General features: G+C 35.5%; 2 protein-coding genes and 1 long non-coding RNA gene across 10 annotated transcripts; 2 read left to right on the top strand and 1 right to left on the bottom strand.

The window, feature by feature from the left end:
- The first annotated feature begins 2,394 nt into the window (after window positions 1-2,394).
- On the top strand, window positions 2,395-35,710 carry LOC125675565 (secretin receptor-like). Of its 6 annotated transcripts, none has more exons than XM_056159396.1 (14): window positions 2,395-2,712; window positions 4,063-4,696; window positions 18,753-18,858; window positions 22,866-22,976; window positions 23,599-23,732; window positions 24,081-24,175; window positions 24,315-24,468; window positions 26,925-27,081; window positions 27,574-27,634; window positions 32,320-32,392; window positions 32,513-32,598; window positions 34,228-34,366; window positions 34,720-34,761; window positions 35,153-35,710. In XM_056159396.1, exons 2-14 carry the CDS (start codon window positions 4,604-4,606, stop codon window positions 35,459-35,461), a joined length of 1,560 nt encoding a protein of 519 aa, XP_056015371.1. In that variant the 5' UTR covers window positions 2,395-2,712; window positions 4,063-4,603; the 3' UTR covers window positions 35,462-35,710. The 6 variants fall into 6 exon arrangements, with proteins under 6 accessions (XP_056015371.1, XP_048769253.1, XP_048769254.1 ...); XM_048913296.2 differs by having other exon boundaries at window positions 2,395-2,722; XM_048913297.2 differs by lacking the exon at window positions 2,395-2,712 and adding an exon at window positions 2,727-2,841.
- Window positions 35,711-50,821: 15,111 nt separating this feature from the next.
- LOC130053001 (uncharacterized) lies at window positions 50,822-54,590 on the top strand. Of its 2 annotated transcripts, XR_008801430.1 has the most exons (4): window positions 50,866-51,086; window positions 52,962-53,130; window positions 53,434-53,614; window positions 53,907-54,590. It is a non-coding gene; the product is annotated as an uncharacterized LOC130053001 (long non-coding RNA). The 2 variants fall into 2 exon arrangements; XR_008801431.1 differs by having other exon boundaries at window positions 50,822-51,086; window positions 52,962-54,590.
- A 5,177-nt stretch (window positions 54,591-59,767) lies between these two features.
- Window positions 59,768-115,758, bottom strand: LOC125675033 (uncharacterized). Of its 2 annotated transcripts, none has more exons than XM_056159394.1 (14): window positions 115,629-115,758; window positions 107,524-107,608; window positions 107,202-107,319; window positions 95,562-95,981; window positions 88,970-89,128; window positions 88,169-88,786; window positions 82,022-82,276; window positions 78,666-78,878; window positions 73,597-73,694; window positions 70,860-72,059; window positions 70,714-70,735; window positions 70,334-70,546; window positions 68,533-68,780; window positions 59,768-60,175 (listed from the first exon to the last, which is right to left on the bottom strand). In XM_056159394.1, exons 2-14 carry the CDS (start codon window positions 107,575-107,577, stop codon window positions 60,110-60,112), a joined length of 3,684 nt encoding a protein of 1,227 aa, XP_056015369.1. In that variant the 5' UTR covers window positions 107,578-107,608; window positions 115,629-115,758; the 3' UTR covers window positions 59,768-60,109. The 2 variants fall into 2 exon arrangements, with proteins under 2 accessions (XP_056015369.1, XP_056015370.1); XM_056159395.1 differs by having other exon boundaries at window positions 107,530-107,608.
- Between the last annotated feature and the right edge of the window lie 16,742 nt (window positions 115,759-132,500).

Raw genomic sequence — 132,500 nt, 5'->3', positions numbered from 1 at the left:
CAACTTACCCTACCTCTGGTGTGTCATTGGGTCCGTGTTTGCACGACTCTTAATGTCGTATTTTTTATAGAAATCACGTGATTGATCACCATTCGTTATCTTCGCCGTTTTCTGTATTTGATGGTAAAGAAAATGAAGAAAACAATATAAAAAGGACTACGAATATTTCAAATTAAACGCTGCCTACACAGGGTTTACGTACGTCACCTCGTAAAAAATGAAAAAGAAATTGAAGCATAAATTTTCAAGTTTAACATCACACGACTCAACATTGACGTACAATCTGCGCATTGTCACATGACACTAAAGAGAGGCATGGATATTGGTTATTTGAGTGGTAATTGTTCGGTGAATGTTCCCTACCGCGTAAGAATACCGTCAGGTCTATTGACTCGGGATACTTTAACGAAATTTTACGTTAATTGAAATGTTTTGATCCGCAGTGAAAAGCATGACGCAAAAATGAACCCTAACCAATTTTGTACAAAGACAAAACGAACAAATTAAGGTAACGACACGGTGAATCAAACTGTGTAGGAACTCAGTTTATTGGTAATCCTGATGTATTCTTAATGTATCAACTCCATAGATTTATTCTATCGTTTCAAAAATTGAACTGAAATAGAAACGCTTTAAAAGACAATAATCTGTTGCATAAATAATTTTAAAAGTTTGATAAATGAACGATTTAATCCCGCTTTTATCAGAATTCAATCACTTTAGATCGCCGAGGGCTATCTCAGCCATGTTATCTATTATTCTTCCGCGTTGATCACAGGTCAGTTACCGCACAAACACAGTCCCCGTACACCCATTCCAAGTTCACAATTTCTCCTCTCTGATATTATATTTATATATATAATCAAAATAAAAGAACAGGAAAATGTGCAGTTCCAAAGTATATTCACTATAGCGCTGGTGATTTTAATATACTTCGGAACTGCCTATTTCCTGCTCTATTATTTAATTACTTTGACTGTGAACTCTTTCTTTTTGGATTATATATATATATATATATATAGAGAGAGAGAGAGAGAGAGAGAGAGAGAGAGAGAGAGAGAGAGAGAGAGAGAGAGAGAGAGAGAGAGAGAGATCCAAATGTGAAGCATTGCCTCGGTATATGTATACATTAAAAAATACAGTGGACATGTCTGTAACAGAATTATGTAATACAAAGTTAAGGAGGAAAAAAAACTAGTACCATTTCGTTTTCTTTTCATTTTTAGTAGATTTGGATTTTGCAATAGTCTAATATAAGTGGTAGACATTGAAATGCAAAATCTTAATGGATTCGGTTTAAACCAATATCTATCACTCAGAAAGTAGTTTTGCAGAACTAGCTCCTATTTGTTTACCTCATCCACCCAATCCATTACATAGCACAATGTCCGGTTGTTAATCTATTAATTTCTGTTAAAAGTGAGCGTCTTTCTCGGAGCGCTTTCACTATCATGATTGCCATCGCGTATTATTACAAAGCTAGACTGTCAATTTATGGAATAAAAGGGCCCTGGACGGAGGGATTGCTTCTGTAGTAATTCGAATAGTACCGACTCCACCTCTACCGTCAAAGATACAGTTTATAGTGTCACCTTATTGTGTGTCGTAAGATGCAGTTTATAGTGTCACCTTATTGTGTGTCGTAAGATGCAGTTTATAGTGTCACCTTATTGTGTGTCGTAAGATGCAGTTTATAGTGTCACCTTATTGTGTGTCGTAAGATGCAGTTTATAGTGTCACCTTATTGTGTGTCGTAAGATGCAGTTTATAGTGTCACCTTATTGTGTGTCGTAAGATACAGTTTATAGTGTCACCTTATTGTGTGTCGTAAGATGCAGTTTATAGTGTCACCTTATTGTGTGTCGTAAGATGCAGTTTATAGTGTCACCTTATTGTGTGTCGTAAGATGCAGTTTATAGTGTCACCTTATTGTGTGTCGTAAGATGCAGTTTATAGTGTCACCTTATTGTGTGTCGTAAGATACAGTTTATAGTGTCACCTTATTGTGTGTCGTAAGATGCAGTTTATAGTGTCACCTTATTGTGTGTCGTAAGATGCAGTTTATAGTGTCACCTTATTGTGTGTCGTAAGATGCAGTTTATAGTGTGTAAACTGTCACACCTTATTGTGTATCGTATAAAATGAGCAAGAATTACTTTTTTCTTTCATAATTAAAACTGCTTGTGATTTCATATATTGTCTCTTGATTTAATCAAAAACTGATAATTGGTAACACGGGATTACTGAAACCCCGTCACAGATAACATTTTATAAAGTAGCAGTTTTACAAGGACGACAGAATGTCGACAGATCAATCTGCCAGGGAAAATTTAACGAAAATTAGTGGATAAAATTCAATACAGCACATGCATCCACAAAACGCATTACTTGTCACAAAATTGTACATTAACGGTGCATTCGTCCATGCAATATGAAATAAAACTATGATCGATATACAACGAATATCCCACTGCTGATAACATGCTCGGTGTGTTGTTCATGTTATCTTATCTCCCTCACTAATTGTTTTAATGTCTGTCTGTTTAATTTTGAATTTATTTTTCTGCGTTTCGTCTAACAACCCCTATTAAAGGTGCACACACTCATTGGAGATGAAGGTATTAAGATTGCTTGAAGGTCATTGACCACTAAAGCGAACAGCTGGACTTAACCGAAGGACAAACGCACAGAAGTTCAAGGAGCTGTTTACACGTATGTACCGGTATGTAAAACACTGTGTTTGTTTAGTCCCATAGACCACTCACGGTCTGTGCATCTCCTTAATGACGTTGAAATCTCCAGGTAGGAGGTTGGCTGTCTCCTGCTCCCTTAGATAGTCAGGTAATTTGTGGATTCAGTATAACTTATTATTGCTTTACATTATTCTGTAGTGACAATGACACGCGGTTTTTGAAGTGAATTTCACAAGAGCAATATCACATCAGCTTTAATTAGCAGTTATGTATTTTTTTTTAAATCATTATCTTGTAACATGTTATCGAAAATAATGACTTTCTTATTTGAAAATGTTATCTCTAATTAGGAACTTCGAGTGCATTTCATCTTAATTGAATATTCTTACGCAATGAAATGTATATATATGAAAAATAAATGAATAAAAAGTCTAATGATGTCAAATTACCAATTAAATGGTGAATATGTTATCAACTCAAGTACGCGTGGATGCACGAACAAATGCTCCCCGGCGTCAGGTAATAGGTAATAAACTTTATTTATTTGAGGTATTTACAAAACAAATATTATATATATATATATATATATATATATATATATATATATATATATATATATATAACTTAACTTCATTACGTTGCCATGATAAATATACACGACTGGATAAAATTTGCAGATTATCCTTAGAGTGTGCACATTAGAATACTGTATCGATACTATTACGATTTCTGCAACGCCGTAGTTGCTGATTCGTTGAAATCTTGCCGACTCGCTACCCAATTATATTTAAATTCATTTATATATTTCCCCCTTTTGAAATCAATACCACACTCATTACAATGAAATGTAGCCTTAAATTCAGACCAAAAAAAAAAAAAAAAAAAAAAAGACGCGTAAATTGTGTCCAAAATATTGGGAGTATCGGGTGATAGATATAACGGATCGTCTTTCTGACAGATAATGGGCCTAATGACTGTTCTACAGGGTGTCCGTCTGTCTAGTTCTTCAGACCCCGAATCAAGTCATTTAAAATCTTCTTTATCATGTTTATATTCAAAATTCATTGTTGCCAAACGAAATACGAGAACTTAACAAAATATTGCAACTCTTTTGATAAATAATTACATACACTATATATAGTTTTTGTTAATCTTGGGTGCATTGTATTGTAACCCAATGGTGGACAGATGTGTGTTTGGGATTAATTGTCATTTAAATAGCTAGACATGCACAGAATCACGATTGTTCAATACTTTATCGGATCGAGTGGCTTCAAGAAGTAATGGAATGAGCAGAACCTGTGGTGTAAAAATCTATATCAAATTTAATAATCTGTGTAGGTTTGATCAATGAATCTTTTTCCTTAAGTTCACAGGAAGAAATCTGATGTCCTCCGAAACTCGACACTGCCACTACGACAGACGACGCTGAACTAAAACTAAGGATCTATAAGGAGCCAGTGCTGCGAACGTACAACAGATGACATTGAAATCTAAACAAGGAATATTAATCTAAAGATCTATAAAAAGCCCAACCAAGAAGCAACGGAGGATAATAGGAGGCAGGTCTTATCAGAGAAAACAAAAGCGGATCACTTGTGATGTGCCATGCGAACGCTGCGAAAATTCAGACAGGAACTGCAGAGCATCGTATCAATTTATCAACTGTATTATGGATAACGTAATATCCGGGCTACGGAGAGTGACACCGCTCTGTGATTATCGTTATATAATTCCTAATTATCGCTAACTTTTTTTTTACGGCGTTTATTATCTTTTAGATGGGATGTGCTCTAAGGTGGCTCCAAAACTATAAAACACTACCGCTAAATGAAACCTAGCAGAGACCAGGAATTTACAGCGATCTGGTTTTATTAAGAAAAGAAAATTCGGTTCAACACCAAGTGACCATGGATAACTTATTGTATTTCTTGATAGTTTGGACATTGGTGACAATTTTCAGTGGTCAGTGTGCTCACGGCAGAGGGTGTTACACAGACCCGGTAAGGCTCACTTATACATAGAATTATAAGACAGCACTTGTTTAAATTATTGATAATATTTTAAAGGATTGAGAGAAGAAAAAAAAACTAATTTGAAACTCGTATGATCATTTGTCATATTAGCTATCTTTTCTTTAAATTTTTACCATACAACATTGATAATTCAATTTTTCCCCATAAAGTTCATATTTTTATGAACATTTAAAGACGTTTTTTTTTTTCGACATACCGAGACTGGACCTAATGGCGCTTTATAGTTTGATATTTCGGTACACTGTAGTCATTCACAGTCAAAACAAAATTACCACTATCAAAATACATGTTCCTCCTTCAGCTAACACTTACATATTTAGCATGCTTAATTGATATATTTATAGACATTTACTCACGAATTCGACACACTCAAATCACTCGGATCTTAACATGATTCTGAAGTGCATAGGACATTTGTCTGTCAAATTAACGTTTTGTCATCCAGCCAACATCCTAAAAATCTTAATACCAATGGTACTTCAAATAAAAAAAAAAAAAACATAAACAAAACAATGTAAAACGGACACTCCTAAAAATAAATAAATTTAAAAAAAAAAAGAAAAGAAAAAACTAGAAAAAAATAGCAATAATTGACCGAAATGAATGACTTAATATGAATGAATTCTTTCCGGGTTTAGTTTGCCTGTATGTTTCATGTTTAATATTATGTTCTCTGTGACCTCTACTATATACATATATATATGTTTATCAATTGTCTTATGTTCAATTATTCATATCTTCACACAACATACCCTTTAACGAGTCCATGGCTAACATAAACTGTCTTTAGAAATTCATATAAAAGTTCTAGATATTCTAAATATTAATTTTATGTACTATGATTTTTAAAAAATTGAAACAATTGTTACAAATTAACTTTAAGATATCTTTGTAAAGGCAGAAAATCAACCGATCAAAGATCATGTATTTACATGTGTGCATATAAACAGAGATTCAAGTATATTCAGGAAACTGTAAATCGTAGACCATTCATAAACCTTACCAAAATATCATAGTCACCCAATTACACCGTATCAAGTGCACAAATAACGACGCTAAAAGGAAAACGAATGTCGGATTTTTATATAATTAGTAACTCGATCAAGTGGTCTCCAATCGTAGACATTAGGCTTTGCTCATGTTGCCTGTGTCAGACAAGACATTGGTTGTGGATTTCTGGTGTATTTATTGTAGACAGATTGGTGGACATAGCTGTAACACAGCGCCGTATGTAGTGGACATTATATAACTTGTAATACGAATATAAATTGATTAAGATGCTGATGGTATTTTCGTTTTGCGGTCGGATTTAGTTGAAAGCTTTTAGAAAGAATAATAGAGAGGGATGCAAGTACCACCCATTAACATGGCGTTACAAAGTTATCATCACCCTGCACATGTCAAATATTCCGAATTCTCTCTGTGTGTCGTCTTTTGTTTTTCATCTCTTCTTCTTCGTTTCTCTCTCTCTCTCATCCTCTCTCTCTTCTCCTTTCTCTCTCTTCTTCCCCCTCTCTCCTTTCTATCCCCCCTCTCTCTCTCTTATCCCCTCTCTTCCCCTCTCTCTCTCTCTCTCTCTCTCTCTCTCTCTCTCTCTCTCTCTCTCTCTCTCTCCCCTCCCTCTCTTCTCCTTCTCCCCCTCTCTAATTTTGCCGTTATTTCTCAAACAATACATATATACTTTCACGCCAGTCTCCTCTCTCTATTTCGCGACGAATGGCACAGCCGAGGTCCCTGTCTACTAAGTCTAAGATCACATTATCATCTTGAACACGGGAACAGGGCTATGACCTTCTCGGTAAATATCACATGAGTATGAAACAATATTCACCTTCTGTGTAATTCATGTCATGAATAGTTCTGAATGAAAACAAACAGAATATTAATGCTTGACAAATGTTAAAACATTCATTTGATTGTAAAGAGATGAGACCTTATTAATGCAAGTGGAAAATTATGTTTCGTGGAAACGGTTACTACATAATAGCGAAGTCCGGGAAATGCTAGCCTCGTTCTCAAGTAAGGACGAGAAATTAATCTATATTTGAAAGTAATTAGTACATTGATGATATCTAAACCGAACCAAGCTTAGAAAGGAGGAACAAGACATCGTGATATATATGTTTTCCACGAAGTCCTAGGAACAATGTGATTTATTACCTCCATCCTTCCTTGCTAAAAGTCAACAACAACAATGAAAATCAATAGGATTAGAGGTTAACTGATGGCGAGCCGTGTAAATACATGTAAGTACTGATAACTGACAGTAATCCGTGTAGTGAAGTCCTCCAGCAGGCAACTTCATCAAACAGTATAGTGTTTTATACTTCTACAAAATATCTACAAAAAAACCCCCAAAAAACCCAAACACAAAGTTATAAATCTAACGGCGTACTCGCGGTGCGAACATCAATTCTTCATATATTGGCTTACAATACCTTGCATGTACAGGTAAAGTCGCCACACATGTATAATTTACACGTACAGTCGCGTTACATGTAGAATTTACACGTATAGTCACGTTACATGTATAATTTACAGGTACAGTCACGTTACATGTAGAATTTACACGGATAGTCACGTTACATGTATAACTTACAGGTACAGTCACGTTACATGTATAATTTACAGGTACAGTCACATTACATGTAGAATTTACACGTATAGTCACGTTACATGTAGAATTTACACGGATAGTCACATTACATGTATAACTTACAGGTACAGTCACGTTACATGTATAACTTACAGGTACAGTCAGGTTACAGGTATAATTTACAGATCCAGTCAAGTTACATGTATAATTTACAGGTACAGTCACGTTACATGTAGAATTTGCAGGTACAGTCCGTTACATGTAGAATTTACAGGTACAGTCCGTTACATGTAGAATTTACAGATACAGTCACGATACACGTATAATTTACAGGTACAGTCACGTTACATGTATAATTTACAGGTTCAGTCACGTTACATGTAGAATTTACACGGATAGTCACATTACATGTATAACTTACAGGTATAGTCACGTTACAAGTATAATTTACAGGTACAGTCACGTTACATGTAGAATTTGCAGGTACAGTCCGTTACATGTAGAATTTACAGGTACAGTCCGTTACATGTAGAATTTACAGATACAGTCACGATACACGTATAATTTACAGGTACAGTCACGTTACATGTATAATTTACAGGTTCAGTCACGACACATGTATAATTCACAGGTACAGTCACGTTACATGTATAATTTACAGGTATAATCACGTTACATATATAATTTACAGATACAGTCACGTCACATGTATAATTTACAGGTACAGTCACGTTACACGTATAATTTACAGGTACAGTCACGTTACATGTATAATTTACAGGTACAGTCACGTTACATGTATAATTTACAGGAACAGTAACGTCACATGTATAATTTACAGGAACAGTAACGTCACATGTATAATTTACAGGTACAGTCACGTTACATGTATAATTTACAGATACAGTCACATTACACGTATAATTTACAGGTACAGTCACGTTACATGTATAATTTAAAGGTACAGTCCGTTACATGTATAATTTACAGGTACAGTCACGTTACATGTATAATTTACAGGTATAATCAAGTTACATGTATAATTTACAGGTACAGTCACGTCACATGTATAATTTACAGGTGCAGTCACGTTACACGTATAATTTACAGGTACAGTCACGTTACATGTATAATTTACAGGTACAGTCACGTTACACGTATAATTTACAGGTACAGTCCGTTACATGTATAATTTACAGGAACAGTCACGTCACATGTATAATTTACACGTACAGTCACGTTACATGTATAATTTACAGGTACAGTCACGTTACATGTATAATTTACAGGAACAGTCACGTCACATGTATAATTTACACGTACAGTCACGTTACATGTATAATTTACAGGAACAGTCACGTTACACGTATAATTTACAGGTACAGTCAAATTACATGTATAATTTACAGATACAGTCCGTTACATGTATAATTTACAGGTACAGTCACGTTACATGTATAATTTACAGGTACAGTCACGTTACACGTATAATTTACAGGTACAGTCCGTTACATGTATAATTTACAGGAACAGTCACGTCACATGTATAATTTACACGTACAGTCACGTTACATGTATAATTTACAGGTACAGTCACGTTACATGTATAATTTACAGGAACAGTCACGTCACATGTATAATTTACACGTACAGTCACGTTACATGTATAATTTACAGGAACAGTCACGTTACACGTATAATTTACAGGTACAGTCCGTTACACGTATAATTTACAGGAACAGTCACGTCACATGTATAATTTACAGGTACAGTCACGTCACATATATAATTTACAGGTACAGTCACGTTACATGTATAATTTACAGGTATAATCAAGTTACATGTATAATTTACAGATACAGTCACGTTACATGTATAATTTACAGGTACAGTCACGTTACATGTATAATTTACAGGTACAGTCACGTCACATGTATAATTTACAGGTACAGTCACGTCACATATATAATTTACAGGTACAGTCACGTTACATGTATAATTTACAGGTATAATCAAGTTACATGTATAATTTACAGATACAGTCACGTCACATGTATAATTTACAGGTACAGTCACGTTACATGTATAATTTACAGGTACAGTCCGTTACATGTATAATTTACAGGTACAGTCCGTTACATGTATAATTTACAGGTACAGTCCGTTACATGTATAATTTACAGATACAGTCACATTACATACATGTATAATTTACAGGTACAGTCACGTTACACGTATAATTTACAGGTACAGTCACGTTACATGTATAATTTAAAGGTACAGTCCGTTACATGTATAATTTACAGGTACAGTCACGTTACATGTATAATTTACAGGTATAGTCACGTTACATGTACAATTTACACGTACAGTCACGATACCAATCTCTCACCAGAGGGCGCATTACGCTGCGCTACAACACCTCTGTCAACGTCTAAATGTCAAGATTCTTGGCAAAACTTACCCATACCTATAGCATCATGGATAATAATTTTATAAGTTTAAGTTTTATGCTTTAAATCTTTAAGTAGGTTCACAAAAACAACGAATTCCATGATTATACTAGTATTATTGAATGAATGAATATTTATATAAACCTTCTAATTCGCTCAGGTGTCTCATATTTACCATCTTCTGATTTTAAAAAAAATCAGAGAAGTGTTTGATTTGCTCAGATATTATCATTACAGTTCGATATGCTAAGTTAGTTTTTGTATGTTTTGATATAACTTTTTAGACGTTGACAGAGGTATTAGTGGAGCGTAGCGGGAACGATAACTCTGGGTAGAGATTGTCACGATACATGTATAATTTTACATGTATTTTTTTTTATTGATTGTGTGTTGTTTTACGTCTCGTCGATGGTTTTTTACTCATAGAGACCTGTAGTTAAAGTTACCAGCAATAGATAAAGTTGAAAGCTGTAGATAATGGTACCGGTAGTAGGTGATGAAGTGCCACAAATTTTGACTGATGTAGAGCGCTTAAGGTCAGTCTTTATCGTGACGATGTCTATTGCAACACGTGATCTCTGTTTTCAAAGTTCCAGAAATGTATATCCGAAATACCACGTGACTTTTACTGCTACTGCAGAGCGCTTGGTGAGGGGACCGCCACTACCTGAACCCATGATAATTACCGTGTTGATTTGACGTGGCGCTGATATCTTAGTTATAGTGGACACAAATAAGATTTGAAAAAGCAGCATGAACAATAATTGATAAGTTATTTGATGCATGTACGAACACGTAGCATTTAAGGAATTTAAATCAATTAGAACTGAATAGGGAGAACGAAACTATAGAATAGTCACAGAGAGCGTACATGTGATTATCTTAGATTTATGGTTGAAAGTCTTACTAGGTGGTCAAATCGAAACTCCTTGGAGGACATTTCTCCCGATCTGAAGACGATCATTTCTTGTTACCGTTAGGATATCAAATAAAATGATCGATGTCGCTAGTTGATGGGAAAAAAGAATCAATTTATTTCCCACAGACCACAACGTAACCTCGTGTTCATTCCTCTAGTTCTGGGTATTTATCCGAGACCAATACACACCCCACATCTATATCTGAAGAATCATGCCAAAGTATATATATATATATATATATATATATATATATATATATATATATATATATGTATATATATATCTCCAAATTGTGTTTTTAAAAAATCACAGTGTCCGGTATAAAATATTAAAAGAAATAGAATAAACAGTACACAAAGTTAAAAATTATATATATATATATATATATAAATTGATGATCAGATGGAGTTCAATCACATAACATTTATTTCTCTACAGGCTGTTTCGTAACGGGATGGTTTCCCCTCACTCGTCGGGAGAAATATGACATCTAACGAAAAACATCCGCATGGCTGAGTATATGTTACACAGAAACATACTGGATAGTTGCTAAGCATGATTACATACAGGAATGAGTAAATAGAAATTTACGGGAATGGCGGCAAGTGCTGACAAGTTCTGAACGCTTATTCAATGAAGATTTTTCGGGATGACATATTATAAAGAATTTCTCTAGAATACAAAGGTTGCACTTTTTTGAATGATGATGTTTTTCCTCAAAATAATAGTTGAGTGTTTCCCTATAGGCCATGTTCTGCGCCCGATTATCAACAGAAATACTATTAAAATATCATACAGTTGTATGCCATCCATGCAAAATATAACTGACTCGCATAACGTTTCAATCAAACAAGTGCGCCAGACCGGAGATACATGTAACAGGTGTACATGCAATTGCCGAAACAAAGATCAATGCCCGCTCAACGGTGAATGTCGCGCCCACGGAATTGTGTATTTAGCTAGAGTCCAGGCGCGTAGCTACGTTTACGTCAAAACGCCCGAGCGTACACATAAAAAAAACCTATTAAATGCTACAAACATAGGTGAAAAATAAATGTCTGCAGTATCTGCGGTACATTAGTCTCCCCCGGATCCCCTACCAGGGCCCTGCCCTGGACCCTCTGGGGGCCTTGAGCGGCCCCCAGACCCCTCGCCGTACAATAGGCGTACACATTTATTAACTCAGGCTATGCCACTGGAGTCAGAGCCGATAATGGGCAAGAAGAGAGCTACGTGGGACTAGCAGACACCGAGTTCAAATTAAGATACGCCATCCATACTCATTCATTCCGTAATCCCACGAAAAAGAATACCACCAAGCTCAGCAAATTCATATGGACATTGAAAGACAAAAATATTGACTACAAAATCAAGTCGGAAATTTTAGGAAAAACATCATCATACTCAAACATTTCAAAAAAGTGCAACTTTTGTATTCTAGAGAAATTCTTTATAATATGTCATCCCGAAAAATCTTCATTGAATAAGCGTTCAGAACTTGTCAGCACTTGCCGTCATTCCCATCAATTTCTATTTACTCAATCCTGTGTGTGATCATGCTTAGCAACTATCCAGTATGTTTCTGTGTAACATATTCTCAGCCATGCGGATGTTTTTCGTTAGATGCCATTTTTCTCCCGACGAGTGAGGGGAAACCACCCCCTTACGAAACAGCCTGTAGAGAAATAAATGTTATGTGATTGAACTCCATCTGATCATCAATTTATGTAGCTCCGTGAGGCCACGTCGAGCACTCTAGAAGATTATATCGGGAGATTTATCCCACTATATATATATATATATATATATATATATATATATATATATATATATTATCCAAATTGTGTTTTTAAAAAATCACAGTGTCCGGTATAAAATATTAAAAGAAATAGAATAAACAGTACACAAAGTTAAAAATTATATATATATATATATATATATATATATATATATATATATATATATCTATATATATATATATATATATATATATCTATATATATCTATACTGTCATTTCTCGATTTTATGCGACACTTTCGGCCCATCACGCGATGTCTATCCTTCGTCATCTCTTCTCTGATTTAGTATTTGCAGTGTGAATATCCTTGGGATTGTCAAAAACTACATATACGAATTTCAGTTTTTCGTCAGCTTCTTTACATTCACAATGTCTGACAAAAATCGTTATTTCTTAACACCTGTTGACCGCCACAAAGTACGGACCACATGCGTCGATCATAATGAAATTCACAAATTTTAATCTTTAAATCTTAATATTTCTAATACATAAATCTAGTTCTGGTCACAGTACGTGTATGGGGTTCATACATTTATGTCATTAACTGATGGAGATGATGTTCACATTCACTTTTCTTAATTTTTTAAATAAAACGCAAAAAATTCCCACAATTTGTAATTTCATATTTTAAAACAGAATTGGTTGGGGGAAAATATAAGACATGCTTAACTAGTTTTGTTTAACTACTTTAACAACTTACACATTGCTGACTTCCAGTGAACTAGTAGAGTAATATACTTCCAGGCCCATATACGGGTATTGTCAGACCTAATACTTTCGTTCCTGTGGGAATCCGGGTTAGAATAGGTCTCCCAAGTACCCCCTGCTTGTCGCAAGTTGCGAGTAAATGGGGCGGTCCTTTAGATGAGACCACAAAAAAAAAAAAAAAAAAAGACTCCGTGTTACAGTAGGTGTGACACGTTAAAGATATCTCCCTACTCAAAGGCCGTAAGCTCCGGGCCTAAATTTTGCAGTCCTTCACCAGCAATAATGATGTCTCCATATGAGTGAAATATTCTCCTGCTTTACTGATCCATCCAGCTAAAGTAAAATGGGTCATTTTCATACTGCTTTGATATATGATGACAACACAAATTCTTTGAATGAAAGACCTGAGATTGATCTTCGATGAAAAGCGATAAAAATAAAATTCCCAGTGTATACGTTTACAATGAATTGACATCCCATGTGGTAAAATTATTAATAGAATGAGATTAGTCCGAGCCCATAACTAGCAGGTACCCGTTAAATGTTTTGTGATATTTTCTGGGACATAAACGATACGTTGGTCTACAGGGCCGTAAATTACATGGAGGCGGAGGAGGCAGCTGCCTCCTCCAACTTTTGAGCCAAAAAAATTTAAATTTAAAGTTCATTAGAATTTATGTTGTTTCCAATAACTAAGAACATGATACCTCCCTTAAAAAGCATTCCAAATCTTTCTTTTAGAATGAGTTAGTCAAGTAACATCTTAGAAGGCCCTAGAATCAAGGATTTTGCACGAAACGTGTTCAGTGTGCACAAAATGTGCTCAGCGTCTGGGGGCCTGGGCGGCCCCCAGACCCCCGCCTAATTTCCTGCCTCCTCCAAATTGAAGGTTAATTTACGGCCCTGGTCTATAACACGTATAGGAAAGGGGAATTCATGACATATAAAGCAACTAATATTTTGCTTTAAAACAATTGCAAATTACTCCTTGTAAGTTATATTTATTATAAATCAATCGAGTTTTCTTTTATAATGTTTGTTTTTCTTTTTTCTTTTTCATTACTTCCTTTTCGACGTTAGAGCTAACAGTTTAGTATCGTGCAACATGTTAGAAACACAACCAATCCTGAGAGCAGACCTTGGTAGACACCCCGTTAGTGAGATGGTTCGGTGACACCATGTGTAAAATGTTAGCAATGTCTTCCAATTTGATCTGTAGCAGTGGTTTGACTTTTATTCCAATGTGGTTTCACGCAAAACCTAGATAATTGTCCTTTATCGGTGCAACTTGCTTCGCACAAATAAGAATATCAATGCACTTGGATATAATTAGCCGCTACCGTCCACGTGGAGCTGACCGCTGTGTGCCCCGTGGTTCATTTCTTTAATTATATACATGTATGAAAACCGATCATATGACAGATTGACGCTTTAATCAAAATTAATTAGATTTGATTAAATTAAGCTTGGTTAAATTAAAACCTTTACACACATAAAAGGTGAATATAACGAACAGTGATCAATTTCATAAGTCCTATAAGCAATACAGATAGATACTTGGGCAAACACGGACCCCTGGATACACCAGAGGTGGGATCAGGTGCCTGGGAGGAAAAAACATCCCCTATCGACCGATCACACCCGCCACGAGTCATCTGTAGTCATACATCTTGCTAAAGTACTTTCAAGGCATCCATCATGAAGTGCAAATTCAGAGTTGCTTATTCAGCAATAACCATCTGTTTATTTGTTGCAGTTGATTTGAGGCGGGTCTATTACACGCGCCCTTTAGATACTTGTAGCTTTGAATGATCAAATTCTTGGCACATCAGAGAGATTTCATTGCATTGGATTAAATTTAGATATTGACATTAATGAGAAACCAGTTCTACTATGTTAAGGAAATGTCAGTGATATAAAAACTGTAAGCTGATGTGCATATAGAATGATAGACCCATTTAACGACGACCGGGTCGCCTAGGTCAATCATTTAATGTATCTCTGTAACAATCGTGACCGGATCTCCGAGGTCAATCATTTAATGTATCTCTGTAGCAATCGTGACCGGATCTCCGAGGTCAATCATTTAATGTATCTCTGTAGCAATCGTGACCGGATCTCCGAGGTCAATCATTTAATGTATCTCTGTAACAATCGTGACCGGATCGCCGAGGTCAATCATTTAATGTATCTCTGTAACAATCGTGACCGGATCATTTAATGTATCTCTGTAACAATCGTGACCGGATCTCCGAGGTCAATCATTTAATGTATCTCTGTAACAATCGTGACCGGATCTCCGAGGTCAATCATTTAATGTATCTCTGTAACAATCGTGACCGGATCTCCGAGGTCAATCATTTAATGTATCTCTGTAGCAATCGTGACCGGATCTCCGAGGTCAATCATTTAATGTATCTCTGTAGCAATCGTGACCGGATCTCCGAGGTCAATCATTTAATGTATCTCTGTAACAATCGTGACCGGATCTCCGAGGTCAATCATTTAATGTATCTCTGTAACAATCGTGACCGGATCTCCGAGGTCAATCATTTAATGTATCTCTGTAACAATCGTGACCGGATCGCCGAGGTCAATCATTTAATGTATCTCTGTAACAATCGTGGCAGGATCGCCGAGGTCAATCATTTAATGTATCTTTGTAACAATTGTGACCGGATCTCCGAGGTCAATCATTTAATGTATCTCTGTAACAATCGTGACCGCATCTCCGAGGTCAATCATTTAATGTATCTCTGTAACAATCGTGACCGGATCGCGGAGGTAATCACTCGAAGCTCTGTGACGATTATGACCGGATCGCCGAGATAATTACTGTCATCTCTGTAACGATTGTAACCGGATCGCCGAGGTAATTGCTGTCATCTCTGTAACGATTGTGACCGGATCGCGGAGATAATTCCTCTTAGCTCTGTAAATAAATGCTACATTTTGTCCGCTGTTCATACTCATTTCAATGTATTTTTGTACTGTAGTGATGAATTCATCTCTATGTAAAAATATTTCGCTTTTTGAAAGTCGGTATGTTATCTTGAAATCTAGTATGCCGACCTTACGCGCCGTTTTATTCCAGCGGATTGTGTTGTTGTCTGACTTACGGTCTGTAAATATTATATAGATATTGTCAACAATTTATGAAGCACAACTCAAACTTTACATCGGAAACGCATCGTATAGGTCTTCTATGCTCAGTACCAATATCATCATCTATATCAGACATCTGTTAAACTATTCCAATAAAATGAGTATACCTCTCGTTTTGACGATAGACATGTAACAGGAGCCGAGATTTGATTCCATCAGAATTAGATAGGTTTGATTGCTGTTCGTTATCATGTGTCGAGTTGGAAAGCTAAAATAATACTTGGATACCTGATGCGGAACTGCACACGTTAAACAGTGCATTCAATGCAGCATGTTTCTTGTTTATGTGTCTGGTTCATTCATAAAATAAATCAAAACCCGTGCATGTAGAGAATTAGAATTGTGCGTTAATGGAATGATTGACCCACATGACGTAAAGACGAATTTATAATAAACACTGCCGTAAAGGAGTTCACTGAATACTGTCAGTCTCATTTTTTAGGGAATTGCTTGTTTGTTTTGCTTTTTTAAGTTTAGAGAGAAAGATGGTATATTTTACACAGATCTAGCGGCAGAACTTTAGCTTTCTGGGGTGAAACACTGGGATATACCAGAAAGAATCAGACCCACCTCTTGTAACAAAAGCATGTTATTATAAGTCTCATTCTAACAATCCTGTAATGAATTGCTTTAGTAGAAACAGAGGTGTCGTTTACTATTTCTAATTCAATGTATCTCGCCTTGATAAACCCAAGAGCGAAGAATGCAAGATATTTATAAAAACGAACATATGAAAAAAAACAGCAAAACGACACGATAACACAAATATCATCGAGATAAAAATGGCAAAAAATACCACCTTGGCATTCATATTTCGCGATTTGATCTTGGACACTTTGTAATCGTTTGTGCTAAGGTGTTCAGACGTGAACAATCAGGTTAATCGTTGATTTTCTTCCTCTGTGTTCTTTGAGTCTCAACAAAGGCGGACTCGGCAGTAGATTCTATCTAACACTCCCTGCGTCAATTGGTGACCGGTACGTGGCCTCAAACACGTGCACCTTTAACCGGAGTCACTCCATTAATGTTAAAAGGTCTTGGCGGAAATGGAGATAACTGCCGTTAAAGCCTTAATTGGTCCGCTGATAAATCATAATATTTCAAAGAATAAGAACTGCAGGTAGAATTTATAAATCAGAAGAAATCTAAGAGTCACTATAAAGACAACTTATAGAGATAATGCGGAATAAAACTAGCATTGTTATTGTTTTATCTGCAGATTGTTTCAGTTATTAAGCAAATGAAGACAATGTAGACGTCCTACTGCTATTAATGCATGTTGGTTATTGAGTCGATACTCGGTAATTATCCTATATATATTGATCCACAGATAAGTGAAGACAAAACATGCATCAAGTACTCAAGGCGAGGCAGTTATAAGCTATTTCGCATCAAATTGATATCTTCCAGAAGGGTTTGATAATTTTGAAGCGTAAGTGGCGGAGGGAGGAATTTTCATTACGGAAACATGTACCACTTGTCTGACCGTGCCCGGTTCTAAATTTACAGTGTAAATAATAAACGTTGTTTTTAGAATGATAATATCCAAAGAAAAATGCAACTGATATTTAGCTTTTTGATTTGGGCAATGAACTATTTTGTGAATGTTTAATGTAAATTACGAAAAGACTTCAACAGAAAAATCATTCTAACAAAAGGTATCGAGAATTGTAAACGACACGTAATGGTCGTCCTTTCGCGGTATTGATGGTTGTATTCTATGTTGAACAAATGATCTATGATATGGACTGTGAAAACAAGTAAACTGAATTCAAAATTCATTTTTCACACTGCAATCACGAGGTACAGTAAACGTTTTACAAGTACATGAAGAAGCAGAGTTCTTACAAGAAAGCAAGGAAAACAAAAGATAAAGACACCAAATATAATTATGGTCTTTAAAAAAAAAAATTGAAACTCGACTTTCACAGTTAAATGATTATACGGGTATATCACCGCTAGCTGAAGGATCAGGAGAATATACTTTTCCCAAAAATATTTGAAACGAACACACACAATTTTCAAAAGAATGTTTCATTGCCGGTAGGCATTAATTAAGTTACTAAATTTAGATGTACCAGTGTTGTTTACTCAAACATTGTTTTCGTATATCGGTAAATCATCAAAATTATCGTATACGTTCATAACATACAGGTAAAGTACGTGTTAAAGGCATCTGACGATTGCCCGATAATATTCAGAATTATCGCCTTTTAACCTACATGTATTGTTGTTATCAAACCATCTGATGAAAGTATTATCGCCCGGAAATAGATTTGTGCCCGTTCACAGGTACATGCATTATCGCCCGGAAGTAAATTTGTGCCCATTCACAGGTACATGCATAAACATTTTACAATCTCTATTGCTCTTATTTTTCAGAAAATATACATCGCGAAGGTTCCACAAGAGCGACAACTAATAGTGATACTGGACGCCATGAGAGCTTGCTTAAACTCCACATATCAGACAAAGCCGACCTTAACAGGTATATCAAATAGTTATATAGACGTAACAAAGCTTAAACTCCACATATCAGCCACCCCAGACCTTAACAGGTACAGTAAATAGTTTTATAGATCTAACAAAGCTTAAACTCCATATATCAGCCACCCCAGACCTTAACAGGTACGGTAAATAGTTATATAGACATAGCAAGGCATACAATGTACCCACCGCTTAACAACACAGAGTCATAGAAACATGATAGCAAGATACGCCCTCCGCTTCAATGATGTTCTTGTATTACAAAAGCACCATTTACAATTTTTCTTGACTTTCTAAACGCAGTCTGGACGTTCAATTCTAGTTGGCGTTTTGACGATTAAATAAAAAAGAAATAACGTGCCCACAGTCTGCATACCGTAGTAGCTGCCTGTATATGCATAGTTTGTACACTGTAACAAATTCGTATATTCTGCTCAATTTACCATCTTCCTATCTCGTATCAAACACTGTGCCAACTGTCTCCACCAACAGCCAAATCGCTTTTGCAAGAAAGCATTTCAGTGTACATCTCTAAATCATCTTCATTTTGTTCAATTCATTTTCCTTATTGCTCCATGTGTTCTATATCAACACATACTTTTGATAACGAAATTCAGAGAGAACCCAAACCTAGCCCTAACACTGTTTTTTTCTCCCATACAACTGTTCTTAATTGATTATTAACTAATTACAACACATGTAATCGCAATGCCATTTAGTTGACCTGAACATTCGAAAAACAAAAAAACAAAACCAATATTTTCATTCGCACGGTCAAACTATGATCACTTTGCGTAATTCATAATCCAAAAGACCCCAAACATCCTGGTAAATTTTGAAAGAAAATTATAGAATTAATTTTTTTTAAATGTCAAACCGGCATTCTTCTTTGTCAGTTGAGTAAAAATAATAACAAATTCAGTTTTATTTGAATGACCTTTATAACAAATTTACAGATTTCTCTGGATGACATCACCCGTCGTCGGACACCCACGGTCGGTCGCACTTTTTTCACCTCCCGTAGGACACAAAGCCGATATTTTCGCTGGAAGTTGTGTTCGTCCTCTCTATGCAATTGGTCATTTTACCATTCCATATTGCGATATTCAACCAATGAAAGAGCCCCCTATTTCCAGTGTTCAGGGACATGTCTTTTAAAGCAAAGATTTTGACTACGTTTAAGTTGGACAAGTTACAAAGCATTTAGCGAAATGCTTTACAACTTCTTTGTCAGTTTGTTTCAAAAATAATTTTATTAGAAATATAAACATACCTAACAACGCATCTCTTTCCTCCTTCATCTGGTCCACTTTCGTTACCATTAACTCGTTGAGTTTGCATACCCGATTCAATTTATTCGTACAAAGGTTGTACGCAAATGTTATGTCTGTTGGGTGAAACTTGAGGCACTCTTGAGCATAGCTATACTACTCATGTGAGGTTTTTGACAACAGACCACTGTAACCCTGACCTTTGATAGTTACACAACAAACCACACACACATGGGCTCCGCCATTACTGCTGATGCTTAGAGTTCCGAGAATACTTATTTACGGTGATTCCCATTGGTCCTCGATAGGTCACGTAAGGTCATGCATTTTAATGAGTTATACGACAATATCGGCGTTGTGTCCCACGGGAGGTAAAAGAAGTGCAGCCGACCGATGATTATCACCCTGTTTTATGATATAATCACTTTATTGTGTAAAACATGTACACGTACATAAAAATGGCATTGTATGGCGGTCTTCAAACACGCATATATCTAAATATTTCGATGGAGAATAACTTCTAAACAAAATTTTCTCGCAACTTAACTCCAAGGCATAAATATTTCCTTATATTAAAAAGTATATGCTGCCTCACACGATAGCAATTTTATACCCAAAAATGTTTGATGGTAGTAAATTATTCAAACAAGAAGATTCTTGACGTCTTATTCCTTAACAGATATAAGGATATATGGCCATAACAATGCTGATTTTATATTTTAGAGTCTGTGTATTCCATGTAAACTTCTCAATCAAACATGCTGGTTCTAATTTTCTTCTGATAGTTCATACAATTGAATCCAATAACACGAATATTTTGTTATCAGTTTGACGCCTACAAGGGACAGGGGCATTTGTCATTTCATTTTATATACAGCGGAAGTCTTGAAATTCCTAACACCTAGATTTATGATACTGAGAAAGAAATGATCATACAATGACGACGTGTTGATTTTCTGCGTTTAATGTTTTCCCAAACTTTAAATCAGAGGTAACCGATTTTATTCTCTATATGTATAATTTGACCCTCTCTAATTTCTGTTGCGTATCTTTGAAAACGACCAAGAATTCTAAGTATTATACAAACCCCAATAGTTATCATAATATGCATCATGGGGATGGGAAGAATTTGTAAATTAAACGATGTTCTTGTGATTGAAACGATGTCTCTCGGACACTATCGACACACCCTAAACTCCTTCTCCTCTGTCTATCGATACACCCTAAACTCCTCCTCTGTCTATCGACACACCCTAAACTCCTCCTCTGTCTATCGAAACACCCTAAACTCCTTCTCCTCTGTCTATCGACACACCCTAAACTCCTTCTACTCTGTCTATCGACACACCCTAAACTCCTTCTCCTCTGTCTATCGACACACCCTAAACTCCTTCTACTCTGTCTATCGACACACCCTAAACTCCTTCTACTCTGTCTATTGACACACCCTAAACTCCTTCTCCTCTGTCTATCGACACACCCTAAACTCCTTCTCCTCTGTTTATTGACACACCCTAAACTCCTTCTACTCTGTCTATCGACACACCCTAAACTCCTTCTACTCTGTCTATTGACACACCCTAAACTCCTCCTCCTCTGTCTATTGACACACCCTAAACTCCTTCTCCTCTGTCTATCGACACACCCTAAACTCCTTCTCCTCTGTCTATTGACACACCCTAAACTCCTCCTCCTCTGTCTTTCGACACACCCTAAACTCCTCCTCTGTCTATTGACACACCCTAAACTCCTTCTCCTGAATGAATATATTATCACTCATTGAACCATTATGTACTCTATGTAAACAGGACAAGTAGACGGTGGAAATAACCGTATTTTAGAATGTGAGAAATTATCAAATTATAGATGATAACATATTGTAACAACCATAATGCACTTGAATCGATGTCAAAACGAGATGCAAAATCACCGAAAAAAGTATATTTGTTTATCACAGAGATTTATGGACTAGTCTGTCCTCCGTGAATAAGGCTTGTTTTGTACGTATAACAGTGATCACTTTTTCTTCTTGTTTTCTTACAATTTCTCTCTGATCTGTACAGTATTTATTTTTAATTTATAACTTTTGGGTATTGTAATAGAGATATGATCTGTGTACAGAAACTAAACTGAACTAGAATACAGTCTGTTAAAATAAATCCCTGTTTCTAGAAATTACCACAGCAACGTAGATAGTGTTTTCCGTATAAAAGTTACCGAACCAGTGCTTTTTGTCAGTTTTATACCCAAGGCGCTAATTGTTAAAGCAACAGCCCATCCTATACATATCGTAGAGAAAATACCACGTTAGCTTCGTCAAATTTATGACGATTATCACGAGAACATTCGCAATACAACTCCGACATTTGAATCAGGAATGCTGGGATATTTGCGTAGGGATGGAGGGGAATGAACCCACTTAAAGAAAAACACTACAAACTTCGTCAATGATTTTCTTAGGGTGTGTTCTCTGTTTTAATTCTTAAATTAGTATCCTACTGTCAGGCTGTGTTGAAGTACATTTTTTGCTAGATGAATATTTTGAGAATAATTGTATTTCAGAAAATACAATTAAGGTCGTATGATACATGGAACTGACCACATTCTTGTCTTTGAGTATATCTTTGAGTATATCTTTGAGTATATCGTTGAGTATATCTTTGAGTATATCTTTGAGTATATCTTTGGAATGTCGAGTGTCGTGCACGTTTTCTGTAAAGACAGTTTCTACTTTCAGGTTTACATTGTCCCTTCGTGTTTGACAACATAATGTGTTGGCCGGAAACAGAAGCCGGGACAGTATTGGAACAGGCCTGTCCCGATTACATAAACAATTTTGATATACGAGGTACCATTATGTTATAACTCAATATTAGTTCCGATATATGAGGTACCATTATCTTATAACTCAATATTAGTTCCGATATACGAGGTACCATTATCTTATAACTCAATATTAGTTCCGATATACGAGGTACCATTATCTTATAACTCATTATTAGTTCCGATATACGAGGTACCATTATCTTATAACTCATTATTAGTTCCGATATACGAGGTACCATTATGTTATAACTCAATATCAGTTCCGATATACGAGGTACCATTGTTATAACTCATTATTAGTTCCGATATACGAGGTACCATTATGTTATAACTCAATATCAGTTCCGATATACGAGGTACCATTATGTTATAACTCAATATCAGTTCCGATATACGAGGTACCAAGTTCCGATATACAAGGTACCATTATGTTATAACTCAATATTAGTTCCGATATACGAGGTACCATTATCTTATAACTCAATATTAGTTCCGATATACGAGGTACCATTATCTTATAACTCAACAATAGTTCCATTTTAAAGAAACATTTTGGTTTTGATACATCTTTCCATGCATTTGAAAAACAGAATGTTTTAATAATAGGGCGGTCGTAAATTTTCAGTGATTTTTTTTTCTTGAAGGAAAGGCCCGTCGCGAGTGCTTACCGAATGGGGAATGGTATGTCAATCCTAGGACAAATCGAACGTGGACTGACTTTAATGAATGCACACAACTCCATGTAAAAGACCCGGGTGATGAATTTCTAATGCTAAAGGTTTGTACTTACGAAGTATACAAGTTTATGAAAATTTAACTCTATCGCAAAATTGACGCGTTTGATACATATCTATTTTATATCTAGCGGAAGTGTTCTAGCGAAAGTGATGGATATGATTTTCATGCAAATGTGTGATAGCTTTTGAATGGTGAAAGTTGCAAAATTGTAACAAAAGACATACCGTGTTGTATTCTAAAAACATCTCTTTGGAATCAAACACATTAACTACTTCGTCTCTGAAAGAGTTACGTTGTACGATCAGAGAGGTAAAGGATTTATCAATACCTGACCCATACAAATATCATCCATGACCTCATTTGATGCTGTGCTCTGATTTTTATACAGGATCATTTACCGACCATACGGCGGTTATACATGATTGGTTATTCAATTTCCCTGGCTGTCCTGAGCGTCGCCATTGTATTGATGTTACGATTCAGGTGAGAAAGAGTCATCTGTTTCAGTCTTTGATCTTAAGACAACGTCACGATTCTATTACTATTCTCTCCCTTTTCCCAATTTGACAGATGATGAGATCATATTGGATAGAAATAAGAATGGGTTTTCTTTTCGTTTCAGGAGATTACATTGTCAGAGAAACGCAATTCATATCAATTTATTCGTTTCGTTTGCTCTGCGATCTGTAATATGCCTGATCAAGGATATCTTTCATACTCCGGAGGGCAGCACAACCATTATCAATAACACCGTTACAATAACCTCCCTGGGATCGGTATGAGATATATGTTTTACTTCATGAAGTCAACGCCTTTATCATGCAGGTTTCGATCTGCCTCATATCTCATTGGCAGATGTTTAAGCATGCATTATATATGTTATGTGTTCACTTTTTAAAGGATTGTATGTCTAGTTTCTTTGATACATCAAAGCAATGCGGCATTTTATCATGGGATTTGAGGAATTCTGCTTTTAATGATAGAAGTATAACGAGGATAAATACACAAATGAGAATAAAACACAATTTCGAAAAAAAAATATGTTAGTAGTTTTCTGTGAAATAACAAACGGAAATTGCGAGTCATTACATGTATATACTTTTGGTATATATGCACCTGTATTTTATTGTAATGAGTAAAACTTAAAAATATCAAGTAATTAACTTGTCGAATTATCATTGTTCAAACTTATCATGAACTAGAGGAGTAATTTTGTTCGACAACGATATGCATGTACTTGTCCCAGGGCCACTGTACACAGTGAACCTCTCTAAAGAATAACGACAACCTCATCGTGTGGCCCAGAAACTAGTGCACGTCATATTCCATGCAAAAGCACGCCCCTTCCCGGACAATATTCTCTAGTTTACATTTCAACAAGGCTATGGTGACGTAATTGAATTCGCTTGTAACGATTTTAATTAGGCTGGGACCCTTCAGTGATCAAACCTGTGCGTTCGTCCGTTCATGCATTGACAATTATCCGGGCCTTTTGGTTATCCCTGCAACTGTTGCATTGAATTTGTACCAGCGCGTTACAGATCTAGTGTGAATATGGTCAACGTTGACATAGTTTTGAAAGATTGACCTCAAACTTGGCAAAAAATGCGAGAAAGCGGGGGTCCTTACCATCACAACGCTCTCCAGTTCTATTGTGTTGACCTTTCAGTTTGACGATTTCTGATTCATTACTCATTGATGAATAATAGGTCACTAAAATGATATATATTAAAGTAGTTTCAGTAAAGAACAAATAAACAATGTATAACTCCAGACGATATAGGAATAAGCTCTAGCGCTTTTAATACTCTGCACATCATTTGTGTTTCCTCTATACATAAAACATCTCGAAAATCGTTGACATTTTTCACTACAGTAACACAAATATGATAAGATATGTAATAATAAATAAAAATGAAGTAGAAGTATCAATTCCTATCTTTTTGCTATAAAAAGTTTCTAGTAATGATAATTAATCTAAAGAAAAACCAATAAAGGTATCATACAGATTACATTGATTCTTTAACTTCTGCCAATGCAAATTTAGTCCCATAGTTTTAAGGTTCTTTTCGTGCTTGTATGTAGTTCAACGGGGGACATATGCCATTACTGATTTATTTTCAGTAGAGGGAATAAGTGACATTTCACTACTCCGTTCATTCCACCGGGAATATAGTCCCCAATAAGTCAGATTACAAAATCCTGTTTTTAGTTGTTAAACGTTACAATTTACAAACAATACAGTCATGTATAGCTCCACGACCAATATCTTTTTGAACTGGAGACGGTTGGTCCACATCTTCTCCTCTGTTTTGATTCTGACAAGATGCTTATCCTTGCAATGTGCAGAAAGGAATGTAAATGTTTGGTGACGCGAAAGGACAGAGATCCCGTCATGCGTGGAAGCCAGGATATTTACATTTGGATAACGTTAGGAACAAACTATTTACGATAGAAAATGGAACAGTTTATTGAAGGATGATTAAGCAGAGTGAATTGTTTACCAGACAACGAAGTGAACGCTCTTTGCAATGTATGGCGGTGATGTAATGTATACAACAACAGGTTACGTAATGGTACACACTGCGTACGGACGTACGGACTTACTAACCCGATATGACTTTGTAGATGGTCAGTAACGACTTTATCTCCCGGTACTGGAGTAAACCTTGTACAGTTCCTACTTCATCTCTTACGTCACGGTTGCTGTAGCGCTATTCTTATTTAATAAAATGAAACACACCACGTGCCACTATAAATGTAATAAATCCTTATTATTTCAACATTATATCTTACAAATCCCTTGTAATATCCGTTCTTTATTAGACATTATCATTCTGTGTTCTTCTTGTCCTTTTGTTTTATGATTATTCACCATAAACGTAGAAATATCACCACACACGGCTTTTATCCAATGGAGAAATAGCTTTTGTAATGCAGAACAAAATTAGCATTGTTGATTATAATTGCTGATCAGCTGTTGTAATGCAGGGCAAAATTAACATTGCTGATCAGCTTTTGTAAAGCAAGGCAAGTTCAACGTTGTTTTTGTAACGTGGGGCAAAATCAGCTATTCTAATGCAGTACAAAATTAACAATGCTGATAAATTCTTTTTGGACAAATAAATTCCTGTGCATGGATACCAGTAATTCTGAATATGTCAAGTCTATTTCCAGATGATATGTTTGTACAGACTTTTCATATCTAAGATAGCAGGATATAATCTTTCAGAACTGGCCCTGTAAATTGGTGTTTTCCATATTCAACTACATCATCGTGGCAAACTATGTATGGATATTCATGGAGGGCTTCTATCTGCATAACATCATTTTCATCACCACCTTCAAGAAGAGCAAGCGTTTCTTTCTGTACATACTGTTCGGATGGTGTGAGTGTCACGCTTTTTATAAGATATAATGATAATGGGCTACCTGGATGCACGTGGAATTGTAGATTTTTATATTTTTGTTTCTTGGAAGCTTTTTGTATTTCAAAAACGATTGGTTTCATTCCATCGATATCGATCGCAATTACATTATTCTTAGTCAAAGAGTTTAGAAATAAGCAACCCTGTCCTTACACTAATAGGGTTGGTCATGAAAAAGAGGCTATTTAAGAGCTAGAAAATGGTTTTGTTAGCTAGGGTGTGGCATATGTTCTGAATGGTTTTACATAGGTATCCGTACTGGAATCAGATTTATGTTTATAAGATTACATTAAGTTAACGAATGATACAGAGAGTAAAAATTTCCGTTGTTCCATATTTTTACATTGCTGCATTAAAACCCGAGATATCTGGAGTGATTCGGGCGAAATAAATGAAAACACAAGCCTTATCTATATATGATGCCTATAGTGTATCGCTATTATTTTATTTCAGGTTCACCAGTGTTGTGTATAATCCCCTGGGTAATCGTCAGAAGAGTGTTGGAAGACACATTGTAAGTGAACATCATACGGGTAATCCTTAAAAGACACATTGTAATTGAACTTTATGCAAAAAAATCCTGAATTGGCTTGTTCTGTTAGGGGTCGTAGATGACCATAGAGATAGCCGTTACATTATTATTGCCCAAAATCATTGATGATCTTGAATTTATTCAGGGGAAGATTTTCAAAAGACAATATGGAAAATTTTCTGTTTTCGATACAATGTAAAACTTATACGGTACCAATTCTGATGCACCCGATGCGCATTTCAACAAATAATGTCTCTTCAGTGATGCTCAACCGAAATGTGTGAAATCCGAAATAACAATAAACTTGTAAGAGCTATTTTAGGGAAAAACAGAGTGCCAAAAAATGGAGTCATATTCGTCTAAGGATAAGAGTTATGCATGAGGGAGGTGATCCTTAATTTTGAAATGAATTTTTAAATTTTAACACAGCAATTAGATATACATCCGTATTTTCAAGCTAGTAACGAAGTCCTTAGCTACTGGGCTGTAGACAGTCTATCCTGTAAGAACGATTTCATGTTTTGGACGGAAACACTAAAATTCATCGTGTTAGACGTATAGCTTAAGTCAGAGTAATCTTGATTAGTCAGTGATGTATTATATCCGTACGTATATGCCGGTTGCTATGTTGAATATTTTAAAGGAACACACACAATTATACCGGTCGCTGCGTAAACCAATCAGAGGAGGTATTCCAATATTCTTTTTATGTAAAACTGACATTAATTAGTAAAATACTTATCAATACTCATGTCTTATGACTTAGGATTTAATACAGCAGATGGTTATAGAAAAACCTATTGCGTGTATGCTGATATCCAACGTTATACGATGTTGATTTCTGGGAACGATTTATAATTGAAAAACCCTATACACCAAACCTGAGAAAATAATGGAAAGTATCAGAACGCAGTAATTCACAAACACGCAACGAAATTACTTCGTCATTCCCCAAGATCGTAAATATTAGTTATGTTGCTGCAGCTTTTTGTTAATTGAAAACGTAGAGTTTTACCCTTGTGTTTAAAGATATGCCTTTTTTGCACGGATACGCAACTGTGACGAAAAAAACGACTACATTACGGTCAAATATCCAACATTTGTAGAATGTCTATCCTTTCTAATGGTTTCAAATGTCTACGCCCCTCCATTCACTCTACACTAGAGTTGGAGCTATTACTATGAAGTTAACCAGTCACGTAGCGTAGTGGTTAGAACATTTGCTCCGCAACCCCGTGAGGTCAAAGGTTCAACTCTGGATACCGGCGCTGTGTCTAACTTCTGACGTCGTGTCTAACTTCTGACGCCGTGTCTAACTTATGACGCTGTGTCTAACGTCTAACGCTGTGTCTAACGTCTGACGCTGTGTCTAACTTCTGACGCCGTTTCTAACTTCTGACGCTGTGTCTAACTTCTGACGCTGTGTCTAACTTCTGACGCTGTGTCTAACTTCTGACGCTGTGTCTAACTTCTGACGCTGTGTCTAACTTCTGACACTGTGTCTAATTTCTGACAATATATCTAACTTCTGACGTCGTGTCTAACTTCTGACGCTGTGTCTAACTTATGACGCTGTGTCTAACGTCTAACGCTGTGTCTAACGTCTGACGTAGTGTCTATCTTCTGACGCCGTGTCTAACTTCTGACGCTGTGTCTAACTTCTGACGCTGTGTCTAACTTCTGACGCCGTGTCTAACTTCTGACAATATATCTAACTTCTGACGCTATGACGCTGTATCTAACATCTGACGCTGTGTCTAACTTCTGACGCCGTGTCTAACTTCTGTCACCGTGTCTAACTTCTGACGCCGTGTCTAACTTCTGACAATATATCTAACTTCTGACAATATATCTAACGTCTGACGCTGTGTCTAACTTCTGACGCTGTGTCTAACTTCTGACACTGTGTCTAATTTCTGACAATATATCTAACTTCTGACGTCGTGTCTAACTTCTGACGATGTGTCTAACTTATGTCGCTGTGTCTAACGTCTAACGCTGTGTCTAACGTCTGACGCAGTGTCTATCTTCTGACGCCGTGTCTAACTTCTGACGCCGTGTCTAACTTCTGATGTCGTGTCTAACTTCTGACACCTAACTTCTGACGCCGTGTCTAACTTCTGACGCCGTGTTTAACTTCTGACGCATAACTTCTGACCCCGTGTCTAACTTCTGACGCCGTAATTTCTGACGCCGTGTCTAACTTCTGACGCTGTGTCTAACTTCTGACGCCGTGTCTAACTTCTGACGTTGTGTCTAACTTCTGACGCCGTGTCTAATTTCTGACGATATATCTAACTTCTGACGCCGTGTCTATCTTCTGACGCTGTATCTAACTTCTGACGCTGTGTCTAACTCCTGACGCTGTGCCTAACTTCTGACGCTTTATCTCACTTCTGACGCTGTATCTAACTTCCGACGCTGTATCTAACTTCTGACGCTGTGTCTAACTTTTCGCGCCATGTTTAACTTCTGACGCTGTGTCTAACTTCTGACGCTGTATCTAACTTCTGACGCTGTGTCTAACTCCTGACGCTGTGTCTAACTTCTGACGCTTTATCTAACTTCTGACGCTTTGTCTAACTTCTGACGCTTTATCTAACTTCTGATGCCGTGTCTAACTTTTGGTGGTATGTTTAACTTCTGACGCTGTGTCTAACTTCTGATGCTGTGTCTAGCTTCTGACGCTATGTCTAACTTCTGACGCTGTATCTAACTTCTGACGCCGTGTCTAACTTCTGACGCTGTGTCTAACTTCTGACGCTGTGTCTAACTTCTGACGCTTTATCTAATTTCTGACGCTTTGTCTAACTTCTGACGCCGTGTCTAACTTTTGGTGGCATGTTTAACTTCTGACGCTGTGTCTAACTTCTGACGCTGTGTCTAACTTCTGACGCTGTGTCTAACTTCCGGCACTGTCTAATTTCGGACGGTTAACGTTAACGTAACACCATTTTAACGAATACTTTTTTCATGAGTCTGAAGGTAAATACTGTTCCTTTGCCAAGAGCCTGGCTACAGAAGTGAAAGTTACAAGATTTTCGATATTAATAGAATCCTTCATTATTACGAGCGTGAGATTAGGAAATTCCACCGAGGGGACAAGATTCGCAGTCTAGGACGAGGCTTTGCCGAGTACTAGACAGTGAATCTTGTTCCAGAGGTGGAATTTTCCTATCCCACACGAGTAAATAATGAAGGATTATTTTTCTCACATTTTACCTACAGTTTAGTGCATAAAATTAGGAGCTTTGAGAAAATTCTAAATTATCAAAATCCTCGTTTGAACTTCGATGCAAAAGCTAACTGGATAGACAGAAAGAACATACCCGATATGGTTTTACACTGGAAGTGTAAACTAAAATTCCCAAGGTTGTCCACCAGAAAGTGTACTGCATTAAAATTTCAAGACAACAATGCAAAATATTTTTACTTCACCGTGTAACGTAAATCTTCACCGTGTAACGCAAATCATAGAAAATATATGACGTCCCAATCAAATGACGTCGCAGCAGTGTGATACAGAAAAATCTCACATGGTTGTCTCACATGGGTAAAGGCGATCTCACACTAGTGATAATGTGAGAGAAAAAATCTCACTGCCACGGGCGACTAACGTTTTACGTACCTAAATGTATTTGAATTTCCCACAAATATGTAAACAGAGGACAGTGTTTTTGTTCACTTTTGAAGGAAAAAGATGCATGTATTTTTTCTAAACTAAAATGTTGCCCAGTTGTTTTATTTATCAATATTTGTGACGTCACATATTTTTTAATAATGATTGAAGTTTTTGGGGGTTTTTTGTAGTTGAAACACATGTGCTAAACATGCCAATAAAAAAGTTTTCTTTAAATGGACAAACTTCTGGTGGGCTTTAGACGTTCGTGGCGGTCAAAGGATATTGTGTGTAACATCCGATTCATTGATTACATCCCTCTCGGAATGTTTACTCATATGGAGATGTCACCATTATCGGTGAAAGGCTGGAAAAAAACCCAGGCTATGCTCGGCGCCTACAGCCTTTGAGCAGGGAAGGATCTTTATCGTGACACACCTGCTGTGACACGGGACCTCGGTTTTTTTTTTGCGTTCTCATATAGTCGCCTCTTGCGGCAAGCAAGGGGTACTGGGGACCAATGATTATCCGGATCCCCACGAGAATGTAGTATTAGAAGCGTAAGATTAGAAGTGTAACATTAGCAGAGAATTTAAGTACAATCTAGTTCATTTGATTTGAAATATGTGACCGTGTACAGGAATTGTTTGAAAACAAAAATTAAAAGACCTTGGGAAGGTCACAAGTCACCTCACCAATAGCTAATTAAACTAATTAAAGGGTGAATTGTTTTGTCGAATGGGACCTCAAAACACAACCAAAAACCCAAATGAATTGATATTTAGCAGTAGCAATAAACAATATATTACTATTTAGTATTAGTAATTACCAATGAATTACTATTTAATAGTAGTATTACTATTTAATAGTAGTAATTGTCGATAAAGTAGTATCTAGTAAAATAAATATTGCGAAAAATCATTATCTATTAATCATAAAAACGAAAATTTCCTTGCTTTACGTGTTCCACGGATTGGTACAAAATAGAGAGCAAAATGTTAAGCACGAAAATAAATGATTTCTTACTAATGATTTTGTTTTATTGAAGGTGCTGGAGTACACACAGCGCGGAAAACAAATTCGTATGGATCATCAGAGGACCAATCGTAGTCACTATAGTGGTAAGCCCGGATGTAACAATCCAATTGATTACTATGTCACAATCTGGCAAACAGTCAGACGAATATAATCCATGAATGAAAGCAAAACTTTGAACTAACTTTAGTTTAATCTGTTTCCAGATAAACTTCTTATTCTTCTTGAACATCGTCCGGGTACTCTTTACAAAACTGACAGCGTTACACATGAGTGATCCTCATAGATATAGGTAAGTAGTATATATATAGATATAGGTAATTAATATATATATATATATATATATATATATATATATATATATATATATATAGATAGATAGATAGATAGATATATATATATATATATATATAGATATAGATAGATATAGGTAAGTATTGTATAGGTATAAAGTACTACATGGGTAAGTACTACATAAATTGGGTAATAATAGAAAAGAATATTTTGTAAGTACTATGATATATGTTTAGGTAAGTTCTAGTATCATGGACCTTTTTCAGTCACTGTCTTCACGCCCCTGAGTTCAGGCTATTTAATTACGCTGTATTAGAGAGTGGTTCCATTGACTGTCTTCACGCCCCTGACTACATTCCATGTCTTCACGTCATTTGATCACAGCGTACTAGAGGGTGGTTCCATTCACTGTCTTCACGCCCCTGACTTCTGGCTATTTAATCACGCTGTACTAAAGAGTGGTTCCATTGACTGTCTTCACGCCCCTGACTTCTGGCTATTTAATCACGCTGTACTAGTGAGTTGTTCCATTGACTGTCTTCACGCCCCTGACTTGCGCTTCGCGCAATACTAGAGAGTGGTTCCATTCACTGTCGTCACTCCCCTGACTACATTCCATGTCTTCACGTCATTTGATCACAGCGTGCTAGAGGGTGGTTCCATTCACTGTCTTCACGCCCCTAACTTCTGGCTATTTAATCACGCTGTACTAGAGAGTGGTTCCATTGACTGTCTTCACTCCCCTGACTTCAGTTTATTTGATCACAGCGTACTAGAGGGTGGTTCCATTCACTGTCTTCACGCCCCTGACTTCTGGCTATTTAATCACGCCGTACTAGCGAGTGGCTCCAATCACTTCATTCTAACTCTAGCACATTTACACGTAATGCTTCACTAAATCATGACTTTCTTCAATGTGATGAGGATGAGATCTATTATTGTGTGCTATTAAGTATTGAATGAGTAGCTGTTTTTGGTATGTGTTGAAAACAGTCAGAACGTTTGCTGAAGATCTAAATAATTTCTCTAAAACCACCTTCCGCCAAGATTCATAGTCCCCTCAAAAATTGTAAATAATTTCTGGCATGTATGGAACTATACTTACCAAAGAAAATGTATTCATGAAATGTAGAAAATGGCATGCAGAATGACAATACCTAAGGCCTTCCGAATAGAAAATCGGACGCTAGTTTTATAAGTGATGTCTGTCTACAGTTTGTGAAATCTAACTTTTTTATGCATCAATATCATGCTCAGTAGCGATTCTTTTGGATGACTGGTCAGAATCGGCATTTAACACTGTCATGGCTGTTGCACGGATATCGGATCCATTTGACAAATTGAATTACCAAAGAAATGCTCAAACGTAGTGTTGTTATGGCAACGCTGTTGATGTGCAAATTGAATAACGCTCGAGGCCGTGTTTTGAGAATTCGTATGCCCGCCTCTTGTTCATGATAGGAATGTATATCTTTTTCCAACATTTGTATAACTACAGTGTATGTGACATTCAAAATCTTACATGTATGAAGTATAGGAGTTCTGACTTCCAGTGAAAAATCTAAATGCATACAATTGAACAATTGAATATCAATCATGTCTAATGTTTCTGTTCTCCATTTTGTAGAAAACTGGCCCGCTCCACCTTGGTTCTGATACCTCTGTTCGGGGTCTACTACATGATTTCTGTAGTCATGCCTGAGTGCATGGACCCGGATGTAGAACTCATCTGGTTGTATACCGAAAGTAGCGTCAACTCTTTTCAGGTCGGTGAGAATTTAGGGCAATATGTGTATCTATGTAGGGCAATATGTGTATCTATGTAGGGCAATATGTGTATCTATGTAGGGCAATATGTGTATCTATGTAGGGCAATATGTGTATCTATGTACATGAAGATCATTATACTTAGGGTAATGTGTGTATCTATGTACATGGAGATCATTATACTTAGGGTAATGTGTATCTATGTAGGATAATATGTGTATCTATGTACATGAAGATCATTATACTTAGATACTCACACTGCATTTCAAATATTGACATACATGTACCTGTGTAGATTACAATCATTATTTCGTTATACTTACATTGATTCTTGGTTAACTCTCTATTTCAGGGCCTCATTGTTGCGATTTTATTTTGCTTCTGTAATGGCGAGGTAAGTGTCATTCTCTTAAAATCAGGATTGATAAAGGATGCTAAATTGGATGACGAGAAAGACGTTCATTTTTTCTATAAAACGTTAGAATATGTTTCTGGCAACGGTATAGCTAATTGGTTTCAATATGAAGTGTGTTAAAGGTGATTATAACTGATGATTAGTCTGTGTTACATATTAAAGGTGATTATAACTGTTGATTAGTCTGTGATATGTCTTTGGTATAAATGTTAATCAATAAACGGGAAGAAAAATAGCATTCGCTTCACACATGGAATGACCCGGGTCCGATTTGCGATTTTAACGCCATGTTATTATATATTACATAAGTTTTCATCAATCTATGGGTTTTTTTCCCATTTATTACTTGTGTTCTCCAAATATTACTCAGGTTCAACAGGAAATTCGGAAAAAGTGGACCCGCCGCTGGATGCTGCGTCGATTCAGCACGGTGTCTTCTAGGTCAACACGTACTCTGTCTCTGGGGTCCACGGGTTTTGTGAAAGACAAACCGATTCCTTCTGCCTTGTTCACTGATGTCACTATCAATGTAACCATTGACGACAGATTAAATGGTCACGTGGGATCAAAAGACATACAACCTGGGGACGGTATAATAAATAACAATATACTCAATGAAAAAACCCCGCCCACCAATGAGCAGGCCCCGCCCACCAGTGAGCAAGACACTCTGTTGTGAATGGCTTATAACCTCAGTTTTGTGCAGCTACCGAATGTTATCATAGTTTTTTTTTCATGCGCTACACGTGCGATGTGTAGACGAGTTATTTTCTTTGATATGATGTTGTTTCATTGTTGTTTTCATCCAAATCAAGCATGTGTGATATGTTTTTTTTAATCATATAATAAATACTATTTAACAGTTATTATATGAAATAGTATTGAAAATAAAACCAAGTATACTTGTGTATTAAACTGGAAACCTCAATATGATGTCAATTTTGATTTTTGCTATTGGGCGCTGGGAGGACTAGAAACATCATTATAGGATTGTTAATGATAGGTGCCATCATTGTAAATTTACTAACCTACCGTTATATTGCATCGGCAACCTCAAGCGAAGTCTCCACGTGAGTGACGGATTGAGGGACGTTAAACAACACACAACCGACCAGCCACCTCAAGCGACGTCTTCACGTGAGTGACGGATTGAGGGACGTTACACAATACACAACCGACCAGCCATCTCAAGCGACGTCTTCACGTGAGTGACGGATTGAGGGACGTTAAACAGCCACCTCAAGCGATCAGTGATATGCTTTACGTATATCAAAGTTGGGAATTAAATATTTTTAAAGGGGCATGGACCCGGTTGAGCTGAAAATTTTATTTTTCCATTTTTACTGTTTACTGTTCTTAACTAAAGTATTTCTTATGGTCAACCCAAATTTGAATATCAGTTAGTGAGCTACAACACTCGCAAGTCTTTGTCAATATGTAAACAAAGTACGTGTCATGTTTTTGTTTACATATAGATTGCTTGATAGAAAATAACATGTTTAAAACAAAATGTGATGTACTAAACACTAGATAATATTGCATTATGTTCAAGATTTAACTTGTAAATTGATAAATCATATTTAAACGAACTTTACTGGTATATATAGCATATATGTAAGCAAAAACAGGACATGAACCTTGTTTACATAACAAAGAATTGTGAGCTCTGTATCTCCCATGTGTCTCGACAACTGAGATTCAAATTTTTGCTGACCATTAGAAATACCTTCGTTAAGCATTTTTAGATATTAAAAATGGAAAAGTAAAATTTGAAAATTTTCAGCTCAAATCGTGTCCATGCCCCTTTTAAACTCCCGAAGGTCATCCCGCACTGTGCGCATGGATATAATGCATATGACCTAAGTGCGGGCCTCTTTACATCCTCGTTTTGTTTGAAATAACGTTTGTCATAGAAAACGTTCTCCAAACAACATGATCATATATTCAAATCTAAAACAGAAAACAAAGAGAGCTTATTTCAAATCATGGGCACTATATAGACAGATATGCTCGTTTTACAAAATGTCAGGAAAAGATATAAGCGGTATTCTCAGTATATATAAATATTTGTAAACGAGCATCGCACGCTAGGCACCGTGTGGGGTTAAAGTTTTACGACCTACCCAATAACACGCCTCGGTCTAGTCTCTGGATATAGTAAAGAAATAGTTAATGGATATCTAGAGACAATTTACCATCTGAATAACAGTCCTACTTAAATATCTATTACGTACATAACGAGAAGATTGTTGGATTAAGATTAATATTGGTGCTACAACAACTTAGATGAGGCGGGGAATCTGAATATTCCACAAGGAAATAACGCGAATGTGATGGTGCTCTCTCGATGCATAAAGACGTAAATGTTGTCATGAACACCCTTCATATAACAGACTAAATACACTGTTCGTTATCTTCACCTCTCACACAATGTCTCATTTGATTCACTTTCACCATACGTAGACAAATAATCGATTCCACATTATGTTCGCGCAAAATTTTTCTCCGTACCATTGAAAGTTTTGAGTATGTTATTTGAAGAGACTAAAACTAGTCCATGCTTAGACTTTTTAGCACCAAAATGCAGACTAAATCATTTGATTATGGATTGCTCATCACAGGCTCTTTAAACCAATAATACTCAGGGCCTCCGTCGCGTGGTCGAGTGGTTAGAGAATCGCGTTCAACATCACACGGCCTCTCACCTCTGTCGGCGCGGGTTCGAATCCCGCTCGCGCCGGTAAGTGAGAAAGTTTTCCAGTTTACTTTCGGAAGGTCGATGGTCTCTTCCCAGGTACATTGTATCTGGGTTCTCTCTTCCACCTAACTGAAAATTTGTTGAGTGTGGCGGACAAAATCAATCAATCAATCAATGAATTAAACCAATAATCCTTCTGTTCCTTACACTGAAATTCACAACAAAGAGAATAAATGCTGTCAACATGAGCATTGTTTTCGTCATAAAAAGTTCAGTCTTGCATTCCACCATATTTCAAGTTCCAGTAACTCCTGGTATTTCCTACAAGAATACGTCTGATATTGCATTCAAACTTTTTGATTAAACACACAGTGCCTAGATACTGACCATCTTATACAGAATCCACCAACATGTTCTTCTCTTTCAACTATATTCCAACTGGGCATGCCATTATTGGTGATGTCATCATAGTTGAAAAGATGAAACATAGATGCTAACTAACAAACCAACTCTAATTATGAATTCTTTATAGGAGTTATCAAATTGATCGCTGTTCGTTATTTTCACCTTTTCATATATAAATCTACCAAACCAATGTTAACTGCGCAAAATGTAGTGAAAGTAAACCAATATCAAATTAAAAAAACCCAGAGGAACTACTTTGATAAATGCAGTTTGTTTTTATGTTTTAAAAAAGTTCATCTCCCTGGAGTACATTATGTACTCTGATTGAATAGGAAGTCGCCTTTCGTAAACGTCTGGATTTTTATATCAAAGTCATCGATCTCTCGAATAAGGTTTTAAACATCGACGCCTCGTTTTGTGATAGGCATTAACAAATTCAAACATTGAGTTAGTCTGAGTCCCCAAAATAGGAAAATACACCATGAAAAAATGTACATTGTATTCTCAATGTGAGCGAAATATGAAACTACAACAAATAAGCCGAAGAATGAGATGCTTCGAACTCTAAAACCAGTTTTCAGTTAAATCTGATAACCCCCTTCTACAATCTCAGCTTACATCTGCTACAAACAGAATTCTGATCTTATTTTGCATTTGTGTAACGATTTTCGGTTATCATTTTATCATCTTAGGATCGAAAAGCGGACATTTTGAAAATTTACACGCTGCACTTCGCAGATCACCCTCGATGGACATCAACATGATTTACTGCATACTAGTGTGTAACAAATCCAAATATCTCACGGAGCATATCGCGCGATCCATTGTAAAAATGATATTTCATCCTAACATTTTCCAGTGTAAAATCATTACAAATATCCTTTATGAATTCATTAATTATGACATCTTTTATAGAAACTGGATGTGCAGGGAACCCTGGGATATGTAAAACCTTATACTGTGCTAACATGCCGGGGATCTGTACAGAAAAAAAATGAATAAAGTGCATTATCGCCTTATGGTATTTTGTGCGACAACGTTTGATGTTATTTGCACAAAGGAAGATCATTGATTGGGTGCATTTACATTTCATCAATAAAATCATTTTGAAATGTATGGCTTATTCTAGATCCGCGTGTGAAACTGACAGAACAGCAATAGGGGATTTTCGAGTTCTTCCATGTCCGTGTTTATTCTGCATTTAGTCACTATTACGTCATACTTTTTTAGGCATGGTCATATCCGGTTTATCATAGTTAACGTAAATACACAAAGTCATGTGTAAGTATATATACATGTAGGGCCTACAACCTATTGAAATGGACGATGATTCTATGCAAGTATAATCGAACTAAAGAAATTTTTGTAATAGAAAGTCAATCGCCTATTGGTAAAGAAAACTGACTGAATAACTAAGTTGTCCGAAATCATCAATAAAATTGTGGGGGGAAATTAAATGAGGACATATACCAGCTATTGAAAGTTATTATGTCATGATTTATCTTTATAAATATTGGGCACCATTGGAATGAACGGCGACTTCAGCATTGCAAATCCGATAATGGATATATCGGTACTTCTGAGGCATGCACGTAGAATGTGGGAGGGGGAGGTAATGGTCCCCATTCTAACAACCATAATTTTCTATTATTTATATATACAAATAAAGATATATTTCGTGAGACAACCACCAAGCCCCCACCCCACCCCCCTCCGACTTTTTATGGCGACAGAAGTGAATGGTACGAATGCAATTTATGAAGTGAATCCATAATATGTTCTCCCTACGATTGAAGTTATCAGAATGGGGGGCGGGGGGAGCGGGATTCTTATGCAATATACATGATACGCTACCCCCCACCCCCCGACGGCGTTGGCACGACAAGGAACCCTCACTGCTTCGGCCCTGAGTGCTAAGCATGGGTCTAAATTTGCGGTACTTAACCTAAAGCTGTTGGTGTCTTAAAATGAGTGAAAACTCCTCGACGAGTCGTAAAAACAATCAATCATTCAACATCCCCCCCCCCCTCCTGAATTGTGAAAGGTGTGAAAAAATATATACTGAGGTATAATAGTCGTATGTCACTACTTAACCTTCATCCATGCATTTCAAATTTGAAAGATTTTAAATATTAGTCAAAAGAACATGTTAGGATTTGTTTGTTTTGATATATTTATCTACTGTTGTCAAGAATTTTAGACAAAGTAGTGTGAAGCCTGAAGGCATCTTCTCTCCCCCCCCCCCCCCCCCCCCCCCCCCCCCCCCCCTTCCCTGAAGAACTACGTTACGTGCCTGTTTTCCCCTCTTGAGTAAATCCGTATTACATCCCTCTGCCACACACCAATGGCACTGGTACTTAAATTCGGTATCAAAATCATTGAGTAAAATAAATGAACGAACTCGTCTAATTGTTAGCTAAACCGGAAGAAAGCATGCCTAAAAAAATCGCCAAATCACGTGACTTAGGTAGATTCTAAAACACAAAATACGCACGGAACGGAAGAACTCGAAAATCCCCTGCTCGTACCTGTTGAGAACAGGGCTGCGTTCAAGACCGTAACGTAGTGCTAGATAGTGCTACAAAGTTAAATGATCATCTAGGCTAGCGCTGCATAGCGTTAGCAAGCGTTAATTCATAGAATGCGACATAAAGACCAAGATATTTGATTTTAATTGATGCTTTTCCCCCTTTTTTACCTGTACATGTTTTCTATTTTAATGACACAGGTTACACATTATAATCGAGGTCAATTTGGTGTAGAGTACAATATATGTAGTATATTCAATATGGATGTTCAGCAGCTGAGGCGATTCTGATTGGAGAATTAACAATTTTAATGCAAATAAAGTGCATGATAAATGATTACTAGGAGTTAAGATTTTTTTAGGAAAATTAATTTTAATATGCATCTATAAATACCTACATGCGTGTACATTTGAATTATATCAGGTCGTATTCCAAAATATTTTTTGATTTTTTTTATGCCTAACTTGTTTTGTTTATGATTGTACGAAATATCTGTCGTTTTTATTTATTCTTCAAAATACATTTCAAACTCTTTCAATTCACAACATACAATACGCTTGACTTATTCTCTGATATACTTTACAGCTAACAAAATACAGGGGTTGGGGGGGGGGGGTGGGGGTGGGGGGATGTATGCAAATTTTCCTTCTCAACATTTTCCAACACATGTTCTGTACAGGATGTAGAAGGTGTACACCAAACATGTACAACTTTGCACTTGATTAAAGAAAGGTGCACCCTTTGTGGTCTATGTAGGCACATCAAGTGATGCCTCTAGTATATCAAAGGCGTTTTATCTATCAACAATGCTCATTTTGTTCATTCAATGTATCCCAGTGAAATGAAATAAAATACGTCATACAGCTTTCTATGTCTGCTTCATATCTGCATGTCTTGTCAAACATAGTAAAAATTGATGTTAATAGCAAACTGGCAACTACTTAATTATATACGAGATGACTTCGCCTTCTCCACCGTCAACTTCCTATATTTAAGTAGTAATATTCAATTAGCACCTGTACAAGGTGTTTTATGTCTCTCATCTGATTCGATGCGCAGAGCGTGTTCTGCGTATGATCAGATTATAAATTGTAGCAAACCACTGACAAATAAGTTAATGTTACATAGGTTTCACACTTTATTTGAAATCAGCATCTTGCAAATTACATGCTAGTTATAACGATTTATTTGCAAATGTAACCTGTCGAACGCTCCCTGTCGTCTTTCATATCGATTGATAGGCCGTTCTTTACACACTGATTGATAGGTCGTTCTTTACATACTGATTGATAGGTCGTTCTTTACACACTGATTGATAGGTCGTTCTTTACATACTGATTGATAGGTCGTTCTTTACACACTGATTGATAGGTCGTCCTTTATATACTGATTGATAGGTCGTTCTTTACATACTGATTGATAGGTCGTTCTTTACACACTGATTGATAGGTCGTTCTTTACACACTGATTGATAGGTCGTTCTTTACATACTGATTGATAGGTCGTTCTTTACACACTGATTGATAGGTCGTTCTTTACACACTGATTGATAGGTCGTTCTTTACATACTGATTGATAGGTCGTTGTTTATATACTGATTGTTAGGTCGTTCTTTACATACTGATTGATAGGTCGTTCTTTATATACTGATTGATAGGTCGTTCTTAACATACTGATTGATAGGTTGTTCTTTACACACTGATTGATAGGTCGTTCTTTACACACTGATTGATAGGTCGTTCTTTACACACTGATTGATAGGTCGTTCTTTATATACTGATTGATAGGTCGTTCTTTACATACTGATTGATAGGTCGTTCTTTATATACTGATTGATAGGTCGTTCTTAACATACTGATTGATAGGTTGTTCTTTACATACTGATTGATAGGTCGTTCTTAACATACTGATTGATAGGTCGTTCTTTACACACTGATTGATAGGTCGTTCTTTACACACTGATTGATAGGTCGTTCTTTACATACTGATTGATGTGTCGTTCTTTATATACTGATTGATAGGTCGTTCTTAACATACTGATTGATAGGTTGTTCTTTACATACTGATTGATAGGTCGTTCTTAACATACTGATTGATAGGTCGTTCTTTACACACTGATTGATAGGTCGTTCTTTACACACTGATTGATAGGTCGTTCTTTACATACTGATTGATGTGTCGTTCTTTATATACTGATTGATAGGTCGTTCTTAACATACTGATTGATAGGTTGTTCTTTACATACTGATTGATAGGTCGTTCTTAACATACTGATTGATAGGTCGTTCTTTATACACTGATTGATAAGTCGTTATTTGCATACTGATTGATAAGTCGTTCTTTACATACTGATTGATAGGTCGTTCTTTACACACTGATTGATAGGTCGTTCTTTACATACTGATTGATAGGTCGTTCTTTATATACTGATTGATAAGTCGTTCTTCACATACTGATTGATAGGTCGTTCTTTACATACTGATTGATAAGTCGTTCTTTACACACTGATTGATAGGTCGTTGTTTATATACTGATTGATGTGTCGTTCTTTATATACTGATTGCTAGGTCGTTCTTAACATACTGATTGATAGGTCGTTCTTTCCATACTGATTGATAAGTCGTTCTTTACACACTGATTGATAGGTCGTTCTTGACATACTGATTGATAGGTCGTTCTTTACATACTGATTGATAAGTCGTTCTTTACACACTGATTGATAGGTCGTTCTTGACATACTGATTGATAGGTCGTTCTTGACATACTGATTGATAGGTCGTTCTATACATACTGATTGATAGGTCATTCTTTACATACTGATTGATAGGTCGTTCTTTATATATTGATTGATAGGTCGTTATTTACACACTGATTGATAGGTCATTCTTTACATACTAATTGATAGGTCGTTCTTTATATACTGATTGATAAGTCGTTCTTTACACACTGATTGATAAGTCGTTATTTGCATACTGATTGATAAGTCTTTCTTTACATACTGATTGATAGGTCGTTCTTTATATACTGATTAATAGGTCGTTCTTTATATACTGATTGATAGGTCATTCTTTACACACTGATTGATAGGTCGTTCTTTACATACTGATTGATAGGTCGTTCTTTACACACTGATTGATAGGTCGTTCTTAACATACTGATTGATAGGTCGTTTTTTACATACTGATTGATAGGTCGTTCTTTACACACTGATTGATAGGTCGTTCTTTACACACTGATTGATAGGTCGTTCTTAGCATACTGATTGATAGGTCGTTCTTAACATTCTGATTGATGTGTCGTTCTTTACATACTGATTGATAGGTCGTTCTTAACATACTGATTGATAGGTCACTCTTTACACACTGATTGATGTGTCGTTCTTTATACACTGATTGATAGGCCGTTGTTTACATACTGATTGATAGGTCGTTCTTTACATACTGATTGATAGGTCGTCCTTTACATACTGATTGATAGGTCGTTCTTTATACACTGATTGATAGGTTATTCTTTATATACTGATTGATAGGTCGTTCTTTACACACCGATTGATAGGTCGTTTTTTATATACTGATTGATAGGTCGTTCTTTACACACTGATTGATAGGTCGTTCTTTATATACTGATTGATAGGTCGTTCTTTACACACTGATTGATAGGTCGTTCTTTACACACTGATTGATAGGTCGTTCTTTATATACTGATTGATAGGTCGTTCTTTACATACTGATTGATAGGTCGTTCTTTACACACTGATTGATAGGTCGTTCTTTATATACTGATTGATAGGTCGTTCTTTACACACTGATTGATAGGTCGTTCTTTACATACTGATTGATAGGTCGTTCTTTACATACTGATTGATAGGTCGTTCTTTACATACTGATTGATAGGTCGTTCTTTATATACTGATTGATAGGTCGTTCTTTATATACTGATTGATAGGTCGTTCTTTATATACTGATTGATAGGTCGTTCTTTACATACTGATTGATAGGTCGTTCTTTACATACTTATTGATAGGTCGTTCTTTACACACTGATTTTCACTGAGGATTACTCACGTTACTTGACCAAGATGAAGGGTTCACGGCAGATGTGACCAATCGACAGGGAGTGCTTACTCCTCCTAGGCACCCGATCCTACTTCTTGTACATTCAAGAGACTGTGTGTGTCCTGTTGTTATCATTGTATTTTTATGGGATTTATGAGAATGATTACTGTTCACTATCTCCACTTTTTTATGTAGACTAGCAGCTAGGGTATCAAATATCATGAATCAGCCCAGTAGTATAGTAGGGGGTGGTCTCTGTAATATAGTGTCCTTTTTTTCTCTGGCGGGGTGGGGGATACGGGTGATTGATTGATTGTATATTGTTTAACGTCCCTCTCAAGAATATTTCACTCATATGGAGATGTCACCACTGCCGGTGAAGGGCTGCAACATTCAGGCCTATGCTCGGAGCTTATGACCATTGAGCAGGGAGGGGTCTTTATCGTGCCACAACTGTAGTGACACGGGGCCTCGTTTTTTTCGGTCTCATCCGAAGGACCGCCCAAATTAGTCACCTCGTACAACAAACAAGGGATACTGAGGACCTATTCTAACTCGGATTCGGAGGGGTGGGTGGGTTATGAGGACCTATTCTAACTCAAATCCGGAGGGGAGGTTACTGAGGACCTATTTTAATCCGGATCTGGGGGGGGGGGGGGGGTTACTGAGGACCTATTCTAACCCAAATCCGGGGGGGGGGGGATTACAGAGGACCTATTCTGACCCGGATCCGGGGGGGGGATTACAGAGGACCTATTTTGACCCGGATCGGGGGGGGGGGGGGGGGGTGTTGTTACTGAGGACCTATTCTAACCTAGATCTGGGCAGTGGGGTGGGGGTGGGTTGGGTTACTGAGGATCTATTCTAACCCGGATCCGGGGGGTGGGGGGGTGGGGGGGGTGGGGGTTACTGAGGACATTCTAACCCGGATCCCCACGGGATGGGATAGTGGTGATATACATCAGTTTTATTGTGGAAGAATAGAGAAAGCTTACAACCTAGTTTAATTGAAAATCCTGTGAAATGTACATATTTGAAAACTAACTTGAAAAATTATTTTTGAGCATGAACACTGGTGATAATTGTGGAATTTGACATGTTTTTTTTTCTAATGGAGATAAGTTGAAGTTGAGAAAATTTACAATTTCGATATATGTGGTGAACAAACGTTTTTTTTTTCTTTGCTAATAATCTCACACCAAACTACATATAGATGTTTTCAATTCCGATAAAAATGTAGTGTGATGTACTCACAGCTATATGAACTTTATTGACCTGCTTAAAGCTATACATGTCCTATCAAACATATTTTTTTCTATGTTGGAAACCATACCAAACTTTTGTCATTATGATAATCTAAGTGAAATAACACTATTTGATAATACCGATAAATTATTGAAATGCTAACTAGACCCTTCAATGGAAAGAGAAACGTTGATTTTCTAATGCATATTTATAAAAGACTGTCGTTTATGGAAGAAGTGCCCAAGCGCGGGGAAATTGTTGATAACATTATGGATAATTGTTTCATTTTATGTTGTTTAACGTCCCGCTCGAGAATTTTGTCAGTGATATGGAAACGTCAAAATCGCTGTTGAAGGGCAAAGTTTAGTCCTATGCTCAGTGCTTACGGACTTTGTGCAGGGAGGGTTTTTATCGTGCCACACCTGCTGTGACACAGACCTCAGTATTTGCGGTCTCATCCAAAGGACCGCCCCATTTAGTTGCCTCTTGCGACAAACAAGGGGTACTGGGGACCTATTCTAACCCGGATGACTGTGGGCGAAGAGGATTTCGTTTACAATATGTCGTCGGATGAAAAATGATTTTATGTTAATCATGGAATTTAGCTTCCCTCCACACGTCCATCACTTACTATTGCTGGGAATTTTTCGTCGAGAGACTATTCACTTAATCGTTTACATTTTCAATTCAACGTGCGATGCAGAGACGGCTTCAAGAATTGTGGTTAGGAGGGGGTGCAACTTTATGATACACTGGGAACAGGGCGAAGCCCTGGTGGGGACCCATGTGGAAGCTCCTGGATTTTACAGATTTTATAGAACTTGAAATATGTCTCCTATATATGTAGTCAATTTATTGTTTTCTGCCATTTTTGATAAGGTAAACTTAATAAAATGACGCAAATTTTAATTTTTTTTTTAAATGTACGTTCTCCCAATAAAAGTAATGCAATCGTTTACATTTTTCTAAACAAGAGACCACGATTTACCTTCATGTCTGAGTCGGAGAATAAAGATTAGTTTGATATTTTTTTTAATGCGATCGAGTAATTGAATAAATTGCATCAACTGTAGATAGGCTACTAACCTAGTAGTATACATGTACCTGCATATGTGTATCTAATTCCTTTAACTAAAATATATGGCGGAAGGGGTTTATATTACTTATTTTTTAGCATTTCTATTTTTTCTCATATATTGTCATCCGTCATCCCCGGTATATATGTATTTCAATGTTTGGTTTAGTCACATCAGTACAGGTTTAGTATAAATTTATAAATACTCCCAAACAGAATACCGATTCTTATCAAACACATCTATGATAACTAACTTGACATTTTATATACAATGATTCTTGGCCATTAATTTGAAAAAAGAAAAATATTTATAGATCCCACTTTTTATTTCCCATGCTAGATTTTATGGCATGCCATCACTACTTATGCGCAGCTTTTAAAACTGACAATAGTTATCAAATCTTGTTTAGAACTCTGAATATCTACATGATGAAGTTTTTTTTTGCGTAATTTGAGTGTAAAAAGGTCATTCATTCTTTACAGTCTACTATCATTAAACGATTTATATAAATTATATGACACGAGTGAACATTAATGCTGTGTAATACTTCAGTTATGTTGTTTAAGACACCAATAAACAAATCAAGTTAATGCGAATAAATCATAGTAGATTTTAACTGCAGAATCCGACAGTTCAAGTTTAACACACTGTAGCTCAATATGACCCTATCTTACATGTATAAGCCCCCCTCCCCCCTATCAAAGTAAAGATATAAAGACATACATGTACTCCCAAGAAAACTACGAATGCTACAAAACTCCTTCAAAAGAAATGTAAAAGCTATCAATTTAAGAAGAAATCTAAGCGCTATTCAGTTTCATAAGAAATCTAAGAGCTGTTCAGTTTCATAAGAAATCTAAGAGCTGTTCAGTTTCATAAGAAATCTAAGAGCTGTTCAGTTTCATAAGAAATCTAAGAGCTATTCAGTTTCATAGGAAATCTAAAAGCTGTTCAGTCTAAGAAGAAATGTAAGAACTGTTTAGATTAAGAAGAAATGTAAGAGGTATTCAATTTAAGAAGAAATGATGAGTTTAAGAAGAAATGATGAGTTTAAGAAGAAATGTTCGAGATGTTCAGTTTCATAAGAAATGTAAGGGCTGTTCAGTTTTAGTAGAAATGTACGAGATATTCAGTTTCAGGACAAATGTACATGTACAAGCTGTTCAGTTTTAAAGTTTTTTTTTAGACATTGTAAAGATACACATAAAGGAGAAATCTAAAGAAGAATGAACTCGAATTGTTACTTACTTTGTTATTTTCATTTATTTATTTATTTTGTCATGGACTGTTAGTTTCGTGTACTTATGTACTGCCTTGTATCTCGAACTTTGATAGAATGTAGAGTGTTATAGAATTCCGTAAACAATCGTTTCAAACAAAAGCAATGTTTGAATATCTTGAATTCAGGATATACTCTTATAATGTCCACAAATATAGAGGCAACACGTCTTTCATAGTTATCATTTTATTTTTTACTCCGCCTACCCCATCCCTCGATAAGACAACAAGAAAGAAAAAAAACCCAGAAAAATAAGAACAACACAATCGAAACGATATTCGAAAAATGCTGGAGTACAAACATGAATAACAACCCATCAAAACCTCTAATTGTACATAACATTTATGAATAAACAGCACCTCTCTGGATCCAAGTTTTTTAAGAGATCAAGCCTTTTCCTGTACATGAGTTATCAGATATTGATAGTTCAGATTTTTTGGAATGAAATTTAAAGGAGAGTACATGAACGTAGAAGAACAACACCTATGTTATTTGAAAGTCAGCAAATATACCTCCCTCGCTATCTCTGTTAAGCGACGCTTAGCACACCAGTGCTATCTCCAAGTTTCTCTTTTCTGATACGCTCTTTAAAATACACTTGTAAGATTTTATTGAAACACTGAATAATGTTTACGTACCTAAGTGTTATTTTCAGTGAACAAAATAGAGAAATGTTTAGAACATAATTTAAAATGAAATAATTTTTAGCCTACAGGACATTGAAAACAAGTTTTTGATTTTTTAAAATGTTTTTATTTATTATTTTTAATAAATGCATAGCGCTAATTAGAGGTGATTCAAGCATTGAATATTTGGAATATCGATATTTTCATGTGATTCTGGTCAAAATATTGACATGTATTTCCAACGGGTTTTTACATAAAGTATAACCACTCCTTTGAAATATTTCTGTACACAAGAGTTTTGATTTTGAATAATTGATCATATATTTCTCCTATGAAGTTGATTAATGTTGAAATTGTTGATTCTGATGGCGAGTTTGCGATCGTCATATTGATGCGTTGTAAACACAGTGGGCCTACAACGTCACACATCGCCAAAAGCGAATAATTCTCATCAGCTCCAAACGTTTGATTACGTGAAGATAACATTCGCAGCACATTCCATGTCATGCAGACACGGTGAAAGAGAGGTAAGTGTAGTTGTACAGCGAGAAGCTGGGTATAATCGCATTAGTAATAATAGCGTACATCAACACTAAGTCATCAGCTGTCATCCGAATCTTAGTAAAGATACACTAATGTCATCAGATCTTAATCACACAAGTGTACAACGTTTAGCTAGAATTAATGAGCTTAAAACTAAGCAGGAGTTGAATTGACCAGTCCGCGGTATTTGCACGACCGTTAGTGCAGGAATCGCAACAAGTACTTTTTTGTGAGTTGAACTTTGTTAAGAGACTGAGTCAGTGAGCAGCATCAGACATTCGTCTTTCCTTAATTACAACAGACATGTCATCATAATGATAATACTAACAGTAAAGTCTACTGAATCATGTCATCATAATGATAATACTAACAGTAAAGTCTACCGAATCATGTCATCATAATGATAATAATAATAGTAAAGTCTACCGAATCATGTCGTCATAATGATAATACTAACAGTAAAGTCTACCGAATCATGTCGTCATAATGATAATACTAACAGTAAAGTCTACCGAATCATGTCATCATAATGATAATAATAATAGTAAAGTCTACCGAATCATGTCATCATAATGATAATAATAATAGTAAAGTATACCGAATCATGTCGTCAGTTCCTTAACCCTTTCTCTACCGTATCGGTATATATGACCGATAGCGGTAAAAACAGGGCTACGCAAAAGGAGTGTCTATAAATCTTTGAAACTACGGACGTAATATATATGTTTTATATATCATATTTTTGGAAATTTTCTATATTTTTTAACTATGCAAAAATCAATTGAATAAATAAAGCCATTAAATTTAAAAAAGCATTTAAAATGAAGGATGACTTCGTCTAAATATGACGCAACGCTTTGTCGCAAGGCCATTTCCCCCCTCGCTATGATTTTTTTTTATTTTCCCTATGAATGCAATATTTTTTATATTTTTGAGAAGCATATATTCCCTGCTTTCAGTACATATAAAAATTATTTTTAATGGCTGGCAAAGTTATAAGAAAACAGTAATTTTTTGCACATATACGTTGTTTTACGATTTTATTTCGCAATGTTTAAACAGATCGGCGTTTTATCTATATTTATATATGGAAATAGGGAAAAGTAAATACATCCTGTAAAAGTAGAGGAAATGTTCTTTTTGATGGACCCTTATTCATATTATAATTCTCGGTAGTTTTTATATTACGATAAAATGAAATTGGGACATGCTGCGCGGTTTTCTTAAAAATTAGCGACAAATCGACGTCGCTAAAAGCAATCGACGCGCGTCACACAATAAAGTGGTGAAAACTATTTGTATTGTCCTCTTTTAGTAAATTCAGTACCTGTTGATACACTAAAACAACATACATACATGTATGAAATAATCAGCCAGGTATCTCTGCTTTTTTTTTTAAAGCATAAAACCAATATTGGTTTATAACAGTTACACAACCTACATGTAACTTCATAAAACACCTATTGAGAATATTACATCGGCAGATTGAATTTAAAAAAAGATAAATAAAGTACTTCAAATTCAGATATAAACGTTATATTTGTTCGGAATAGAAATATTTTTTTTCTCTGCCAAAGAAAGAAAACAAAAAAGAAGTTCGCCTATATATAGCCTGTATAGTTTTATTTTTCCGTGATCCGGATCGCGGGCCTCGCGGGGTTTTCTGAAAGTGTGCACGGAGAATGACACGTGTTTCCGTTTCAACGAAAACAACACAGCTTCACCGTGACTGTCACAACCAACGCTTGTATTTTACATCTTTAAAACGACCTGATGTCAGAAGAAGATGCCCTGGATCGCCTGTTGCAGGATGACCCAAACGATCATGCATTCAGTATAAATACGTACATGTAAGTTGATGTAGCCACATAGGCCGACTAAAAAGAAAACAAAAATGTGGTTTTGTCATGTTATGAAAAATTCACGATTAATTAACCGCAATTTGATGCCATGGTTTGTCGTTTCATGAAAGCAAATATTTATATTTTATGATATCTAAAACAAGTGAATAACACCCTGTCCGGGTCCGGCAGTTTGATTACCCTCCCCCCTTTCCCCAGAATTATCTCCTTACGTGACGCGCAAGTGTAAGAAGGGGGTGTATTTAGTGTATAATGGGATGGGGTGGTTTTAATCAGACTGGGCATTCACGACCGCTGGTGAGAAGGCTATTTTCCAAGTTTTTTCCATGTTTATAAAAGAAATTATCTTTCTATGAAAAGAAAACACAATCTGTTAGGAAAACACACTTATGATAGAATTTATTATCATAATTTGAATTATTTTCTTTATTCTGTAACAGAAATAAAAACAAAATGTGTGTTTGGGCCAAAATGGGGGTGGGTTAACATCAATCAAAGTCTGATTATGACAGGCTAATGAAAAATCATATTGATTTCTCTTTTATCCAAATGCATGTATTTTATATACACTTAGTAGCTTATGACCATAAATTAAATGTGATCCATACATGCTGGTACTTGTATGCTATGAGCTGATGAGCATGTGTTCCCTTCTTGCCCACAGGGGCTCGGTTGTCAGATATTGAAGTTTTGTATTATTTGTTCCCGAATAATTAATTGAAGTTTTGCATGATTTGTGTCCGAATAATAAATTATATAAATGCAAGGTGAAGATAACGAACAGTGATCAATCTCATAACTCCTACAAGCAATACAAAATAGATAGTTGGGCAAACACGGACCCCTGGACACACCAGAGGTGGGATCACGTGCCTAGGAGGAGTAAGCATCCCCTGTTGACCGGTCACACCCGCCGTGAGCCCCATATCATGATCAGGTAAACGGAGTTATCCGCAGTCAAATCAGTGTGCCAAGTACTTTAATGTACACATGATACACCTTTTTGAAAACCTCTAAAAAAGCGGATTTTGGTGGTGGATTTTATTTATATAATTTATTATTCGGACACAAATCATGCAAAACTTCAATTTATTATTCGGGAACAAATAATACAAAACTTCAATATCTGACAACCGAGCCCCTGTGTTCTTGCAGGTCTCCTCCGTGGCCGAGTGGTTGAAGCATTGCGCTCAAAATCACACGGCCTCTCATCTCTGTCGGCGCGAGTTCGAATCCCATTCGTGCCGGTAAGTGAGAAAGTTTTCCCAGTTTACTTTCGAAAGATCGGTGGTCTCTCCCCAGGTATCTGGGTTCTCTCTTCCACCAATAAAAAAAAACTGGGTGCCACCAGATAACTGAAAAATTGTTGAGTTTGGCAGAAAACATCAATCAATCAATCCCCTTCTTGCCTAGATTTTCTCTAATTTCGACTAAATCCACAGCCCATCAGAGTACCATACAAGGGGATTTAGACACTGGGTACCTTTAAGAAGCAATTCAATTCAACTTTTATATCTGGGGTCATTCACTTTCCCTCAGAGTTTCAGTATTTTCGCTGGACCCTGTAGGTTTTAACCTGAATTTCTTCAGTATTTGCCCTCGTGTATAATATATGCTAGGCATAATGCAGATACCTACATGATACATTTTTTGTTCATTACCCACTCTGCTACTCTCGCAATGTATAATAAAATATTCGATCCATTTCTAACACATGTATGCAATCCCTTACCATATCTTTAAATAAATTTGAGTAAATAAATTTAAGTGCGAAACTGTTCCATGCTACCGTGAAACTTAGATTTTGCTTTTTAAACATAAACCAACAATTCTTAATTGTGATTTCTTTTCTTCTTTAAAAAGGGTATTGACATCCCAATATTTAGTGGGAAGTTCCCAGGTATCATCCGCTAGCGACAGTCTACTGACAAATCCAGACATGCATTGGAAGGATGCTGATATGGAGGACACAGGAACACCTGATCCCAGAACTGTGGCATTTCATTCGGGGTGACAACCTGGCTTTCAGTTGGTATGACTCTTTGAGGTTGAATATAGGGTTAAATCAGTGTAAATTTGATTAACATTCAAATAAATCCAGATAATACATTCACAATTGGAATCATGGCATTATGGTACACTGATATATGTGTACCATTTTACTGTTCTTTTTTTTTTTGTGGGTTTTTTTTTTTTTTTTTTTTTTGCTGCATAACTAGGGATCGTATACATACAAAATGAGACAAAACAATTTCTAATTAGTTTCTAATTATAAGGTATGACACGTTTTAAGGTATGGTGGCCAATACTGATTTTATTTGCAATTTTCTTTCAGATATGGGACCCTATTATTCGGAGAACTGCAGATTTTATGAAGCTGTCTTTGACAGAAGATTTGGTTTTCTCCATCTGTGTTGCCACCAACCATTATGCTGAGATGGTCACATCTAGGGGGAAGGGTTGCCATATACTTCCCAAGGAAGTTTGCAGCCTCTCACTGAAGAGGAACTGTACAGGTATTACTAGTTTTAAAAACCGATATTGTGGCAGTGACTTCCAGTTTCAAAAGAATAATAAAATGCATAGTAAAAAGATTACCTTTACCAAAATTAATCTGGCTGTGAATGTAACTCATTTATTAAATGTGTACTACAATTACCTCTGATAAAATTTCATAAGTAATTAAATGCATACTTTTCAGAGGGCCTTGATTATCGAAAACATTTACAGAGCCAATTTGAGTATTCAAAAGCTTTGACAATACATTAGTATTTAGGACTAAGTATTAAGAAATACTTTTTTTTCCAGATTTTTGTGCATTATCTTATACACGCCTGCTGTGAAGTTCCAGTCGATAGACAGATATTGGTCAACGCATGTCCCTGTCGGAACAACTCGTTATCAAGAATTATGTCTAGAAATAGGTTTCAAGAGGTTGAATATAAGAACATTTTTGTTAAATATGATGCAAGTACATTTAAATCTAGTGATTGAAAGTAAGTACTTGAACATTCGCTTATGTTGAACTTGGAAAGGAAAAATGGTTAGTACTTTTTGATAACATTTGATAAGGTGTTGTTGCTTAGCAACCAAATATAACTGAATAAAAAATAGATTATTTTAGATTAACAATAATTGAAAGATCTTTGTTTTAATGTTGCAATACTTATTCTATTTAATGGAACATAATGGCAAAACGTCATATTATTAGAAAATGATGGACAAGTATATAAAGTACGAAGTTTCCATTTGATGACCTTTGACCTTAATTCTCTTCATACATTTTTTGTTAAAAACCTTTTAAAATGATTAAGATCTATTTAAAGATTATATTTTAAGATAATGTGACATTTACTAATCATCATGGATTGTAATTACGTTTAAATTGTGTCGAATGGATGCAGAAAAGCAAATTATGGTCAAAATTGTACTATGAGTGTTGTTCCTTAGCAACCAAAAATATTTGTTTGTCAATAAAATTGATTAGTTTGATTTTGTTCTTTTTGTAGTATATTAAAAGGCACATTAGCTCATACATTTAGATTTTCCTATTTTTGACTCTAATCTAGTGAGAGGGGTCGTAATATATATATTTCAGAGAAAAAAGATTGCAAAAATGTGCACTTATATGACCTTTGACCCCGTAGACCTATATGAGGTCATGGGATACATTGACAAATTTTATAAGAAATTGTTCCCTGTCCAATTCCTAACAAAATTACATGTCATATGCCTACCCCAAATCGTGATCCATGCAGATTTAAATCGATTTTAAAATACTGTCATTTAGTCTCTAAAAACCTCTAAAATGTGCCGGTAGAGAAAGGGTTAAACTTAAATATATTAAGAAAGGAATAAATGCCGTTAACATAAGCCACGTTCATTGTCATAAAAATGTTCAGTCCTGTATCCCAGCATTTTGTTAGTTCAGGTCTGCACGCTATACGTCCTACACCTATACTTCTACTATTGCACCCTGACGTTTTAATTGTAAACTTGACGGTGCCTAATTACATGGATTAGTGGTAAGTCCAGAGGTCCGTGTTTGCCCAGCTCTCTATTTTGTATTGCTTATGGGATTTATCAGATTGATCCTTGTTCGTTGTCTTCACCTTTCATGGATCATTTTATAAAATGTCAACTATAGTCGAGAGGAACATGGCAATACTGGTGTTGTTGATCTAGTTGAAAATAAGGATGTGAAATCATTTGGTTTAAGGTCCTAAATTCAGAGAACATCGGTCTTTCAAATGGTGATAGAATTGCAACCCCAAAATGAGTTCTATTGAAGATCATGCCAGATAATTTGCTAAATATGAAAAGGAAGATATTGATATCTTGTCAAAATGGATAAAAAAGTGTAAGAGGAATAACAAAATTACGTATTAGACACATGGAAACAAAAGTACGTAACATATGTCCTTCTGTGTTTAGTAAGCTAGAAGTTATGAAAGAATTCATGTTTTGGTTCCAGCTGACAAAGCTTGGAAAAACATCGACTTCGTTTGTAAGGCTCACTATTACAAATGTATTTTAAACGAACTTAACAGTGCTTCCACATTTGGTTATCCTACTTATACTCCACCTGCCCTTTCATAAGATGAAATTCTTCAAAACCATGCTTCCATATTAAACACATATAATATCCCAGTCAATTGGACGAATGAATATTAATTACCGCACCTACACTGTATTCCTAAACTTAACAAAACCCCGTACAAATAGAAGAAAGTTGAATATAACGAGCTGTGATCATGGGCAGTCGAACATCCTGTGCTATTTGAGTTTTCAAGCTGGCACTAGTAATTTGTTTTAAATTGTGAAGCAAAAGGGAATAAGTTATGTTACGTTTATGACCATAGCCAGTTGATGAGATAGAATACAACGCTCGTTGTATTGACGAACTAGATCGACCATTGAATGTACGAAATGCTGACTTGAAATGAGACTGTTGAAACCCCTGTACCATCAAATTGTTTGTCAGTAGCTTGCCTCGATTTAAAAACTGACCATACGCAAAATAAGCTCTTGCATATCGAATCAGTTGAGAGATGTAAACACCATATGCTGGTGATACTGGAATATTGCTACATAAATATGGGAAGTACTTTCAATAAGATATGTAAGTATGAAGCAGAAGTGGGCGACTCGGTGGTATATTTTATTTCGAGCTCACAGGGATATGTGTGTTGTTGAACTGATATTTGGTCACTTAGCTCAAACTTCTCCTTAATTTTAAGGATTTCCTTTTTTGCATGGGAGTACGAGAATGCTGGTGAACTGGTCAGACAGGCGTTCACTAACTCTTGTATTGTTGTCGTTAATTCGGATATTGGGAAGGTGAAGTATCTGGACATGCGTCTGAGCAAAGGACCAGGTATAAGAACTGTTGTGTCCTCGAACGAGAAAAATGATCACCAAGCATAATTAATTTTTAGTGAAATGTTTTGCTCTAAAGTGCATATTGAATGTTGAACAGCCCGACAATAATTGACGGAGAAAAATCATATCTTTCTCTTTGTGTGTTTGTTTACTAATATCAGGAACCAAATCTATAATATCTGTTGAAACACAATGCATTTATAAGCCAGACATCTAAATAAAACCTGCACTGTAATAAAAATTGAATGAATTCCAAATTTGCGATATTCGTATAATGCCATTCTCCTTAAAACCACTAACTGTGTGGCTTGTACAAAATGTCACTAGTACAAAATGCGGTTGTATTCAAACTGCACATAAACCATCTCATGAATACCCTTACCTGTATATTAGCAACACCAATCTTTCTAAAACCATTTTAACCTACTATCAACTATGGTAATTTATATATCAAGCGAAATACAGATAATTGTAATAATATATGCCCTTTCCATTTATGGCGGTGGCATAAAATATGAGACTAAAACCTACGACATTAATGTAGAAGATAAGCCTACCGGTAACAAATGTACATCCTTAAATGGCGTGTGCTGTCAACGCACTAATAGTGTCTGTATTTACTTCCAGTGTTCAGAATCGAGATTGAAGTACATAGAAATTTGGGAAACACCAGATTCAAAGGCCCCAGTATTGTGTTGGATGAATTTAGAGTAAATTGATAGCATTCCCTGTACGTTCTTAGCTTTGTTAGAATCTTTATTTTCACCTCTCGTGATAACATCAGGTACGAATCGTGTTAATATCTCTTTTAGTACAACATAAAACATTAAGAAGTTACTCTACATCTTAAAATCAAACATTCGACAATGATATATACCTTTAAATCATGCGATGTCTTCTTTATTTGATCAAAAGACAACAAAACAACTTCTCTATGTTACTAAAGGACAACAAATCGCGGTGCCAATTTCCAATTTGTATGGTAAATTCTCCCCACGCCGACCATGTCCTTGACATTGGTTTATATAAGTACTGGTCAAATTATATCCAGGCCAATGACCAATTAGTAAAAGTTACTGTATGCTCCATTCCTACAACCCGCTGAATAAAAATCGAGTCCATTTGTATTGACTATAATGTTTTATAACCGCATGTCAGAATTTGTGTTTCTCTGGGTGAAAATACGAAAGTTTCAACATGACAAGTTGTAACTGTCCAGTAAATCAAACTAGAAAATTGACACGGTCAGCTAGGGTCCCGCTGAGGGTTATTAGATGAAAGTGACATCTGTATTTGATATATCATTGTTTGGGGCTGGTATATATGTTAGAATTAATAATGTATACAGATACATTGGAATGCCAATTTGTGAAAAAGGAATCATGAAGCATATTTATGAGAGACTTATGCAATTTAAATTACTTCTGTTTGACACACACTCATCCACTCAAACACAGCAGAGTGCACCAAAGTCCCATTGCAATAGGGGATTCAAAATGGATAACTGGTATAAAATATGGTACATACTATTCGAAAAGGATTATGAATTTGACATATTGATGTCTTGAAAAAGGAAATTCTGACATCGTTGATCTAAGCGTTTTCAAACACATTGTCATTTGTTAAAAGTGTTCTACATTTTTAAAAATAGAGATTAATACGTCTTTACATACAGAGGTGAGAAAGTTTCCATTATTCCTAGCCGAGCCATCCATGTATGCGCAAAGAATTCATAAGCAAATATCAATATACTCACTTAGAAAATGTGGACCTTACCGTCAACAAGCGCAGTGAAACACGCCATTTCGAGATTTTCGCCGATGAGAGCTCGGTAACTGTAATGAATAAGGTACACTCATTTTGTATCTATTTTGCGACTTTCTTTATTAAAAGGAATAGTTCTCTAATGTGTAACGTGCAGTTACTATATAATTCAATAACTTGAAGCATGAAGCAGTTTCACTTTGCAACCGGATATAAGAAATTTCATTTCGTATTCCGATCCCGATCGAAAGTTGTTGACTGGGGATGACATGTTTTAAATCAATATACATGTAGCATCAAGCATTTTTATATCACATTAAACAAAACCAAATATATACACATACACAATGTTGTAGAGTTATTTCTTGTAAATTTTCTATATATCAATACAATGCATATCATAATTGAAATTGAATTATCTCCCTTAGACAGTGGTAAATAAACACGGTTATAATAAGAAAGATGACGACATTCAAACAGACAGACAATGTGAAATGACTTCAACATCTATAGGTATATTCCTCTTATCGTAATTTATTTCTATACAAAATTTGAAGACTGTACGATGAAAACTGTTTGAGTTATCGTGTCACAAAAAAGTGTTCATAATAACAAAGATAATGCCACACATACAGACAGACAGACAAAGTGACATGACCCCTAAATCTATAGGTGTCTTCCTCTTATTGTAAAGTATTTCTGTACAAAATTTGAAAACTGTACAATGAAAACTGTTTAAGTTATTGTGTCACAAAGAAAGTGTTCATAATAACAAAGACCATGCCATACAGACAGACAGACAACGTGAAATGACCCCAAAATCTATAGGCTTCTTCCTCTTATTGTACATTATTTCTGTACAAAATTTGAAAACTGCATGATAAAAACTGTTTGAGTTATCGTGTCACAAAGAAAGTGTTGACGGAGAGACTGGCGGACAAACGGACGGACGGTCGGACGGACGGACAATGTGATTACTATAGGGCTTCCCGCATTTCATGCGGGGCCCTAAATATTTACAATATAACAATTCACCAGAGAGTATCGCACTATTTTGAAAAGGAGATAATGCAGCTAATAAAACAGATCCAATTCTGATAAGGATTTACATAAAGGTTTTTGATAAGGATTTTATACCCCTGAGATTGAAGGAAAAAACGTCAGCAGTTGCTGGAGATGTAAACTTTAATTACTTTTTTGAGGAAATATAAACAATGATATCAAATATGGGAAGTTTGATAAATAGTGTTCCGTGTATATATTTATTATTATGATAGTGATAAAGCGACATTGAATTCTTTATAGATATGTGGTGACATGTTTCTTAGTTATGACATATGTTTGCCAGAGCCCCACAGTATGTAGGTATACATGACTTCGCTATAGACAAATGTCCTTGTCAAATATTTCTGTCTTCAATTCTTCAATTCTTCATGTATCTATGCAATGCTTCTCATTATTGTCTTCATTATGAAATATTGATTAGGGGAGAATTTGCGTTAAGACAAATGAATAAACGCCACTTGAAAGCTGACATTTTATTGCCTTTTGCTATTTACAAAGCTTTACAGAACAGACAATGTACATTATGATAGGAGTTAATCACACATTTAAATCATATGCTTTAACACGATTGTTTATACATGTATAGTAGTTGTTCTATATTCCTCTTCTTTTACTATTTACCCGAATCACCATAGGTATGACTTGATGTTCACATCATGGTAAAGTAACGTGCAATACATTCCTGAGAAAATGTACATCTCACTGAATGAAACACAGTAGATTGATGGTCATGTGTAGTTACTACGAAAACACGAATTCAAACTCGTGATTTTGAACTGGCTATTTTATCATGCATGCCATTATTGTTGTTGAGTCAGTGCCATTATGTCTTTCTTCAGGGATCCATTACTCAGTCTTAGTATTGCCTGTAGAAAAAGAAGTTATCATCAGATCGATGCAGGCTACTGACAAACAAGTTGATGGTGCAGGGGGTCTTGTTTAAAACCAGTATTTTGCAAATTCTATGATCTAGTTTGCCAATACAACCTATAATTTGGTCCAATGCTGTCTGACGTGTTTGCTGTTTGCTGACGCCCATTGTTCGGCCGTTCTTGGCACCCTGATTTTGACTACGGAAAACTCCGTTTACCTGATAAAGATATATAGCTCATGACGGGTGTGGCCGGTCGACAGGGGATGCTTACTCCTCCTAGGCATCCGATTCCACCTCTGGTATATCCAGGGATCCGTATTTGCCCGACTGTCTATTTTGTATTGCTTGTGGGAGTTTTGAGATTGATCACTGTTCGTTATATTCATCTTCCATCATGAAGAGATGAAGATATGAAAAGGTGATAAATTTCAAGCCAATATAGAACTAACTAGAATGAAATAGAACAAACGCGGACCACTGAACATACCAGATTCTTTTCCTAGAAGAAATCATCCCCAGTTAGCCGTTCGCATCCGTTGTGAGCCGTATATTTTGATCAGGTAAACAGAATAATTTGTAGTCAAATTTAGTTTGTAAAGGACGTCTAACAATTTGTATGTAACATGTCAGACAATATTTGACCCAATGACCGGTCATATTTGTAAATTAAATTATTTGAATTATTGTTAAAATATAACCAATAAGTAATACTTAACTTATTTGAATATGTTTGACAATAGGTGAAATGAATTGCATTCAAAGGTTGAAAGACAATTTATTAAAATAAAAAAAATTAGATCAATAGTTTGACAAGGACAGTTGACCGGTACGTAAATAATTTTCAAAATGAATAATATATACTTAACTAGATAAAAATATCTAAATACTTGTATTTTTTACATAATTTTAAAATGCATAAACAATACGATATGTCTAGATATTTGTGAACAATAATCATTTGTGTGGTAGTCCATGAAAATCGTCGGAGTTGTTTAAAAACACTACATTACGCCGCCCAGAAAAATACCCATCTTCTTAGGACACGCATGTTGAGTCCCTATAAATCTGCCTGCACAATATGTCCGCCTTCGCTATATGTCCGCCCAATTCTGGACCAAACTGTCCTTACATGTCCGCCTGCACAATATGTCCGCCCAACTTTTTTTCAAAGTGTCAGAATATGTCTGCCTGATTTTTGAACGAACTATTACAAAAAGTTCACCTATATTAGAATTTGATTACTATATAACGTCGGTGAAAAAGACATAATATTTCGAATTATATCTGTACAAAAGACATAATTCCACATTTATATAGTAGGGAAGCCTGCTGGGGCCATTACATAGAAAGAACCTTATTAGTGAATAAACGCAATGATTATTGCGTTTAAACGCAATTTTTCTCGTTTAGACTAAATAATCATTGCATTTAATCGCAAACATTTGCGTTTAAGCGCAATATTTTGCGATTAAATGCAATAAAAGAAAGTTCTTTCTATGTACTGGCCTCATCAGGCGTCCATAATTGCTGTGTCCGCAACGTTGTATTTTATGGATTTGTCCAACGGTGTGGTGTGTAAAATGTTGTATGCAACTGCAAGTTGTGTATTACATAAAATATACCATTAATTAAATGTTAAGTGTCATCCCCACTGAGTTTTATAAAACAATTCTGTGCTGGCGCAATGACGCTTTGACGGACGACAGCTAGCTCTCGTAGCAGAGTCTCATAACGGGATGGTCCAACAACGTGATTTGTGAATTCACGAATATGGCATGTGTTCTTTGCACTTTGTGCAGTGGAACAATGTGTTGATAACGCATGTCCGTGTCGGTTTGTCATATGACTTTGAGTTTAGTTTAACCCCTTCTCTACCGTACCGGTCAATTTGACCGGTGGCGCGTAAAAACAGGGCAACGCAAAAGGAGTGCCTCTAAATCTTTGAAACTACGGTCATAAGATATATGATCTATATATCATATTTTTGGAAATTTCCTCTATTTTTTGACTATGTAAAAATCAATAAAGTAAGTAAAGCCATTAAATTAAAAAAAGCATTTAAAGTGAAGGATGACTTCGTCTAAATATGACGCAACGCTTTGTCGCAAGGTCATTTTCCCCCTCGATATGATTTTTTTTTTATCTTCCTTATGAATTCACTATTTTCTATATTTTGGAAAATCATATATTCCCTGCTTTTAGAAGATATAAAAATTATTTTTAATGCCTGGCAAAGTTATAAGAAAATAGCTATTTTTTGCACATGATCGTTTTCTTTCGATTTTATTTCTCAATGTTTAAACATATCGGCGTTTTACCTATATTTATATATGGAAATAGGGCAAAGTAAATACAGCCTGTAAAAGTAGAGGAAATTTCCATTTTGATGGGCCCTTATTCGTGTTATAATTCTCGGTAGTTTTTATATTACGATAAAATGAAATTGGGACATGCTGCGCGGTTTTCTTTAAAATTAGCGACAAAACAGCGATCGACGCGCGTCGCACAATAAAGTGGTGAAAACTATAAAATGTGAATTGTCCTCTTTTAGTAAATTCAATACCTTTTGATACACTAAAACAATATCCACATATGTATGAAATAATCAGCCAGGTATTCTCTGCTTTTTTTAAAAAGCATAAAACGCATATTGGTTACACAACCTACATGTAACTTCATAAAACACCTATTGAGAATGTTACATCGGCAGATTAAATTTAAAATAAAAGATAAATAAAATACTTCAATTTCAGATATAAACGTTATATTTGTTCGGGATACAAATAATTTCCCCCCTGCCAAACAAATAAAACTAAAAATAAGTTCGCATATAGCCTATAGGCCTATAGTTTTATTTTTCCGTGATCGGGATCGTGGGCACCGCGGGGTTTTCTGAAAGTGTGCACGGGGAACACACGTGTTTCCGTTTCAACGAAAACAACACAGCTTCACTGTAACAGCGAAGGCTTGTATTTTACATCTTTAAAACGACCTGATGTCAGAAGAAGATGCCCTGGAATTCCTGTTGCAGGATGACCCAAACGATCATGCATTCAGTATAAATATGTACATGTAAGTTGATGTAGCCACATGGCCGACTAGAAAAAAAATTCAGTTTTGTTATGTTATGAAAAATTCACGATTAATCAACGCGATTTGATGCCATAATTTGTCGTTTCATGAAAGAAAATATTTATATTTTATGATATCTAAACCAAGTGAATAACACCCAATTGTTTATTAAGAGCTAACATCATTTAATCTGTCCTGGCCCGGCATCAATACATCTGATTAACACCCCCCTTTTCCCAGAATTCTCCCCGTACCTGACGCGCGAGTGTAAGAAGTGAGTGGATTTAGTGTACAATGAGAAGGGGGATGGTGTGGTTATAATCAGACTGGGCATTCATGGCCGCTGGTGAGAGGGCTATTTTCCAGGATTTCCCCATGTTTATTAACATTTATCTTTCTATGAATTGTAATGATTATCATAATTTGAATTATTTTCTTCATATTGTAACAGAAATATAAACGAAATGTGTTTGGGTCGAAATGGGTTGGGGGGGGGGGGGGGGGTACGTAACATCAAAGTCTGATTATGACAGGCTAATGAAAATCATATAGATTTCTCTTTTATCCAAATTCATGTATTTTATATACACTGAGTAGATGATGACCATAAATTACATGTGATCCATACATGCTGGTACTGGTATGCTATGAGCTGTGATCTTGCCTAGATTTTCTCTAATTTCGACTAAATCCACACCCCACCAGAGTACCATGCAAGGGGATTTAGACACTATGTACCATGAAGAACCAATTCAATTCTACTTTTATATCTGAGGTCACATACTTTCCCTCAGAGTTGCAGTATTTTCGCTGGACCTTGTAGGTTTTAACCTGAATTTTTTCAGTACCCCCCCCCCTCCCAATGTATATGCTAGGCATAATGCTGACACCTACATCATGCATTTTTTTTTTCATTACGCACTCTGCTACACTTGCGATGTATAATAAAATATTCCATTCATATCTAACACATCTATGTACGCAATCCCCTACCAAATGCCACTTCAAATACAGGACATCTCTATCTTTTAATAAATTTGAAATGTACTTAAGTGCGAAACTGTCCCTTGCTACCATGAAACTTATATTTTGCTTTAAAACATAAACCAACAATTCTTAATTGTAATTTCTTTTCATCTTTAAAAAGGGTATTGACATCCCGATATTTAGTGGGAAGTTCCCAGGTATCGTCCGCTAGTGACAGTCTGCTGGCAAATCCAGGCATGCGATGGAAGGATGCTTATGTGAAGGACACAGGGACACCTGATCCAAGAATTGTGGCATTTCATTCAGAGTGACAACCTGACATTCAGTTGGTATGACTTAAATATAGGGTTAAATCTGTATACATTTGGTTAACAATAAATAATGATAAATAAATCCAGATAATACATTCACAAATGGAATCATGATACACTGAAATGCGTGTTTACTGTTTTTTACTGCATTACTAGGTATCACATACATACAAAGAGACAAAATATGGAAAATCATTATTCTGTTTCTAATTATAAGGTATAACAATTTTTCTAAATGCTGACAAAAAAGGTATAGTGGCCAATACTGATTTTATTTGCAATTTCCTTTCAGATACGGGACCCGCAGATTTTAGGAAGCTGTTTTTGACAGAAGATTTGGTTTTCTCCATCTGTATTGCCACTAACCATTATGCTGAGATGGTCATATCTAGGGGGAAGGATTGTCATTATGCTTCCCACTGAAGAGTAATTGTACAGGTAGTACTAGTTTTAAAGTACCGATATTGTGAGTGATTTTCAGTTTAAAACGAATAATAAAATGCATAATAAAAAGATTATCTTTACCAAAATTAATCTTGCTGTGCGTCTAACACATTTATTAGATGTGTACTACAATTACCTCTGATAAAATTTCATAAGTAATTAATGCATACTAGTAATTTTCAGAGGGCCTTGACTATAGAAAACATTTACAGAGTCATTTGAGCATTCAAAAGCTCTGACAATACATTAGTATTTAGGGCTAAGTATTAAGAATTTTTTTTTTACAGATTTTTGTGCATTATCTTATACATGTTTGCTTTGAAGTTCCAGTCAATAGACAGATATTGGTCAATGCATGCCCCTATCGGAACAACCCAGTACAGTGTATCAGGAATTATGTCTAGAAATAAGTTTTAAAAGGTTGAATATAAGAACATTTTGTTAAATATGATGCAAGTACATTTAAATCTAGTGATTGAAAGTTAGTACTTGAACATTCGTATACGTTGAACTTACAGAGGAAAAACGGGTAGTACTTTTTGATAACATTTGATAAGGTGCTGTAACTCCTGTTGCTTAGCAACCAAATATATTTGAATGCAAAAAATTTAATTATTTTAGATTAACAATAAAGATGTTTGTTTTAATGTTGCAATATTTATTCTATTTAGTGGAACATAATGACAAAACGTCATATTATTAGAAAATGATGGATATGTACAATGTATATAAAGTACAAAGTTTCCATTTTATGACCTTTGACCTTAATTCTCTTCATCATATTTTTTGTTAAAAACCTTTTAAAATGATTAAAATTTATTTTAAGATTATATTTTTAAAATAATGTGACATTTACTAATCAACACTCAGTGTAATTGTGTTTAAATTGTGTCAAATGTATGTAGAAAGGCAAATTATGGTCAAAATTGTAATACGAGTGTTGTTACTTAGCAACCAAAAATATTTGTTTGTCAATAAAATTGATTAATTTGATTGTATTGTGTTTGTAGTATTTTCAAAGGCACATCAGTTCATACATTTAGAATTTCCTATTTTTGACTCTAATCTAGTGAGAGGGGTCGTAATATATATATTTCAGAGAGAAAAAATTGCAAAAATGTGCACATATATGACCTTTGACCCCGTAGCTCTCTTTGAGGTCATGGGATACCGTGACAAACTTGATCAAAAATTATTCCCTGTCTAATTCCTAACAAAATTATATGTCATATGCCTATCCCAAATCGTGATACATGCAGATTTTATTCGATGTAAAAATATTGTCATTTAGTCTTTAAAAACCTCTAAAATGTGCCGGTAGAGAAAGGGTTAAAACGTGCCGTGTCAGGTTAAACTTTAATTTTTAATTACATAATCTACCACATGCTCTGTTGTGTCCGACGTACTTTATTTTAATAGCCACATATCGCGTTGTATAAGTCCCGTTAGCGTGACAGTGTTTTTGTTTTATGCTATTGTTAGATCAACGACAACATGACTGTTTTAAGAAATTTAATTACGTTTAACAGAATGTGTTTGTGTGTTAGCGTAACTATGCATGACAATTTTAGTGCGATTACCTGCGTGTTGTTTAGAGTTACGTTAAACGATCGCATGTTGTATGTAGTTGCGCTAGCGTGATATACGTGTTGTTTATAATTGAGAGAAATCATGGAGCGTTGTGTGCAGTACCGTTAGCGTGTTGTTTACTTGAGTGTTGTGTGTAGTACCGGTAGCGTGGTTTTTACAGTTACCTTAAACCATTGAGTGTTGTGTGTAATATTGATAGCGTGTTTTTTATTGAGTAACGTTAAACCATGGAGTGTTGTGTGCAGTACCGTTTGCGTGTTGTTTACTGATTAGCGTTAATTCATTGGGCGTTTTGTGTAGTACCGATAGCGTGTTGTTTACTGATTAGCGTTAATCCACTGGGCGTTTTGTGTAGTACCGATAACGTGTTGTTTACTGATTAGCGTAAATCCAATGAGCGTTTTGTGTATTACCGATGGCATGCTGTTTACAATAACATTAAACCATAGAGTGCTGTGTGTAGTACTGTTAGTGTAAAGTTTACAATTACGTTAAACCATTGAGTGTTGTGTGTGTGACCGTTAGCGTGTTGTTTACAGAGTAACGTTAAACCATGGAGTGGTGTGTGTAATACCGTTAGCGTGTTGTTTACAGTTACGGGAAAACACTGTTGAGCTTGACTTCGTTTTGTTTATTCTCATGTTCTTGTTAGACCAACGGTGACATGAGTATAGGTGCGTCAGCGTAAGTTGTTTTTTTTATGATTTAATCTTTGTGAAACCAACGACGTGTTGTTTGTAGCTGAGTTTGCACAAATTCGTGTTGGTTATCATTCCATGTTATTGTACGGCCTACGATTTTGTGTGTACGTAGTTGCTTAAATGATTTTATGTTAATTTAAGATCAACGATGTGTTATTGCGTCTGCGTGACTTAAAGCTGGTTATTAAATTACATTATTTCCAGTACTAGGACGTGTTGGGTGTATTTTGTTGCGTAGATCTGACTGTGTGTTGGTTAGAATCTAATGTTATTATTAGACCAACGACATGTTATTAGATTGGGTTCGTTTGGTTATAATTTGTGTTTCCTAACGTAAATAATGAGAAAATATAACACATGATAACACTACGTTAATTTAAACTGCGCGAATATGGGACACACTTATGTTGTGTTCTCTCGCATAGGCCCAGATAATGAGAAACTTGAAGTGTGGGGCGTTGTTATGTCGTTATGTTGTCTAACGCAAATAATAAGAAACATGAAATATGAGGCGTTGTTTTGTCACATAATAACGCAATGTTTACTTGAATTAGTGTGATGCAACCGTGTTATGTTTAAAAACTTTTAAAGAGTGTGAGGGATTGTTATGTAATAGAATAATGCAATGTTTTCTCGATTGAATGTATATTTTTTCTGCGCAAGTGTATAGGATAGTGATGCGCCCATGTTGTGTTCCCTAACGTAATTAATAAGATACGCCTATAAGTCGGACATAGAGTTTTGGACCAAGAATTGACTCCCGAAAATCCGACTTATAGGCGAGTATATAGGATAATTATAATGTATGAGGACTTTTTGAAGGGACAAATATTGTATAAACTTCAATCAAATTATTTCCTTCCTCTTTAAATATCAAACTCAATGATTGTTTTAAATACAATATACAAGTAATATACTCGAAACGTGAATATTTAAACGGGACAAAACTGGCAATTTTGTAATGGAATCATATTTGTGGATGATGAGAATTTATATCAAATGAATTATAAGTTAATTTAGCATTTTAGAGTTAATCTTTTTAACTTCACTGATTTAACCGTTACTGTAAAATTTGCAAAAGTACTGGTGCCAATGAGAAATGGTATATACATACCAATTTCTAGATTGTTTGCATGGTGTGTTTTTTTCTATTTAATCATCAACAATTCGCAAAGATGACCACCAAACACCTTTATGATATGCTCGTGTATTCAATCTACATAAAACCCCAAACTATCCGTCACCTGAGATAGATCCTTCCATTTCAGTTCAAAGTCATCCTTCTCCATGAGGCTTGTTGTCCGAGTTTTATGTTGAACTTCATTTCTGTAGAGTCTGATTCTTTCCATGTCATCTGTAGGAAGTTTCTGTCCAATGTCGGGTCTCTTACCCCAGCCTTTGCTCGGTGGTGAAATACTTGGTCCGTAATTTCTCAACAATTTGTACATGACGGTCACATCAAAAGCTGCTGAAGAGGGAATCGATCTATCGGCTAAAAATGGAGAAAGTAAGCCTTGGAGACTTCGTTCATTAAATAAGATTTATAAGCAAGAAACTAGATTGACAAACTCCAATACAACACAAAGTGGGCTTTCCGTGAATCGTAATAAGGGATCTACCATGGGTAAATTATTATGATTATCTTACATAAAACACATGAGCTCTAACATGAATTCCATTCTTTTATCCTTAAATCAATAAATCTGAATATTTTTTATTCAGTTCAATGAACAAAACTAACACGTTCAACACAGATGGATGACGTTTTTATCCTGTTCACATAATTGTAGCAAAAACTCATCCTTTAAGCTGTAGCTTTAGGTTGGCCTATCACGCTGCTAATGAAATATCTCACACTTTAAAAGTATAATTCAGATACGTTAATCAACCTTTAACATACATGTGGTTTGTATATGGATAAGGGAAGTGCCACAAATTTTGACCTGTGTATGGCTATCAGGGTTGTAGCAGTGGAGAATTATTCATTGACCTGTGTCGTATCCAAAAGACCGAGTCGTTTGTCGAAGGAACTGTCAACACATGTGTAAAACATCTTAGAGTTGTTTACCGAGAGTACTCTCAATACATGTGTAAAACATCTTAGAGTTGATGCGACACCAGAACCAAACCAGGGTTTTCCTGTTGCGAAGGGAACATCTTAACTCATATTTGAAATAAAAACCGCAGCCTATTTAGCACAAGCTCAATGTTTAAGCCTGGATGATTGTGGTTGTTTGTTTTACGTCCTGTCTAGAATTTTAGTGTGTAGTTGAAATACTAGAAATTAAGGCTTATATTTAGCGCCCACATTGATTTTGAGAACAAGGCATACAAAACAAGTGGTGTTTTAAAAACATGTACCCTCCCACGTGAAAATATTAAAAAAGTTGGTATATCTGTATTGATATTCAATTCGGTTAATTACTAGTCAGGGATAATCACACCAATAAGTTTGATCCCTGTCAGACAAAATATTCTAAAGATAAACAATATTTCCATACCCAGGCTGAATTGATTTTTTGACATTCTGAGATACAAAATGTAAAGGAATCATAACATCACAAGACATTTCAACAACGGGAGTAATATACTCTTTCGGGACTGTCAATACTGTTCTAAGTCAAGTTTGATGATTGCTAAGCAAGGCCTTCTCCATATATTGAGCAAATATATGCTGTTTTTTTTTCTTTAAATTTTTACGATTGCCCTTTGATCCTGAAATCAGCAGGGCACATCTATGTTCTACAGGAACCAGTTTAGCAAGGTACACGCATGTCACGCAAAAGGATCGTTAAATATTTTTATATTTTCAGACCGAATTGGCCCTTACTGTTAAGCCTTTGACTTTGTGACTTGAAACATAATAGAAATATCCTATTCTTTAGTGAAAAACCATATTAGATCTTTAATGTTCGTCAAGTATAGTGTTCGGGGTTTGTAGGATAAAATCGGGCGACACTTGATGTATCAACCGGAATGTGGAAACCAATATCACCCTTTTCAAAACAAAGCATAGCTAAAAGTAAAAAGCAATGATTTGGATACCAGGAAATAACATATCACATTGGTCTGCATCAAGCTTGTGATGTCCATGCTGTAGACTATGTTCGTTATTGGTGAGTGCAATAGCTAAATCCATTGGTGGAAATATTTTGTCAAAATATATCTGGAGTGCGTCTCGTCCAATCTTCGTGAGTTCGTCAAAAGTCTTGAAATATTTCCTTGGTTCCGGCACCGAGAGACTGGTCCACTCCAAATCTGAAACCGACAACTTAATATTATCAAGAATTTTAGATTTATGGGTTTACCCTACACTACACTTGAAGCTGAAATTACCACCTCTGATATGATGTGCATTTGTTAACACGATCTGCATTTGATCGGTATCTTAGATAAAACTGAAGTGAAAGTAAAAAGCTACTTACTCGTTACCTCGGTTAGGACATCCTATTAAAAGAAATATATTCACTGTAAGCAAAAATGATATGCATGGATTCTACATACTTTCTTTAAAAAAAAATGTACTTCTTAACTAAATGGTGAATTGTAAAACGCTTATTGATGAAGATACCTGCTTCCAATAGAACAAAAGAGCGGATTCACTCAGGATATGATAATTTATCATTCCATGTTTTGGGCAAGAGGTGTTTCCTTTCCTATGGATTTCTATCTCTTCAACAAAACAGTCATCATGTTCACGAAACACCTCCTGTTTTGAACATTGATATCCTACAGTGTACATGATGTTTTTGTGGAAGTTACTTGTTAGACCATTCAGTAATTTTTCAACATTGTCACGAATTTCTAGTGTGACAACTTTTGCAAATGGAAAATTGCCGGGTTGGAAAACTTGAAGCTGAATTGAATATTTATTCACAGCCAGTGCTAGAACATGTCCCTTATAGCGAAAACAGGCCACATTTTTATATAGGCAAAGTCCATTGTCTTCCAGAACGGTCCATTCGCCATTGGTTTTTGTCAGACAAGCAACAACAAGACGGAAATAAAAGAAATATGGCAGGAAGTGAAATCGAAAGACCAATACCGATGTTTTACTTTGGATGGATTGAAAAAATCTCTCTTCTTTTTCACCGAAGGTCATCTTGTTCATACAGGGAATGTAATGTGCTTCGGTACCAACTGAGATGAGACCAAGCCGTTGCATGTATTGCAACAAGGTTGCTTTGTTTTCATTCATTTCCCAGTAGTTAATTTCAAAGCGCCGACTCTCCCAAATATCGGTCAAAAGTCTGTCTAGTATATGACCACTTTTGTAAAAGGAACTCCAATCGCGGTCATTGTCGACAATATCCCTGACATGGTTTGAATCAGTTATTATGTTCTTAAAAGAATCAACGAACCATTGGATGTCAACGATGACAGTCTCGGCAAGAGACATCCCATCAAGGTGTAGTACAACGCCTATATCATGGTAAAATCTCAGGATATCGCTCATCTGTGTGTATTTATCTTCGTTTTTACCAAAACATTTATTCAATAATTTTGTAACAGATGTCATTCTCACTCCCTGTCTTCTGAGTTCTCTGAGTACGACTTCAGACAGTGCCCAATCTATAGGAATGACTTCCCTCCATTTATCTTGTTTAGCAATTGAAACTATGCACTTCTCTAGCTCGGAAAGCGTGTCCTGAAAAGATGAACCATCAGATTTAAAGCCCACAACAAAGCAGCGTTTCCTGTCTAGGTGTGACTTCAGATGTTTGTCGAACTTTAAACTCTCCAGGATGCTGTTGTAGAAGGTGTCGCAGTTCTAAAAACGAAATATGAAAATTGTATAGGAAATCAAACATCATGGCATTCGATTAATCAAATCAAAAAATGTATTTATCATAATGTTACGACATTGTCAGAATTGAAATTATTCTAGTTCTAGTGTTCTTTGAAAATAAAAACCTGTGCTCATAAGCGTGTGTGTATACACACCCCGTCGTGCTAATCAACACCGGATTTCAGTAACCCTAGAATACGTCGCATGGGACGATGTGAATTATAAAGCCTCTAATACACTGTAGTGTTCATGTTTAACAAACCATTAGTTGATTACGAACAGTCACAAATGTCTAGATAACTTAACAGCCAGTCACTGAATAAACTTGAAAGCGGGCATATGGCTGAATAATCGCCGTGTCGGCTTTAAACCATAAATAAATCGTGACAGATGGAAGGCGAATATAACGTTTACGATAACTTAATATTAAAAGAGTCGTCTCTTCTGTGATCAGCACGGATAATTATATTGTGATGATTTAATGTTATTTGCAAACACCGACTTTCAATGCGTGTAGTGCTGTCTGATGTGTTTTAATCCACCATTCATCCATTCTCTTATTAAATTGGATTTGATAACAGTGACTTCGTTTACCTGATCATATAGAGTGTTCACAAAAGGCTTGCACAATCAAAACAGGGTGTTTTCATTGCTCCCAGATGTTTCCAGGGGTTATTGTTTGCCCTGTTCTCAATTTCGTAGTCTCTATAGAATTATGAGATTGGAAACAGTTCGTGATCTTCATCTACTTTACCTTCGGATGATCAAACGTTATATCAAATGAGAATATACACTCATGTACTTCCGGCATCAAAGGTAAATAAAATTATATCAAAAGAAATCGAATATCATCAAAAGTGATCAAACATGGCCCAAATCACATGACGAGTTTAATAAATTCCAGCCACTCTTTTTTAGTTGCGTGGATTTGAACAACAATTTATGGGTAGGCACACTTTCTTTTGCATATAGCATTGCTTCATTTACATATAAAGGTTGTTACAAATTCTGAGCTTTGGTGATCTTTCTCAAAAATGTCGATGCGAATTTGCTTCACAAAGTTTGAAAAAAAACAATTTGACATTCTTAATTTTATATTTCAGACAAGTAGAGGCCTTCCGGTGTAGTATTTAGGAAATTAACTAACTCGGAGATTATTAATTATTGTTGATTGGTTAATTGATTGCGATGTAAAAGCCGCTTTGGCAATATTTCAGTCATTTTACGGTGGGCACACAAGGCATCACCATCGTATCCTACACTGAGCATTCATGCAAGTTATAATTTGAAGTTTATATGAACTTAGTGCTATAAATACAAAACAATCCATATCTTTTTGGTCCAAATTTGTTCAATTTACCTTCAAGCTAATGTGTATTAATAATATGCTTTCCAGTTTCTTTTTGTTCTTGTTCCCAATGTAATAAAACCATATAATTTGTATGTAGTTTCCCGTAGTAATGTATTTACATTCATTGCATAATGTTCTCTAATTAGTTTAAAAGAATATACACGATACCTGAGCGCTGGTTTCGTCTAAATGTGTTCCAACGATGATCACTGGGGTGTCATTGTCACAGTAGGTATGTACTGACTTCAACCAAAACAATAGGTATTCTGTAGAAACACAGAATGTTATCTATCAACAATTACAATTCCACATGTACTCAAATATGTTGCACTGTCAACTTTACAAAATAATTCAATAATAATGTGATATATTACACTAGAATAACGTGAGGCACTTGCACAACAAACAAATTTCTTTAAATACAGAAAGGGGAAGATAACGAACAGTGATCAATCTCATAATTGCTATAAGGAAAATAAAATAAAGAGTTGGGTAAACATGGACCCCTAGAAACACCAGAGGTGGGGTCAGGTGCCAACAGGAGTAAGCACTACTTGTTTAAATATAAAGTTTAATCGAATTGCAGTTCCACTGTCATTATATTTTAGCCGTAGGACTGACGTCAGACTTAAGGATCTTTAACAAGAATAAGGATCGCCATAAATGTCCTGAGCTCAGCTTTCTTATTTCACCATTTACCGCTCGAATGGTTGTAAGAGAGTTTTCACACGTTGAAGAGAACACTAGCAGACCAGTCACATTAAACTGTTTTGTGGTTTGCCATCTAATTAAAATCCTTATTTGCAACAAATTTCAGACAAAGTCATTAGGCTATTATTACCTTGCTACGGGATACATACATTGAGGACATACTCGGTCGCAAATGCGGAGACATTGCGCTCGACAATATTAGTGGTAATGCTGATATCCTTCTATAAGCACATCTTTATTGTTGACATGCATATTTAACTACTAGCATACAGAAATAATGTGTTAGCATCTGCACTGGCCTCTGGAGTTATTGCTATGATAAACGTAACAGAGAGAAAAATGATTCATTAATAGTCCAGTTTCCACATAAGATCTAGACGAGATAATATTTTTGATTTATCGTATTTGCAGAGTTTTCCCCATATGTTCAATTTTCTGAATTTGCTAGAAACGCATCGATAAATGTGTTTACAGCTGAATTATACTTTCGCATTCAGTTCCCCGAACTGTACATTGACGTTGCGCTTCGTTTGAGTATTGGTATACATCACATCCTGGTGAACTTTAGTTTCCGAGGGTCTCTACAGTCCAGTAGCTAAGTAATTCGTTTGTTGTTATTTCGGATTTGCAAAATGTCGGCTTGAGCATCACTGAAGAGGTATTGTGTGTCGAAATGTGCATCTGGTGCATCAAAATTGGTACCGTATAAATTTTACATTACGACCCCTGGGTCGAGGCCTCTGCTGGTGGACTGCTAGTCCCAGAGGGTCTCTACAGCCCAGCAGCTAAGTACTTCGTTACTAGCTTGAAAATACGGATTTATATTTAATTGCTGTGATAAAATTAAAAAATTCATTTCAAAATAAAGTATTGTCTCCCTCATGCATTTTATAATCTGATCCTTAGGCGAATTTGATTCCAGTCTTTGGCACTCTGTTTTTCCAATTAGTTCTTACACTTTTATTGCTATTTCGGATCTCCTAAATTTCGGCTTGAGCATCAATGAAAATACAATATATGTCGATTTGCGCATCTGGTGCATCAAAATTGGTATCGTATAAGTTTTACATCATGGTTACATATCATGGTGCATTAGTGGTTCTCTAAAGTAAAATAGGAAATATATGATGAATGGACAACGTATGCTGCATGGATACAGGATATCGCATACACAACATGATTAAATGCAATAAACTGCACTGCCAGGGTACATGATGCCCCTATCTGGAAATTCGTGGACAGAACGGATATGTATGTTTCCTTACTTACAGTAATGGGGTGCAATGCTGTCACTTGTATTTTGGAATAACATTCTACGCCAGATTGTGTTGAACCTAGAACTAATTGCAACAGAAATGTTTTTATGTTCTTTGGATAGCTTACAGTGTCCCTAATGCTATATTAAAAATCGCCATCAATTGAAATTTTCATTATATAGATTTTTGGGGTAAAAATCACGGATTTTTAAGAAAAATCGCAAAAAATGGAAATCATAGATACAAAGCTTTAGTCTGAAAAATAGGCCATTTTAGTTATTTGAAAATTAAATACTGCATCATAAGGAACAAAAATTTAATTTCTAGTACCATACATACGTATTTTATGGGACAAAAACGTCATTTTTGGTGAAAATTAGACAGAAATGTGATTTCCAACAGCTAAGACTGATAATTAACTCTCATAAACAAGACAAAACAAGTTCTATTTAGTAAACCTCTTAAATAACGTTTAAGAAAGTTATCATAATGTTTTGATTCACAGCTATCTTTTACATTTCATCTTTATTCCTATATCTTACTGTTTTTAATATTATGAATCCTCGGAATCGGAATCTTCATTTGGGCTAATACCGTTCACGCAAGTTGTGCCTCGACATTCGGTGCATGCTATTGAGCATTCTAGTCCATGTTTTCTGCAGTTGCAACGTTTGGTATCACAACTGATTTTGCATCTACAATAAATTGTTTTTAAGAGTTCGTCAGGTGCAGGATGCATGATTGATCTTCCAGGTAAGCACATATTCCATTGAATGGTCCACCCAAAGTCCGTCAAATTCAGGTTTTCGTCATTACCAGTCCATTGTTTTACTTGATAGAATGCTCTAAGAGAATGATAATTTGTTGCATTTGACGTTGGTGGAAGAGTGTGCACTTCAACCGATGTTGTACATGTAATTACTAGGGCTATTTATCCTTGAAATGTTACTTTAAATTGAATATACACTAAAATTTTCCCTCTCCGTCGCACAGATCTATAGGTTAGAGCATTCGAATCCCGGGCGTGACAGAACTAAGTCGTTAAAATAGGTAGTGACAGTTCTATTGCCAAACGCTCGGCATCAGGTGTGAATGTCATGGGTCCTCGGAGATGACCTTAAAAACGGATGTCCCGTGTCACAGTAGGTGTGGCACGCTAAACAACCCTCACTGCTCAATGGCCGTAATTACTGAGCAAAGGTCTAAAGTTGAAGCCCTTCACCGGTCTTGGTGACGTCTCCATATGGGTGAAAAATTCTCCCAAGAGACGTTAAACAAGAAACAATCAATCAAAATTCTCTCTCATCTGATAAAGTATTTTATTGTTATGCGAATTGCTACTCTAAAATTTTATTTAATGGCGCATTAAAACATTTCATATCATTATAAAGTATGATCTCTCGCCATCAAAAGAGTGATACAATCTCTAAATTATCTTCTATGATATTTTTGTTATGAAATTATATATCATATGAGATGCTTTAACAAGCCAGATAAAATTTTGGTGTAGTGATCCACCTTAAGGTATTACCTGTAAAGCTAAATTCTCAACAAAGAGAAGCACCACAACATATATAATTTTTATTTATACATGTGTATAGTACACATACCTTTTGTTACAGAATATAAATTGTAATTTGCATAATGTCCTGAAAGTCTTGTCGAATACCCACGGCTGATCTCGTCTTTTACTCATCTGATGAGTAGAAGACGAGATCAGCCGTGGGTATCCGACAATGTGAATGCAGGGGCGTAGCTAGAAAGAAATGATGTACGTGCCAAAGGAGGCAGGAAGTCTGGAGGGTCATCTTAACCCCCCTGCCTCTCGTGGGCCTGGACGAAACCGTAGTAGGAGCACAGGTGTAAAGTTCCAGAAGCTATTGGGGTTTAGCATTTTCTCTTGTCAAAATATGTATATAAAGTGAACAACGCCCGAGTTTGAAATCGCTTAACAGAATTTGTAAGTTTTACTTTCTTGTTAAACAAGCGTTCGGTTGATTTTCTCTCTCAAAATTGCAACAAATAATTTATTGAATATCAAACAAAATAATATATAAATGTTTTGACATTCATTAAGAAGTATTTTCTCGAATAAAATGGAAAAAACGTAAATAACGAAATTTCTCGGTACCTTTTTTGTTAAACACGCGTTCCATAGATTTATTTTTCGTCTGCATCCCCCTTCTGTCGGATTTCGCGAATTATTTTGGTACGGAATACTTTTGATTATGATCGTCTGAAGTTAAACTAGAATATCCTTGACTAAATATCATTTGAAATACGCCCAATATTGGTTAAAGACGGATAAAGAACGGTTTTATATTACTTTAGAGCATTATGGGTAAGTAGCGTCTGTTATGTATGGATTTCGTGTTTATTTTATGTAAGTAAAAGTTTATCGGTGCTGAATTATGAGGTATATCAACTAAGATATGAACTATTTGTACATTTGTATATAAAACCTACCAAAAAATTCAATTTCTACTGTTTTTAAACCATGATTTCCATTGTCTTGCTATCTCCGGGATTTTTTTTTTTTATAAAATTCGGAACTGGTTATGGCGGCCCAATGACGTTATTTTCATTTAACAAAATTAGCAACATTTAAAAATTGTTATAATTTTACTTAGACAAAATATTTATGTGGCGATTTTCGAATGGGTGTTCTAGGGATTTAGTTCAAAGTTTTTACGCATTTATTTTTTCTGTTGCAATTTGTTCTGGGTCAATTATTATTATGACTGGACTATAGATGTTCTTCATCATCTAAACCAATTTTGATGGTATAATGTCTCACAGTGTCCAATGATATTTAGACATGATATGAATGTGTTTAGCCTTATAATGTCATACTTGGGGCAGAAAGAGACAACGTTTCAATATTCGGACACGATAGCCACAAACTCTCAAAGAGAGGCCAAGGGAGGTCAGGGCACACTTTGTTCCTAAGATAGATCAGCTTATAGGAGTTATGAGATTGATCACTGTTCGTTATCATCACCTTGCATCAGTTTAATCCTAGGCCTAGAAATGCAATATTTGATCTGGGATGAAAAATCAAGAGGTACATACGGAAAGGCATACGGATATACGGACTGGGAAACTTACACCATAATACAGTCCGCCGAGAGATGATATGGGACATCTTGATATCTACTTCCAATAAAATATCTAAGTATGGAAAGGAAGTGCACAACTTTGTGGTGACTTTCATTTTGAGTTCACAGGGATATATCCCCATATAGGGAGATATGAGAATATATCACTTACCCCCATAAGACCAGTCAGTAAACATGGTCCCTGCCTGTTCACACAGTGCTGGATCAACTTTCTCATCGAATGCTTTAGACATGTCAATGACAAGAAGATAGAACGCCCTTCTGCTTAGGTAGACCTGATGACATGCATAATATGCACACTGTCCACCAAAGTCCACAACACTTAATAGTTGTTTCATCTCTTTGTCTGTGTCAACTGGTAGATCTGATAGAAAACATGACGAGACATATAAACACAATGACATTAAGGAGAAATACTACTTCTCAATAATGGTTGCCTTCATTTGATACTTGAATGAAAATATAAATATTAGAAATACGTGTATTTGTATATCTTTTAAATCTCCTAGCGGGGTAGCTCAGTTGGTTTACATATTGACAACTGATCCGTAGTTCGTACATTCGATTTCAACTTAGCTTTCTTTTAAATTACTATTTACTCAGTCGCCTACATTTTTTCACTAAATTGGGTTTATTTCAAACTTGCCCAGTTCAATATATTGTATATATCCTCCACTGCTCTATCCATATCAAATTTTGTGGTGTGTTATTCGTCTTTATGGCAAACATACAACAATGCGTTCAATTCATACTTCATCATGAACTATGTTTACTAGTATATATGCTTGTTGTCCAATGCAAGATTCTTTAAATTCGTATAACAAACTTTGCCTTTTTTAGGTGAAATTTCACAAATAGTGATCTATGCATGATACGTGTCCCCTCTCTCGGCTATTTCTTTACCGATACTTTTAAAAGTCCACATGATGCATTCTTTTGTAAGAACTTGACAATATACAGATCATGATTAAGAATAGGAAAAAGGACAACATTTTATTTTAAACTTGATCGCGATTAATTTTCGGTAATGTTTCCAAGGCTGTGCATAGTGCACAGAATGAAAGAAGGCATTTTTTCAATTAGAAATACATTTTATCCTTGTTTCGATATCCAGCATTTTAGTTCCTGCCTTGAATTATATTTCAGCGCTGCAGTCGTACAATTTGTCTGGTGAACGCATGCATACTTATAATTTTGCGCACAGTTTTCCTTGAAAAAAATAAAAAGAGAAATTAAAGATGTTATGATATACAAATGATTCTCAAACTTTCTATGACCTGCTACATGTAACAATGCTCCTTCACAACACACCGAAGAGATTTGAACATCAAATGTATTTTCGCCATAAACATTGGGCCTCGAAATGAAACCTTTACCCGGGCTTAGGGGTGTCCATTAAACAAATTTTGCGAGGGATGCTCGTCATAAACATGCAAAACTGAAAAAAGGGGAGCAATGGATTTTCACAGTTTTGAAAGGCTCCTCTTTTCGTACAAATGTTATGTCCACTCTATTTTTAAAGTAAATGTTTCAACGACATTACCTGTATGCACGCTATAAAAACCACCCTGTCACAAGAGCCCTGATCCGAGCAGTCATAATCCATTAAACATTGACAATGGATTGCACCCTCATTATTTCCATGTATTGACATTTATTGTTTAATGCTGGAGTCAAAAGAGAGTATTCTTGAAGAATTAAATCATTTTTACAATTATAAAGGTGAATACAACGATCAGTTGTTAATGAAAAATCACATAAAGTACACACAATTGAGAGTGGAGGCAAAGACAGAACACAGGACATACCAGGGGAGGGAACAGATACCTGCGAGGCATGATGATTCCCTGTTAACCGGTCATACCCGCCGTGAGTTATATTTCTTGATCAGATAAATGAAGTGATCCATTGGTAAACTCACAGTATGAAAAACGATCTGATAAATGGTATGAAAAATACTCAGCCTAAATAACATATCTAGTGACCAGGACATCCTACATTATGTTCGTGAATTGCACACTTTTCTGTCGCTGTGTTCATTGGTTCTGGGGGTGCTTTAGAAACCTTTATTGATGAATGTTAAAGACAGCGAACGGTGATCAATCTTAACTCTTTTAAGGAATACATTATAGAGTAGGCCAAAGGCGGACCCTTGAGCACACCATAGAGGGATATCCACCCGAAGTCGACCGGGAGCAACCGCCGCGATACAATTTTATTTTTAGAAAGGCTCATCTTTAATCAGGAATATTTAGCAGATGAACCAGGTACTGAATCATTGAACAAAATATAATATGTAAATCATGACCGTGAGCTCTATTGCTTAGGGTGATTTATGTTTCCTATATTGAACGTAATTTTTTAATGTTATTCTTCAAATCTCTTATGTAACTCTTATTTATTACAAAGTAATATCCGTTACCTGATCAAGATACAAGACTCACGGCGGGTGTGACCGGTCGACAGGATATTCTTACTCCTCCTAGTCACCTGTTCCCACCTATCATATATCCAGGGGTCCAACTATCTATTTTGCATTGCTTGTGGGAGTTGTGAGATTGATCACTGTTCGTTACATTCGCCTTTCATGTATAAATCTTACAGCACTATTGGATTAATAATAGGAGAAAAACAGTTTGGAAAAGATCATGCTCTATTTCTGTAGTGCCAAACACATATAAGTGAACCACATTGACTCAGATTATCTTACGGTTGAAATAAGGTTTTCTGACAGATGATCAATTGGGATTTTAGTTACATACACTTTATCAGTTCTGGCACCCATTCATTTCATTTTCAGATAAAGTTTTCGTTATTTGGGATTCGAATGAGGAACTTACGAATATACCGACAGATAATTTCCCAGTTACAACATTCATGTCCAATATTACCCGATAAAGAAGTTTTCTTTAGTACATTGAATAAAGTTATAAAATTATCGACCAGAAGACCGGTAATAAGCTACCAAAATGTAACGGAAACGTTTGTCTCTGCTGTGGATCAAACATATATATTTTCTTTGGTTATTAATGAAATTAAACTATATTGAGTGGAAATTAATAAAGTTTTTCCACTTTTAACCATTAATATTGATAAGTTACATGATGATGGAACTACCTTAAACCCTTTAGAAAGAAAAATAGATGTGGTCTAATCATTTCAAATTGTCATCGCCTGTGAGGCGAAGTTCTGGGGGTGATCACTCTCACCCGCTAGAGATAACCGGGTCAAATCGTTGACACCAATTGTAACATGAACTTAGTTGTATCTGCTGAGGATTGAACACAGTACCACGTGGACAAAAGTTTAGTGTTCTACCTATCGCGCTAAAGGGTTATCCCACAAACCAGAGTCAATAGAAGGCTTTGCATCAAAATTACCACATGAAAGATGACGATAACGATAAATTTCATGCAGTAGATGATGAAATATGTAAGGATAACAAAATCGATGATGGAAGAATCTCTTTTGTAGGTGTATTGTATTCATGCCTCTTATCTGTTCTACCTTTTAGAAAATCAAATTCCGGGGCAATTTCAAATATGTCTTCATGTACTTCTAATCCTATCGTAGATTGAACCTTTTTCAGTTCATCCAGGCTACGTTTCTGAAGACGCTCAAGAAGAGTAGATTTTCCAGCCCCTGCACATCCAACTATCATTGCACGAGCTCTGTGTATGGTTTGAGTTCCTTTCTTGACACATTCTGCATATCTGCTTCGCGCTGCAAAGTCCCATTCAAGGATTTCCAAAGGCACTTTAACTGAAAATATATGGTAGAAGTACGATATCTTTACAAAATTAATCAGGTACAATCACTATTATGTTACAATTGTACAATAGAAAAACTACTACCTACAGCATGACTTCGTGAATACGTCCTATAGATCAACAACTCGTACCTACATCCAGAGAACAATATATTTAGGTGGTAACCCTTGTAACTGGTAATGGAATGATAGTCAAACGTATGAGAGGAAGCGAACTGGTTACTAAGTGACCAAGGCCACTGTCTGTACAATGTGTAGCTTTGAAATTATATGACTAAAAGTGATGTGATGAATTTGCAAATGCATAAGTTGTTTTTAATATGAAAACTATAGAACGTAATTTTAGCTTTCTAATATACACGTTTGTGATTTGATATATTTCTGATTCATGCAATATGTTTCAGTAAACATGAAACCATCTTTTCTGAAAGTGCAACATGATCTAAACACTGAGAATGTTTATAGTTCATATAAATGTATCAACTATGACTAAAACATTGTTTACCAAATTACAAGCTAGATTAATATATGTTTCAGGGATTTTATCATGACACCACAGGTAACATAAATGAACAAGAGGCTCATGGGCCACAACGCTCACTTGAGTCACCTTGGTCCATATCAGAAGACTTTCCATATATATTTGCATGTAAAACCGTAGTCCCTATTATGGCCCCAACCTACCCATGGAGGCCATGAATTTTGCAAACATGAATCTACACTATGTCAGAAAGCTTTCATGTAAATGTGAACTTCTTTGGCCCAATGGTTTTTGAGAAGAAGATTTTTAAAGATTTTTGCTATATATTTGTATGTAAAATTCTGATCCCCTATTGTGGCCCCATCCTACATCAGGGGGCCATGATTTGAAGAAACTTGAATTTGCATTATATCGGGCAGCTTTCATATAAATCTCAGCTTTTCTGGCTTAGTGGTTCGTGAGGAGAACATTTTTAAAGATTTCCCCGATATATTTGTATGTAAAACTTTGATCTCCTATTGTGGCCCAATCCGACCCCCAGGGACAACGATTTTAACCAATCTGAATCTGCACTATATAAGAAAGCTTTCATATAAATCTCAGCTTTTCTGGCTTAGTGGTTCTTGAGAAGAAGATGTTTAAAGATTTTTCCTATATATTTGTATGTAAAACTTTGATCCCCTATTGTGGCCCCATCCGACCCCCGGGGGCATGATTTTAACAAACTTGAATTTACACTATATCGGGAAGCTTTCATATAAACCTCAGCTTTTCTGGCTCAGTGGTTCTTGAGAAGAAGATTTGTAAAGATTTTTCCCATATATTTGTATATAAAAATTTGATCCCCTATTGTGGCCCCATCCAACCCCCCGGGACCATTATTTTAACAATTTAGAATCTGCACTACCTAATAAAGCTTATCTATAAATTTCATCTTTCTGGCCCAGTGATTCTTGAGAAGAAGATTTTTTAATGACCCTACTCTATTTTTACCTTTTCTTGATTATCTCCCCTTGAAGGTAGCCTGGCCCTTTATTTTAAGAATTTAGAATTCCCTTTACCTAAGGATGCTTTGTGCCAACTTTGGATGAAATTGGCCCAGTGGTTTTGAGAAGTCAAAAATGTTAAAAGTTTACAGACGGACAAACGAACGGGAGGACAGACGGACGGATGCCAGAATACGGGTGATCAGAAAAGCTCACTTGAGTTTTTAGCTCAGGTGAGCTAAAAACGGTAAATGTTTTAATGATATTGTGCGGAGTTTATAATAGAGACTTATTGAACTTATTACCGAAGCATCAGTTTCAGTTAACAGTATATCAATGCTTATATATACACATTTAACTAAAACAATGTGAAAATATCATCAAAGTGATAAACAGTTAAGGAAGTGGAGACTCAGGCAAATTAAGATACATAACATACAATATGCTAAAAAATGATCGCGGTGAAAAGGTGAAACACACGCACAATACAAAGCGTATGAGGAAATTCGTAATGTCCCTAGTCATGAATGATGATACCAAAATTAGAAATGGAGACGAAGTGTGTAAAGTAATACATTTCTGGACTTGTGATACATTTGCCACCATATGGTTTTCAAACAAACATTCTCTCGTGGATAAATATTTTATGTTTACTCTTATCGAACTCTGACTGACGGAGATCACGACCACCCTTACACGAGTGTCTCAGACAGTAAACATGAAATTAAACACGTATGTACTATTACGCTTTATTTGAATAAAATTAGTGTTTAAACAGAAACGTCTTCCAGCCTGTCGATTTTTCTTGAAGATTGTAATTTTTTATGTTAATGTGGGAAATATAGTTAGATTAGCCTGACATATACATGTATTATCTATATGAATACTTTTTAAATCAAACGTCTTTAAATGATATAAACATTTTTAGTCGTTGTAAGCTTAAAAATATATGGATACAGAACTGGTACCGTTTAAGTTTTACATTACGACCCCTGGGTCGAGGCCTCTGCTGGCGGACTGTTAGTCCACGAAGGTCTCTACAGCCCAGTAGCTAAGTACTTCATAACTAGCTTTAAAAGACGGTGTATGTGCAATTGCTGTGGTAAAATTTGAAAAATGCAAAATTAAAGAGTATCTCCTTCATGCATAGCTCTGATTCGTAGACGAATTTAGCTCTAGTCTTTGGCACTCTGTTTTTCCTTTTAGTTCTAACAAATTTATTGTTATTTCGGATTTCCAAAATTTCGGCTTGAGCATTAATGAAATTACACGAGGGAAATAATCCTTGATTTTGAATTGAATTTCTAAATCTTATCCAAGCAATTAAATATACATCCGCACTTTCAAATTAGTAACGAAGTACCTAGCTACTTGGCTGTAGAGACCCTCGGTGACTAACAGACCACCAACAGAGGCCTTAACCCAGAGGTCGTAATGTAAAACTTGTACGGTACCAATTTTGATGCACCAGATCCGCATTTCGACAATAATGTCTTTTCAGTGATGCTCAAGCCGAACGTTTGGAAATTCGAAATAACAATAAACTTGTAAGAGGTAAAAGGAAAGCTAAAGTGCTAAAAACTTGAGCCAAATTCGTCCAAGGATAGAGCTATGCATCAGGGAGATAATCCTTAATTTGGAAATGAATTTCTAAATTTTAGCCCAGCAATTAAATATACATCCGTATTTTCTAGCTTGTGACGAAGTATTTAGCTACAGGGCTGTAGAGCTCCTCGGGGATTAACAGTCCACCAGTAGAGGCCTCGATCTAGGGGTCATGATTTAAAACTTATACGGTACCAATTTTGATGCAGCAGATGCCCATTTCGACAAATGCAAGGTTATTGTGTATATTCATAAAGGAACATATATCGAGCGCCAAGTATCCTCCGGGACAGACTGTCCACCAGCAGAGATATAAACTCGATGGTTAAATGCAAGATGTGTATATTCATGAAGGAACATATATCGAACGACAAGTATCCTCGGGGACAGACTGTCCACCAGCAGAGATACAAACTCGATGGTTAAATGCAAAGACAAATAATAATAATTAATTGTGAGGGGGTGGAATAAATTATCTACCCTCTCCTACTTTTTACAAATGTATTTGCATGCTAAACATACATCATAACATAGTGCGATAGAAAAAGAAAGGTTTCGTTGTTTGGTAAACATTTTAGAAGATTGCTGCCGATAATTGTTTGAAGATATTTCAATGTAGCAGAATTTATTCAAAAACTTCCACGTGAGAAGAAAATATCTCTCGCTATGGCCTTCAATTCGACATTTTGATATATCGATGACGTTTTGTCTATTAACTTTCATTCATATGTCGATTTGATATATCCCTAAGAGCTCGAAGTAAAAGACACCACATAGTTGTCCATTTCTGCTTCATACTTATATATTTTATAGAAAGTAGACATTGACGGCAAACTGACAACTCAACTTTATAACAAACGAGATGATTTCAGTTTCTCCATCGTCAACTTCCAACATTTATGTAGCAATATTCCATTATTACCTGCATATGGTGTTTATATATCTCAACTGATTCGATATGCAAAAGCTTGTTCTGCATATGGCAGTTTTTAAATCGAGGTAAGCTACTGACAAACAAGTTGATGGTACAAGGGTTTCAACAATCTCGATTGAAGTCAGCATTTCGTAAATTCTATGGTCGTTATAACGATCTAGTTCGTCAATACAACCTATCATTGGGTCAAATGCTGCCTGACGTGTTGTTAAGCCGTTCTTGGCACACTAATTTTGACTGCGGATAACTCCATTTACCTGATCAGGATATAGAGCTCACGGCGGGTGTGACCGGTCGACAGGGGATGCTTACTCCTCCTAGGCACCTGATCCCACCTCTGATGTACACAGGGGTCTGTGCTTGCCCAACTTTCTATTTTGTATTGCTTATAGGAGTTATGAGATTGATCAATGTTCGTTATCTTCACCTTTCATATTTATACAATGAGAATAAAAGCAAATGCAGATGAAGTGTTTGATCAGTTAGAAAACATAAACACTGCACGTCTAATGTGCACGTATGCATATAACGTATCCACTGGTAAGTGTTTGCCTAACTATATATTTCGTATTGCTGGTGGACTGTTAATCCCCGAGGGTCTCTACAGCCCAGTAGCTAAGTACTTCGTTACTAGCTTGAAAATACGGATGTATATTTAATTGCTGTTATAAAATTTAGAAATTCATTTCAAAATTAAGGATTATCTCCCTCATGCATAGCTCTTATCCCTTGACGGGTTTGGCTCCACTTGTTTGGCACGCTGTTTTTGGCTGTATTTAGATATAAAACTTCATAGTTATTTCGGATTTCAAACATTTCGGTTGAGCATCACTGAAGAGACATTATTTGTCGAAATGCGCATCTGGTGCATCAAAATTGGTACCGTATAAGTTTTACATTATAGGAATTATGAGATTGATCACTGTTCGTTATCTTCACCTTTCTTCTCCCTTGCTTTCTGTCATGTTTCAAGTTTATATGGATGTAACTTCAAACCAAATAAAAATCGTAATATTGACACGCGGACAGACAACACTGAAAAAAACGAATCTAACTAGATTGAAATAAAATGGATCTTCATAGTTGTAAGTAATTTATTTCAATATACGTCGACACTGGGAATCAGTATACTTATCATTTGCAACTTTTTCAAACCATGTATCTTTCCGAAATAGTTTGAAAAGTTTGTAATATTTGTTTCGTAAACTAATAGACTAATCGGACGTAATTTGATCAAGGCAAATGCTTTTTAGATAAGCGATATGTAATTAAGACAATATAATTAACAAATTAAGATAAGAGAATATAATGCACCATGTAAAGGACTTGGTCTTTTTGTGATGAAAATCAAATTGAATTCTGCGAAAACGAATTCATTTTGTCTTAGAAAAATATGTGATACAAACTTCTTTTGAAATAACTTTAATTTTATAATGACAAAAACATATGCGAAGCAAAATCTTTCACGGGCCAAAAAGCAGTTTCTCTTGGCAAAATTCATTTTTGTATACAAAATTCTGTTTCGCTATTACAAAATTCGTATTCGTCAGAACAGAATTCATATTTGTCAATGATATATGTAAATGTGGATTAATTTCAATGGACAATTGTCCCCTGTTACCTAACTTGCAAAGTCAATTTTGTGAGACAAACATTGATTTTTTTCATGATGAAAGTCACTTTTGTTATGACAGAGGTGAACGTTGTCCACTGAGAGATGATTTTGCATAAACGTATTTTCTGGTGAACAAACCTCACTTTTGTCCACACCAGATTGGATTTCGAGTATAAAATCACAAGAGTCCCTATTGGTGCCACCTACTATCACTGATTGGAAATATTCATTATATAATTAGGGTAAAAATTGAAGTATACTTACGTATTTCAGATACTTTCTGTCTCATTGAACGCCATATTTCGTTATCATAATAATAATATCCATCATCATCATAATCATCATCATCATCATCATCATCGGACATTCTCCTTTTATATATCTCTCTCTCCTCCACCATGGCGTGACGTATTGCGTCTATCCCCAGTCTCCTGATAAACACCTCCGTCATTCTCTTCGGCAAGTATACACATCGCTCTTTGTGACATGGTTTATACAACCTCGGACGGACATACTCCAGCAACGAGTCCAAAGACGACATATTAAGGCAGTTTGCATAGTCCTCGTCAGTCTTCAGGCAATCCAGAACGAAGTAAATCATCACCTGATGGCGGACATCGTCCGATATAAACTCCACAGTTCCGCTACTATCATCTTCATTCATTGTTAACAGCTTGTGGTTGTGCACTAGATCTTTAATCAACTTGACAGCTTCAGTTGTACTTATACTATGGTTCGATTCCCCCAATGAAGGAAATGCTCCTTGGATTTTTTTTAGTTTATCCTCATACAAGGCATTTACACTGATGGTATACTTCTCTGACATTAAAATGGAGATTAGTATGCTCCACCGTTTCTGGTCCAATACCAATTCTGTAAATCCTGATATGGATGTTCAGATTGTATTAATATAGTAGTGAGACCATAAACATATTTAAGAATGTACATGTATATAAGTTAGAACATTGCTTTATTCTTCAATATGTGAATCAACCAGTATATGTTTGATCTCATGGTGCACAATTTCACACACTAAGTTGATGTGGTGATACGATTAGAACTGACCTTTATGTAATCCTTTAAGGAAAGTATGGGCTGATAGAAATCTTGCAACTTCCTTGCGTGGAATTCCGTCTGCCCACGCCATAGGGTCTAGGTTTTTCATCCTGCACCACCCTTGTGTAAATTTCTGAAACCCCTCATCAGCTAAACCCTGCTCAAACCCTTCAAGATAATATATGCAACATAAAGAGTAATGTAATGATATTGAGTTACGAGATTGGTCCTTGTTTCTTATCGTCACCCTAGAATATATTTTAGTTCACTAGACACATATTTCAGAGAATTTAGTTGTTTAATATCATTTCTCTTAATTTGGTATATGGTTTTAGAATTGTTTGAATGTGACCACCCCACGCCAACAGAACATGGATGAATATAAAATGAAAATTTACAGACATTCACTAAATAAAACAAAATATGAATTAGCATACCTTTCTAATACATTAAACATTCTAAATAAAAAAAAAATGGGTAAGTTCAGTCTACACAGGGCACTTAAGGTGACGGATGAACTCGGTATGATAATGAGATCACAATGAGCTGATACGTCATGACAGTTGCTCCGCCTTGATCAATCCATATTTGGATACGCATACACAAACTCTATTTTTAGAATCATATAAAATATATATCGGAATATTGCCTTTATTCTACGTTTAAAATAAGACATTTCCCTTATTTGACAGCATCATCATAATAGTATCTCGGTTCTGAGAATGACATAGTTGTGCACTCATCTGTGTCTACGCATATGGCTCCAAAGTCCGAATTCAGATGCACATACACGGTCACATTGTTGACACTACGCTGTTGGCTGGGTCAAATGCAATTGCTGCTGCATGACGACGGGAACGAGCAGAGGTGTGTTCTTGACGACGGTTGTCCTCAAAGTTCTGCACTTCTGATTTTGTGAGAGAGTGCCAGAGTGTGCTGTCAGCAGCTACTGCCTCTCGTTGATTAGGCGCAATCTTCATCCATTGGCTTTGAGATTATCTTCGTATCGCTTCCTTGGGCGAGCATGGTTGCGAGCTCCACGCACAAGTTCCCATACAGAAGTTGCCGAGGGATACTTGTCTCTTCCATGTGGAAGTATGGCCAGACCAGCGCAGTTGGGCATGAAAAACCTTGGCCTCGTTGCTTGTTGTACTGGCTTTGTCTAAGACCTCTTGGTTTGTAATACGGTCTTGTCATCGTATGGATGACTGAGAATGAAAATACTGCTAAAAAAGCATCTAATCTTGTGTTCTATGAATGTTTTCAAGTGAATATAAAATAAAATGAGAAATAGTTTTGTTGGAACTTAATTGAAGTTCGCTTCGAATTACTTTACATTGACTGAGTACTTCAAACTTTAGTCTTTCTACATTTTCATGGTCAAGTGATAAAATGTATTTGAGAGCAAGGTGTGTCATATGAGTAAAGAGATTGACAATCATTTGGTGAGTTAGATATTTTACACACTGCAGCAACCTATCTTTATTTTCAATGATGAATCACTGAAGATACATTATTTGTCAAAATGCGCATCTGATGCATCAAAATAGGTATCTTATAAGGTTTATATTAAGAATCTCTTTTTAAATCGGAAATATATACCCCTTCCCACTTAGTGTAGGAGTATGTGTCACTTCTGGTATTCCCGTAGCCTTCATGATTGTTGTATTTTATATACATATTTTGTTTAAAGCTATTTTGATTTTCAAGTTGTTACCTAAACTATTTCTAAAAGAAATCCAACACGAGTCGTTAAGTATTCCCACGGATTATTTGACGTACACAGTGGTACAATTAAAATATTCATCGTAGAACAAGATACATATACCCCCATCCCCATCATGTGTGTTTGATTGCAAGAGTGGATGCAGCATGGGTCCAGGCTCCTACTCAAACCCACTCAATTTGAAAAGTAATAACTCCATGACATTTTCATCGTTTTAACTATCGAATCAAGCTATCCCCTTTCCTAAACTGTGTTTCATTGCAAGGGCAGCATGGGTTCAGGTAGACACCCACTCCTCAACAACGTTTCGTGAAAACAATCTATATACAAAAATATACATATTGTATCATATTTGTATATATTCTAGATCTATTTAGTAGATGATACATGTTTGTATCCTTGTTAGCTCACCCCCCCCCCCCCCCCCGTAAAAAAAAGCAGGGCCGAGGCTAGATTCCTCAATTAGCGCATGGTATTTCACCCCAAATTGTCAGTTAAAAATTACACACTTATCTAGTGATGATTTAGTTTAGTTCGGTCTGTTATTAAGCTCAGAGAAATCAAGAACTTGCTGTACTAAAGGCTATCATATATGATGTGTTAGAGGTAGTACGGATAATTCAACACCGCACCAATCTTTGACATTAATTGACATTTGACATTAATATATACAGTACACGACACGAGTTTTATGCGTGTTTCACGCAACGCGGTGGAACAAATTTGCCCCAAACACGGTGGACCTTTAAAATTGTCGGCACCTTTGAAGTCCTATTTTTCCGCGCGAGCTAGACATTGAAGTCCACGAAGGATCTCCGTGGATGCCACCGCGCATCTCTGTGGATGTCACGTGTATCTCCGTCGATGCCACCGTGTACCTCCGTGTGATAAAACAAAGAAATAATTTCCGAAATGATTCACCCCAAAAACCTTTTCACTTAGCCAGCATGCATGCCCCCACCCCATTACTTATTTAGAAATTAGCTATCAATCATTCAATTCTTGTAATTGTCGTTTAATGATACGTTGGTGTTTTCGGTACATATCCGTATGTAGACTTCCATGCAGACGTTCACACCTTTTTATGAAACGCCCAAATTCTCGACATCCTGTATATAATAACACCTGTGTTATTCCTACCACTCGTCGGTACATTGTTTCACGGCACGTGCAGCACAATTTCACCAAATAAAAGAAGGGTCATGAACAACGACAATCACATGCCAGTAATTTCAATTTGATAAATAGCAGTTCAAAGAAATGTGTACCATAAGCAATGGTTTATTTTTAAGTAAAGTTTTCATTGTAATTAGGAATATGTGATTAAGGTCAGATATATACATGTACATGTTTACATTGGAGATGAATTTCATTATGTACTCCACTGTGATGCAATGTGAGCAAAGAATCAAATTTTTATCACCTAAACAAATAAATATTAAGAATATCTTTACTTTTAAACAAACCTTTAGAAAACTCCGTACTTTCATTAAGAAAATAATAAAATAAAATGTGCTCCCCTACCTAGAATGCCCATACTTCACATTAATAATAACATGTTTTTTTAAGTTAGTTTTTTTTTCTAACTTGATAAATACTTTATTACACGCATGTATTATTTACTAAATGTATATATAACATCTTTTTGTCTTTATATTTTTATATACCATTGCATAATGGTGATGAGATCCAACAAATTGAATTGAGTACATGTAGTCTTGAAATATCACAAAGTATAGAGTTGACAACGATTGAAATAAAAATGCAGACGTTTTCTCGTCTATTCAGTGACTCACAAACTTGCGCGTCTTCTAAATGAAAGTTGTAAAACAAACGTACTAGGTTTTGGTCAATTATAACATAATACGGGGGTAAAATTCATCTCATCTCCGCTATCAATGGGTTTTCAGTCAACTCTGCCTTCGTGGACAAATAATCTCGGCTAGCGAAGATGGAAAAAAAGAAGCCTAGATAGTCCGCTTGCATTAACATGTATTATGAAGGTGAAATCGAAGAATTATCCAGTAAATCCAATGATGTTGCAGTACATATAGCATGTATTTATTTTATTTTATTTTTGACTGAGAAGGAGATAGACATCTAAGCACGTAACATCGTTTTAGAAGGGGGGGGGGGGGACTCATCCATTAGTCCTAACCCGTACCAGCCCAAAAATTTAACATGTACAGAAAACAAAATGGGAAATAAAAAACAATATCAGAATGAAAGGGGATGGATAATTAATCAGAAAGAAATTGTACTTTCAAGATTTATATTGAGCGTATCAAACTTCCCGTATCTGCATACATTCATGAATATTATAATCAATGATTGATAATCTTGCTTTCATTATATATATATATATAGTTCGTAAAAAAGAATTCGGTATTTGATACAGTAACTACATCCAATAATAAAAGTCAAGAAACACAAAACTCGAATGACATTTCACTGTTAGCGCTTTCGGCTTTAATGCCTCTTCAGACAGTTATAAAAAAAATTATAACTGTCTGAAGAGGCATTAAAGCCGAAAGCGATAACAGTGAAATGTTATTCGAGTTTTGTGTTTCTTGACTTTTATCATTGGATATATATATATATATATATATATATATATATATATATATATATATATTGTTGTGTTGTTGTATGAATACTAATTGTTGTAATCATACGAAAGCGAAACAATATTTTTAAATGTAATACATAAATTATAAACTTGTGCAATACAGGTGCTGTATATATTAGTTGAAACACATTAACATCGAAGGAATGATTTCGTTTTAAGCCTAGATCGAGGGTAAATTGGCTAGTGCATGTACATTCATGCAGTCTGATCAAAACTAGCCCCTTTCTCCTATCGTCGTTAGGGACACTGAGGACGATAGGAAAGGGGTAGGGGGGCAATTAAACTGTCATTCCTGAGGTTTGATACTGGAATTTAAACAACCTGATTAAAATCAGATATTTGATCCGTTTCGTTATTGTTATGTCGCTACAAACGTACAATGTATTATGTATTTTAATATATCAAACAAACTAGGGTTCAAAATGTTTCTGAAATTAGCTGTTGAATATAGAGTTAAAAGATAAAACTAAAGCAAAGGCTTCTTGGTTAAAACATATTGGTTGTCGTGCGATCATGTATACGTTTACATAATAAATTGTAATTTTCAAACCGCGTTACTTCCCTTTCCAGTATCTGCGTTTGAATATTAATTAGATTGTGTGTTTACATGGATATCGAAGATAAAACTGGACGGCGGTAAGAGGAAAATAAATGTATTGTGATACCATGAGATTATTTGAAAGTTTTGATTAAGGCTTTATCTAGAAATCAATGTCCAAATCTTGAAACATTCCTAAAAATACACTAAACACCTTCACCTTGCGGATGGATTTTAACTTATTAGCAAGCGAATGATGCAATTTGGACAGTGAAACTCGATTCTGTGAAGCATATAAATCTCTAATATGATATGTTTTAATGGTTTATGTACAGCTGGATGTGCGCCGTGTTGATTTATGATCATCTATTTGCCTCTTGCATGATCTGGTAAAGTGGTGTCATATGACCCTTAACACCTTAAGAAAACATGCGAAGTGAAAGTACAGGAAGCTATGTTTTTGGTACTTGAAAACATGTCTTTAGTTTTGTAATATTAATAAATTAACTACGGCCAAACCAATAGGACATGAAAGGTGAAAATAACGAGCAGTGATATATCTCATAACTCCTACAAGCAATACAAAATCGATAGTTGAGCAAACACGGACCCTTGACACACCAGAGGTAGAATCAGATGCTTAGCAGGCGCAAGCATCCCCTGTCGACCGGTTACACCAGCCGTGAGCACTATATCCTGATCAGGTAAACGGAGTGATCCGCAGTCGAAATCAGTGTGCCAAGAACGGTTTAACAATCGGTATGAAACATGTAAGACAGCATTTGACCCAATTATAGATTGTATTGACGAACTAGATCATTAAAAGGCTTCATTTTTCTGAATAATTCAATATAAAAATACCAGGTTAAAATCTTCATATGGTGAATAATTAGTGCACATATGTTCCGAAAAATCCATGCACAAGTTTCTTAAAACATTCATGACCAAACCTAGGTCTACAGACAAACGGACAGACAGACGGACAAGCTGATTCCAATAGTTTGGGAGTACGCTATATAACCAGAATCACTAATCATTATGCTATTCGAGTAACATCAAATGCTTTGTATATTGTGTTACTGGTACACTACTTTGCAGAATATCCCTTACGGTTGTATTTATTTCTCTCAACTGATTCGATACCCAATAGCTTGTTCGAATAACACTTGGTATGAAACACGTCAGACAGCATTTGTCGAAATGATAGGTTGTACTGGCAAACTAGATCGTAATAAAGACCATATAATTTGCAAAATCGAGACTGTTGGAACTCCTGCACCATTAATTGGTTGTCAGTAGCCTTGTTCGATTTAAATCTGACAATAAGCAGAAAAACTCTTGCATATCGAATCAGTTGAGACATATAAAAAGGATATGCAGGTGATAATGGAATACTGCTACATAAATATGGGACGTTGAAGAAGAAGCTGAAATCCTCCAGTTTGTCAAAAAGTTGAGTTGTTAATTTGCCGTTGATATTTACTTTCAATAAAATATTTAAGTATGAAGCAAAAGTGGGGGACAATGTGGTTTCTATTATTTCAAATTCATTGGAATATATCGAATCGACATATGCATGAAAATTACGATGGTTGATAGATAATGTGTAGTAGATATATTTAAATATCAAAGTGAAGGTCACAGCAAGACAGCATTTTGCTCATGAAGAAGCTTTTGAATAAATAATAACTAATGGGAACACGAGTACCTTGATGATATCCCACTGCATCCTTTGCCCGTCCCTCTATTACCAGTCTCATTAATGTGATAGGGATGTGATAGGGCTGTTCTGTGTAAGTAGACTGACTTAGATACACGACTGCATATGTATGTAGAGAACCACCTGAAGCGACCTGTAAGTAGAAGTCTTTGTCTATGTCACTCAGCAGGCAGTTCTCTATGCAAGATCTCATTATCTCTTCACGTTGGCATAGGTGTACACAGAAAGGCACATTGTCATCAAAATACAGCACCAGCTGTCTCTCCGCCAGCTCACTCAGTGTCCTCCTGACATCAATATCACCCATAATGACGTCATCATCCATTCGAACACCACCAAAAGCATTCTCACATAGTAACAGGGTGTAGAGAACGACACGCTGGTCCTTTGTTAAATCCGGTAACGGATCTGTGTATGTAACAAAGTCAATGTTAATAAATAATATCATTCATTATAACACAGTAAATGCTAATAAATAATATCATTCATTATAACACAGTAAATGTTAATAAATAATAGTATGCATTGTCACAAAGTAAATGTTAATAAATAATAGTATTAATTATAACACAGTAAACGTTAATAAATAACAATATTCATTATAACACAGTAAATGTTAATAAATAATAGATAATAAATAACAGCCCAGTAGCTAGGTACTTCGTTACTAGCTTGAAAATACGGATGTATATATAATTGCTGTTATAAAATTTAGAAATTCATTTCAAAATTAAGGATTATCTCCCTCATGCATAGCTCTTATCCTTGGACGAATTTGGCTCCACTTTTTGGCACGCTGTTTTTGGCTATATTTAGCTCTAAAACTTCAGAGTTATTTCGGATTTCAAACATTTCGGTTGAGCATCAATGAAGAGACATTATTTGTCGAAATGCGCATCTAGTGCATCAAAATTGCTACCGTATAAGTTTTACATTATGACCCCTGGGTCGAGGCCTCTGCTGGTGGACTGTTAGTCCCAAGGGTATCTACAGCCCAGTAGCTAAGTACTTCGTTACTAGCTTGTAAATACGGATGTATATTTAATTGCTGTTATAAAATTTAGAAATTCATTTCAAAATTAAGGATTATCTCCCTCATGCATAGCTCTTATCCTTGGCCGAATTTGGCTCCACTTTTTTTGGCCCGCTGTTTTTGGCTATATTTAGCTCTAAAACTTCAGAGTTATTCCGGATTTCATGCGCATCTGATGCATCAAAATTGGTACCGTATAAGTTTTACATTCATTATAACACAGTAAACGTTGATAAATAACAGCATTCATTATAACACAGTAAATGTTAATAAATAATAGTATTCATTATAACACAGAAAACGTTGATAAATAACATCATTCATTATAAAACAGTAAATGTTGATAAATAATATTATTCATTATAACACAGTAAACGTTGATAAATAACAATATTCAGTATGACACAATACCATGTTATAGGAATCGACCTTGCGTCCATTTCGTAAATCAGATAACAGTTACATATTACAAAGTTTTATACAACTGTATTTACCTGTTAGTTTTACCTGTAGTTACCTGTCAGTTTTATACTGCTGTATTTACCTGTCAATTTTATACTGTTGTAGTTACCAGTCAGTTTTATATTGTTGTACAGTGAAACTTCTCCAAACCGACACCCCAGAAAAGCGGTTCTCCCTGAATATCCGCCAATTTTCAAAGTCCCTGCAGAAATCTTAACATCTCCTTACAAAGAAAGTCTTAAAAAACCGGCCACCGCTGAAAACCGGACATCGGCCACTTTTTAAAGTGCATTGTTAACAAACATGTGTAATTTACCCTTAACATACCGGTCACTTTTTGAAGACAAGGACATTTGGCCAGAGGTTGATCAAGATCGTCCAGGTGTGCAAATTGACTGACCGACCGGCCAGGTGGGAAATTATCGACCGGAGGTGTGAAAAACACTAGTGGCCTCTTTAATTTATTTTGTTTACCTGTGCTGTCAAGGGTGTTAATTGACACTTAGCTAATTCAAGTGACCCTTCCAAATTCTGTACAAAATGTGTAAAACAGTTAGGAATATATTGAATGAATACAGTATCAAACGTCATATTGTTTCACCATACTATCGTATGGATATAAGCGGTAGTTAATAAAGATCAAACCCATGACTGTTAATGATAATTATTAGAAGATAGATTAATTTTCTTGGTTTCCATAGACTTAAAATTCCAAAGAAATATTCAAATAACAATTTCATATTTACTACTGTACTTTTTAAAACGTAAAAACAAAGTTGTTAATGACATAAGCGATGAATATAAACAGAGTTTTTATAGGTAAGATGAATTCCAATAATAGGCCTCTGTGTTTTCTTTATGTATCCTGCTATAGACTTTCAGTTTAAAATTAGATGAATCTCCGCCGATAATTGATCATAGATCACCAGATCAAATTGAACAGTACCTACTTTGTAAATATTGGGATAAAACTTCTATAATTGCCGGTTTTTCCGGTTCGAGAGCCGGCCGGTTTACAGAAGTTTCACTGTAGTTACCTGTCAGTTTTATACTGCTGTAATTACCTATCAGTTTTATACTGTTGTAATTACATGTCGCTTTTATACTGCTGTAATTATCTATCAGTTTTAGACTGTTGTAATTACCTGTCAGTTTTATAGAACTGTAATTACCTGTCAGTTTTAAACAACTGTAATTACCTTTCAGGTTTATACTGCTGTAGTTATCTGCCAGTTTTATACTGGTGTTGGTACCTGTTGGTTTTATACTGCTGTAGTTATATATCAGTTTTATACTGCTGTAGTTACCTGTTAGTTTTATACTGTTGTAGTTTCCTTTCAGTTTTATACTACTGTAGTTACCTGTCAATTTTATACTGTTGTAGTTACCTGTCAGTTTTATACTACTGTAGTTACCTGTCAGTTTTATACTGCTGTAGTTACCTGTCCATTTAATACTGTTGTAGTTACCTGTCAGTTTTATACTGCTGTAGTTATTGTCAGTTTTATACTACTGTAGTTACCTGTCAGTTTTATACTGCTGTAGTTACCTGTCAGTTTTATACTACTGTAGTTACCTGTCAGTTTTATACTGTTGTAGTTACCTGTCAGTTTTATACTGTTGTAGTTACCTGTCAGTTTTACACTACTGTAGTTACCTGTCAGTTTTATACTGGTGTAGTTACCTGTCAATCTTGTACTGGTGTAGTTACCTGTCAGTTTTATACTGGCGTAGTTACCTGTTAATTTTATACTGCTGTAGTTACCTCTCAGTCTTGTACTAGTGTAGTTATCTGTACGTTTTATACTGCTGTAGTTACTTGTCAGTTATACATGCTATAGTTGCCTCTCAGTTTTATACTACTGTAGTTACCTATATGTTTTATACTGCTGTAGTTACCTGTAAGTTTTATATTGCTGTAGTTACCTGTCAGTTTAATACTGCTGTAGTTACCTGTCAGTTTTATTCTGCTGTAGTTACCTATTAGTATTGTACTGGTGTAGTTACCTGTCAGTTTCATAAAGCTGTAGTTACCTGTCAGTTTTATACTGCTGTAGTTACCTGTCAGTTTTATACTGGTGTAGTTACCTGTCAGTTTTATACTGGTGTAGTTACTTGTCAATCTCGTACTGGTGTAGTTACCTGTCAGTTTTATAAAGCTGTAGTTACCTGTCAGTTTTATACTGCTGTAGTTACCTGGCAGTTACACATGCTATAGTTGTCTGTCAGTATTATACTGGGATTGAGGAGTCACAAGAAATGGAAGACCTCCTTGCTGCTTTGCAATAAGTGTCTAGTTACCTGTTAGTTCTATGCTGCTGTAGTCACTTTACATTTTGTTTTTAGTTACCTGTCAATTCCATGCTGCTGGAGTTACATATTAGTTTTATACAGCTCCATTTACCAGTTACTTTTATTTTTGTATCAATTTGATATTGTTGTTTTTACCTCTCATTTGTATGCTGTTGTAATTACGCGTCAATTTTATATGTCCTTCTCTGCCAGGCTTATACGTTTGTAAACACTTTTCGGTTATATGTTGTTGTTGTTATTTCCATGTATATACTGCTGCTATCAAATCTATATTGTTATATTAAACTGTCAGTTTTATCTTTGATCACTTGTCAGTTTTATCTGTATTTTTCTCTTTCTTTTATGCAAGGTAAAGGTAACGAACAGTGAGCAATCGCATAACTCATACGAGCAACACAAAATAGATAGTTGGGCAAACATGAACCCCTGGATACACCAGAGTTGGGATTATGTGCCTAGGAGGAGTAAGCATCCCTTATCGACCGGTCACATCCACCGATGAACCCTATATCCTGATCAGGAAAATGCAGTCAAAATCATTGTGCCACGAACGGCTTAACAATCGGTATAAAACACATCGGACAATATTTGACCCAATGATAGGCTGTATTGAAGAACTGGATTGCTATGACATGGCAATATTCCTTTACAGTACCCGCAACGTTATTCTTGACATGATAAAAGATATAACACGATACACGCACGATACAATAGGATACACGCATGATACGATAGGATACACGCACGATACGATAGGATACACGATGAACCTGATAAACACAAAACCTGATAAACGATCTTCACGATAAACCTGATAAACGCAAAACACGATAAACGATCTTCACGATAAACGGAGAACCCGATAGAAATGTTGTAAATTTAGAAACGATTTAGACAGAACGGAATTTTGATACCGACAACATAATTACATTATGTTGTTAATAATACCGAATGATTTCAATATTCGTTATACACCTAAAACGTATACTTTCTTTAATACACATTAATTAATACACAGTAATTCACCTTGCTTTAATACACGGTCGTACTTTTAAAAAAATATTTTTATTTCAATTTTTTACGCTATCACAGCTAAAATCAGAAAACTAAACTACATACGGTATTTAATTCATTATTTGATATCTATATGAATTTTCCCAACCAATGGTTCTAAAATTATATTGTCACCTAATGTTTAATATATAAATTATACAGGGAATTAACTAAATGTAATATAATGTAGTGATATCATGCTTCAGTAGCTCTCTTATTCTCATGTCTATTATCTTGAATGTGGAATAAAACCAAGTAATATTTTGTGTGTAGCGAGGAGGGGGTTATTTTCCACCAAGCTCTAAGTTCACCGGTCATTTAACAATTACAATTATTTTCATCATGACCGCTTTAAAAAAGATACACTCCATTACACCAAATCTTCATACGTTAGATATTTCTACATTATGAGTGATAATTGATATTCATAAGTAATTTGAACATATGTATTTGGGTTGATATCTTAAATTAATAACAAAATATAAATAAACTATCAAAAAAATAAATAAATAAAACACGGCTTTTTTTAAATTCACAATTTTGAAACGATTACATTTTTTTTAAGTTCAGTGTGTAACAAATGTTTCAAATAATCATCAAAACCGGCATTAATTTTCAGTATCTACCCGTACTACTATTGGTACATGTACAAGTGTACAAGTACAAGTAAAAAAAAAACAACGATGACAGCTGAGTCGTGCCCAGTTGGACAGACTCTTGGGAGATGCAACACCCTTGCACCCTTTTAAAACTTATTCTTCTAAATGCGTGAAATACAATATCCCTGAGAATGTTTGCAGTCAAAACACGGGTGATACCCAGACGCGCACAAGTTCAGTAGTGGGTATATAAATAGAACACAGGTGGGGAAAAAATCGGAAGAAAAGAGCTTTTATCAAAAGAGCAAGGTACGTTAAGGCCCAAATTTCGCCACAAAATTAGGATAAATTTAAAATGTGGTTTCACTTGGTTTAATCATTATGATTATGCACTAGGGCATTGGCCCTGATGATACATGTGAAAAATAGTGACGTAATATGTTTTGTGACGTCATTTTCCTTCTCTCCGATTGACATGATTTACCGAAATCGCCGAAATTCGCCGTTTTTTATGCTTTTGAAACCATTTTTAAGATAGAGCACATACAACAACCACAAAGATATTTTGTGTACAAATTAATCATGTTGAAAGTCAGTAATGAGCGAATTTTCGACTTTGTTGGTAAATGAGCAGACTATTAAATTTAACGTTTAACCATTTCCCGTGTTCTAAATTTCAACGTTGATGGTGTTCATATGTACAAGTTTAATGAATAATTAATATGCATATGTACAGCATATTAAATTTTTTAAGACTCTACGTTGTTTGGATTGAAGAAAATAGTGTGTAATCAGAGAATTGGAATCTTCGACACAGATATTTTCGTTTCCAATTTTACTTGTTTTATGTTTGATATAGATACGCAATGATATCAACGCAATTAATGTAACACGTGGCAAGGTTCAATCACATATTTTTTTTTATCATAGATGGTTTATGATATGAATTATCCCTCTAAATTGGTGTGCATATACTGTGGTGGCTACAATGCGTATCTAAATACATATTTAAATATGCCTTGCCAGTCATAATATTCTAACGTACATTTAGGCTAATTATAACTTTTTGGGTATGTTGCATGTGTAATTTCATATGCTATTCTAATATTGTATTAAGCATTATGTCAGACACATCTAATGATTGTCCATCTGAATTAAAAACCCACTCATGATACATAATATGTATGTTATTAAGTAAGAATTTTATTATGGCTTTGGCCTGGCTTTTTAAAAAAAATGCAGGTGTGCAACCGAATGCAATCTTTGTTTATAAAATAAAAAAGTTTAATAATATCGAAAATGAAAGCGTGATAGCTTAATCGGTACCTTTATACCAAAGCATAATAGTGCGAGAGTTCGAATGCAAAATTCGGTTATATTTTCCCCGTAGAAATTGAATTAGTTCCAAGGTAAACATACAGGCTTTAAATATATACACTTGAAAATCAATTCATCACAACGTATTGTTCATTGTTTACATGTTTCAGTACCTGTAGTTTTATGACATGCATGTTTCCTATCAAAACAATTCCAACTTCATCGATCTGTCGTTTATATTACAAAGTTGTCGAACTCATTTAGGAGAAGTTACTCCATGATATATTTGGTAATGGAATATTCGCATCTACCCTGCTATAAGAGTGAATATTGGTAGTTGATAGATGAACGATGTCATATCTAGATATCTAAATTATTACCCATTTGTAAGCTAAAAGATAAAGTATACGCTTGTATGGTATGTTCCAATAGGACAAAACCCGGTGAACCCCGATCATTACATGTAAAAAAAAAAAATAGATAAAAAACATTTCTTAAGAAAACATTTTTAGTAGAAATGAACGATTCTGACTGAATTTACAATCAATGTCAACAGAACTACGACTCTAATCGTTTCATGCTTAAATTTTCGCAAATATTCAGTTCTACCATAAAGGGGGGGGGGTAAATCAAAATTCGCATGTAAAATTTATGGTAAAACTACATTCTTAAAACAAAAGAATGTATCGGCCAAATTCCCCTGTTGCTACATGTACGTCGCTGTAATAATTTGTTTATAGAATCGCCTTACATTTGTCGATAACTGACGCACGTGTTCTGTGACATAGTCTTATTTAAAAATACATGATAGCTAGTCATTGGTTACTATTTTCATCATTAAATCGTGGAACTGGTGTTGAAGTAATAGAACGCGATTTTCACACATAAGGAGAACTTTCTTTTCCTGCATTTACACTTTAACCATCCCACTCACCGTCGGTCATTTAGCATTTAGTGGCATGTGCACAAAACACCGTTTAATTTAATGACTATATCCGAATCATGCGCGGATCTAGAGTGGAGGTCCGGACACCCCCTCCCCTTTGGAATTAAAGTTGCATGTAATGAGCACTAAACCAGAGCACGATATTATCATTTGTATAAAACTGGAACGATTGTTTGATATCCTTTTCCCAATTTACATAATTACCGGTGATTAATGTAAACATTTTAACCAAGCAGTATTCTTGACTTTTTTTTTCAATTTCATTAGAAAGCTTTGTGGAAATAATGTAAGTTCTCAACAAAGCACAGGAATTTCGATACAGCGTGGTAATAATATATTAATTTTAGCAAAGCATGATATTTTGTAGCATTAAAGTTTAAACACTCGATGTTTTCTTTGTTTAAACTTCAAATAATTCAAATAACCGATGTTATAGAAATAAAGTAAAAATATTGAACAATTGTTCAATGTGTTGTAATCGTACACTACCATTATTTGGAAACGATAGGGAAATAAATTCAAACATAACTCTCCGAAATTTCGCTGCATTTAGATAGATGAAGTATGTCAGTCGTATGTCCTTTACTACAAAAGAAAATTGTATATTCCCAGATCCATGGAAATCGTGCAGCATGCAGAAAGTACCCTAAATAGGTGTCTGACAAAATCAAGTAACGAAGTCCTTGTACACAACGATGGCTTCGAAAAACATGTGCCGGTCATGGTCATGGTATGATGATATCGTGGCACTTTTGCACGATGATGAATATCTAATATGAATGTCAGATCGAATGAAACTTAATTGGCTGTTTTATAATAATTTAATTATGTACATATTGTTAAGTATAATATTTTCTACAATTTTACGTTCTGTAGTAATTTTCTTGAAAAAAAGTGTTTATCATATTCGACAAAATACGGTACTATGCTACACATCGATGTATTCTTCATGCTATTCAAGCATAAATATGATGGTTTGATAAGAGAATCAGGAAAAAGAGGCTAGATTTGGTCATAAAATGTTCCTTTATATGTCTGAAATGAACAATTTGCATCTAGAATCTAAAAATTTTCCCGGATCCCCACCCTCTTTAAGAGGAAAAAAGCCCCTCCCGCACTCTCCCCCTCATCGTATCGCGACTCGGGCGTCTACTTTCAGCAGCCGGACTAGTCACAAATCAGCAGGACTTGTAAATTATATATTCTAGTAGTCTTTTTCACTAGTATAGTGGGAAAAACTTAGTGTCAAAAACTGATTAGATCTTACACCTTTCATTATTTTGACAATTGTCGGAAAATATAAATATCCTTGACTGACGGCATTATATATGCTGATGCACTGTCATAGTGATTGACTTTGATATTATTAAAAGACAGTCTCTGCTTCATTCATCATTAGAAACTGGCTGAAAAGGAATTGTTGAATGATTTATTAGACAGGAAAACCAAGGTTGTTTTCATATATCCGACTAAATCGGCATGTATCAAAAGGTAGAATGGGGGGGGGGGGGGGGGTGTTGGGTTTCAAAAATATACAATCCTCTCCCATGCGGACTTCGGATGTGGTTTGAGACAACGAATATGATTTATGATTCAAACTTTTTTCCTTTGCGTAAATACTAATGCATTGAAAGATTTGTTATATAAAGATAATTGTCAGGAGCCTGTATATATATATATATTTTTTTTCAAATAAAGAGTCTAATTAATAGATGCAAGTTCATATGCTAAAACATTGAATATAATACCGACACGATTATTTTTTGTAGGGTTTATCATGGTGTCAGTGTCAACTCTTGTGTAGAACTTATCACATTGTTTCTAAATCTTATCACATCCTATAAGGTTCACATTCGGTCCCATTGTCATGTGTTGATTTTTTTTTTAAAAGTTCGTTTAATAATATTTCTTTTCACATATTCTGAATGGATTTCATGTTCTTTTTACTACATGTACAATCCAATGTAGCATTGGTCAGTGCGTGTTCCTTTGCTGAAAACAGTTAGTGCGCTCGAAAAAAAGAACAATGTGTACATATACACATAAGAATAACTTAAGGTAACCATGCGCTACGTATATATATGATATTCATTTAATTTAGATTAAAACAATGCAAATTGGATGCAAATGTAAATACAATGTTAAAATTGAATGAATATATATGGGTTGCTCTACAATTCTTAAATACAATTACACCAATCTTCCTTCAAATCACAGCATCCGCCGCATCGAACCATCTACAATTGATTAAAACTTTCCGAAAAAATCAATTAAATTTTTCAAATAAAAATCATAGTGCACATTTGTTTAATAAAACTTTGAGCATATGGCGACATAAATTGGATTACTTTCATATTGAGTTCATGACATAGCTTTCTTGTTCATGACGTCGCTTAAAGTAACGTCAAAATGGCACAACGGTATCGTAAACTATACTGTGTTTATATATGTTTTATACATAAGTAAAGCTTTTTACGAAGACATCATAACCATTTTATAGAAGTATACACCATATGAAGGAATTTTGAGAAATATCATTTAATTTGGACGCGGGGCCAAATTTGGCCCCAAACGTACCTTGTCCATATATGTAATAAACAATATGTAATTTAAATGAAGTTCTCTGTTAGTGTTGATTACAAATAATTGTTTCTAGATGAACTTCAGATGATTCAGAAGGGGTTTTCAGATTTACAGTCCACGGATTCCTCGGCAAACCACTGCCTACTTTTCATACTACTTAGAATGAAATTGTGATAAATTTTTACCCTCTCTGGACAGACAATATCTCTTTTTCTCTTCTGCCTTAAATTCGACAGCTTTATGTTCTCCTTTAAATATACTGTCTTTTCTCGATTCCTAAAACGAATAAAGCTTTCGAAAATTATCGTACTTTTTCATTGGATTTAATATACAATCCCGATAGTTTCCAAAGCTACACGGTAAAAGATGTTCACGATAAACGGAAAACCTGATACACGCAAAACACGATAGAAAACGGAAAACCTCATAAACGCAAAACACGATACGATAGGATACACGCACGATACGATATGATACATGCACGATACGATAGGATACACGCACGATAAAACACGATAGGAATGTCAAGAATAACGTTACGGGTACTGTACATGTATCATCTGCATATGGTGTATACATCTATCAACTGATTGGATACACAATAGCTTGTTCTACGTATGGGCAGTGTTTAAATCGAATCAGACTAAAGTTGATGGTGCGGGGGTCCCAACAGTCTCGTTTGAAACCAGCATTTCGCAAATTCTGTATTATAACGATCTAGTTTGCCAATACAATATATCATTGGGTCTAATAGTGTCTGACGTGTTTAATGCCGATTGTTAGTCCGTTCTTGACATACTGATTTTGACTATGGATGACTGTGTTTACCAGATCAAGATATATGGCTCAAGGCAGGTGTGCCCGGTAGGCATAGGATGCTTACTCCACCTTGACACCTGACTCCATCTCTGGTGTGTCCAGGAGTCCGTGTTTGCCAACTCTCTGTTTTGTATTGCTTATAGAAGTTATGAAATTGATCACTGTTCATTATCTTCGCCGTTCGTTGTAGTTTCCCTTCAGTTTTATCTGTTGTTACCTGTCATTTTTATACTGCCATAGTTTTATACTGATGTAGTTACTTGTCCATTTTATACTGCTGTAGTTACCTGTCAGTTTTATACTACTGTAGTTATCTGTGAGTTTTATACTGATGTAGTTACCTGTCAGTTTTATCTATAATTACGTGTTAGTTTTATACTGTCATAGTTACTTGTCATATTTATACTGTTGTAGCTGTCTGTAATTACCTGTCATTTATATTTAATTACCTGTCAGTTTTATACTATTGTAGTTACCTGTAAGTTTTACACTGATGTAGTTACCTGAGCTCTTCCTCTTCTGTTTGATCCTTGGTTGAGCTGGTGCTCCGGGTCGATCGACACCTAGGTCTGTAGTGCTGTGATTATCAGTATATATCCTGCATCGTGTTCTAACAGGATCCTATACACATTATGGTAAATACATTATAGTGTTTGAACTAGAAAGTTTGAGGAGCATGTTGATGTCAGCTGTTTTATCAATGATTTGGAGATGTACAAGACTATGATTAGTGAAGTATATACAAAACCTTTACATGAGGGATTTTGGCATTACACATTTACGTATATGCTGATGCAATATGTATCATTCATATTAGATACCTACACAAACCAGTTCCTCATCTCCTCGGCTATCTATGGAGGTTGGGCTCTCCGCCATAATTAGAATATCAAAGTCATCACGTCATTTTCTGAAACATTGCGAGGTAGCAATAAAAACAAATTTGAAATTAATCAGATTATATATATATACATGTAATTCAAAATTAGTCTCTATTATGCAGACCCTTGTCCTCCGCCTGCTATCACAATCATTTTACACGTATTCAATAATGATGATATTGTTGAGTAATATATTTGTACTTGATTGGCATATGTGACCAAGCCCACATTCATTATATTTTATTTTATGTTTTGTGAATTAAAAAATGCGCATCTGGTGCATCAAAAGTGGTACCGTATAAGTTTTACATATAAAGATTATGTAACATTAATTTTGCAGTATTCCCTATGTATTTGAATCGTAAAAAATGAAAGGCCTGGAAACTTCATTTTAGCATAAAAATGTTTAGGGACCCTGACTTATGAACTTTAAATTTTGAATATTTTGGATTAAAGCGCAGATTTGGGATAGTTTATAATCTCGTATGGGATTTCAGATTGGTATTAAAGCTATATCGGACACTGAATTTATATACCTACTGAAAGTTGATTTGTTATTGATATATTTTTTTCTCTCTAAATAATTGTAAATAAATTGTTTACAATCTCTGAATTGACTTTGTGATTGATTTCTGCTGACTTAAGGGATTGTTCTGACCATTAACGAAATTGAAAGCTCGTTCAGGAGAAAGAAACACCTCATTTCGCTGAATTATTGAATTCCATAGCCAGGAGAGATTAACTTCTTTTCTGTCATATACCTTCATTGCCGGGTTGTTGATCTTTTGGAAAAGGATTATATAAGCTGTACACTTCGGGCTAGAAATACACATTTCTTAATGTTAACTTAAAATTGGGTATTTAAACCTGTTCAGATTTTATTTTATGAGATATCGGCGCTAGAAATACTTTGTTGTTAAATTACGTGTTGTCTGTGTCTGAGCACACGTCTACTACTGAATCAGATTAATTACAGGCCGTGTTCTAGGCGTCATTGGTCTCCCCTTACGTAGAATTGATCTGAAATCAGATTTGATTATACTGGACCAGTTGTCTTAGGTGCTCGACCTACTATTCCTGTTTAAGGCGCTTCCTTGTTGCTAGACACGAATTAGCTGGTGACAAAGTTGTACAACATCCCATAGTTTGAGAGAAAATCACTTCCAACTCTCTGCATTTGAAACTCAGACGATGTACTTCACTGTCTAGTTTAAAACGCAAAACGCATCTTTTCAGATGTTCTGTTTATTTGTTTTAAACTGTTTTATATGTTATTACGACAATTATTAAAAACGATGAAGATAAGTGTAAATTATCATACATGTAATAGTTTATTTTTGAGTTGGTGATTGTGGCCACGACCTACAGAATACAATACATAAACTTAATTGTTAATTAATTGTTTTAACATTAATCCTTATAAACATTATCCTTATAATCCTTATCCTTATAAACCATATAGTCCTTATCCTTATAAAAATGTATCCTTATAAACATTATAGTCCTTATATTTATGAACTTTAATAGTGACAACATTCATGCTGGTACTGGGTGAGCAGATTCTCAGCAGAAGTTGTAAAAAGCACCTGTATTAGAGATTCAAAGCAACAAGTTTAGTCTCCTATTTGAATCCTGCTTTTTGTAATATTAAGGGAAACATTATAATCAAGGTCTTTGCCAAGTGTTTTCAGTTTTTTAACAGTGCCAAAGGCTTTCAAGTTCGATCAAGATTCGAGTTTAATGTGGGGTGCTTCAGTCGTCATGCATGTGTTAGGTGAAAGGTGAAGATAACGAACAGTGAAACATCTCATGATTCCCATAAGCAATACAAAATAGATAGTTGGCAAAACACGGACCCCTGGATATATCAAAGGTGAGATCAGTTGCCTAGGAGGAGTAAGCATCCCCTGTCGGCCGGTCACACCCGCAGTGAGCCCTATCTTGATCATGTAAACGGAACTATGCGTAGTCAAAATCAGTGTATAAAGAATGGTCTAACAATCGGTATGGAAAAGTCAAAATGTTGAAACCCTTGCATCATCAACTTGTATCACACGAAGACCAATAGCTTGGGTATCGAATCAGTTTAGATATACACACCATATGCAAGTGATAATGGAAACCATCACGTTTGTCATAAAGTTGAGTTCTTCGATTTCCGTTTATACCTACTTTCAATAAAATATTTAAGTATGAAGCAGAAGTGGACGACTCTGTGGTGTCTTTCATTTCGCGTTCACATGGATATATCGAAAGCTAAAGAATTATTACCAAAATTGATACGGCTTTCCTTTATATGCGATATTTAAATCCCACGGCAACAATGTGCTATTTATATAACTTGAACTTTTTAAAATCCCCTGATGTGCGTGGAGAGAGAGAGATAGAGAGAGAGAGGGGGAATATGTTTAAATGTATTCTTTGTCTATTTAAATCAAAATAACACAGGAAGGTAGCAACAGGACTGTCTCCTCCCCCTCTCCCTTATTTTGGTGTGTATACATGTAGTTGACAATACCTTCTGCCTGAAAAGTATTTAGAGTACTAGCTTGACACAGATCATCACGTGGCTAATTTTATATTCAGAAGGTCAACATGAGGTCAAGAGAGGTAAATGAGGTAGAATTAAAAAAGGGGTAGGTATTGCAGAGTTTTATGAATTCCATCACCGACATTATATTGTACGATCTTAACTTTTGAATATGATTTTGTTTCTTAGAAAAAGAAAAATTAGAATAGAAAGGAGAAATCTGGAAAACCTTGTGTTCAATGCAAGGTGAAGATAACAAACAGTGATTAATCTCATAACTCCTACAAGCAATACAAAATAGATAGTTGGGCAAACACGGACCCCTGGACACACCAGAGGTGGGATCAGGTGCCTAGGAGGAGTAAGCACCCCCTGTTGACTGGTCACACCCGCCGTGAGCCCCATATCCTGATCAGGTAAACGGAGTTATCCGCAGTCAAAATCAGTGTGCCAAGAACGGCTTAACAATCGGTATGAAACACGTCAGACAGCATTTGACCCAATGCGAGGTTGTATTGACGAACTGGATCGTTATAACGACAATAGAATTTTCGAAATGCTGACTTCAATCTAGACTGTTGAACTCCCTGTACCATCAACTTGTTTGTCAGTAGCTTACCTCGATTTAAAAACTGACTATACCCAGAACAAGCTTTTGCATATCGAATCAGTTGAGATATATAAACACCATATGCAGGTGATAATGGAATATTGCTACATAAATGTTGGAAGTTGACGACGGAGAAGCTGAAATCATCCCGTTTGTCATACAGTTGAGTTGTTAGTGTGCCGTTAATGTCTACTTTCAATAAAATATCTAAGTATGAAGCAGAAGTGGACGACTCTGTGGTGTCCTTTATTTCGAGCTCACAGGGATATATCAAATCGACATATGAATGAAAGCTATCATTGTTAATAGACAAAACGTCACCGATATATCTAAAAGTCGAATTGAAGGTCACAGCGAAAGATTTTTTCTTCTCACGTAGAAGTTTTTGAATAAATTCTGCTTCATATGAATATAAAAACAGGTCAGCTAACAAAGGAGCACAATTCGTGCCCATGGGAATTCCAACAGACTGTTGGAAGACCTGATCACCAAAGAACACGAAGATATTGTTAATGAGGAACTCTAGCATATTTTTTATTTCAACTTCAGAGTACTTGTGCGTGGAATCAGAGTGGTGTTTAATAAAGTAAGTTTTTGAATGACTGATCACTAGATATGAATATTTCCGTTTTCCGTTTTTGTTGAAGAGGCAACTGTCTATGATGTCAAAAAGTCTAGTCTTTAATTTATCGTGAGGAATGGTCGCGTATAGTGTTGAAAAGTCATAGGTTTTAATGCTATTGATTTGGGAAAAATTCTGTGATTTCAAGTTTACTAAAAGTTCTTTAGAATTGTTTAGAATCCACATTTGATTAACACCACTTCTGGCATATGTAGTCGCAAAGTATGTTTGAAGTTTCTCCTTCACAGCTGTTAACATTTTCGTGAGGAGCAAAGATAGGGGCTTGGTAGAACACTTACTGGATCCAGCATTGTATCTTTGTTCAATATAAACAAAAACTTCAAAAACCGGTCATTCGATGGATATCAATAGCGATGTAACAAAACCAGACAATTCCCACTTCAAAGGACGGTATAGCTTTTAATGTTGACGAGCTTTTCAGTAAATTGAAATACCAAACCTATAAATTATGCTATTAATAAACATCGTGGGACACTGTAAATGGCAAAATTCAAACGCTGATGATTTATTAAATCATTGGTGGCCATATGTCACAGATAAAGTGGGGAGTTCCTTTGACATGAAACATTTTGTAAAGAGTAAAAGTATGTTTAAAGGAACATAGATTGAAAATATAATATGTACAAATTAAATGTCCATCGGGGATTCGAACCAGGTCGTTTAGAAATAGAAATCATGCCTTCATATTTAGAAGTCGACGGTCTTAACCACTCCAAGCCGTACGAAATTATCTTCAATGGAAAATTTACGTTCATGTGAAATGGAAAATAAAATTAGTGAAATTGCTTTCATTTTTTAAAATTAAAAATATTCAACAAAATGCCCCCGTGAAACGAAATGTTAATGCAACAGTTTTACTATGAAAACTCGAACAACATGTTCACGCTAAATTTATTTTGTTTCACGGAGGCAGTTTTTCCCCCAGTTTTTCCCCTGAAATTCGGGGATATACCCATGTACTTTAAAGGAAAAAATATATAAATTGCTTACTGCTTGATTTAAACTGAAATTAGTTTGGCTATTTTTTGTTTATACGCGTCTTTTAAACTTATTTTCAAAAATGTTTGAATCAAGACGTGAGTTTCAATTAGTTTTATAATATATTAGAATAACTTTGATTCATCGATCTTTCACACAACACCTATAGGAAAATTAACATGAGCCTTGCAATGTTCACCTTCTATTAATACAGTAGAATATGGACATATCGTGTTCTAAAGATTCAAGGCAACAAGTCTAGTCGCCTGTTTGAATCCTGCTTTTTGTAATTTTCTAATTAGGATTCTGAAAAAATCAATAGACCCATGGATTACATCGCTCACCTGATTCTCGTTGACCCTTCCTTTCTTCAGGTGTTGTGATTTTAGAGATTTTTTATCAATCTTTATTCCCAGCAAAGATTTTGACCCCATATTGTGACCCCAATCTAGTCCCAAAGGATCACATCAAACCGAAAATGAAACCACAGTATAAGGAGTTGTCTAGTGACTAACACGTTATTGCTGTTCTGATTAAAACCAATGTCACAAGGTCATACATCATTGTTCGTTATCTTCACCTTTCATGACTGACCTTATCATAAAAAAATCTGTATACAAAACATGATAGCTCAATCGTAATTAGTTGAGAAGATATTGAATGGGTCAGATGTTTATCCAAAATATACCAACCGTCCAGACCAAGAACAGAATATCAAACACCAAAGTAAAACAACAATTTGTTATAACCAAATTACAAGCGAAATGTCAAAGTCTTACCTTAAATAGGTCAAGAAATATGGAATAGGTCAGGACTTTTTGAAGTAGGGCAAACGCCAAGGTCAAAATCACCAAGTCAGATGATATGATATGAAAGGTAAGCTCTTGTCATATGAAATTTATATTCATGATTCGAAAGATCTATCTTGAATATATGCATATTGCATAGATTAAATTTTTATCAAGAGTACATGTTGGTCACACTTTCATGTCAAGGTCATGGTATCAGATACCATTGCATCAAATCAAATTCTATCGTAAAAAAATAAATACAAAATATGAAAGACCTAGCTTGAATAGGTCAGAACATATTTTTAAAGATTTTTCCAATATTTCAGAATATTGCACGAAGGAAAGAAAAAATAATTGTTAACCTTAATAAATATATGCAATGATTTTCACAAATAAGAAAACTGGCAAATTTCAACACTGTTATAAGTACTCAATAATTCATATTACACATGAATATAAGTATTTGGGAATTATTTTCAGTTGTAATGGTTAACTTAAATATGCAGCTGCACAGCTAACTGACCATGCACGGTAAGCTTTTTACGCAACCAAACAGTCCTTACCCTTTTATAATAAATTATTTGTAAACACTTTTAAAACTTGAATCTACTCTTAATGAATCTATCATTATATAGGGTTCTGAAATTTGGAGTTCAGACTTGAATATCAACATTAACCCTATGAAAAAATACAGCATTTAATATCAAAAGACATTTTTGGGTGTACAGAAGAACGCTTCAGATTTAGCCATTAAATAAGAACTGGGACATTCCCCCATCTTCTTTAAAGCTTTCCTCTCTATGTTCAATTTCTACAAAACACTGAAAAGTTATGATGAAAATGAAATTGAAGATTCAATACTTATGATTGCTGAGATATGATAACCTTTAAAATAATGTCATACAGGAAAAGTGGCAGGGACAAATAATAGATTTAAGAAAAAACTAAGTCTTTCATCACTAGATATTAATGAAAGCACATATTACAACTACTTGAAAAACCACTGCATGTATATTGATGATATTAACATGTAACTCCAAAATACCGAATTCTCTAATCGTGGAAAATTACTATTTTACAGTACATTTACAAAGAATTATGACTTACAAAATCTTGTAATTAAAAAAAAATATATCGTTTTTTTCTATTTTTCGTCAGTTTTGCAAAACTACTGTTGAAGATTAAGTACATTTTTATATGACTGTTTCATGTATCAGCAGATAAGGAAGAAACATTACGCTTTGAACATTTTCAAATCAAATGAGGATATATCAAAGGACAACCATTGTAAATCACTATGTAACCCTGTGAATGTAGTCCATGCTAGACGATTATGTAAAAGGTGAATATATCGAACGGTGATCAATCTCATAACTCCTGTAATCAATACAAAATAGAGAGTTGAGCAAACACGGATCCCTGGATATACCATGCATTTTTACACGATGTTTTCAATTGCGCACCAAATGTAAAGTGCTAAAATAATATTTAATTGATGTTATGTGCAATTTTAAATTATATACATGTACAGTTTGATATCACAGGTACATGCCAAATATATACTTGTATTTACAAATATGTATACAAAATGAACTGCTGGTATTTAGTTTATCATCATGATATATCTCATGTTGTGTGACATGATTGTATGCCAACATGCTTGGTGAATCAATAAATAAATTAAATATTTCAGCATATAAAAATTGGCTTCCCCGTTCACGTCCTCACCCTACCCCTGTGACCATGATCAACACTATGCCAGGAAGGTTTCCTGTAAAGAATTTTTCTGACCCAGTGGTTTTTGAGGGGATTTTCTAATATTTCTCTATAAATTCACATTTAAACCCATGATCCCTTTTTGTGATCCTATCCAACCCACGGGAGCAAAGAAAAATCTTGACGACCCTACCCTATTTATGCCTTTCGTAATTATCTCCCCTTTAAAGGGGACGTGACCATTCATTTGAATAATCTTGAAATCTTTACCCTGAGCTGTTGTGCACCAGGTTTTATTGAAATTGGTCAAGCAGTCATTGAGACGGGGAGGAAAATGTGAAAGCGAACACGATTATTTTACACCATTCAAAATCAACATCTCTAGCATTGAAACAAAATGGGACATTCAAATTAGCAATACTAGCATTGAATAAACATTGCAAGCATCAACACATGGTAAGATAAATATTACTAATTAAGTCTATAAGCATTCAAACCAGCACATATCGGTGACATTCCAGATGAAATATTACATTTTATAGGAAAATCAACACACATACTGTAAGAGAGATAAGTTCCTGTGTTGCATTAATTGATCTTCCTCGCCATTTAAACTTTCTAGATTAAACATTTCTATATCTAATCGATACGTTTCCTCATCTGTTTTTGTCTACGAACAACTAACACATATTAACAAGTAGATCTACATGATTGACATTTTGTTTTGGTTTCATTTTGATAAAAATAATCATAACAAAGTTAAATTATCAATCCACATTACCTGTCTACCGTTGATCTGTTGTGGATCAATTTTCCACCATTTTGCACCATATGATTTGCACGTTTTTGAAAAGGGTGACCCAAGGGGAACCATACTTCAACGTATGTATACTTAAGATGTACTCACAACTAAATGAAATTGGAATATGAAATGAATATTTATCTCAAATACATCTGAATTATTGTTTTCAAACACTTCTTTTTGCCAGAACATCGATAATCAATAACTCTAACTTAGATAAACCGAAAGTAGATTAATGATTTTACTATAGCGATCAGGCACTCAAAGGGGGGGGGGGGGGCACTTTTTACTGCCGGAAAATTAATCAAACCATGTTTCGAAAATAAAATGTACGCATGCTTTTAGAAGAAAACAAAGTACTAGTTGAAACAAAACATTCTTGTATTTCAATCAGTGTCCTTTCTATGATTCAAAGATATAAAACATTGTGTTGCTGAAACGTGGAATGGAAAACGGAATGGGAGGGAAAACGGAAATATTATATATAATGGTATGGGGAGGTCAGCATTTCTGAAAATCAAAAGAAATGTTATGAACAAGGGAAGCAGAAATTACAGAGAGAACAGGAAGTCATCCTAAGAATCCACCGCTTCATATACCTCATACTAATATATATATATATATATATATATATATATATATATATATATATAAAGCACAGAAAATTTCACTTTATGTGGATACCTACTTCCGCCCCTACCCGGGGTTAAACTCACGACCTGCGGAACCAAATCTCCTAGCAGCATGTAACCAGCGCGCTAGACCGCTCAACCATCTAGGCAAGTCAAAAAACTTGCTTTCGATGACGATGGAATTCTCGCCACGCTGTCACACGCTACACGGTCATTGAGAATGGAAATGGGATACAGTTATTTAACGTACATTTAAGAGGATCATACATGATACACATTGCATTCGAAATATTCTATATAAAGCACAGAAATAGCAATGAACTCTTAAAACATAACTGCCCTAAGTGAAGAAATAATTAATATAAAGCACAGAAAATTTCACTTTATATTAATTATTTCTTCACTTAGGGCAGTTATGTTCATTTAAGAGTTCATTATATATATATATATTTGAAAATTACTATTACTTATTTTGAAAATCATTAAGCAAGTGCATGTAGGTACCCTTTTCTTATATCCGCGTTGTCATTCTCACACCCCCCCCCCCTCCTTCCTCACTGATTGTGACATTATTTTGATTCATAAATATTTGAAATAAAATATATATTGCGAACGAATTCAATTAAAGTTGGACTTTTTCAATTACATTGCTTTGTTCTGCTGTCACTTTGTATAATACATAATTTTATGAACCATTCCAATGAATAATAGTTTATAACACCCCCCCCCCCCAACAGCATTAAAAAGAATCATTTTCTCAAACCTTTTCCCAAATATAGTTTTTTCAGATCGAACTTGCTTTTAATCGATTTTGATATTTTTTTTAGATAATGTACTTGAATTTATTTTTAGATCTACCTGTGGTATAGTACATTGTATACATGTACATACTTGAATCGCATCAAAAATTAAAGGTAACAGGTCTATGTACATGGGTACAAAATGTTGCCTCATGTAAGATCCATTTATGTAAAGTTAACGTTCTTACATGCACCGATATCTTGAAGATAAATGTTCAACCTGAACTAATAACTTGATAAAAAACGACCTATTGAAACAGAATCATTGTAAACTAAGATGAGAGTTAAGATCTTAGTAAAAGGAAATAACAGGCTTATATCAAAATAGTAATGTACATGTATGAAATAGCTAAACGCGTGAAGGCTATGGTTAAAAGGCTTGTTTTATAATAGTAATGTATGAAATAGCTAATCGCTTGCGAAAGATTTTGTGTTTGAATTGCATTAAAAAGTCATCTAATTTATTGTGATGTGGATATTGCATTCGATGGGGGGTGATCCCTCAAAACCCCTCGCATATTGAAGAGAATGCCAATTGCGATGTCTAAGTGAATATGAAAAAGATTTTAATGATTATGGTCAATGTATTTTTTCAATAGAATTGAGTTTGAAATCAAAATGATAATAAGTAATAAGATACAAGTTGTGATGTTAAAAATAAACTGCCAGAAGTTGTTGCCTATATACACAAACGTAGAATTAGATTGCTGCGGCCACTCAATCTCTGTTAGTTAAAAACCCGGTAATTATATATCGCTTGGGTTTGAATGCACTGTTAAAGAGTAAAGCAATAAAACGTGAAATGTAGGGTACCCAAGTTTGCCGATGTAAAAACAATAAACCAGATAGTATAGAAGTTTAAACTGTGTTTTAATATATTCACAATTTGTACATTACCAAGCTAGATTACCATCAAGGCTCATCCCAAAATTTAATACACTTTCAAAGATATGCAGAAATCCCTATTTCTCTCTCGAACTTTTGCTGTGTACAAGCTATTGCATAAAATGTATAGCATTATATTTCATTTCTAAGGTTGACTTCTTACCCAATTCATAAACTAAAGTCCTTCATAGATCGCCTGGAGGTTATAAAACTTTTACTGTACTCAAACTCAGCTATGTTTGTTTTGAGTAAACTCTGAGCAAGCCCCTGGCATACTCAAAAAATCTTGAGCATGTATTCCATTGAATATAAGAATAATTTTATAAAAGTTTTGTAACCTCTGCTTTTGAGAATGAGTAGGATTTAGAGCACAGATTTTGAGTTGGAGTATGAAAACGTGCTCAAAAAAGTTTTATAACCCCCAGGCCTGAGTAACTGAATGTTGCAGAAACTTAGAAATGCTATATAATGCTGTACATTTGATGTGATAGAATGTCAGCTGAAATTCAAAAGTCGACCAAATATCATATATGATCCAATATTATTTAAGGCGCAGACGTCTCGGAGTTTCTAGGAATGTTTATACAGCTGAGTCGCGGGTTGAACACACGAATTAACGTTTTCTATCTATTAAAAACAATACCAAAACTTATATTTCACCTGTACGAGCAGAATCGGCCTCGACAATCATAACCGCTGTTTACTTCAAATATTATTGTTTTAAATTGTCGTTTGTGTTTTTAAAAAGTTTACTGGCCAAGATCTAATAAACCGTATCCCCACCACTTTCCTCCATTGCTCCTCTCTCTCTCTCTCTCTCTCTCTCTCTCTCTCTCTCTCATACAGTGTGCGTGAGTAGGATTTTTAATTAATTACATGAAAATGACTAATCAAGTACGATTTAGTTATAACTTACGGATTTCACTTCATATACGGAAAGAATACGGTGTACCGTGGAAGCTGTTACTCTAAAGGAAGTGTTTCGGAGTTAATTGACAAATGTATTCATTTGCAAGTACAGGTGAATTTCACACAATGCTGATAAAAAGTGTGTATTTACAGTATGGTTCAATAACCCGGTACAATATGTACTTTAAACGATGTCTGGTATAGCACTGTCGGATCTTACACTCCTCTAAATATCCCTGAACAATTTAATTACTGACACTGGATTATATGAACGATATTCCTCATACTATTTAGCAAATCACCCGTCCTTTCTAACATCACTGATGTACAGGGAGATGGAAAACAATGTACGGAAACTTTACAATAATGCTTCTTTTCATTTAAAATTTAGTATATTAGTACAAAACTCTGTTAGCCGTTTAAAATCTTTAACGTAGACATAGTTAATTCATATGAAGACCGCCTCTTAATTTAACTGGCAACCACTACTTATTTTCTGCCACCGTCTGGGGGCCACCACCTTATTTATCAGGCAACCGCTATTTCATTTATCTGGCGGCCGTTATATAATTTAATGGCGACCGCTACTTAATTTATGTGGCGGTCGCCCTCCCCCTCCCTCTAATAATAATAATGATAATAATAATAACAAGTCAACAGTACGAAGTAAATTATTTTTGAAAGAGGTAGCTGCCATGAATATGAATTTGTCAACATAAATACTCAATTATTCATAAGTAACTTGTAAACGGCGGAAGATTTATACTACGTTACTACAATATGCAAGGTGAAGATAACGAACAGTGATCAATCTCATAACTCCTATAAGCAATACAAAATAGATAGTTGGGCAAACACGGACCCCTGGACACACCAGAGGTGGGATTAGGTGCCTAGGAGGAGTAATCATCCCCTGTTGACCAGTCACACCCGCCGTGAGCCCTATATCTTGATCAGGTAAACGGAGTTATCCGCAGTCAAAATCAGTGTGCCAAGAACGGCTTAACAATCGGTATGAAACACGTCAGACAGCATTTGACCCAATGATAGGTTGTACTGACGAAGTAGATCGTTATAACGACCATAGAATTTGCGAAATCCTGACTTCAATCGAGACTGTTGAAATCCCTGTACCATCAACTTGTTTGTCAGTAGCTTACCTCGGTTTAAAAACTGACTATACGCAGAACAAGTTCTTGCAATATATTTAAAACATTCCGGGGTCTGATTTTAGTGGGTCGGGGGATTTCATAGTTTTATATCAAAATTACATTGATTTTAATATTATACTTCACTAATATAATTAAATATTTGTGAGATATAAAATATGCTAAACACTGCATCGATATCTGGAGGAGGAGAGGGGGGGGGGGGGGGGGGGGGGGTCACCCCTTGCGCCAAATCCCCCTTTTTGAAATTCAATAATGATGATATGATGGTTTGACACTTAAACAAAAATTATACTAGAATTGTATAACCGTATATTTATCAAAATCAAATTTCTACAATACTGAGAGTGGTTTAAAACCAGTAAGTCTTTAAGCTCGCCTTTAACATTCATTCATTCTTTTGTGCGGCATTCCTCGGCATTCAGGACGAGAATTCCATGTTCATATACATCCAGTTGTGTAACAATAGAGTTAGGGGAGGACCGATAAAAATGTTTTCGATTTTTCAAACAAAGAGTAGTACTACCCCCCCCCCCTCCCTCACCACCCACACATCGTGTTTCTCACTCCACGCAACCCCTCTCTCTCTCAGACCCCCTCCCCCCCCCCCCCCACTTTTCACACACACATCCTCTCTCTCACCACGCTGATACCCCCTCTCCTACAACAATGTACACATCCTTTTTCTCAAACACCACGCACACATCCTCTCTCTCGCACACCACGCAGCCATTCTCGTTCTCACCATAGACACATCTTTCTCCTTTTAAATCGTAGCTTTTGATGATGATTATAAATATTTTCAGACCATGACCCTGCCTAATCATCTCTGACTTTGTACCCGTTTGGCAGTTCGAAGAACAAAATTATTTTTTGTATAGCGTTGATTTAGGATAACAGACATTTATAAGACGATGTCAGTAATTTACACACTACTCTATATGCTAACAAAATCTAAAAAGCAGATCGCTAAATAAGGAATTGGAATATCATCCATTTATTTACAATTTTAAAGCATTAAACATTTTTACATTTTAAGCATTCGGATCGGGATGTATCAGTATCTTATTCGTTTCATATTCATGTTCATTTTCATACCCGTTTTATGTTCAGAAAAGTCTTTAGTGAAAACCACCGGTCGTTCGGATATGACCCTAAATCGGAGGTCTCGTGTTGAGGTCACCTTGTGTAAATTAAGGAAATATCAATGCTACAGCTCTGGATATTACAAATGCAAGGTGCATATGTCTAATTTTGTGGTACTTTACCTACAACTGGTGATGAACAATCATCGATGTGACGTAAGCAATCTGGTAAAGGATATCGAGTTGATTATCCAGTAGCGGGCGCTGCTTTTGAAGTACATGTAAGGAACGGACAGTCTAACTAGGTGGATATGGATTTGGATGGATGCAACGTAATACAGCAAAAGACTACAGAGGACCAGTTGGTGTTCAAATGTTCAGGAAGTAGTTCAGACATTGTTGTCTAGTTCACGCACGCATCAACATATACTCCTACTTTAATCACTTAAATCTAACTGATTATTTCCATGATGCCAATAACTTCTAGGTAGCAGTAATAATTCGTGCATATCCACAACATTTAAGGTAGTTACTGATAGCTAGCCACTAAAATAACACTAAGTGAATTTTCCCCATGTTATTTCTTATTCCTATGATATTTAGATTTTATCCTATATATATATATATATATATATATATATATATATATATATATAACCAACAAAAGTAAATCAGGTGAAGTCTGAAGAAAGATGAGATTGAAATATTATTTTCATCTGCGGCCCAAAGCCAAAATTTGGCACCAGTGAGATAATTCACCAGGGGTCACTAAAATAGGTTTTCACTCCGGAATTTTTTTTGTCATAATCTATAAATGTACTAGTTATATAAGTTAGATGTATTAAAATTAACATTAACTATAAATTCAAAGTGTATGTAAGGAAAACACATGGATGAGTTGACCCTGTAATCGCCCAGATTTTCCGTAAATGATGCATTTTATCAGATACTATCCGATATTAATTTTCTGATAAAAACCAATTCTACTCAGTCTTGTTTATGTTCTTTCACTTTTACATTCAGTCGAAATATTTCAAAAGAATTCGAAGCTATACCCGATAGACTTAAAATCTCAAATACCTTAAAACTGATCAAAACATTATTCTTGTGGTATTGCACTGAGAGAAGGAAATTGAATATTATTTCTTGGCTTTTTTTAATTTTTTGTTTTTGTTTATTCTATTTCATTTAGATTATTATCACCCATTTCCCCCTTCTTTAAAGTTTTAGACATTTCGGGTATTTAGTGTATTCATTAAAATGGCAGATCTTGTCAATAGTTGATGCGGCTGGGGAAAAATAAGTCGTGTAACGTCTCCACGAAGAACATTATTAAAATATGAAGAAGTAAGTAGCGTATAATTGATGTGAAATTTTAATTGACAGGTCCGAAATCTTCCATACTAGTCTGAATTTCGCTGCTGCCATAGGCGAGAAACGACTCCATGACCTGGACCGGTAAATGTCCTAGTAAAAATAAACAAGTGAAATCGAGAGAACGATGACGTATATCTTTGTTATTTTAAGAACCAGTGATTTGAGATTTGGCATGCAAGTAGTTAAAACATTAATTTATGCAAGGAAAACGACAAACTACGCATATCTGACCTAGTTTAAGATTTTTTTAGGCATTTGAAGCGAGTGGTTAGTTTTTTATCTGTGTCAGAGTTAGACCCCTTTCTATATTTATGGTATCACAGAGTTTGGGCCCAAAACGGGCTTAGCCCCTGTGATTCTCACAACTTCATCTTGTTAAAATCCCTTGAAACGCGTGGGGCTATCTATAGACGCCTGTCATAGGCGTACTCTCTAGACATATTTACTTTTTAAATGTTTTCTTTTCTATGCTGTTTTAGAGGGAAAATTAATAACTTTATTACATAAACTTCGGATCGTATAGCTTCCAGCGAATACAATATAAAATAGGCTGAATGCCTGAGAGAGAGAGAGAGAGAGAGAGAGAGAGAGAGAGAGAGAGAGAGAGAGAGAGAGAGAGAGATGAATGTGTATTTTGTGTCGATTAAAATCAAAATAACATGGACGTACCATCAGAAAGAAGAGACTACCCCCTCCTCGTGTCCCCTATTTTGTTGGTATACATCTAGTTGACAATACCGTGTGGTCTGACATTAGCGTGGAACAGATTATCACGTGGTTGATTTGATATTCAGCAGGTCAAGATGAGGTCAAGACAGGTAAATGAGGTAGAAAAAACCGTGTACTTTTTGCAGATTGTTTTTAATTTAACGTAAGTCGCGGGTTTACAGACCTTTTGTCACTCGAAAACCCCACCTGAAAATTTGACAGATGTATCTTGACAGTGTATATATGACTCTGTGGAAATTATTTTTTCATTCCACAGCATAGTTTTCTTTTTAGTAATTACGTCTTCAATGTACCATTGTTTTAACGGTATCGACACTGTTTTCCATTGTTTATATAGAATAGAATAGTGATTGACTTTATCCACTGCATAATTCAACTTAGAATAGACATAATTTGATGTTGTTCATCTTGATAATATTAATATCAAAGCGAAACAAAAACAATTTGAAAACATTCATGGAAAAATATGAAGAAACAGATGTCAAAGTTTGATAAAACCCATCAAAGCAGCAGTATTTAACAAATAACGTTACAAATATCCCCAACGTCATTCAACAACGTTATTCATTTACTTTTCATGCATCACTTCAAAAAGAACTCAAAACAACGTTATTGACTCCTAGATTTGAAGGGGAAATCAAATATTTATGGACAAATTAATCAGTTATTTACAAAATGCATATCGCAAAATTTCTGAACCTAAGCACGTGTATATTGACCATTCGCAACCTAATCACGTGTATATAGACCATGCGCAACCTAATCACGTGTATATAGACCATACGATTCTGTAAGAGCACTAACAGAAAAACTGTCTTAGGGTCTTGAAGGTTAAATTCATTATGCTTAATTTTCTGGGGGGGGGGGGGGGATCAAAATGTTTTAGAAACAATTATCTTTAAGTATTACAATATACATGTATATTGAAACTGCATTGTATTACGGTCCCTGGTCAGTGAAAGGTGTATGTGGTTTGAACAACCATGAATATGCACTCAATCCGTGCGGATATTTCATAAACATGAAGTTTTTCTTTCTTTCATCATACATGTACTCTTATATGAAATTTTTAATCCCTATTATTTTCATCCGAAAGACCCGTGATTCTCACTTTGCAATGCCAAAAGTTTGACGAAGAAGCAATCACTATTTATGTTTACGTCAATTGTTTGACGCTTTATGACGACGTTCGACGTACGATTTCCTTCCCTGACACATAATCTCACTTCTGGTGTTTCTAAGGTGTGCTTATTCTGATCTCGGTTTTGTATTCACATTTGATATATAAGATTGCTCGCTGTTCCGTGTACTAAACTTTTTAAATCCGTAAAATTTTATTACAATCGTTATTAGGAATTTGTCTGCACAAAAAAATTAAATAAATGAGTAAATATTTCTAATAAAACACTTTTTAACTAGCGACATATTTATGGCCAGAGTTTTCTTACTTATCTATTACATAAAATCGAGTAATCTATGATAAAAGCACCATGTTGAAAAATTCTTCGCGCAGATAGTGAAGCATGGGCCTATGAAAAATATGATGCTTAAAAAAAATGGTTGATGTAGTTTTTTTCCTACATATCTCTGTGTCACTTCATGTTCAAGTTACGGTAGCTCAGTGGTAGAGCGTTCGTTTCTTAACCAGGTGGTCGTGAGTTCGAGCCCTGGTCGTACCATACCTTAGACGTAAACATTGCTCCTTCGCCAAATGTTCGACATCTAGTACTTGAAGTCAGAATCACTGCTCTTTTGGATATGACCTTAAAACGGATGCCCCATATCGTGACACACATTGACTCGTTAAAGAACCATCATTGCCACGGCCATAAGCGATAAGCATGTTGTAAGCTTAATGTCTAAAGTTATGGTACTTCACCTACACTTTGTGACTTCTCAATATAAGTGATGAAATCTTACCGGGACGTAAAATAAACCAACATAATGAACAGTGATCAGTCTCATAATTCCTATAAGGAATACAAAATAAAGAGCTGGGCCAACACGGACGCGGTGATGGCATTAGTATTTGATTATTACAAACACTATTTAAAGTCAAAACAAGCAAATGAATATGTGATTTGGCGTTTATACAATTATTGTCTTACAAGACAATAATTCTTCCTTGCATATTTCTTTACACTAAAAGTGGTTATCCAAATCAATTTTATTAGGTTTCTCTAGTTTTTCCTTGTCATCTCTCTCACATCTAACACCTCTGAAAACAAATCCCACTTTTTCGCTTAATTGGAGGATATCCCTGGAAGTCCTGAGACTTCCATGTGAAGTTCCACTTCTCCCATGTCCTGAGACTTCCACGTGAAGTCCCACTTCTCCCATGTCCTGAGACTTCCATGTGAAGTCCCACTTCTCCCATGTCCTGAGACTTCCACGTGAAGTCTCACTTCTCCCATGTCCTGAGACTTCCACGTGAAGTCTCACTTCTCCCATGTCGTAATGCATTGGATTGATACAGGAATTCATGTTCCTGCATTTGTCCTGGAACATTCCGCTTACGTCAAGAGTGACTTTGCAAGAACTTCTAGGACATATTTAGTACCTAAATGTCGTACAACGTCTCACTCCCATCGCAGCAGATTTTCTAGGACATTCTTGTGTTTTTCAACAACTTTATAATAAAATAAAGACGAAAAAATCGTCCCACGAATTCCCTAAAAATCCCACATTTGATATTTTCAGGATACTGCAATATATTACATGTTAAAAGTATGTAAAGAGTGAAGTCTTGCAATTGTTTTCAAAATCTTACAACCAGTGAAGTCAGATTATAAAGGAGTTTAATGGGCGTTACATGACTTTTAATATTAATTCTTACAAAGTTAAAGCCTTGTCATATCAAACAAAAGATTTTACATTTTTGGATCACCTTGACAAGTCATTGCTACATAGTTCAGGCTTTCTCGTTAGAGAATGTTTAACCTTTGTTTGGGCAGACTTCTACTGGTGGGTCAATTTTATTACAGGGATTCGACCGAGGCGTCATTGATGTTCCCTTACATAAAATTTATCTGAAATTAGATTTAATCATGCTGGACCATTTATCGTAGGTGTCCTACTTTCCCTGTTCAAGTTGCTTTCTTGCTGCTAGGCAACGAGTTAGTTAATGACAAAGTTGTACCAGATACCATAGTTGGAGAGAAAATCACTTCCAATGTCGCTTTCGGGGATGAGAAAACGACTTATACCCAACCTGTTCTGTTACAAGATCAATGACCAGCAACGAAAATTGAGGTTGATCATGTTCAACCCCTCAAGACGGCCGGTTCATGAAACTGACTTCAGTGAGGCTTTACTTTTAGACTTTCATGGCAGCTCACATGAAAACAGACAATAATTTCCCAGTGAGTCTCCACTGAAAGTCGGAGGCCTCCGTAGCCAAGTGGTTAGAGCATCGCGCTCAAAATCACACGGCCTCTCACCTCTGGTCGGCGCGGATTCGAATCCCGCTCTCACCGGTAAGTCAGAAAGTTTCCGAGTTTACTTGCGGAAGGTCGGTGGTCTCTTCCCATGTACATTATATCTGGGTTCTCTCTACCACCAATGAAAACCGGGTTCTACCAAATAACTGAAAACGTGTTGAGTGTGACGGAAAACATCGATCAATCAATCCACTGAAAGCCAGCGATGATGATGTCTTCAATCCGATGTTAGAGTTAGACCTGAGCAAGAACTTCCTCAGTAGAAAGCAGCTACTGTCCGAGCAATATAATTTTTTCAGTCAGAGCAAGGTTCGATTTTTATGTCGGGGTTGTTTCAATTACCATGAATAAGTTAGATGTTAGACTGTATAAATCTACTGCTAATCAACCCGAATTTCGGGGTATTTGAAAACGTTTTCATCAAACCCTTAAAACTATGATGAGGACATATTGTTATCAGTATGATTTTGTATTGCGTATAGGAATTATGAGATTGATCACTGTTCGTTATCTTCACTTTTATAGGAGTTATGAGACTGATCACTGTTCGTTATATTCACCTTGATAGGAGTTATGAGATTGATCACTGTTCATTATATTCACCTTGATAGGAGTTATGAGACTGATCACTGTTCGGTATCTTCACCTTTATAGGAGTTATGAGACTGATCACTGTTGCCTTCACCTTTATCGGACTTATGAGATTGATCACTGTTTGTTATCTTCACTTTTATAGGAGTTACGAGATTGATCACTGTTCGTTATATTCACCTTTATAGGAGCTATGAGATTGATCACTGTTCGTTATCTTCACCTTTATAGAAGTTATGAGATTGATCACTGTTCGGTATCTTCACTTTTATAGGAGTTATGAGATTGATCACTGTTCGTTATCTTCACCTTTATAGGAGCTATGAGATTGATCACTGTTCGTGATCTTCACCTTTATAGGAGCTATGAGATTGATCACTGTTCGTTATCTTCACCTTTATAGGAGCTATGAGATTGATCACTGTTCGTTATCTTCACCTTTATAGGAGCTATGAGATTGATCACTGTTCGTTATCTTCACCTTTATAGGAGCTATGAGATTGATCACTGTTCGGTATCTTCACCTTTCATAATAAAGACTGGGGTGACAGAGTGCATGGTTTGTTCGAACCCATAACAACATACATGTGCAACATAAGTACTTCATATTCAGTTGCAAGGAATGAAACAGTTTTCTGTTCTATTCTTCTACGAGTATTGTCGAGTAATTTCATAAAAAGTATCATCATCTCGTAACAGTAAGCGCGTGCTGAACAGAAGTGTTAAGTCTCCCTAACCTGGACTCCGTGTCGGGTATTTAACCACTCGTGACGTAGAACTGACCTTGATCCAGATATATAAACTTGTATTACATATTTGCCATTCAAACGCCTGTAGGAGTCCTCAGTACTAATGACAAACCTTTCATTGAAAAAAGCAGGCGGTCGTTTCACTAACCGATCGTAGATCGTAAACGTAGACTTAAATGTGAACGTAGCACGTAAGACCGTTTCACTAAAAGTTACGATTTGCGATTTACGATCAGTATTGATCGTAACCCTACGAGTGGTCTAGGGTTATCGTAAGTGCTCCTACATGCACGTAAATGAGCAATATGGCCGCCATGCTGGCCCCGCCTGAGATCATTTTGTGGTAGTATTTACCTGACCGAGTTTGTTTATACTTTGTAGGAAGAAAACAATCACAATGACTTGCAGTCTGCTTTTGCACAAAAATATTGAACAGTCCGAGTCCGAATCTTAAATCAATTAGAGTTGTCCTTCGTTGTTACGCACAACCACAGAAATGTCAGTCTCACAGGGGTCAAGTCCGTTTTGGGTCCGGGTTCTGTGATACCACATATATAGTAAATTCATTGTATCACAGAGTTCGGGTCCAAAACGGGCCTAGCCCCTGTGACCAGTCTGCTGAAATAAATGTAAAGGCAATGCAAGAATTCATATTTTAAAAAGTGAGTGGGGGTGGGGGGTGGGGGGGTGTTGTTGTCAATATATCAAACTTTGCATGTAATAGTAACGAGAATAGTTGTTAGAAAAATAATATATGGGGGGAGGGGGTGTATAGCTACATATGCCTGCATCACCGTTAGATTACATGTATATTTAACATTAGGCAGGATCCAAGACATTAATATTCTCATGTTCAGAAATTAAGTTTCTTTAGTAACAGTTGATTTAATGATCCGAGACGTTGCGATTCGACGTACTCAGCTAGTTTTTTTTTCCCGTCAGATCAATACCTTTGATGCAACTGACTAACTGCATAATACATGCACATTTTAAGGAAAATATGATAATAAAATGATTTGGTAATGGGAGAGGGGTTAACATCCCAATTTTGCAAGTGGATCGTTTCTGTAGTTTAATGAAGGTCGTTAGAAATTAAACATACAAACTAGACCTATATGTATACACAGACAAGGGAAGGGTCATTATCAAACCCTTGGGGTTCCTACCCCTTTTTATAAAGTGTACTCCCGTAGGGATCCGGGTTAGAATAAGTCCTCAGTACCTCTTGCTTGTCGTAGGAGGCGACTAAATGGGGCGGTCCTTCGGATGAGACTGCAAACACTGAGGTCCCGGCCGTGTCACAGCAGGTGTAGCACGATAAAGATCCCTCCCTGCTCAATGGCCGTAAGCACCGAGTATAGGCCTAAATTTTTGCAGACCTTTACCGGCAATGGTGACGTCTCCTTATTAGTGAAAATTTACGAGTGGGACGTTAAACAATATAAAAATCAATCATCATAAAGTGTAATATCAATAATATTTTTTGATAAATGATCTGGATTACACATCATCACGTAAAGACGGAAGTTAGCATATATGCTTATATGCCTAAACGGAAAAAAATTTATATAAAAGACAAACGCATGGGGAGAATAAATTTCAAGTCATTTTAGGGACAAATTGAGCCGATGATTTGTTTGAATTTATACAAATAAGTGAATAGATATGTCATTAGTGTTATAGCATATTTTACAACAATGATTAAACGCCGGAGTACATATCCATGGTTTGATGCAGAATAAAATTTCCTTTACTTGTGTGCAATTTTATTTTCATTTTATTATTTCCTTTTATCAATATAATTTCATTTTCTTCTTATTTTTTTTTAATCCGTTGAACATAATTTACTTATTGATGGAAATTTGGCTCACATGAGGAGATCGATACATGACATTTAAAATTCTAAAATGTAAATCTTTTATGTTATTTCTTATATCACCCCCCCCCCCCCCCCCCCCAATTTTAGTTACATGAAAGTCAATAAAAATTATTCTATCAATTGTTTAAACATTCTAGGAATTTTCTTTACGTTACACTAGAGATCGGGCTCAAAATTTCCATTATTTTTGTTGACAACTTGCATGGGTTACTGCAGACGATAAGGATATGTTTAAAACCATGAGGAAATAATGAATGAATATTTCTTTCCATGGTAGGATTAATTTTAAATCTACCTCCATAAAGAAAAGAGTTCTAAAAAGTCAGACGTAAATCGCAATCGCAAGTGTTACGACTACGATAGGTTTCGTGAAACGCTCGTATACGCGCGAGTCAGATGATCTTAAACGTAAGTACGTTTACGATCTACGATCGTTTAGTGAAACGGCCGCCAGCTTTAGAAAAAAATTACATGAGACGTGAATGTGAATGTGCAGTTTTCGCTTTCTTGCAATACTTTGACCCGTGAAGGTAAAATATGGACACATCGCAATTTAGAGATTCACGGAAGCAAATCTAGCTGTCTGTTTGAATCCTGTTTTTTGTAATTTTGTAAATATAATTATCGAAAAATTCATTCAAGAATAAAATGGCCGTGTTGCTTTGAAATGTTATCTATCATGAAGACAGCAGTACAAAACAAACTGAAATATATATATCAAACGTATTTTTTCCCTTCAAAACAATGGAAGCACTTTTAAATGTCACGTGTATATATTCAATGTTTTATGATATCTATAATGTACAAGGTCTGAAAAATGTTGAGTAAAAGCTGTGAGAGGAGTTGATTACACAAGTAGGTACCATATTGCTTAAAATTGACAAAGAGTTCAACTACATCAGGTACATGTAATATTTGAAGAATGTCCGATCACTCTCAAAAGGACGCATGCACATCTTCACTGTATTCATAACAACTGTTCAAAGTTTGCGGAACGTCAAGTAAGAGGTGTGAGAGGAGTTGAAAACACAAAATAGGTACCGTGTATTCAAGAAATGCTTAAAATTATCAAGTTCAACTACATGTAAACTTTGCAAAAAATGGTTGATACACTTCAAAAACACACATGCACATCTTGAATTCATCCATAACAACTGTACAAAGTTTGAGGAATGTCAACTTGGTGGTGTGAGAGGAGATGATTACACCAAAGTACCCTATTACAAGGACGTCCGCTCGCCAATCATCATTCTATAAGCCATTGGCACGTTGTGCAACCTGGCCAAAAACAGCAAGAGGACCTTGGGCCACATCGCTCACCTAAATCACCCTGGCCCTCCAGTTGTTCAGCTGTTGTACTTTTTATCAATCTTTATTTCCATGAAACATTTTAACTCCATATTGTAGCCCTAACCTAGCCCGAAGGATCACAACATAATTGCAAATGAATTCACTCTGCACAAAAATGCCTCAACACCAATATGACTAACATTTTATTGCTGTTCTGAATAAAACCAAGGTGACGAGGTCATATATCATGTTATGATATGAAAGACATTGCCCTAAGAAATTTGTAAACAAAACATCAAAGCTCTATCTAAAATAGTTCAGGAGATATTGAATAGGTCAGATTGTTATTAGAAGTATGTCGAACTTCCATGTCAAGGTCAGAAGGTCACAAGGTCAATGACCAAATTATAAGAAAGTATTGTTATAAAAATTATAAACCAAATATCAAAGCCCTAATCTGAATAGTTCAGAAAATATTCAACTGATCAGTTTTATATTGTAAAAGTAGGAAGGTCAAATTGTGTCACAAGATCATAAAGAACTTACATACAAACTATCAAATTCAAATTCAGCAATACTAACATTGAAAAAGAATGTGACACTCAAAACCAACATCACTAACACCTAGACAATATGGAACATTTAGTTCAATAATACTACCATGAAACAGAATGGACCATTCAAAACCAGCAATACTAGCGTTGAAACAGAATAGAACGTTCAAGTTCAGCAATACTAGCGTTGAAACAGAATGGAGCATTTAAATTCAGCATCACTAACATTGAAACAGAATGGACCATTCAAAACCAGCAATACTAGCATCAAAACAGAATGGAACATTCAACACCAGAGATACTAGCATCAAAACAGAATGGAACATTCAACACCAGCATTAAAACAGAATGGAACATTCAAATTCAGCAATACTAGCATTAAACAAAAAGGAAAATTCAAATTCAGCATCACTAGCCTTGAAACAGAATAGAACATTCAACTTTAGCAATACTAGCATTGAAACATAAGGAAACATTCACATTCAGCAATACTAGCATTGAAACAAAATAGAACATTCAAATTCAGCAATGCTAACAGAATGGAACATTTAAATTCAGCATCACTAACATTGAAAAAGCACAGGATATGCAGTACAAGCATCGACACTTTACTAATTCAAAATAAACTATTATAGCATTTAATAGACTCAGTATTCATACTATGATAGAAATGGGTCCCTGTATTGTATTTATATGTATTTCAAACATTTCGGTTGAACATCACTGAAGAGACATTATTTGTTGAAATGCGCATCTGGTGCA

This window comes from Ostrea edulis, chromosome 3 (genome assembly GCF_947568905.1).
Source record: "Ostrea edulis chromosome 3, xbOstEdul1.1, whole genome shotgun sequence".
NCBI lineage: Eukaryota > Metazoa > Mollusca > Bivalvia > Ostreida > Ostreidae > Ostrea > Ostrea edulis.
This window is presented reverse-complemented; position numbering and strand designations above follow the sequence as displayed.

Coding starts and splice junctions, on each gene's coding strand:
- LOC125675565 (XM_056159396.1), top strand. CDS start 4,604: ATGGATAACTTATTGTATTTCTTGATAGTTTGGACATTGGTGACAATT. Junction 22,977..23,598: donor AAACAATTTTGATATACGAG/GTACCATTATGT, acceptor TTTTTCTTGAAG/GAAAGGCCCGTCGCGAGTGC. Junction 27,082..27,573: donor GTACATACTGTTCGGATGGT/GTGAGTGTCACG, acceptor ATTTTATTTCAG/GTTCACCAGTGTTGTGTATA.
- LOC125675033 (XM_056159394.1), bottom strand. CDS start 107,577: ATGGCGGAGAGCCCAACCTCCATAGATAGCCGAGGAGATGAGGAACTG. Junction 107,320..107,523: donor GAGATGAGGAACTGGTTTGT/GTAGGTATCTAA, acceptor TAATGTGTATAG/GATCCTGTTAGAACACGATG. Junction 73,695..78,665: donor TACTGACTGGTCTTATGGGG/GTAAGTGATATA, acceptor GTGTTTCTACAG/AATACCTATTGTTTTGGTTG.